The 144,179-nt window shown below is 39.2% G+C and overlaps 1 protein-coding gene across 2 annotated transcripts; it reads right to left on the reverse strand.

Annotated features, from left to right (window-relative positions):
- Window positions 1-19,567: 19,567 nt before the first annotated feature.
- SPTLC1 (serine palmitoyltransferase long chain base subunit 1) lies at window positions 19,568-94,736 on the reverse strand. 2 transcript variants are annotated; one of them, XM_060155559.1, is made up of 15 exons: window positions 94,647-94,736; window positions 91,887-91,994; window positions 88,818-88,912; window positions 68,178-68,271; window positions 67,534-67,606; window positions 51,257-51,389; window positions 43,491-43,620; window positions 39,795-39,884; window positions 34,232-34,339; window positions 31,736-31,831; window positions 31,282-31,378; window positions 30,126-30,180; window positions 25,892-26,009; window positions 22,593-22,666; window positions 19,568-20,967 (listed from the first exon to the last, which is right to left on the reverse strand). In XM_060155559.1, exons 1-15 carry the CDS (start codon window positions 94,701-94,703, stop codon window positions 20,874-20,876), a joined length of 1,422 nt encoding a protein of 473 aa, XP_060011542.1. In that variant the 5' UTR covers window positions 94,704-94,736; the 3' UTR covers window positions 19,568-20,873. The 2 variants fall into 2 exon arrangements, with proteins under 2 accessions (XP_060011542.1, XP_060011543.1); XM_060155560.1 differs by lacking the exon at window positions 31,736-31,831.
- Between the last annotated feature and the right edge of the window lie 49,443 nt (window positions 94,737-144,179).

Genomic DNA, 144,179 nt, shown 5'->3' on the forward strand with positions numbered 1-144,179 from the left:
CCTATATCTGCTGCTTCTCAACTGCCTTCAGCTCAAAATAATCCTTATGCCAAAGCGTCATATTTTGGGGTGCATGGTTCTGATTCTTCCCAGAACATAACACATGTCTAAAAGTAGCATGAGTACACTGATTGCTCCCTTAAGGAGAGGTCTAGAAGGAAGCAATCCCAAGGTTGGATTGGCACCTTCCCATGCTCTTCAAAGGCTCCAGGGTTATTCCAGCTCTGCCCCTCCCTCCTCAGTGTGTCAGCAATGGTGCTCTTCATTGGGATAAGATGGCTGCACCAGCTCCACACATCACAGCCCGAGTAACAGGAGAGTAGCAGTAAGATTAAACAGTCCCAGTAGATGTCTCCCTGCATTTCCTTGGTCAGGGCTGTGCCAAAACACACCCTGTCCAGTAACTGGCCGAGGGGCCCTAGTTGACCATGCCTGGCCTGGATATGATTCTTCCCCCAGGAGGGGCCATACTGCAGGCTTCTGAGCTGGGGACGTCCACAGTGGCTGTCACAATACAAGATCTGTATTTTTTTTCTCTGTGGAAGTTTAGGATTATCAATTTTCCCTGTTTGGGGCAGAAATAGATAACTCTAAACCCCATATTCTTTAATTCAGCTTCGGCTAGAACATTTGGCTGAAGCGGAAGCATTTAATTAAAAAAACCCAAGTGAATGCGAATCTGCTAACATTTAACATTTTTTTTTTCCTGTTCTTTCTTTCTATACCTTTGGTAATTCGATATTGTTCCTCCTAGAATGATTCTCTAATTTTCTTATATTTTCCATCCTTCTTACCCTGATATTTCCTTAACTTTATCTTCCATGCCACCTACTGAACTTGTAAAAAAAAATTAATTTAGGGGGCTTCCCTGGTGGCGCAGTGGTTGAGAGTCCGCCTGCCGATGCAGGGGACACGGGTTCGTGCCCCGGTCCGGGAAGATCCCACATGCTGCGGAGCGGCTGGGCCCGTGAGCCATGGCGGCTGAGCCTGCGCGTCTGGAGCCTGTGCTCCGCAACGGGAGAGGCCACAGCAGTGAGAGGCCCGCGTACCACAAAAAAAAAAAAAAGAAAAAGAAAAAATTAATTTGGGCTGCTTTTTTTTGGTCTCTGATAATTCTTCTCAATTCACAAATGCCGAATTTTCTCTTCTATTTCTGATGATATCCAACCACAGGAATGTGTGTGTAAATAATTCTTTACCTGATTATGTTTGATTCGTTCATTTGTTTTGGTCCCTCCCACGATGGTGATCTTCATCCATCTGCTAGTATTGAAGAGTCAGGTGCTGAGAAGCTGGCTGAGGGAGTTTGGGGCTAGCGGCCTCCTAGGAGTGAGCCAGCTCTTTCACTCCACATGTCAGCGCTTGGAGGTTTTTTTCTCCAAAGAAGGACCCTCAGAGGGGGTGGCCCTGGGCAGCTGAGAGTCTGCCGCCTGCCAGAATTCTAGAACGTACTGGACAGACACGCCATCCAGTTACTCCTTGAAGGAAGGGCTTGTTGCCCCAGCTGTCAGCTCCTTCAGGGTCTGTCTCAGTTGTAGTGAGCGCCTTACCTTGGGAGCGCAACTCGCCCAATGACTGACTGGGGTGAAGGCCTGCTGTCGGTGCCCAGAGTTGAACTTGAGCAGAGAACAGGGAGAGGCGGCACAGCCAGGCAGGGTGCTTCCAGGTCCTCCAAAGTCCTAGGTTTAACTCTCTGCTGAAAGTGACCACTGTCCCCTTGGAGACTCGCTAAATGCTGAGTCCTCTTTTGCAAAACCTGTAATAGCAGTCGTAGCAGACGCTGTGGATGCCACGTTCCCTCAGAGCTCATGTCTGCCCATCTGTGACACCTACAGCCAGCGCCTGTGGCTGCAGGAGCTTGTACAGAGTGGGCAAGAATGTGCTGAGCAGCCCTCAGCCAGAGGGGCAGGAGTAGGGCCACTAACCAGCCTTCTGACTCTCCAAGCAGTCAACTGAGAGGTTCCCAGCAGGACTGAGCCCCTGATGTCCACAGAGTGACCCTCTCACTGATATCCATCCCTGGAGAGATGTCAGTGCCTCCCACTCCCCTGCAGGTGCTTCCCGGGATCACCTCCCAGATACACTGCTGTCACTTTAATCTTCATTTCAGGGTCTGCTCCTGAGGGAGCCCAAACTCAGCCACAGTCAGTCAGTAGACATTCAGTCAGCACCAAGCTGGATGCTCTGCATGACCCGCTTAGTCAGAGCTCAGTTTGAGGCTGGCCGTGGGCGCCATTCTGATTGGCCGTCGGTTGTGTGCATCCATTCTGACTGGTCATCGCTGGAATCAGGGCTCTGCCCTAAGTGGGTCGGGTATCTGATTACCTAAGCCTTGTGGAATTGCGCCACACCTCTGGGAAGCAGCTTGTCCCACCTCATTTCATAGAAGGGGAAACTGAGGCTCAAAACGTTGCCTGAGGTCATAGAGCTAAGAAACTGGGAGACCCTTATTGAAATTCTATCTTCCTGAAAAACTCGAGTCCTCTGTTCTTAACGTGGAAGAGTCTGCTCTGCCTGTCCAGAAACAGATGAAAAGTGATTCGGAAACAATAGCCCAGGAATATCAATAATGTTCCCAAGACTCTAAACACCTATTCTCTAACAAATAAATGCGTTTCTCTCACTTTGTGATTTATAAGTTATTTTTTGATACACCAAAAAAAAAAAAAAAAAGAAAACCCACAAAAAACCCCCAAACACCATCATTTGAAGGGAAAAAAATCCCAAATTTAAAAGTAGAAGGTGGTGAGTGGGACACAAAGAATGTTACAGTTCAGTGGAACAAAGGAAAGTCACGTTGATTAGAAATTAAGGGAGATTCGAGGGCCCTTTTGGAAATTATTGTTTTCCCAGGATTTTATCTTCCAGGGCTATTTTTAGCCCATTTTGGATTGCTGTGTGATAGAAAAGTATAGCAAATGGAGTGAATAGGAGTCAAGAACAGGTCTTGGTGACATCCTGGCTATAGGACGAGAGGCAAGTTAGTTTCCCTGTCTCTTTTCTCATCTGTAAGTGGGTTTTGGGGGGTGGGTTAAATGAGTTGCAGTTTCTTGGAGAGCTTTGAGATATAATGTGACAGATGCTAATACTCTACACCCTTGGGTGCTTTTAAGCTAAGTCTTGCGGAGAAGAATAAGTGGGATCCAATTGTGTCACCCTGACGTGTGGGTACAAATGAAGATCCGCATTCCATTTCTTCTTGGTGCACAATCTCTTCCCAAAATATTTGTTATAAAGCCCTTCCAAATTTGAAAGCTCATCAAAATAACCCATTCATCTCTGAAACATAAACACACTTGGAATTTGGTTTCTATGAAATTATTTAAGAAATGGCTGTGTGACTATTTCTGAAACAACATAAAAGAGGAAATACAGTTGGTAAACTCTTTAGATGTTAAAGTGTGTTTTTTCTTTCTTTTTTAACCAGACTCTGATCCTGAAAAATCAACTTTCAAATATAAACATTCCTGAAATCAGAAAACTGTACCTATTAGCTGCCGAAAACTGGGTTTAAACCCAATTTTACACCCTCTTGTTTGACTGCAGTCAGGGTGGAGTGAAGGAGACAGTTGGGTTTTGAATTCCTGAACACTTGAGATGGAAAGGGAATGAAGCCCGTGGGACGAAATGTGCTGGTAGCCACAGAGCCGCCCACAGACCTCCCGGAACACAACTGCGTGTTCTTAATGGTAGATTACCTTGGGGGTAATTTTCCATTCGTTTAATAAATATTCACTGAAGAACCTATTTAGTGTCACTTATGCTTCTGAAGGAAGAAGTTAAATATTAATAAAATGCTCCAGGTTTAATTTATCTTGGGCATGAAAGCCATCATTACTAATGAAAGATAATAGGTGACATTCTCAAAGCTTATAAAAAAGGGGTACTGAAACAACAAAGTTGAGAATATAAAAGTTTATTTCTAAGTATTCAGAACTCATCTAATCTGCCATATCTTCTCGGGGAACAAGGGCTGTCTGCAGTAGCAGTTTTGCAGAGGGGTGGATGCCAGCACCCCACAACCTAATTTAAAATAATCAAGTCCAGATGCCGTTGCCAAAAAAGAGGTTTGCACCATTCACCACTGTGACCTAGATCATATTTCAAAAGTGTCAAATCAAAGCTGTCCCACCAAAGCCTGATTTCTTAATGAATTCCTTATGTATTTCATCTCTTGAATACAAAAAGTGGGGTATCCACTGGGGAGTAAAATTCAGATTTACAAAAACAAAACCTGCGAGTGTGATCCTTTGTGAAACACACCCCTCACAGGTGATCCCCTCACCGTAGAATTATTTACTGCTTCATTAAGGTGTTTTTATTTAAAAAGCCACATCTGAGAGGCTTCATACTATTCACAGAGAAAAGGAAATACGAGCTGAAGGAAATCTCATTGAAATCTCAACATTAACATCTTTAAAAAGTGCTGACATTCTGTCATGTTAATCTGGTGTTACTAAGAGTAAAATTTCAAAAATGTTATCATTTCTGTATCTTAAATACTGGCCTTTTTCTTGAAGAAAGATTCTAGCTAAGGGGGTGTTTTCGAGTCCTGACTTATTATGCTAAGTATGTCTGAATACTGAAGAGCAAGTTTTCTTCTTTTTGGAAAAGAGAAAAGAATAATGATCCGCGAGGTGATTATATATATATACACAGAGAGATGGATGGATGGATGGACAGACGGATGGATGGATAGACAGATATAAGGACATAGTAGTGTCATCCGCTTTCAAACAATAGCAATCTCCTACCTTTAGGCCACCAGTTCATTGTGGTCTTTTCTCAGAAAGATGAAGCCTAAAAGCCCTGAGAAGTACTTGTCCAAGAATTCAGGAAAACGGGGCTCTGTCTTACACATGCCTCCAGGACACTGAAATTAAAGTATGAAAACTCCATTTTTTTCATTCATTCAACCAATAATGATTACAGAGTGCCCACTCTGTACCAAGACCCAGAAGTGGCTCTTGCAGCCATGCAATGTAAATGGTTCATTCCTCTTTCCATATGCAAAATCTTTAATAGCATTTCCAGTTCCAGAACAAGAAAGTGTAGGCTCATTTATCCCTCCTCCACCCATCCCCCCAAAAAAACAATTAAATAGCCCGGAAATAATCCAACAGACAAGAATAAAGGATTCTGAAAGCTGGAAAGAAGAGGTGGACTACTTAGAGACCTCAGGACTTCAGGACTGATGATGTGGTGAGTTCTTTTATCTCCTATATGCCTCATATGGGTGCCAGAGAGGCCTGAAACCTGGAATCACCAATGTGCATAGACAAGCAAACAAACAAACAAACAGACAAGAAAGGCATTGGCCAAAGAACCCAGAAAGGAGAAACCCAACAGAGCCAAAATGGTGGGGGGTGGGGTGGAATGCTAACTCCCACTTCACAAGGGGGCACATCAGAGGGCTCCATTTGCCTTCAAAGTCACACTGGGCTGACCCAACCCCTTCTCCACCCCTTCTTCTGGGGACTGGTGGGTAGACTGACCCACCGTGGGGCAGCATCAGCACAGCCTGGCATGGCTTCACTCTCCATCCAATGGCATGAGAAGATCCAGGCCCTGTGACTTCAGTCTCTCCACCTCCCTTGGCTGAAGGTGGCCTTGCACTCTAGGTGACCCAGGAAAGCAACTTCCACCCCTTCAGGCAACACCTGCAGGGATTGAGCAAGAGCCCCAGAAATGCCAAAGAATGAAGCAGACCAGAATAAAACGTCAAGGGCTCTGAAAACTAAACTGTCACTGGAACTACAGCTCACAAAAATAGGCCAGAATCTAGACATTAAACTTAAAAAGGGTGAGTGTCTAATAAAATAGATTTAAATAGCATTTAAAAGTCTCCTAATACAATAACCAAAATGTGTAGGATACAATAAAAGTTCACTCATCTCCAAATATAATAACCAAAATGTGAAGGATACAATAAAATTTCACTCATCATACCAAGAGCCAGGAAAACCACACTTTTAATGAGGAAAAAAAAATCCAGTACTAAAATTTAAAAAAATGCCAGTACTGAAATGACTATGATGCTGAATTTATTTAATAAGGATTTTAAAATCCTTGTATTTAATAAGAATGCTTCAACAAGCAATTACAAATTCTCTTGAAACGAAGGAAAAAATAGAAAATCTCAGCAAAAAATAGAAATTATCAATACAAAAGACAGCTATATGGAAATTATAGAACTGAAAAATATAACAAATATTAAAAAAAACACCTCACATGGTAGACTCAATAGTAGAGTAAAGATGACAGTGGATAGAATCCATGAACCTGAAGATAGATCAACTGAGTCTATACAATATGAACAAAACAAAAATATAGACTGAAAAAAAATGAACAGAGCCTCAGGGATCTGTGAAACAGATACATAACTAAATATTTAAAATATATAACATCCTATCATCAGGGTCCCAGAAGGGAATGAGAAAGAGAGTGGGGCTGAAAAAATACTCAAATAGTTCTTTCATTATATCAAAGAAATAATGTTTAATTACTTCATAAATTTGGCAAGAGACATAGAACTTCAGAGTCAAGAAGCTAAGTGAAACCCAAATAGGATAAACCCAAAGAATCCAAACAAAGACACATCATGATTAAACTTCTGATAAACTAAAGACAAAAAAAAAAGTCTTAAAAACAATCAGAGAGGAATGATGCATTAACTATACAGGAAGACCAAATTAATGACACTGGATTTCTCATCTGAAGCCATCAAGCCAGAACTTAGCAGCACAACACCTTTCAAGTTATAAAAGAAAAGAACTGTCAACCTTGAATTCTATATCTGGCAAAATTATCCTTCAGAAATGAATGGAAAATAAGACTTCTCAGATGAAAGAAAATTAGGAGAATCTGTTGCTATCTGATCTACATCTAAAGGTTGGTTAAAGGAAGCTCTCCAAACATAAAAAAAAAACGTTATGGATTGAATTGTGTCTCCCAAAATTCATGTGTTGAAACCCCAATCCTCAATGAGACTGTATTTGGAGGGCTTCCCTAGTGGCACAGTGGTTAAGAATCCGCCTGCCAATGCAGGGGACACGAGTCCAAGCCCTGGGCCAGGAAGATCCCACATGCCACGGAGCAACTGAGCCTGTGCGCCACAACTACCGAGGCCCTCGCACCTAGGGCCCGTGCTCCACAATGAGAGAAGCCACCGCAATGAGAAGCCCGTTCACCGCAATGAAGATCCAATACAGCCAAAAATAAAAAAAAAACAATTAAAAAAAAAGAATATTGCAAATAAAGAAAGAAAAAACATTCAAGTAACTCACAAGAAAACAAGAAAAAAATAGAGGAATGAGAAACAAAGGGACAAATAGAAAACAAATACCAAATGGCAGAACTTAAGCTCTAACACATCAATGATTAATTTAAATAAACCAATTAAAAGAGATCAATTATTCTTCAGTAAAGTTGGAAAAAAATTAAAAATAGAGTGAATAATACACATTTATCAATTATATACAGACTAAGAAAATGACTTCACAGATAGCATAGATAAGTAGGAAGTAAAAAGATGTATCATGTAAATAGGAATTAGAAAATAGTAAGAGTGACCATAATAATATCAAATAAAGTAAACTTCAGGGCAAGGAAAATTATTAGGAACAAAAGTGGGCATTGCATAATGATAAAGGATTAATCAACCCACTAGGATGTAGCAATCCTGAGTATGTGTGCAGCACCTAGCAGCATTTCAAAATACATGAAGCAAAAACTGATAGAGATGAAAAGAGAAATAGACAAATTCACAGTTGTAGTTGGGTATTTCAGTACCCAACTTGCAATATTTGGTAGCACTACCAGAGATAAAATCAGCAAGAATACAGATGAGTGAACAATATCATCAGCCTAATAGATCTAACTGACGTTTATAGAACACTCCACCCAACAATAGCAGAATACTCATTCTACTTAAGTGTTCATGGAACATTCACCATGATGACTATGTCCTAGGTCATATAACAAAGCTTAATGAATTTAAAAGAATTGAAATCATAGAGAGTATGTTTTCTGTCCATAATAAAATCAAATCAAGAAGTCAGAAGCTGAACAGGGGAGATCAGCTCAATGCTTTTTGATGACCTAGAGGGGTGGGATACGGAGGGTGGGAGGGAGGCTCAAGAGGGAGGGGATATGGGGATATATGTATACATATAGCCGATTCACTTTGTTGTACAACAGAAACTAACACAACATTGTAAAGCAATTATACTCCATTAAAGATATTAAAAAAAAATCAGTAGATGAAAGACAACAGAAAACTTTCCAAATTCTTGGAAATTAAACAATACACTTCTAAATAATCCATGGGTCAAAGAGGAAGTCTCAAAAGAACTTAAAAAATTAAAAAAATTGCATAAATGAAATAAAAAATACAACATATCAAAGTTGGGCTGAGAGGGATTTACAGCACTAAATCCTTACATTAGAAAAGAGAAAATATATCTGTAGTCTAAATTCCTAACTCAAAAGACTGGAAATAGAAAAGAAAGGAGAAAACAACAATAAAAAGCAAACAGAAGGAACAAAACAAACGGCAACAACAAAAAAGCAGAAGTCAATGAAAATAAAAACAAGAGAGAAAATTAATGAAACAAAAAACTCATTTGTCAAAAAAAATCAATAAAATTGGCAAACCCCTTGACAAAAAGAGGTGACACAAATCACCAGTGTCACAAAGGATCCTGCAGCCATTAAAATAATAAGTAACAAATACTACAAGAAACTCAATGCTCATAAATTTGATAACGTAGAAGAAATGGACCAATTCCTTAAAAACCACAAACTACCAAAATTCAGCAATATAAAATAGATACATGAATAGTTCTATAATCATTAAAGAAATAGAATTTGTAATAAAAGCTCCTGAAAAAGAAATCCCCAGGTTTCAGATGTTTTCAAATAGACAATTTCGCCAAACATTTAAAGAATACCAATTTTTACAAATTGCTCCTCTTCCAGTAAAGAGGAGAGAACACTTCCCAACTTATTTTATGGTTAATTACAAGATAAACGTGCCCACTACCACTGCCACCATTTAATCTTGTTCTGGAGATCCTGGACAATGCTACAACGAAAGAAAAAGAAATAAGAGGTATAATGAACAACTAACTAGAAAAAAACAAAAGAATCAACAAATGATTCAGTAAGTTTTCAAAATCAACTTATAAAAATCAGTGCTGGGGCTTCCCTGGTGGCGCAGTGGTTGAGAGTCCGCCTGCCGATGCAGGGGACACGGGTTCGTGCCCCGATCCGGGAAGATCCCACATACCGCGGAGCGGCTGGGCCCGTGAGCCATGGCCACTGAGCCTGCGCATCCGGAGCCTGTGCTCCGCAACGGGAGAGGCCACAACAGTGAGAGGCCTGCGTACTGCAAAAAAAAAAAAATCAGTGCTGGAGTCATGCTGGTCATCGTGTGGTTCAGAGTGTGCTTGGAACTTTGAATTATAATGCCAAGACATTTTCTGAATATGTTTCTGCTCTCAACTGCTCATAACTTCTTAATTATCTACTGAACACATAAAGGAATAAGCCAGAGATAAATTAAAGGGAAGCCCAGGCCTCAAGCTTCTCCAACATCCATCAAGGAAGCTCAAGCATGTCAACTGAATAAAAAACTTCATCTTTCTTCCTTTCAAATATCCAGCTGCAGTCTTGACCAGTGGTGTCTAATATAAATATGATGTGTATATCATATATATAATGAATTGTTTTCAGTACCCACAAGAAATGAAAATGGAAAAAAGTGTCCTTTCTAAGGACCCTTTCTGCCTTCTTGAGGAAAAGATAGAGGCAGAAAGGATGATGACTGAGTGTTTGAGAAATTGTTCTTGGGACTCAGTGACCTTCGCTGATGCGGCTGTGGACTTCACCCAGGAAGAGTGGACTTTACTGGACTCTTTTCAGAGATGTGATGCTGGAGAACTGCAAGAACCTGACCACAGCAGTGTATCAATCATTGAAACCCACTCTGATCTCTTGGTTAGAACAAGAAGAAGATTTGAGGACAGTGGAGAGAAGAGGAGTCCTCCAAGACTCAGCAATTCAGCAGGATAATCCTGGGGGAAAAACATCTGTTGGAATTGAAGCAGTAACATCGAATTGAAAAATGCAGTGAGGAACTCGGATAGACGAGCTCATCTCTCCCATTGAGACACAAGCAGTCTTGGTTCCTACTTCAAAGAAACTGAAATAAATCCCACAACCTCAGCATTCCTCTCCTGTGAGACAACCAAGCGTATGTGCAGACTTCACGTGGGCCCTCTGTGTCACCCCTGAGAGACTCAGGAACAAAGGGAACCAAGACAAACAGGCTAACTTTCCTTGGAAGAAGGGAATAATCAAGTCACAAGTCCAACAGTTTTGGTGATGGAGACGTGGCTTCCTGGAAGAGGCAGAACTCTAGTGGCCAGTCTGGGTGGAAAGACAGAAAAGCATCTGGAATCCAGTTATGAAAGCTCTTCCCCTAGACAACTGCCCGTGTTTGGGGCAAGAAGAGGGAACAAGGATCCCTGCTGTCCTACTTCTTAATGATGCTCATCAGTAAGTATATCAGTAGTTATATCAGTTTGCTTTTCCTTAATTGCTCAATCTTATTTACTTTTTTAATGTCACTTTACACACAGTGGACATTATGTGGAGTTTTAATATACCTAAGTTTTTGCTATCCAATCTTAAAATTCTTTTCTTTTATTTGGAGCATTTACTCTATAATACAATAAATTACTAATAAATTTGAAAAAAAAGTCAATGCTTTCCTACACCAGCAAAATTGACCAGTAAATACTATAAAAGTAAATACAAATTACAATAACTAAAAGTATAAAATATCTAGAAATTATCCAATACAAAAATCCCTCTATGGGAAAACTTAACTCTAATAAAGGAGATTGAAGATCTGAATAAATATTTACAAAGATGTCCCATTCTCTTAGATTGGACAATTTAATATTATAAGATGTTGATTCTTCCTAAATTAATCTATGAATGAAATGCAATATCAGACAATTCCACTTGGATCTTTTTTGAGGAACTCAACTAAATTTATTTTAAAACGTATATGAAGGAATAAAAATCTATGAATAGTGAAGTCAGTTTTAGAGAAAACAAAGGGTGAGTGTGCCCTGCCAAATATTAAGACATGTTGAAAGATGATAATTTAATAAAGACAGTGAAATTGGCACGAGAACAGATGAACAGATCAAGGGAACATAATAACTTAAAGACTGATCCTTGTTTGTATGAGACTTAATATAAGATAAACTATAAGAATAAATTAATGGAGAAACAACAGTTTGCTTAGTGAATGATTTGGGAAAACAATCTCACCATGTGAAGAAGAATAAAAATGAAATTTGACCCTTACCTAATCCTGATACAGGGATAGACTTTAGCTGGATTAAAGACCTAAATGTGAAAATAAAGATCTGAAATCAGTGGAGAGCTAAGAGTGTTGAAAAGTCCTTAAACTAAACTTCAAAAGCAAAAACTGTAAGGAAAAAAAGTTGATAGCTTTCATTACATCAAAATGCACGCTTCTGCTCAATGAGACAGCTAAGATATAGAGGTCAGCTAGTAATGCAATTGCATGAAACTATAAGGGGTTATTACCTGGCATAAACCAAGAATTCCTAGAAGAATGAACAAGTGAAAGGTAGTAATTCAGACAGAGAAATGGGGAAAAGATATGTACAAAATATTTTTGAAATAGGAGATCCTAACTAAGGCTGATAAATGAGGAAATAGAGACATAACATTACTTAGATAAATGTTTGGTTCTCCAGAAGAAATAAAGAGAAAAAGGTTTAAGTGGTTGCCTCGTGAGAGTGTGGCTGAAGGTGGGAACATTTGGGGTAGAAATCCTTCAATATAATTTGATTTTTAAATTTTAAAAGAAAAAGAACTAATGTCAAATAGCCTCATCCATATCTTTCAAAAAATTAAAGGAAATATCTCACTTAGAGTCATCTAGTCAGTAGTAATTACACTGAAAATGCTGCATAAGAATAAAAATTTTAAGATATAATTTCAAAAATGACAGCAACATACTATTCACAAAATAGAAGGATTCAAATAGGTACAGATAAGTGACAAATAAAAAACAGTTCTAATAAATCTTATATAGGAATTAAATATATCATATTTTATGACTTTTTAGCAGATTACAAGAACACAAAAATACATTGAACAGAAAAAATTATATTGAAAATGAAATAGATATGAAATACAAACGCGAGAGTACATAAAAATATAAACCAAGAAATCTTCTTTTGGGGGGGGCGGATAGGTAATAAAACAACAGTAATTTATTCTCTCACAGTTCTGGAGGCCAGAGTCCAAAATCAAGATGTTGGCAGGTCTGCACTCCCTCCAGAGGCTCTGGGGTAAGATGACCAGCTTGTGACAGCTGTTGGTAATCCTTGGCATTCCTTGGCTTGTGGCTACATCACTCTGATCTCTATCTCTGTCTTCACATCTTCTCATCTCCCCTGTGTCTCTCTTCTGAAGATACTTATCATTGGACTTAGGTACGCCCCCATCACTTCTCAATACTCCAGAATGATCTCTTCATCTCAAGAACCTAAAATTAGTTACATCTGCAAAGACCCTTTTTCTAAATAAGGTAGCATTCACAGATTCCTGGAATTAGGATGCAGAAGTCTTTTTTTCTTTTTTTAATTAATGCATTTTTAAAATCGAAATTTAGTTGATTTACAATACTGTATTAGTTTCAGGTATACAGCACAGTGATATGTACACCAAATAAATCTTTTATGTTAAAGTACGTTATAGTTTCCAAAGCATTTTCATTTTGAATATGAATTAACATTAACATTAGCTGAACATCACTCCAGACACCTTACTTTGGAGATAAGTATCAATATATATCTCTTAGATGGATATCTAAGATTCTTAGGATCTTCAGATACATGTAACCAACAGAGAGAAAGAGCACATTGAAAATGTGATTTTGGGGCTTCCCTGGTGTCGCAGTGGTTGAGAGTCTGCCTGCCGGTGCAGGGGACACGGGTTCGTGCCCCGGTCCAGGAAGATCCCACATGCCACGGAGAGGCTGGGCCCATGAGCCATAGCCACTGAGCCTGCGTGTCTGGAGCCTGTGCTCCGCAACAGGAGAGGCCACAACAGTGAGAGGTCCGTGTACCACAAAAAAAAAAAAAAAAAAAGAAAATTGTGATTTTGCATAAGAAGCAGTGTGATTTGGTGGATGGGCACATAGTCGCTGGAGCCCAACTATCTGGGTTCTATGTAGATTCTACTTCTTATTGGTTGTGTGATGATGGGCAAGTCACTCCACCTCTCTGTGCCTCTATTTCCTCAACCATAAAATGTGGATGTCAATAATCCCCACTTCACAGGGTTTCCTTGAGGATGAAAAAGTGCTTCGAACAGCATCTGGTACATTGTAAGTTTCAATTAAAGACCATCGTTTTCCTCGGTCTGATTTCCAACAGACAGAATGCCAAGGAGGAGCAGAGACAGGTAAGGATAAGGAGAGAAGGAGTCATTGCTGGGTCTGGGCTCTGTACACTCTTTTGCAATTTTGTCAGATGTTTTAAGCAGAGGTTCATCCATCATTTTTGGAGGTGTTTTACTCCCCCAGGTCCCAGGCAGCTCCCCAAGACTTCCAGGGATCCTGAGAACAGGATGTCTTTTGTCTCTTCTAGAGCCTTCTGTGGGTGGTTGGGGGATGGGTAGCAAACAGTCCAAGGAGAACATTTTCTTTCTTGTCTAGCTTTTACCTGTCTTTCCACCTCCTCCCATTTCCATTTCATTAGGGAGTTTCACCTTAGCTCATTCTCCTAGTGTTCTGACACCGCATGGCACACATTTGGTTCTAGAATCACCGAGAGGTAGGCAGGACTTGTAAGACTGTGACCATGTTACTGATGAGAAAGCCAACTGTCATAAAGTAAAGCTATTTGCTCAGGGTTGTACAAGGCTGTAAGGAAGAGCCAATGCCGTGGGTCTATAACAAGAGCTCATTGCTCTTGTCCTAGAATCTATTCACTCAGTGTTTACTGGGTCAATGAGGGTCAGGTTGCACTGATGCAGGGGGCAGAGGGGACAAAGATTAATAAATATAGATCTTCTTTTTTTAAAAAAAATTTTTCTTTGGCTGCACTGTGGAGCATGTGGGATCTTTGTTCCCCGACCAGGGATTGAATCTGTGCCCCCTGCATTGGGAGCGTGGAGTCTTAACCACTGGACCACCAGGGAAGTCCCTCCCTGTGGATCTTCTAGCATGTTCAGAAGAGGTTTCCATCAACACAGCTGGTTGGAGCATTTGACCTCATTAGGTAGTTTCTGTCTGAGAGAATTAAGGTCTCCATCAACAGGTTTGAAGGCAGTATGGTGCAGATACAACTGTGCCGATTTTAAAATATGATAAGTTGATTCTAACATTCTTCCGGAAGAGAAAAAGTGTGAGAATGTCGAAGAACATTTTGAACAAGAGAAAGATAGGAGACTTGTCCTACCAGATACAAAAACATATTAGAAATCAACAATAGTTGGAAAGTTCTGATGTTAGCCAAGGCAAGACAAACGGCTCTCCAAGCGGCTATGGATCCATACGAAGAAGTATTTGAAGGAGAAAGGATGGCCTTTTTATAATTCTGGAGTGGGGACATCTTTTTAGCAAGGCAGAATTTCCAGTCCATAATGGAAGAGACTGGAGGACTTGATAGCATAAAAATTTGAAATAGTTGTAGAGAGAAAGATAACAAACTCAAGAAAAGAAATAAAAAAAAAACTTCTCATATAGATACCTGATAAAACTATTTGTTGGTCTCTATCCAAAGAAAGACTTTGCAAACTCTTGGACTCAAGATTCCAATTCTAAAATCCACATCGTAGAAGTACCCACAGAGGCACATATAGTTACATGTTCCAGGATGTTCATTTCAGCATTGTTTGCCATAGGAAAAAAATAAGAACCTTACATGTCTACAAAAAGAACATTAGTCAAATAAATTGTAACACATTCAAACTACAGAATACTCTTCATAAAGTAAAAGGAATGAGGGTCTGGTATAGAAAAATTCCTAGGTTAAGTCAGAACAAGGAACAAGAACAAGGCTGTTGCTCTGCATTTTAAAAAATCTATTTGAATATAGGTATATATGTAAATAGAAACCGGTCCTGAAAGATCTCCAATGAACTGTGAATAAGAGTTACCCCTGGGAAGGGGAGTGGAATGGGTGGAAATAGGATTTTCAAGTTTTATTCTTCATGCCTCCTCTTTGTTCGGATGTTTAATTTGAACATGTAATCACTGTGTAATTTTAAAAATGTAAACAACAAGGAAGCAAGACTCCTCATCCCCAGGGACGGAGAATAAGGACTTTGCACATCCATCTAAGCTGGGGAGTCAGACGAGCCAGGAGGCCACCCAGCCACTAAGGGACAGAAAACAGATGTGGAGGAACCGTGGGCCACGTGCACTCACCAATCCCCTGGTGCTCAGCTCCAAGCAGAGACTGTGGGTCGATTGCACAGGGCAAATGCGGGTTTTCTCTTCACTTGAACAAAAGAAATCAAGAATGTGGAAGAGGCAGATGTGACAGCCATAAAATGATGTATCACCCACAGATCTGAGGCCGTGGAAATGGCAACTCGGGCCTGTTCTAACTCAACTCAGCTCAGCGGCAGCAGTGTTAGGATGCTCAGATAGAGAGACATCTCTGCTATCCCGGTAGGGGATTCAGGCCTGCCTGCATGCAGGCAGCCTGTTGCGAGGCCTGGCCTCCAGACCTCTACTAGTTCTGAGCTTGTGAGCTGAGAAAGGGCTAAGCTGAAAATACAAGTCTTGCTTACCTGCAAGGAGCTGGGAAACCTGACAACACACCACACTTTCCCTGCCTCTTTCACTTTCAGTGGCATCAGATCCTAAAGAAACACGCTGGGAATTTGAACAGAGGTCTCCCTCTTCAGCTCCAGCCCCCAGGGTGGGTGGGGCACTCAGTTTCTCAGCTTTCTATCAGCCCCCGTGTGGGAGATGGAGGGGTGGGCTTGGAATTAACTGCCAGGAGATATGGATTGTCAACAGAACATGCAGGAAGCTGATTCTAAGCCGTGCATGTGAATTAAAGGGACAGAAATACTCCTTCAGTCTTCAGTATTTGGGGTAGCTTCCATAAAGCAGTTGCAGGAAAAATCATGGACCTGGATGTCATGTAAGTCCTAAGCCCTCCTGGAGTGATTTCTTACTGAATCATATAAGAGGTAAGAGATCTGCACTCCTGTATCGAGTTCTTTTTGCCAATTTGTCTCATTTACATTATTAATAATAATAATAACACATATTTTGTACTTACTACACATCAGGTGTGATTTAAAGTATTTGCATGTATCGTCTCACCTAATTCTCACAATGGCTCTGTGGGCTGGGGCACGATTACTCTCATTTCACAGATGTAGAAACTGAGGCACAGTCAGTTGAAGCCACTCTCCAGGTTCACACGGATGGCAGGTGGTGATGCTGGTTCTTGTCTAGATGACCTGACTCCAGGGCTTCCTCTGCACTGTGCATGGAACCCTCAGCAGCCTCCTCAGATGTCACAGGGTCTGTGGACTAAATGAGGGTGAGAGGACAAAGGGGCCCATGGTGACGAGCAGCATGGAGGGCGCCTCCAAGGAAGTTCTTGGAAGCCATTAAGCAGGGGAGAGATGGCGTGGGGCTCAGGGGGACAGTCGCTCTGAGGATAAGTACCAACAATCAGGGGAATGGAACCCTATATTTGAAGTTTTCTGGCTTGTGCATTTTCATCAAAATAGGATATTGGTTGGTGTGAGGCCGAACAAAGGGGCCTCCACATCCCCTGTGGGAAAGGTGTGTATGGGTAGTTCTTTCTCAGTGACAGAGGTCTGGAGCCAAGGAGAATTTTCCAACTTGGCCTGGGAAACACTATGACAGCAGGAGGATTTAAGATAATTCAAATATAGTCCTTCAGCCCAACTCTCTATTTCATAGAAAGAACTTGTTCAGTGAGGAGTAGGGTCTGGTCCAAGGACTCATGGCTATTGAGTAAATGAGCTAGGACCAGACCCTGTTCTGTTTTCGAATTTGCCTTGGGCTGCCTCCTGTTCTGTTCTGGCACGTGGGCCACGTGCACTCACAAACCGTGCACATCACAAAGGGGATGAGGAACCCAGCAGGAACCACCTCTGTGCTGAGGCCTGCCAGCCCATGCACGTCACAGACTTCCAAATGTTCATCATGGACAACACAGATAAGAGAGTATTTGCTGTAATGACTGGAAGAAAGTCAGTTCATTAGTAGTTACGTTCATTATCAGAGATTTGTACTTGATTCAACGGTTTCTAGTATATTCAGAGAGTTGTGCGCCCATCACCACAATCCGGTTTTAGAACACCTCCTGGAAAGGTCCCCGGGGCTGACAGTCTTCATCAGTCAATCCCATTCTCACCCCCAGCCGCAGGCAACCACTAACTTATCTTCTTTTTACATTGCTCTGGACATTGACTATACATGGAATCACATAATTTCGTGGTTGTTTTCATCTGGTTTCTTCACTTACCAAAATGTTTTCTTTTTTGAGATATATCCATTTCTTTTTATTGCTTTTATTTATTGTATTCCATTGTATGAATATACTGCTTTCTGTTTACTCATTCATCAGCTGGCAGACATTTGACTATTATGAATAATCCTGCTATGAATAGGGCTTCCCTGGCGACGCAATGGTTAAGAATCTGCCTGCCAATGCAGGGGACACAGGTTCGAGCCCTGGTCGGGGAAGATCCCACATGCCACGGAGCAACTAAGACCATGCGCCACAACTGCTGAGCCTGTGCTCTAGAGCCTGCGAGCCAACTACTGAGCCCACGTGTTAAAACTACTGAAGCCCGCGCGCCTAGAGCCTGTGCTCCGCAACAAGGGAAGCCACTGCAACAAGAAGCCCACGCACCACAACAAAGAGTAGCCCCCGCTTGCTGCAACTGGAGAAAGCTCGCACGCAGCAACGAAGACCCAATGCAGCCAAAAATAAATAAATAAAATAAATTAAAAAAAAATCTTATGAATACTTGTGTACAATTTTTTGCACAAACATGTTTTTCTCTTGGAAGTGGATTTGCTGGCCCACATGACAAATTTATATTAAGAAACTGCCAAACTTTTCCAAAGTAGTTGTACCATTTTACCTTTCCACCAACAATGTAGTTTCCAATTTTCTCCGCATCTTGCCAATATTTGGTGTTATCTTTTTGATTTTAGTCATTCTAGTGAGTGTGTAATAGTATCTCTTTGTAGTTTTAATTTGCATTTCTCTGATGACTAATGAGGTCGAATACGTTTTCATGAGTTTAGATATTTGAATGTCTCTCTTGATGCAATGTCAAGTCTTTCACCATTTTAAAATTATGCTTTTGGATTTCTTATTTTGGGGCTGTGTTCTTTATATTTATGGATACACGTTTTATTACATATGATTGGCAAATATTTTCTCACAGTCTGTGACCTGTCTTCATTTCTTTCAAGCTGTCTTCTGAAGAACAAATTAAACAATGAATTAATGAAGCTTAATTTACTAATTTTTCCTTTTATGGCTTACGCTTTTGGTATTGTATCTATGTTTGCCTAACCAAAGATTTAAAATATTTCCTCCTGTGCTTTCTCTTAGAAGTTTCGTAGTTTTAAGATTTATATTTAGGCCTGTGGTCCACGTGTCCTAACCTGACTCAAAGCCCCACTTTTCCTGAGCTAGAGCCTTCTGTGGACAATAGAAAGGGAGCCGTTGTGGGTGGCTTCCTTCTCCCCTGGGGGCAACTGCTGAGTGGAAACCGGCTCAAAAGGTTTCCATGCTGCTCACCCAGCCACTGCCTTTCTAAACAGAGGTCCGTTGATAGAGCACTTCAGAACCCTCTCTCTCTCACTGTTTCTAAAACAGCAATTTGTAAACTGCTTGAGGTTTGAGATGACTGTTGTTTCTCAACATTTTGCTTGTTTCATACAAATTTATTGCTTCTAGTAGATATTTTCTGTGGTGTGTATTACCAGATTGTGGTCACTCTATAGCTTTAATATAAAGACTCTATTTTTGGTTCGTGTTGATGTGTTTCAAGGATTGAAGTTAAATAATGTGTGAGCATTAAATAATGTTAATAAAGTTAAATAATGTCCACCATCTTTTCCAGGAACGTCCAATCATTTTTTTTTTGAGTCCAATCATTTTTTAAATGTAGCAATAAACTAGATTATTGCAATTTTGACTTATAGAGTATTATAAAAGTAGCTGAAAAGTTACAATCCTAATCTGTTTATAAAAATAATAGGTCTCGTATTTTTGTAGTCATAAGTGGCCAAGGGTTAAATCAATAGGAACCAAGGAAATTTCAGATACTGTACATTGAAGAAAGGCACTAAGAAATTAAATTAATATTTTCCAAAAACCCCCACGACACAAACACACACACACACACACACAGAGAGAATACTACCCTAGGCCTGCAGAATTTAAAATCAAGAGACTATTCTGTTGAATAGATTACATATGCAAAAGACTGATTATCAGGAATGTAGGTTTATTTCATTAAAAAACAAAACAAAACAAAACAGATTCATCCCCCAAAGAGTACTGTATCCTTTAAAGCAGCAGCAATCACAAGGCACATATGTACAAAATACCTCGGGCAAAATAGAAACTAAAAATTAAAAAAATATGTTATTTAAAAAGATGTTGAAGACCATTTGTTAATATGAACATATATTATAAAATGACATTTTTAATATAATTTTATTCCTTTCTCTTTAATAAGAGATGGAGTAATAGCGTAATATTTATGTAGTACCTTATGGCACATATCACAAACATTTATACCACCCAACTTGGTTTGCTAAAGAAAAAACAAATAGCTGAAACACAGCTTAAAAATTTTATTTTTAGTGCTTTCACATCTTTTTTAGATATCTGGAATTCATAAACTGAAAAGAAATAAAGGTCTCATTTTCTTTAGCTTAGAAAAAAAGCTTGTAGTTATACGTCCCTATACAAAAAACAACACATTCTAGATATTCTAAAATATCAAGGACATGATTTCTATTTTGGGATCATCACAATAATCCTCTTCTGAAAACAGATTAGAAGTCAACACATAACGAATGTACAGGTCAATTATACTAAAATAAAATAGCATTTGATTTAAATTATTGCTCACTTAGGAAGTATAATGACTATTCTCTGGTTAGGGATGCTAAGATTCACTGTTAGAAATGGTGCAACATCAGTATTTAGTGTATATAAAAATTCTAGGATTCAAATACATTATAATGAAAAATTTATAATGATCACACATAAAGTATTCTTTATATATTAGCCACCATTGAGCTTCACATGACGAAGACTGAAAAAGATGTGGTTGAATTAGATCTTCAATACATTTTGTATTATATATGCTGAAGTGCCTCTAAGCTTTAATGTTGCAGAAAATTTTCTATGAGATATTAAGGAGTGCTCACAATCTTTATCATTAGAAGGGAAAGAAGATACACTGAAGCTCCATTTTTAAACAATGACAACAAAAAAAAGAATATAAAATACTAGTATTAGTAAAACGTTTAAATAGTACTAAACAGCACAATTTAAATATCAATTATATGCTGTCATTAGTTTTTCTCTTAAGAAAATCAGTTCTTGGGCTTTTGGATTTGTTTTCTTTTAAGTACCCAGCATCCTTTTCATGGTCATACACTGAGTCGATATCCACACCATCTAGTGACACCCTATGTGGTTCCCGCAGGCCCCCTCTGGCTCACTCTGCAGTGACTCAGGTCTGTCTGCATGTTGCGTGGTGAGAGGCCACCAGGCCCCAGACTAAAGCAGCACGGTCTGGGCCACCTTGCTGATTGTGGTCGCAGCTTTCTCTAGTTCCTCTTCTGTTTGTTCCACTGTGACCACAACCCTAATGCTGAGAAATAATAAGGGACACAAAAGACAGTCAAATGAGAGTCTATACCAAGGGTCAGCCTGCCACCTGTTTTTGTGAATAAAGCTCTTCTACTGGAACATGGCCTACTGTCCATAGCCACTTTCTCACTGCCCCGGCAGGGTTGCGTAGTTGTGGCAGGGACCTTGTGTCCTGCAAGCTGAAAGTATTTTACTATCTGCTATTTACAGGAATTTGCCGTTCCCTGCCTGGACTAGTAGCGATCTAGTCAAGGTAACCTTGCAGTAGGGCTCTGCCCAGGGCCGGCAGGAAACTCTGTCCTTTAAATCTACCGCTGCAAGCAGTATCAGGCCCAAAGCAGGAAGTCAACGTTTCTCATATTAATGAGTGTGTGGTTGTTCATAGTGTAATTCAATTAAGTCATATAGAGGTTCTACAATACTTTGATGCGAGGCAGAAATTTTCAAGTTTTCAGGAAACTGAAGACAAGAAATAGCCTGACAGGGCACTTCTACCCCTGTCCCTCTCACTCCCCTCTGCAAACATCTGCATCAGCCACTGGACACATACACACTGAGTTGGGCTGGGCCCAGAGTCCTGAGGGCACAAAATGACGGTGGCCCCTGTCCTCATGAAACACAGGATCACAACTTTGGATGGTGTAACTAGAACGGAGAGAGCAGGATCTTTAGGGTGCTTTCGAGCTGCTGCCAGAACAGTCTTCCAGAACCCAGCCCAGTGCTCCACGCCTGCACAGCGCTGACTTTGTGTGCTCTCGTGGGTCTCTCCCAGACTCTTCCAGGCTCCCTCTCCATGGTGCCTCTCAAACCTGTGCTCTGGGCTCCCCAGGTGCACCTGTAGGTCTCTACGCCACTGCAGACCCTGCTGGAAGGCCTGATGCCCACCCCAGCTTGTTTGATATGCTTGATTTTGCAGGCTTGGCTTAAGTGTCTCCTGTTCTAGGAAGCCTCAGCCCGTCCCAGGCCAGAACTAACCATGCCCTCCTCCTCTGTGACCTCCCTGACCTGTGTCATGACCCTGAAACCCTCAAGCTCTGGGTGTCTACCTTCTTGGACTACACTGTTTAAGTGCTTAGGGGACAGAATCAGGTGTTGAATGAACGCCAATTTTAAATCATGAGTCAAGGTGCCTTCCCACTGAGGGCTGCTTGAACCTCTGTAGAGGTTTTCCCCACTGTCACTTTGCTTTTCCTTGGGTGTTTAATACATATTTGTCAGATGAAGTACCACACAGTGCTTGGGCCAGAGGTGGGATGAGCAGCAACCCCCAGACTGTGCCCCCCCCCACACACCGTAAGGACTATCCTGGTGGCGGAAACAGCTGGCCCAGCACATGCTACCGCAGCACAGTGGTAGGTCGTCGCCAATGCGAACCTGGGCTGTCCCAGTTCGTTCTTGGGATTGCAGATGTGTCATTAAGTTAATTACAGAGTCCTGAGGGCATTTTCAATTAAAATGGGAAAACATCTAGCTTAAGAACAGAAACAGGTGATGTTCTATCTTTTAACAATACACATTCTTCCTTATCTTGTGACAGTCTTTCAAAAAATTTCAAAACATAATACATTTCATACAGAGTTTAAAGTAGAAAACAATGACTCAGGTCATAATTTTAAGTCTACCAACCTTGGAGGAGGGAGATACTTCTCTTCTTTCTCCAGGTAGCGCGCCTGAGTTAACGCGATGCCTCTGTCCATGCACTGTATGAGGAAAAGGAATACATTTGCAACCTGGACTGCAGACACTGATCATTAAAACAGGAAGGTGCAGTGAAATGCTGCTCTCAATAGTAGTTTTAATTCATTTTTCCAATTATAACTGCTAGAAGACAAAACAAAATACCACAGAATCATCTTGAGAGCACTGTTCTACAGAACTTCCTGCAATAATGGAGGTGTTCGCCCTGTGCTGTCCAGGACGGCAGTCAGGGGCCCACGTGGCTCTCGGGCACTTTGAGATATGGCTAGTGCAACTGTAACACTGAACTTTGAATCTGACTTAATTTAAACAGCCATAGGTAACTAGTGTTTACCACTTTAGGCAAAGCAGAGTTAGGACAGGGGGAAACAGGACCAACAAAGCCCCGGAGGCTAACCAAGAGCTGCACTTAGTAACGCCAGCAGAATCATTTCAGAGAGGAACTGCTCACACGTCAAATATCAACACCACCTCTGATTCCCATGTGCTACACTCGGACACAGTGCTACCAAGCACAGAAGAGTCTGGTGTCACATTTTGCACAGCTTTCCAATACATCAGCTACCTGCCAACATTTTTTAAAAAATTAAATAATCGCTATCAAAATAAAGCATAAAGTCAGACGAGGGTAATGGTTTATAAGGGTTTCTCCTTGGGGTGATGAAACGTTTTGAAATCAGTGATGGCTGCACAACCCTGTGAGGATACTAAAAACCACTCAACTGTATACTTTAAAGAGTGAATTTTATGGAACGTGAATTGTATTTTTAAACAAATGAACAAACAAACTAACAGTCAGCTAGAGCAAGGGGTGTTGTAAAGGAAAGAACAATCACTGCCAGCGTGTGGCAGTGCAGGTATTTGCCTAAAGAGGGGCCATTCTGTAAGCTGTGAGGCAAGGTTTTCCTCTGCTAGGAAAAGATGGAAAACAATGGCAGGCAATGTCTTTTGCTGATTCTACATTCTGGAAGTCTACTTGGAAAAGTTAACTCCTTCTGCAAACATCTGGACTGGCTCTGTTTCTAGTCCTGTCTAGTTAAGAAACAGTATAAACCACAGCTCAGTTTGTAAAAACTGTTTTATCAGGAAGTCAACAAAAATTTGGCAGAACTGCTCAGTTCTGCAAAGCTTAAACAAGAACTACGGTGTCATGATCCTTTTTTCTCTTTCAAATATTGAAAAGAAAAAGCAAAGAGCAACAGGACAAAAGACTTATTAAGATGGAAGCTGCAATGATGCAAAGAAACTCTAAGAGTTTTCCTCTTCCTTCCTACAAATGCAGTTTCCAGATAGTATTCTGTTCCCTTCCCCAGAGCCTGTTCTCTCCTCATTCAATTCTCAAGGTGATTTCCTGAAGACAGCCAATATCCAGCGGGAGCCCACAGATGTAATTTTGGGATCTGTGAATTGTCCAGACTCACTTTTTCTTTTTGTTATGAGGATAACCTATGTAAGAGAAGTATCGAGTCACTTGATTCACATGCCCTTTCTGAGTCTCCCTCTGGAACAGAGTCGCAGCAAGACCTTAGCTGTCGCTACCTAGTGAGAAAAGAACCGAGGTGGATCTGACTGGAACTGACACCCTGGCACCTAGAGAAGGCCCACGTCCTGTGACACAAACTCACCCTGAGGGGGGTTGGAGGGGAGGCTCTGGGATAATAACGGCGTCACCACAGACTCCAACATAGGACATGCAGCTTCACAAGGCTGCTCTGGCGGCAGTCAGCGTCAGTCACACCACCCGGCAACTCAGTTAGAAAACAAACTCAGCTGTCACATGAAGGTAATGTCATAATTTGACTCTTACTAGGCTTGTCTGTTCTGCTTATATTTGTTATAAATTTGTTTTGGTATTACATTTGTATAGGAGCTCTAATTAAAAGGATGTTGTACTTCCTTTTATAGCTTATACATTTAAGTAATATGACAATAAAAACACCGAGGCAGTAAAAAAGGTCTGTGGGATGCTTTTCCCCTTTAAAGAGTTTTTTTTCATGTTTGCAGAGCTGCACCTGAGGAGACATCCGTGACATTTCCTCACCCAGCGAGGCGAGAGCCACTCCAGCCTGTTCATTCATAATCTGACACGTTTCCTTAATTAGGAATCTCATATTCTGGGTTTGGTTTTATTTTGTTTTTTTAGGACAACTGACTCTGGAAGGCCACAAGTTGCAAGAAGCTCTCCACGAATCAATGCTCCACAAATTGCAAGAAGCTCTCCACGAATCAATGCCTGCAGGTACTGTGGTTCACACATCGTAGGGTACAGGTCAGCTGAAGCCAGAGGCTGGCTTAGCACCACAGTCTCCATACTGAGCAGCCACGTGACTGCCTGCTGTGCCACAGCCGGGCAGGGGCACATGGCAGACTTGACCGTCACTACTACCCTGATGCCTGGCAGCACGGACTCAGGGAAGGAGCCTCTGAAAGGAACCGTCAGGACAAGCAGGACAAGGAAATTCTCAAATACAGACTCCACGTATTTCAGATTCAAGTACAAGGCAGCACCCCCCTCGGTGCTCAGTGCTGCAGGGCCACTTGACCATTCTTTAGAAGGAGGAAAGTGAGGAGAGAGGACTTGGGTGAAAGCAGCTCTACTGAACAGTAAAAGGCCAAGGGATCTTCCCTAGTGATGCGTTTCTTAGTTAATAACTAAGGTACACTTAGTAGTAAGACTTTCAGAAGTCAGACATTTAAATCAAGCTCCCAAGTTAGGCATGGTAAAGGAGTGGCTCTTCTTCCTTCCTTTTTTGTTACAAGATTATTTCGACCTGTTTCTGAGCTATGCTGGGTGTTCAGCCCCAGTCAGCTGTCCGGTGTTGTGCGCCATCACCATACACAATGCCATCCCCACCTACATGTGCAAAAGCCTGGCTTTGTAAATAGTAAGCAACTGGGTTTTCTGGAAGACTAATTATTCAGAGTGGAAGCAAAGTGTATTTTAATACAATGTGGCAAAGAACACAACTTCAATGTGAACTGAAAATTGACCCAATGGAATAACCTGCAGCCTGTCAGCAGAGACTGCTACAGACTCCACTGGGCAGGGACAGATGTCGAGAAGGCTGGGCATCGGAACAATTCCATGTCACCAGAGGGGTAACCACAATTCCTGTTGTACCCAATCTCTTAGGGCAAAGAGAGCATTCTTAAAAATGACCTTAAAAATTGCTTGGGTTCAGGGTAGAAGAGTACGAAGAGATTCACCCGAATAACTGGATACTCACTTGAGTTACTATTTCCTGAAGTAGTTTAACATCTCTTTCTCGACACCCAGTGCTCTCTTCCAGCTGGAGGTGAAATGCTGGAGAAATGGACTCACCCACCACTTTTAATCCAGAAATGCTGAGGAAGGGTAACACACACAAGCATAAATGCTCTTCCGAGCTCAGATTTCTCACATATAAATAATTTTACAAAGTCTGCATTAATGAAGGTGACAGAAACTTGGGACTTCCATGGGAAACATCATGTGGTGGGATTCCAGATCTGACAAAGGGAGGTAAAAATGCACGCTCTGGGCAGTGCTTCCTAGTCTAGGACACCCTGCAGCATGGCTGGGAAGAGGATTCCCGGTCCCGCGGGACCCTCCGGCTCACATTTCACAGAGAACACGTGCGTCATCCCCAGCCTCCCACCAGACGGTCTATGCGCCTCACCCACCTTGGCTGGGGCCAACCCCTCCTCGAGGGGCCCCTTGCAGGCCCACTCAGCCCTGGGCCTCTGCCCTGTCGCTTCCTCTCACCTGCTCTCTCCTGTTCTTGCACGGTTAGCGCCAGACACGCCCGGTCCCAGGTCCAGGGGGGGCCTCCCGCATCACCCACTTTAGGGAAGTGTCTGCACCATCATTTTCTATTACCTCTGTTTCCTCCATGGATAACATATTATAATTGATAATGTTGCTTCCTTATTTTCTAAATCTTTAGTTTGCATCTTGTCTTTTATAAACAACAGGGATAATTTCTGACACTAAAATTTTATACTTTGATCACCAACAGTATATTTAGGTTGTAAAGCTGTCTTCTTGTGTACATGTTTAATTTTAAATTTTTCTTGAATTACAATTATTTTCTTCTCTCTTAGGATTAACAGCACAGAAATCTGCTGTTTCTCAGGAAGGAAGGGAGATTTCTTTAGGGGTGAAAGCCTGTATTTTCAAATGATTATTGCAGTGTTATGAGAACAGTAGGCCATATAATTTAGCCGTGTATGGTTTGATTTCTGACCTATCTCCTAGGACAAAAAGAGTGATACATGTCTATTTGAAATTGGGCTAAACATTTTAAATGGCTTTCATTTAGTCTGCTTTACCTGGAAAGATTTGCTTTTCCCTTAGAATGAAATGAGCACAAAAAGCACTTGCTGGCATATTCGATTCTTCAAACATGTTTAGGACTCAACAAGCTTTTACTGAATGACTACTTGTGCCGAGTATCACATGAAGTGAGGAAGCTAAGCTCACCTGCCTTTCAAACCACCCTTGAACATCATTAATTTGTGTCTACTTTCTTTAAATGTAATGCATCACACTAGGATCTCTCAGTAAATCAGGCTGCAGATTTGAATCATGGAATCTTAGACTCCAGGGCTTCTGGAATATGGGGAAACCTTATAGATCAGTTGTTTTACTACTGTAGAAACTAAGAAATATGCTTTCAAAACCCATTTCTTAGGTGAATTTTGAATGTGTTAAACTTGTACACAAAGAAGTATTAATTGTTTTAGGTCATGTACTCTCAGGGAGAACTTAAAAAATTACTTTTCAAATTGCATTTCATATGAATTAAATGGCTTGGATTTTCCTTGATACAAACAAGGCACCTATAAGCCCAATCGAGCTTATTATTTGATCAAATGGGCTCATCTCACATGTTAGGTGGAGCAAGTTGGTGTGAGAAGGAATGAAACAAAATGCCCTCTTTCTGGCTGCCTGGATGCTGCATTAAAGTTTAACTAAAACCAAATGGACAGAGAATTATAACTTGAGTTCAGAAAGTTAGAAGTTGTGTTTCAGAGCCTGTTATACTGAAAAAAAGCATTTCTGGAGAGCACATTATTTACCATATTATTTTACCCATTTTACCAAATGGAAATACTAAACACTGGTCTAGGTCCTAGGGATAGAACAATCAACAGTTCAGACGTGGTCTCCATCATGTGCTTAGTGTGGGGAAAGCGCTGGACATGAATAATTATCTGTTAGAATTTAGGAGCTCTTCAAGATTCCAGCAAGGACCCAAAGCAGCATAGGCCGCTGACTTCCTCTCCCAAATGCAACCTCAGAGATGAGAGAAGCAAATCACTGATTAGAGGAGACTAAAAAAAAATTACTTAGAACTGAACACTGAAAATACTTACTGCCTTTGAAATGTTTATCCTTAAGATATTTATTGGAAAATAATAACACCAATAACCTAAATGTAAAAAGCTAAAAAAGAGTAAAAAAACACAATTCAATGAAACAAAAAAGTAGAGAAATAAGGAAAAAAAAATCAATCAGAGAAAACAAAATATGAGTAAAAAACAAAATCAAACTTAAAAAACGTGCTGGGCAAAATCCTGGACAGATTATCATAAGAATGAAAACGACAGAAACAGAAAATAAAAAGGGGAAATAACAGACACAAGAGAGAGAATCACAGACTATGCCCAGCCCAAAGGCCCCAAGTCTAGAGAGTCTTACAGAGGAGTCCTGCTCAACTTTGAAGAAACAAATAATCAAGCCTGGTCTTATACAATGGCTCCATAACGCAGGGAAGTGGAAAAACTGCTCAATACTTTATTGAGGCTACCACACATTGATTCCTAGGTTATGTAAGGTTGTTGTAACAAAAGATTATAGGCCCATTTAAATTATAAATACGGATATAAAAATTCAAAATTCTAACAGGGCAGAAAAATATACTGTAATCAAGGAGGGATTTACTCAGGAATGCAAGGATGTTTTAACATCAGAAAATACAGTCATCCCTCAGTAGTCACAGGAACATTCTGGGTAAAGTGCCGTAGAGGTGGGTTTCAGTAGTTTCAAGTGTACATGAGAGGTGAGGATGTGGAGAGGGCATAAACAACTCTGGAAAAAGACTGGCTATAAAGAGAAGCAGAGCAATGGGCTAGTTGCTAGAGGGGAGTATGGGGCCACAGGAAAGAAGAATTTAAGACAAGATAGGGCAGGGTGTACTTGAATGCTAATCAAATGACTCAGGAAAGGGGAGAGACTGAAGAGAAAGGAGAGGAGACAACCAAAGGCACTTGGTCCTTAAGAAAGAAGAGCTGTGATAGATGGAGGAACGTTTCTTTGGCTATAACACGAGGGAAGACTGGTTCGGATACCCGCAGGTGTGCAGGTCTGTGAGGGAAAATGAGGGAGTTCCCAAGCGACAGCATGAGGCAAGGCTGTCAGCTAAAACTGGGTGGAGTGAGACAGAGGGTTAGGGATTTTGGAGAGAAGAAAAAGTGTGAAAGAACTGGGAAAAGTAGAGGATTGGATTTAAAAAATAAACAAATTAACACTCATAGAATAAAGGGCATCTGAGGTAGGTGTTCATGAATTGACAGTGACTCCAATGTGCTAGGCTGAACTGGTTTATTAATATTTCATAAGCCAATGTAACTGGAAACAATAATATCTCTCTACCATAAATCATACAAGGACTTTTGTTAGGATCAGAAAGTCAGACCCAACTTCAATTATTTCTCCCCCTACTTTATCGGGAACATCTGTGACCCGCTTATTTATTAACTGTCCTTTTTAGAAAAGTTTCTAGTTTCCATATCTGGCAATAGGGATAGGACTTCCATGACTGAGAAGGCAGGTTTCAACTTGGAAAGGCAAAAAGAAACCACAGGCAAGGTGAGATCATTTTCTGTAAGATAAGAAATCTGCCTGAAGATGTCACTAGCCTCAATTTTTTTCTCAATTCTAGAGGAATCTTAAAGAACTACTCTTGTGTTGTTAAAACAAAAGTAAACAGAACACTCATAAGGTTCACTTCTATTTCACTTGTTTCTTTTTCTTGAAGTAACTTAAAATAAATCAGTAATTTTCTAAAAAGCAGCATGGACAGTATGAACCCACTGTCATCCTTTTATCCTTACAAGATGTGTGGAGATTCGCCAGTGTTCATGCTGGTTATTTCTGGTGGCAGCATGTTGTGTTATTTTTTTTCATCTTTGTTACCTTCTGTACTGCTGTAGTATTTTACCAACGAGCTTGTATCATTTTTAGAAAAACAAAGTTATGATATTTTAAAACAATGACAAAATGAATGCTCTGGTTTCACACACAGAGACAAATTTGAATGAACTGTGTTTTTGGTTTCTTAGCTGCAATTTAGACAAACTGACTCAAGCCTATTAAATGCACTGAAAACCAAAGAGGTGACATTCAAAATTTTTCACAAGTTGTTTAAATGTTGTGCAGATAAACTTTTGAGTTGGTTGAAAATATGTAAAACTCACCCTTGTAAAGCTTTATGAATTCGTTTGCACTTTTCCTTCAACACTGCAAAAATATCTGAAGGAAACAAATACATTAGTACATTTGGAAGACTGCATATACTAATCTAAAAATGTTTTTAAAGATCCAGTTCATCAATTTAAAATGCAGCAAATCCTTCTGCCCACTAATAACACACAAATAGACTGCCAGTAACTCCTCTGAAGGTCCCCAACTTTCATCTGTGGCATATACTAGCTGGCACCTGCTCACCCAACTTTCAGCAAAATCTGGGATGAGGTTTTCCACAACAAAACAATGGCTCTTGTTCTTATTAAGATACTATAAATTATCTGGCCAAGAACAAAAGGGTACAAATATATTAAATATTTCTGGACCCTGAACAATTTGGGAAAAAATAGACATTGCAGTAATGTTTATGATCTCTTCTTGATATTTTCACTTTCTTTTAAGGAAAATCCACAAACTGAAATATCTGAGGAGACAGGAGTGGCAGGTATCTGACAAGCAAGCATGTGAATGTGCACACAGAAACACTCACTTTTACTGATTCTCTGAATTAAAACCAATGCTGAATCTTTAGAAATTTATAAAATTTAAAATTACAAATACCAGGCCTGCTTTTCCATTTTCCTTTTAGCCTTTGGTGAGGAGGCGCTATCACAGCCCCAAACCACATTTTAAATTGAGTCGGCTGCCCATTAAGCAAGCTTTAATAGTTGGTAAACCTGTATGGCCTCAGCACCAACTCATGAATCAAAGGCTGATGAGGAAAACTAGACAACAGTTATAAAATTATAAGTACCAAGAATTAGCATACTTCAGCTAATTTCTCAAAAAACCCCGATAAACTGAAGGATGACTGGCCCAGAGCTAGTCCCTCCTTTTCCTGGCATCTCTGCCCACCAAGGGAGCGAGCTTTGCTTTGGCTCTGCCTTCACCTCCAGAAACACGAGAGAAGCTCTAACCCGAAACCCTGAGGCAGGGACAAAACTTCTTCACCATCATTTTTCCCATAAATTGCCAGATAACGTAATTCAGAGCCAGAGCTTTGTCTGGGAAATCATTTCCTCCAGCTAATTTCTCCAAAAAGGCAAACCAGCAGCATGGCTAACATGACTTGAAATATCTTTGACTTCCTGTGTTTAAAGGTTATACCTGGATTTTCTTCCATGATGTTGAGGGCCTCAATTGCAGCAGCAGCTAAGAGGGGAGGTAATGAAGCTGAAAAGCAGTATCCCTGGCCGGAAAGTCGCTGAGAAGAAACACACAAGTTATAAAACATAACACTTTTTTTTGTCTTTGTTTTCCTTTGGCTAAAAAAACTAAAGGCACCAAATCTCTGCACTCCCTATCAAATAGCACGTACAAATGGTGAGGTGGTAAGACCCAGGCATGTACAGAAGTTATGTAACAAAACCAAAACTTTTTTAGAAAGGGAGATAATTTCTAAATGTAAATATTTTGAATGATTCTTTAACAAATCTACTTCTAAATAAAAATTGTGTGACAAACTAAGTTAGAATGAAATTTTGTAATAGCAGTTACATTTTTAGTTGACCAATGGAGCAACAGGTTTCAGTTTTTACTTCTGTTTTTAAAAAGAACCCACCTGATGGTCAATTACAAAAGACCTGCCACAGCAGAAACCCCCAATAGAAGCAAGTGAATTCTCCATGTTGGCACTGATAAGATCAATATCATCAATCTGTCAGAAAAGAGGGACAGCGGGAGTTATTTCTCAATTTAAAGAAAAGTTGGGGGGAAAGGCCAATGTCAATCCTAGAGACAAAATTTCAGCACTAATCATGTCAACATCTGGATTCAAACTACCTCCTTGAAAATAAAGTAAGTCATACAAAATCAATCGTTAAAAGGACCAATGTTTCATAGCCCACCTCTGAAGATGTCTCACTTTATACTTTTTTGCCATTCCATCATTCATTGACAATTTATTCACCGTGGAAGAGCTAGATAAAAGATGAAATCTAAAGTTGTTTGATACTAAACATATTCAGAGGTACAAGATAAGATCATTTCCTTGCTAAAACAGTGGTCTCAGCTGTCCTTCTCCATAGAAGGTACTTGAGAGAAATAAAAAGAAATCTATCAGGGTTTTGAACACTTTGGAGCAAGTACTACATTCCATTTACCTTTTCTACCTTTTCAAAAATGAAATCAATTTATCCAAACATGATGGCAATGGGCCATCATGGGCTCTGACCAAAATGGACCAACTGGGCAGTGGATGAACCTAATGTGCCCACTGGGCTCCTGAGTACCCACTACATTCTCAACAGCTCAGCACTCCTTTGGTCCTCACCTTCTGCTCCAGCCCCCAGCACCAAGTTCCATCCTGCATACAGCAGCCATTCTGTAATTACTCACTGATGGCCATAATAATGACTGGTCAGATCACATCTGGTGTTTTCCCAAGTGTTCCACAGATCCAACAAGGAAACCTGTGCACTATTCTTTTTTTTAACCTTTCATTATGAAAAATTTCAAACATATACAAAAGTATAAAGAATCCCCATCACCAGATTCAATAATTATCAACTTATGGACAATCCTGTTCCACGTATAAGCCCCCTACTGCCCTCTTCATTTCTTTGGAGCAAATCTCAGACTTTTTATGTTTTCATCTATAAATATTTCAGTGTGCATTTCTAAAAGATATGCACTCTTTCAAAAACATTACCACACTTAAAAAATGAAAAATTTCTTAATATCAAATACTGAGTGTTCAAGCGTCTGTCTCACAAAGCTTGTTTTTCACAGTATTTGTTTGAATTAGGGTCCAAATAAGGTTCATACATTCTGCACTCTTACTCAAGCCATTATAAATACTACCTCTGAGACAACTGCTGGAAGCAGTGAGAAAACTAGAACAGTGAAATAAGATAGTGCTTTTTCCTTCTTTAAAATGTTCATGCCTTAAAAATTGCTCTGGTGTAAATTTTACTTGAATTACATTTCCATTTATCTTAAATTCTTCAGTGCATTTCATTGCCAAATGTCAGTTTGTCTTTGAAGAGTATGTTTCAGTCAACTTGGTGTGATATTCATTCTGCTCTACATTTTTCTCTAGGTCTGTATGGGTAGAGGGATGCAAATAATCTAAGGTGAGTTTATGTTTTATAGTTCAACATTTTAACACAAGTTGCAAAACTTTTATGCACAAGATTTGGAGAAAAGCTTCCTTCACATCAACCACACAGAGGTGGGTAAGGACAGGTTCTGCAGATGGGCCCACACTGTTCCTCTCCGAGGCTCTAGGAGCAAAACCCACTAAGAGTGGGGCTAGTTGAGGCTCATTTCCTTTCAGCAAAAGAAACAATGAAAAACTCACTCCAGTTGTCTGGGACCTTGAACGGCTTTGTGAATCCATGCTGGTGGTATTTCTATTTTATATATATATATATAAATAAATAAAAATACAGATTTTTAAAATATAAATAAAATATAAAATACAGAATTTTAAATATTAGAAAGAACAAATAAAAATAAATAAATACAGATATTTATAAATAAAAATACAGAATTTTTATTAATAAATAAATAAATATATAAATAAAAATAAAATAATATTATTTTATTTAAATATAAATACAGAATTTTAAATATTAGAAATAAAAATACAGATAAAATACAGAAATAAAATAAATATATTTAAATATAATAAATAAAAATACAGAATTTTAAATATTAGAAATAAAAATAAAAATACAGAATTTTAAATATTAGAAAGAACATCTTTTCACTGCTTTGATACTTTCTAAAGGACAACTTAGAGAATTCTTACTGATTTTAAAGAAAAAATGGAAGGCAAATTTAACTGTTTCTAGAGAAGAAACACTGAAAGCTGGGATCAAATGTTACCATGTAAACAGAACACAAATTCTATGATTAGCCACTGAGTTCCAAGGGAAGATAGGGACCCTGGTCTGGCTGACCCAATCCTCTGTGGGCTCAGTGAAGTGACAGACACCAAAGCTGCACCCTGCACATTGATGAGGAACACTGTCTTGTGCCCATGAAACCTGCCCAGCAGGATGGAACTGCATGGTTACTGTAAGAGGGAATGTTCCAAAAAAGGAGAGCTTACATCGATTCCAAAATGTTCAGTGACTCCTCGGCCATGCTCCCCCAGGACTCCAAACGAAAGGCTTTCCTCCAGAAAGATCCTTGCTTTATATTTGTATTTTAACTTAACCTAAGTGGTAAATAAACACAACTTTAAAATACTGAAAATTCATAAAATTCATATTTGTGAATCTGCCTACATGCTAAAATTTATTTGTAACCTCCAAATCGATACTTAGGGCATATTTGCAGGGTGGTGAAAAACTTTGAGTCACCTGAAATGCACCTTCCCAGCTGAGTTAACAGGCTACTGCTTCAGCTTATATTGCAAACAAGTGTCCTTTTCACATTCTGTTTACTGCCACATTTTTCGTATTTTGTGCTTTTCTTTGTGATTTTGTTGTTTAAAATGGCCCCCAAGCACAGTGCTGAAGTTTGGCCTAGAGTCCCTAAGTGCAAGAAGGCTGTGATGTGCCTTATGGAAAAAATGTGTGTGTTACATAAGCTTCATTCAGGCCTGAGTTATAATACTGCTGGCTGTGAGTTCAATATGAATAAATCAACGATACATATTAAATAAGGTGTCTTTAAACAGAAACACATATAAAACAACGTTATGCACTGAGTGACTGATGAAAATGTTGTGACTAGAGGTTTGCAGAAAACTAACTCTGTATTTGCCCTAGGAGCAAAAGTTCAGTATTTGCAGCAGTTTTACAGAACATAAATACACACACACACACACACACACACACACACACACTTTATAGAACATAACTACCATGAATAATGAAAAATAACTGTATTTTAGATGCTTTAAAATGGTTCAATTTAACTCAGTAATACAGACAGCACAATGCCAATTTTTAAAGAAGGAACTGTTAAGACATTATGAGTACAGACATGTAATCTATCTGTTAAATACTGGTCTGATTATACATAAAAACTCCTAGAGAAATGTTGTAAATATTCTTCCCTCAGAGGCACTGTTCCAATTTAGATTCATTTTTTTAATCCAGAAAAAGTTTTCATTAATATGTTTTTTAATCTTATTTTTCCCCCTTTGCTTTCCGGCTTATAAGAAAGTCCTTTCCCATCTAAGGTTTAGATGCATATTTATCTATATGTTCTTCTAATTATTTCATAAATTTTTTGGTTTATACATTGGGAGGCTGAACATATGTACAGATTTTTCCCCCTAGTGTTTAACTGATTTACCCCTTTATGATATGTATGTGATAAGTTTCACAGCTGAATTAAAATACAGTGATTATCAACCACTAAATTTTTATATATATAACATGAGAAGTTGGGCTCTTAAATCTTTCCATGACTCATGTAATCTTCTCTCGTGCCAGAATCATAATTTTAGTTATTAAATGTTTAATTACTATGATTTTTTCCACTGAAACTATAGAAATAATGCACAGAAATATATAAGATGGGTTGATGTCTCATATCCTGAGTCTGATAATTTATTTTTTAACCATCAAGATTTTACAGGCTAATCTTGTGAATCAACATCAAACTGGGAGAGGGGTCCTCACTGGGCTTTTAGCTGAGTTTTCATTAACAATGAACAAATTCATTTGGGGAGAATTACATCTTTTCAATACTGATTCTTTCCCATCCATTAATATGAGGTATTATATGAGTGAGATAGTTTCTAAAAACTATGTTTTAGAAAATATTTAATAATATCATCACAGTACTGGAACACAAATAGACAAGTAAAACAAAACAGGAATCCTTTTGTCAAACCCTAATTTGTATCCTGTAATTTTACATACTAAGTACTTTAGGTACTTGATCTGTTCCTACACTTTACATTTTGTTTCATTGGCTATATATTTGCCCATCAGTACTGCTTTATTATTGTACCCCTGTAACATACAGTTCTAGTATCTTGTGGCCGACTATCTCTCCTACATTATTCTATCAGTCTTTGACACTCACAAAAGGAAGGAGAGGAAAACAAATCATCTCTTTTACTGACATCTAGGATGTATCTAGATTTCCTCAAGAAATAGTGAAAAACTAAAAAAATAAGATATGAAACCTTTATTTTGAATCCCTACTCAATTGATGGACTCATAGATTCAGATTTTAATGGTCAAATGCAATGGTGGTTTATTACAGGAAAATCAGTGTCATACATCATATTAATAGAATGAAGGATAACCACATGATTAACTCAGCTGAGGCAGAAAAAGCATCTGACAAACCCCAAATCTCTCATGAGACAAGCATTCAACAAATAGGAAATAGGAGGGAACTTCCTCAACTTGATAAAGGGCATTTATGGAAAACCCACAGCTAAAATCATACTCAATGGTGATGGCCTGAAAGCTTTCCCCTTAAAGAGCAGGAATGACACAAGGACACTCACTCTTGTCACTTCTGGTCAGCACTGTACTGGAAGTTCTAGCCAGAGCAATCAGGCAAGAAAAAAAAAAGAAAAGCATCCATCCTTGGAAAGGAAGAAGCAAAACTAGCTCTATTCACAGATGACATGATCTTATATACAGAATACGATCCACAAAAATACTGTTTCAGCTAATAAACAAGTTCAGCAAAAGTTGAACGATGCAAGATCAATACACAAAAGTCATCTGTATTTCTATAATTAGTAGTGAACAATCCAAAAAGGAAATTAAGAAAACCATTCCATCTATAATAGCATAAAAAAGAATAAAATACTTCGGAATAAATTTAACCAAAGAGGGGCTTCCCTGGTGGTGCAGTGGTTGAGAATCTGCCTGCTAATGCAGGGGACACGGGTTCGAGCCCTGGTCTGGGAGGACCCCACATGCCGCGGAGCAACTAGGCCCGTGAGCCACAACTACTAAGCCTGCGCGTCTGGAGCCTGTGCTCCGCAAAAAGAAAGGCTGCGCTAGTGAGAGGCCCGCGCACCGCGATGAAGAGTGGCCCCCACTTGCCACAACTAGAGAAAGCCCTCACACAGAAACGAATATGCAACACAGCAAAAATAAATAAATTAATAAGCTCCTACCCCCAACATCTTCTTAAAAAAAAAAAAAATGTAACCCAAGAGGTACAAGACTTTACAGTAAAAACCACAAACAATACTGAAAGAAATTGAAGAAAATTGAAATAAATGGAAATACATTCCATGTTCATCAATGACAAGACTTAGTATCATTACGACGGCAATACTTCCCAGAGTAATCTAAATATTCACTACAATCCCTATAAAAAAATCTCAATGTAATTTTTTACAGAAATGGAAAAGCTGATCCTAACATTCAAATGGAATTTCAAGGGACGCCAAATAACCAAAACAATCTTGAAAAAGAACAAAAATGGAGAACTCACGTCTTGATTTCAAAGTTTACCACAAAGCTACATGAATTAAGTAATTAAGCATGGTACTGGCATAAGGCTAGACATATAGACAAATGGAATAGAACTGAGAGTCCAGAAATAAACCCATATACCTACAGTCAATTGACTTCGGCAAGGGTGCCAAGACCATTCAATGGGAAAACATAGTTTCTTCAACAAATGGTACAGGGACAAATGGATAACCACATGCAAAAGAATGAAGCTGAATCCCTCTCTCACAGAATATACAAAAATTAAGTCAAAGTGGATCAAAGACCTAAAATAAGAGTTAAAACTATAAAAATCTCAGAAGAAAACACAGGGGTGTATCTTCATACCCTGCAATATATTTCTTAGATATGACACTAAAAGCACAAGCAACAACAAAAAACTACATAAATTGGACTTTGCCAAAATTAAAAACTTTTGTGCATCAAAGGACACTATCAAAGAAATGAAAAGACAACCTATAGAATGAGAGAAAATATTTGCAAATCACGTACCTGGAAAGGGTCTAGTACCCAGAATACATAAAGAACTTTACAAAAAGACAACCCAGTTTAAAAATGGGCAAAGGGCTTCTACAAACATTTCTCCAAAGATATACAAATGGCCAACACAAGAAAAGTGGCCCAACACTATTAGTCATTCATGAAATGTAAATCAGAAATGCAAATATACTTCACACCCACTAGAATGGCAAAAATTAAAAAAAAAAAAGTATACATTGGTAAGGATGTGGAGAAACTGAAACCCTCCTCCATTGCTGGTGGGAATGTAAAATGGTATAAGCCACTGTGGAAAACAGTATGGCAGTTCCTCAATAAGTTAAAAATAGCATTACCACATGATCCAGCAATTACACTGCTAGGCACATACACAAAAGAGTTGAAAACAAGGATTCAAACAAATACTTGTACATGAATGTTCACAGCAGCACTATTCACAAATGCCAAAAGGTGAAGCAATCCAAATATCCGTTAACAAAAAAACCAAAATGTGATATACCCACACAATGGAATATTACTTAGCTTTAAAAAGGAATGAAGCGAAGAGTAGCCCCTGCTTGCCAAAACTAGAGAAAGCCCACACACAGCAACGAAGACCCAACGCAGCCAAAATTAAATAAATTAAAAGAAAAAAAGAGGAATGAAGTACTGATAAATGATGCCACAAATTGGATGAACGATGAAAACATTATAAGTGAGTGAAGCCATAGTCATATATTATATGATTCCATTTATCAGAAATACCCAGAATAGGTAAATCCATACAGACAGAAAGCAGACTGGTGGGGGCTGGGGGCAAGGAAAAATGCGGAGTGATTGCTTAATGGGTACTGGGTCTTCTCTGGGAGTGACAAAAAAGTTTTACAACTATCTAGTTGATGAGTGCACAACACTGCGCACGTACTAAATGCCACTGAACTCTACACTCTAAAATGGCTAGTTTTATGTTATGTGAATTTCATCTAAAAAAAAATCTCAACAGTCATGGTTTCTAAAGACAGTGTACTGTATCCCCTTTTAAAAAGCTGAGTTTTAAAAAGTACATATTATATGATTTCATTTATACGAAGTTCTACAAAAAGCAAAACTACAGGAACAGAAAGCAAGTCAACAGTGGCTTGCAGCCAGGAATGGGGTACTGATTACAAAGGGGCATGAGGAACTTCTGGAGTGACAGAAATGTTCTATATCTTGACTGTGGTGGTGGTGGTGATAGGGGAGTATACATCTGTCAAAACTTATCAAACTGTACACTTAAAGTGAGTATATTTTATTATGTGTCAATTATACCTCAATAAAGTTGGTTTTATAAAACTCAGTCTTGGGCTTCCCTGGTGGCGCAGTGGTTGGGAGTCCGCCTGCCGATGTAGGGGACGCGGGTTCGTGCCCCGGTCCGGGAGGATCCCGCATGCCACGGAGCGGCTGGGCCCGTGGGCCGTGGCCGCTGGGCCTGCGCATCCGGAGCCTGTGCTCTGTGGCGGCAGAGGCCACAGCGGTGAGAGGCCCGCATACCGCAAAAAAAAACAAAAACAAAAAACCTGTCTTGATTACTCTTTAAAGGTCAGGGTTGGCATTTAACGTTCATCTACTTCCCTAGTATGATCAGAATTTGCTTATGATACCTATTAAGCAAAGCAATGCAGACATTATACATTAAAAATGGTCATAAACAAAAGGCCTAAGTGCCAAATAGTCTGAATACTAAAATAATAAATAAACATGGTTGCTCACCAATTCTGGAAGAGGGCAAATAGTTCCAGTATTCATATACAACCCTTCGACTACGATGAAACGTCGAGTTACACGAGCCTTGCGAGGATTCTTTAAAAGAAAGAAAAAGTAGATGTTTTAAATTTCAGTAACTCCAAATACATAATCTGTTATGTGCTCTCTAGCACTTTCACCCTACAAGATTTATTCACCAAGATAAATCAACAAATAGATAGCCAAACTAAATTAATTTCAAGCTCAAGGTTTGAGATCCTGTTATTTTGAGATGAAAAACAGTGCTTTCTTCTCTCAGACATGTTTTCAGGTCACACAGTCAACTAGGAGGCCTCACACACAAACACAAACTGTTTAGACACTGAGAATACTAAAACACAAACAAAACCCTCCAAACCCAGAATGACTGGGAAGGGACCCAAGGGAACTTTCTGGGGGAGATGGGGACGTTTTATGTCATGATGGGGGCCATGATACCTGGGCTACACGGGTATAACCACTGGTCAAAACTGTATAACTAGGACTAATGTATTTCAATGTCTGTAAATTTTACCTAAAATAAAAAGAACTCTAATGATGATGACAATCATCATCATCACAGAGATTGAGTGGGGAGTTAGGCGAAGGTTCAGATGATACAAGAATGGCAGAATATTGAAAACAAAGCCAGGAGAAGGGTACAGGGGGCTTCACTATACTACTGTCTCCTTTGAATGTGCCAGAAATTTTCCTAATAAAAAGTTAAAAAACAGACAAACCCTGATCTCCCTTATTTACCAAAAAACAGATGAAACCCTTTTCCTTCCTTACTCCTCACTACTGGTTCAAGTAAAACTGGACCATGACCTCACCCAGTGACGTTCGAAGGTGGTGCAGTGGAGGGACTCTTTCAAGTAACACACACCTTCCCACAACCCACTGATGTCATATCACTAATAAACCACTCCCATTGCTGAATTTGTAGATGTTTCAGGTACACTGCACTGAAAAAATTCCACAGAGTTTGCCGCCACCTTTCTACTCAAAGGTTTCTTGCTTCTAATGAACAATTAGAAACTCAAATATCAGAGCTATTCTTTAAGGGGTATTTTAGAACCCACAGCTGTATGTTAATGCTCAGAAAAGTGTTGGCTGAAGCATGCAAAAGTTTACATCATTCTTGGTCATCTTCACTCTGTCACTAACTCAAACCTGAAGGCTGTGGGTCTGCTGGGAGGTCACAGCTGAGGACATGGGGGCATCCCGCCTCTCCCTGCCTTTAAAAAACAAAGTATCTTTCTTATGATCTTAAAATACTCAATAAAGGAATATTTTATTTTTGGAATATTCTTGGGAAATGGAAAAGTACAAAAAAGAATTTAACAAATGAGCTCGTTACACCACACACTGGTAACTTTTTCTTGTAACTACATATCTTTGTGAATTACCTTGTTCAAATCAGGGTTTTAATCATTCTAGGACGTGAGGTTTTAAAATATTATGTTGTGAACATTTTCACATTATTTAATATTATTTAAACCATGATTTTAATGGAGATTTAATATTCCACCTTGTAGATATACCGTAAATTATTTAACTACTCCCACAGTGTTGGATTTAGGTTGTTTCCCTCATTTTGTTTTTTTACATCACGTGAATACCCTTCGATCTTTGACACCACTTCTGATTCTCTTCTAAAGACAGCACTCCAGAGGGTATGCATATTTAAGAATCCCAGAATATACCTGCCCATTTACCCTCTAGAAAGACTGTGCCAACTGAAGCTCTCCTCAGAGTTTTTGGAAGGCCCTTTGTATCCTCACATACATCAGTGTGGCAGTGATTATTACCATAAAAAGTTTTCCCTAATTGGACAGGCAAAACCTCTTACCCTAATTTTTGTAATTGTTAGTGAAGTCAGACTATTTTCTATTTGCTCAGTTATCTGCATTTCTTCTATGAACTGCTGTTTTTATCAACTGTCTTTTTTTTTTAAGAAGGATTAATAGGGGATAAGAGAACTCTATAAGAAAAGGAATGAAAAAACATATGAACCCCATTAGTTGGGAAACTGACAAAAAGAGTTTGATCCAAACTCAGATTATTTAACTTACTTTCAAAGGAAATATAAGCATCTAAGTACAAAATATTTAAAAATTTAACATTTATTATTTTTGTGAAAACAAAATTAAAAAAGAATTATTTCTAAAAACCAAAATGTAAAGTAATTCAGAAAGCCTACTCTTGGCAGGAATACGTAGTATAAATTAATTAGTAAAAAGGTAAAAACTATAAAATGGAAATAAATTTTAAGATAACTTTGTTATTCATTAAAAAAAAAGTCCCACAGATTATAAATCTTACACAACACACACACAGAACTTGAATATGTTGTCTTCCAAATTTGTACAATGCTAACTTGGCAAAGTAACTCTACAGCAGACTGGTTCATTGGTCACACTTTCTAAGGCAGTGTTTTTCAATACGGTAGCATTCCATTACTGAATCAGAAAAGGGACATCTTTTACAATCTGTAGAAAAAATTCATCGGTGGAATGGTCTCAATTTTAAGATTTTCCCTATAGATTTTTCTAAATTATATAATTATAAAACACTGTCTATAGCACACTCAGCATAAAATAGCATAAGTCTATACATATTCATCACAAGAATGTGTATAATCATGAAGTGCTGCTCTTAGGCTATCACCTCAACAAAGATGATAGAATCCAAAAGGAATAATGCAAATATCTGGAAAAATGGAAATTAACACAAAATTAAGGATGTGATGACCATTTTTATCAGTTACTCTAGTAACGGACGAGTTACACTGGGAAAGTCCACTTGAAAGTGGTGTTTGAGACAAAGGATGTGGTGAATGGGTTCCCAGTACAATCCACACACAGTGGTTCCTGATGGAGAACCACAGACCACAGAACTACGTTCTCTGATCATGTTGTCAGGGGCAAATAAATGCTAATTCTAACAGTGATGCTTTGAACACGATTCCTCTGTTCCACTCTCTATCAGAACAACAAGGAGCAAGTTCCACCTGCCTAATTCCCTCCCTGTTCCAAGGGACTACACAGGTGCTTGAGAAGAAGTGTAAATAGGTTGCAAGGTAGAAGGAAACCATGCTTGAGGCAGCTGCTTCCCACAGGGAGCAGCTGCTCAGAGATCTGGGATGAGGTTGGGGTAGGGAGAAAGAGTCTTCACTTTGTTCATAAATTCATAAATTAAGATCTGCCGCCATAGTGTCTTCCGGTGAATTGATACATGATTTATTCTAATATGAATAAGCCTATTTTGAATTCACTAGATACATCTTGTTAATGCCCTAATGAGTTCTGTTATTACTTCTGTAGAGTTGAGTGTACATCCCTCCACCCCCAAAATGCATGCTGTTTTTCTTTCTCTCTTTTAGAAAGCTGTCTAGATAACCTTTCCTCAAATTTGCCATATATAATTATGGCAATGATGAGGCAATTACTATCAGGCTTGACTCTCCAATCTGAGGTACATTTAATAAGTAGAAACACCCTTATTTAATGTCCAAATGTGATCCACAAGCAAGTTTTCATGACAAATTACCATTTCACTTATAATTCAGCTGGTTAGAAAGTACAAAAGAACTGCGTAATTTTCTTCAAAAGAATACCTTTTTAAAATTTTATTTTATTTTATTTTAATTTATTTATTGTTTTATTTTTTTAAGAATCATACCTTTTGATCTTCAATTTCTTGTTCTTTCAATAGTCGATCCAGGTCATCCATATCATTATGGTTAAACAGCTTAATGTCACTACGTGATGCCTGTAATCCCTTCTGAATAGCAAAGCAGGCAGCTTTATCTCTGCAAAGAAGAGAGACCCACCAAACTGGGGTTTAAAGGGTCTTGTCAACATTCTCAGAAAAGGAATGCTTGCTTTTGTAAGTTGACCAACATCCACTTGTTAAACTGAACATGGCAAATAAATAAAACATGTTTGAACTTTAATACATTATTGTTTGCACTTCACTCTGCAAGCCTTTCCACATAACTACCATACTGATTCTGTTCCAGGAAGCAAACTCTTGCCATATTTTGACATCTGAGAAATCAGCATGCATCTTACTATATGGATGGCATATTATTCAAAGTACTCTTCTCTTTCTGAAAAATAAATGAAATACTGGTGTACCTCACCATCAGTGGCATCTCTGATTTGACTGGCCACCACTTGCCATCAAAAGGAATACTGGGTTACTGACTCTACATAACCCAGGGGAGAACTCTGAGTCATGCAGGTTAATCTTCAGTAAGATCTCCTAAATTGAGTTAATGGGGGGCAGGATATATTTCTTAAATTAAGTGTATTATTTAAAAGTACATGCAACACTTCTACTTCTGAGAAAATAGACGTATTTTCCCTATTTTTCTCACTGGGTACAACCAAAAATCCTGGACATCATGTATAAGACAAACATAAGATGATGCTGAAAAATGGAGAGAAAAGGCAGACCAGCGAGGGACCTGAGAAATGACATGAAACAAGTTCCTGGATTTTTCTAACTTGGAGCTGATGCAGCTGGCAAACTGGAAATGCCAACAGGCAGAGACAGAAAAGCTCTGACGAAAGTCTGCTCTCTGTAGCCAAAGGGATAGGAAAGGGGGCAGCCCGGCAAATGTCTCTACTGCAGCCAAACCACAGAAAAACCTGGGCCTGTCCCCTCCACACTAGCAAAGGCTGAGAGGGAGGCCCAGACTCTAACTGCCACAAGGCCATAACAAGGCTCCCCAATACCCCTGTGGGCGCTGTCATAGAAGGGAGCCAGAACTTGTATCTCTGCTGGGTAGTAACAAGTGGCTCCCACTGTGGTGTTAGTGAAGACTGTGTGGAGAGACCTAACTTCCAATCCCCTGCAGGGAGAGACACTCTCCCCTGCCTATGCTTAGGCTGTGTCAGGGGAGGCTCAGAGAAGAGTAGGACTCTCACCAACAACCAGAAGAAATGAAAATAACCCCACCTCAGTGTCAATGGAGGCTCCGTGGGGACCCTGGACTTGTACTTCCACCTGACAGTAATGAGGCAGCAGTGCCCCCCTGCCCTTGTTGGAAGACTGTCAGAGAAAGCCAATTAAAACAGAAAGTTTAAATAAAGCATAAACTATAACAGCATAATATGAAACTGTTCATGTTTCACTTGTCATACCAAGAACCAGAAAATATCACACAATGAAAAAACAAACAAACAAAAAAAAAACAATCAACAAATGCCAGTACTGAGATGACAGAGCTGTCAGGATGATCTGATAATGACTTTAAAACAGTCATGATAAAAATGTTTCATGAGTAATTATGAACATGCTTGAAACAAATGAAAAAACAGGAAGCTGCAGCAGAGAAAAGGAAGATACAAAGAAGAATCCTGTGGGGATATTAGAACTAAAAAGCAAAATAGTCAAAAGAAAAAGCATAGTGGATGAATTCAGCAGCAGAATGGAGAGAGGAAAGAATCAGTGAGCTGAAAGATGTAACAGTAGAAATCAAGTCAATGTAAATCGCAGAGAGAAAGTAGACTAGAAAGAAAAGAACAGTCTCATGGACCTGTGAGACTACAATAAAATATGCAGCATTCAAGTCTGTGGAGTTCTAAAGAGAATGAGGGTGGGACTAAAAAGGTACTTAAAGAAATAATGGCTGAAAACCTATAGATTAAAGAATAGGCTTAAAACTATAGATTAAAGAAGCTGAGCAAAATTCTTGCAGGTAAACCCAAACAAATAAATGCCAATACAATTATAGTCAAACTTCTGAAAACTAATGACAAAGAAAAAAATCTTGAAATCAGCACAAGAAAAATGACACCTTACTTGTAAGAGAAAAGCAATTTGAGTGACAGTAGATTTCTCATAAGAAACCATTAACAACAACAACAAAAAACAAGGAACCATTAACACCAGAAAAAAGTGTCCCAATGTATTTCAAATGCTGAAAAAAAAGACCTAGCAACCAAGAATCCAAAACTAGCAAAAATATCCTTTAGGAATGAGGGGGAGAAGACACTCTCAGTTGAAAAAAAACTAAGAGACTCTGTCCCAAGCTGACTTCCCCTAAAGGAATGGCTAGAGAAAGCTCTCCACATAGAAAAAATAAATAAATAAAAGAATCTTAGATTATCAGGAAGGAAGAAAAAACACCGTAAAGAGTATGAACAAACACACTAGGCTTTTCTTCCCCTCTTGAGTTTTCTAAGTTATTTTGGATGGTTGAAGTAAAAATTATAACACTCTCTGATGTGGTTCTCAAACTGTTTACAGGAAATACTTAAAACAACTGTATTATAAATAAGTAGAGTAAGGGGATGTAAAGGAAGATAAAAGATTCTATAACTGAACTGGTAAAATAACACCCGTAGAATGTGATAACTTATGCATACATATAACATCATACTTAGAGCAATGACTAAAAAACTATACAAAGAGAAACACTCGAAAACAAATAAATAAAATAAATGAGATAAATAAAAATGGAACTCCAAAACTCATTCAATTAACCCTGAGAAAGGCAGGAAAAAGAGAAAAGAAAACAAAAAACAGAGAGAACAAATAAGAAACAAAAAATAAAAATTGGGAGATTTAAGATACCATATATCAATAATTACATTAAATGTAAATGGCTAAAATATACAATTTAAAGACAGGGAGTGGCAGATTGGATTAAACATGCTGTCTATAAGAAATTCACTTCAAATGTAATGAGATGGGTAGTAAGGGAATGTGTGTGTGTGTGTGTATACATGTAGTTATATATATATAGTTATATGCTATATATATGTATGTATGTTATATACAGTAATATAGGTAGTAAGGGTATACATATATACTACATACAATAAACACACCATGCAAACATTCAAAAGGGAAAGCAGAGTGCCTATGTTAAAATCTGATAAAGTAGACTTTGGAACAAAGAAAATTACCAGAGACACAGAAGGATGTTATATAATGATAAAAAGAATCAACTAACCAGGAAAACTTATCCTAAATATGCACCAAATAACAGAGCTACAAAAGACACAAAAACTAATAAAAGTGAAACAAGAAATTGACAAATTACAACAACTGACAGAACTACCAAACAGAAAATCAGCAAGGATATAAAAGAACTCAATAACACCATCAACTAGAAAGATCTAATTGTCATTTATAGAACACTCCATTCAGCAGAATATTTTTTTTCTATTTAATGATAATGACAAAAAAATTTTTTTTCTCAAAAAGTAAATAAAGTTTCATATGTAAATTGCTTTTTGTCTCACTAAAACTTTTATATAAGTATACCTTAGGAAGTCGACATGTAAAACTAGCGCTTCTCTTAGTGGATTAAAGGATAGAAGTGGCAAATGAATGTTCTGTATGTTTTTTCGGTTTTTAATTTGCATATCAGTGGCTTTTAAAAAATAATGGTCAGTGTAACATTTGATCATCGAATACTATAATATGAAAAACAGAAATGTATAAAGAAGGAAATTAATCACATGTGTCCTATCATGGAGTGATACCTTCTCACTGGTGTCCTCACGTGGCCTTTTTCTGTATTTACCAGAATATTCTTTTTTAAGTGACTATGGAACATATTCCAAGATAGACCACATCATGAGCCATAAAACAAACTGTAACAAATTAAAAATTTCCAAACGCCTGGAAACTAAACAACACACTTCTACATAACTCATGGGTCAAAGAGAGAGTCTAAAGAGAAACAAAATACAGAAATGAACTAAACAAAAATGAAAATAAACACATCAAAATTTGTGGAACACAACTATAGCAGTGATGACAGGGAAATTCACAGCACTACTACATTAGAAATGAGGAAAAGTCTCAAATCAGTAATTGAAGTTCTCACCTCAAGAACCTAGACAGAGGAAACTAAACTTCAAATGAGCAGAAGGCAGGAAATAATACCAGAAATCAGTAGAAATGAAAACAAAAATACAATGTAGAAAAATCTATGAAACAAGGAGCTGATTCTTTGAAAAGATCAATAAAATTGACAAATCTCTAGCAAAAATGACAAAAAAAGAGAGTAGACAGAAATTACCAGTTAGGAAGGAAACAGGGATCTGCAGACATTAGAAGGATAATAAGGGACTATCACAAACAATGCTACACATACAAATTTGACGATTTAGAAGAAATGGACCAACTCCTTGAAAAACACGAACTACCTCAACTCACTCAATATTTGAATAGCCTTACAAGTATTAAGGAAATTAAATTCATAGTTAAAATACTTCCAAAAAACCCCCCCAAAAACTCCAGGTCCAGCTGTTTTTATTGGAGAATTCTACCAAACATTTAAAGAACTAACAACAGTTTTATACAGTTTCTCCAGAAAATAAGAGGGAACACTTTCAAATTGACTTTATGAAGTATTACCCTGATGCCAAGACCAAAGTCTAAAAACAGTAAGTATGGTAGCATCAGGGAAATATAGACTAAAACTACAATGAGATATCTGTACACACCTATCAGAATGGCTAAAAAAAAAAAAAAAGTGACAACACCAAATGCTCCTGAGGATGTTGGAGAAACTAGATCACTTATACACTGTTGATGGAAATGTAAAATAATACAGCCACCCTGGTAAAGTTTAGCAATTTCTTAAAAAGCTTAACGCACAATACTTTATGACCAGCAACTGCACTCCTTGGCATATATCCCAAAGAAATGAAAACTTATGTACACAGAAAAACCTATACAGGAATATTTACAGCACCTTTATTTGTAACAGCCCCAAACTAGAAACAACTCTGATATCCTTAATAGGTGAATGGTTCAACAAACTGTGGTGTATCCATACCATGGAATATGACTCAGCAATCAAAAGGCACAAACTCTTGATTCATATAACAACTCTGGAGAATCTCCAAATAATTAATGCTGAATGAGAAAAGCCAATCCTCAAATGTTTTACCTACTGTATGATTACATTTGTACAACAATCTTGAAATGATGAAATTATAGAAATGGAGAATAGATTAGTGGCTGCCAGGGGTTAAAGAGTGGGTAGAGTAGAAGGGATATGGGTGTGGCAACAAGAGGGATTATCTTGACTTCATCAATGTCAACAGCCCACTTTTGAAACTGTATTACACTTTTGCAAGAGGTGATCATTGGGGAAGACTGGGTAAAGGGCACATAAAATTTCTGTATTATTTCTTACAAGTGTATGTGAATCCACGATTATCTCAATATAAAACATTTCATTAGAAAAGGGTACACAAAGTAACATAAAAAAGACAGAGTGACAAGGAAAAACTTACGTATATAAACAACCATTGTTCTGAGACCTACTGGCAAAGCATTATCACTGTTTACTACAAAAGAAAGAAAATAAAACATCGAACATAGAGTCTATGCCTAATGAATTTATCAAAAACAATTTATCAAATAATTTACTAAACACCATTTTTAACTCTAGCGTTCCTACTTTCAAATGAATTTCAGGTGGAATATTTAAAATTATGTATAAGGGAATAATTAAGTTGTCTAATGGCTCACTAGAAACTGAAGTTCTAAGACACCAGGCATAAGGTTTGAAAGTGAGTTTAGACTAGGTTTCCTAGCAGTGAAAACCAAAAGGACAACATAGTATTTATTATCTGACAAAGGAAGCATACAAGTTCAACTGTAACTGTAAACTTTTTCTGGACTTTAAACTCAAAAAGGAATTTATGGTGGGGGCTTGTATAAAGCGACATTGGCTGACACTGTATTGTAGTTGTCTGCAACTATGCTTTATTAAAAAACTAGAATCACTGTTTAAATCACTGGCTCTCAAATTTGTGATGAGTCTTTATTATTATTGATTTTTTAAACTATGTGCAAGAAATTAATAGAAACATTCATTTTCATGGTCACATTGGGAAACAATTCTACTCCAGGCCATGTGCTGGAGTGCTCCCAGGTAACTGTCACAGGGCTGTGGGGAAGAATGGGACACAAGCACGCTGAAAACCACTAGGAAGAGCCAGCCCTGTAGCGTGTGCTTGAGCTTGTTGCACTACAGGTGCTCCGACAGTAAGTGAGAAGCAGCAGGATGGTACAGGGACCGAGGTAAGCCTGGCTCTGAAGTCCAGTCACTTGGACCCCTCTTCTGAGCTCCAGCCTCCATTCATTCTCTTACTGAAGGTATTTATTGAGCACCACTAAATGGCACATGCTATCCTAGGCAATGGGCTGGTATAAACTGTTGAATGTGCTATAAAAGAGTACAGTGAGTGTGAGGCAAGATGAGCCAAGAGCAGAGGGTACGGGTGCACATGAGCACACATGCCCACACCTACATATATAAGTTAAGGGAGGCTTGAGAAACTGATTTTGACAGGCATGTAAGTGCCTACATGGTAATGGGTTCACAAGGATACCAAACTCCTCTGGCTGTAAAATTTTCTCCACATGCAGCAAGGGGTCTTGACCTGGTCTGAGAGTTTGGGAAAGGCTTTCCTGCAGAGGTGGTATATGTGCAGGATGAGCAGGAATTAAGCAGGAGATGAGAGGAGGAACAATGTTCTAGGCATAGGGACTCAGGGTCTTAGCACGTGCAAAGGCCTTGAGAGGAAACTAGCATATAAGGCTGGTAAGGCTACACAGCATGACCACCTAAGGGAAAATGGTAGAAAATGGGTCTAAAACAGCAGTCTAGAATGTACAAGATCATAATAAGAACTTGGATATTTATTTTAGGAACAATGGAAGCTCTTAAATGGAGTGTCTGGATATGGTGTCAAAAAGGAAAAGAGGAAACAAAAGTCACTCTGAGACCTAAATTAAGAGAGTCATTTAATAGTCCACTCAAAAGATAACAGAGGCTCGGGCTAGTGGCAGGTGCTTCTGATGGGTATAACCAGCTGCCTGGGCTATGCCAGCCCTCACTCTACTCCTCTCTGCTCTTCCCCTCCACAGTAAAAAGCAACACCATACATCTAGTGCACATGTATGCAAGTGTGTAGATTTGTTCCTGGAAAGTTAAGGAAGTCTGCAACTCATGACTTCTATATTCTTAACAAGCCATGAAGCAAGATCAGCAGAGACCAAGAGTCGCAGCGAGGGTGCTGAGAAGTGGAGTGACTTTATCAGGTAGTGTGAGTGACTAGGTGGGTTACGACCATGGACTCACAAGGACACCACACTGTCACAGAGCTGCACAGGGAAAGCAGACGGCTGGCCCCCTCCTACATAAGTTTGGCCTTCTCAACATCAATAAATAAAATCATAATGGCAGATAACGAAGTACCGACACTTTAAGGCATCCCTCCAATGGAGGTCTCACTAATTCTGCAGAACTACTTGGCTGGGTGACTATATATTTCTTTAAAAATGAAAAAAAAAAAAAGTCAATATTATTTTAGGCAGATGACCTCTAACAAAGGAATTCTCTAGGAGGGCCAATATTATTTCCAAAGGAATTCTGGTAAGAAATGTCAGTAAAGATTACTTACACAAACACAATGTCCCCTCTCTTAGAGTAAGCAGGAATAGCACTGGCTATGGTGGCAAACCCATATGAGTATATGATGGCTTCTTCTGTCTTCATAAATTTTGCCAGGCGGTCTTCCAAATCCAAGTGCACATCTAGTTCAAGAGTAAAAAGTCAAATGGTTAAACTGTCTTATAATTCTTTTTCTTTGACTAAAGAATAAATAAAATAACATAAGCAGTTTAGTTGTTAATACTGTCTAAGATAATTCTGGGCCAAAACTGTTTCTGTACTCTGTGAACTGAATCAGCTACTCATTTGTCTATAAATATGTGACTGGGACAGCTCTGACTCTAGGTTTTGCTTTTATATCACTCTAGCAATAAGAATTCAAGGTCCAGTGACCTTGTCTGCTTTAACTTCCCTCAACCAAAAATGCCAAGACTTTACCAATGTACGACATTAATTTATTAACACCTTTTTGCATTTTAGTAGAAGTGACCAAACCAGGCACTAAGACAACTGTCAACCAGCTTTTAAAAGGAAAAGAAAGAAAAAAGAAAAGTAGTTAAGTTAAAAAGAACCCCACATACTCTGCATCAAGAGAGAGGAACTTTTTCAGTTGTGGTGGTCACTCCTCTAACAGTTTGTGTCAGCACTTAGTTGTGGCAACTGCCATCACTCTGCAGGACTGAGTTTCTGTCTGAATTTCTTTTTAAGTGTACTGGTGAATTCAAACGTATAGTACAAAGAGAAATATGGTCCTTTTATGGAAGCAGCTTAAGAAGAATGTTGATGTAATTATAGGGATAAATTGTAATTATTAAACTGGTATTTTTTTTCTCTCTTACATCATGGTTCCATATAGCCTTTCACCTTCCCAGGCTAAGCCATGAGGCTTCACACCCTGGGTTGGAGGGACCAGCGATGTCTAAAATAAATAGTGTACCAGCTGGCTGTGAACTGGAAAACTTCGAAGTGTCTGAAAATGAGGCATTACCCAAGAGAGAGAAAAATTTTTTAAACCTTCTTTAGTTCTTTTAACTACAGCAGGACCCAAGTCTGGAGAACAAGATCAGAGTTTTACCACATGCTCTGCGCAAAAAGAACTCAGAAGTTGATACAGGAAGGATGCAGCCAGGCCCCTCCAGCCTTGGAGCTTCATGGGAGAAACGAGAAACTCTGAGGAGTAAAGGCAGACTTTCAGAGCCGTGCCATGTCCACCGAGGGGAACTCAGAAGTGGAGGCAGTGGCAGGGGACCCAGACGTTCCCCAGTGAGGGGTGGTGGAGAGGGCCGATGGCCCGGCAGAGCCCTCCGGCCTAGATGTCGAGGACCTGTGGCTGGGAGCCTCGCTCCAGAAGACCCCTTCAGCATCAGCCTTCCCTCCAAGTATGCCCCTCCCTATCAGAGACATTCCCGGTGAGAAGGGAGAGAGGGAAAAGACCTGAGGGACTGAGATATACAAAAGAAACAACTTAACCCAGCTGGATACAAGGCTGGACAGTGAGTGGACTAAATATTTCCAACAGAGACCTGGTTAGTTGTTAAGTGTGAGATTTCCACCAACTTCCAGGAAGGAACAAGTGAGTAAGGTCAGTTTAGCAACAGGAACAAACAACTTTTTAGAACATGTGAATAAAGTGTCTAAAATCTGTAAACCCACTCACTGATTTATCAGAGGCAAGTTAATCTTATTGTGATGCTTTTAACTAGTAAAAGACAAATTTAAGAATTATAAAAGATACAACTTCACAAAGGACTATATTTTAAAAAGTAGTTAAATGAGGGCTGTCCAACAATCTCATTCAATTGTTAATCAAACATTTAGTAAGTATCACATAAAAATACTCTGATAAGCACTGGGTCAAAGAGAAATATAGGGTTTCTGCCACTTGACAAGGTGAGACAGCTAAGAGAGGCACCTGGCAGCTGTCAATGGAGAACTCGGAGCCCAGAGGGGCAGATACAAGGCTAAGCTGTGCCTTCAGTCCCCTGGTCTGAAGCACTTGGGCCCCTTCTACACTCAGAACTACAACACGTTCACAGTGACTTCTGACTAAAGGCACACAGGTCCCTCGATTGTGAACCAAAGGCTGCTGGGGTGGGCGCCAGCTATTGAGTGAGAGATGAGAAGACACAGAGGGTCCGAACTAAATCTCAATTTGATGGCAAGAGAGGTGTAGTGAGGAATTAGAAAATTTAGCAGCAATATCCAAATAATAAAATAAATTGAAGACACTTCATTTGTAGACTTCTTAAAGGATGATACAGAATTGTGAAAATGAACTATTTATCCCATTCCAATTTATCCCATCAAGTAATGATAAACAACTAGGCATGCTTCTTCCCATTTATAAGTTAAAATGTACACCAACATAGTTTATTACATAAAAAACACATGAAATACCACTTTATTTCCATTACCAATCAGGTAGTCATTTTTATAGAAGTGACACTTTCATTAGATCAACATTAAATAAATATGAGATTTCACAATAACGTTTAGAAGAATGCATCCCGGTTGATCAAAATGGTACCAAAAGAGTGCTTAGCTCTTCAAGCATCAAATCTGTGACACCAACACCACCAAGTCTGAAGACTTGATCTTGCTCCTGACTGCCCGCCCTTCCACGAGATATGCTGCCAGGGAAATGTGGCAGGCAAAGTCTGGCAAGAACGAGGAAAGCAGCAAAGCACCAGAGAACCAGCTACCTCCATGCAGCTGAGCATGGGCGTGTCTCAGGCATGTCTTCCTTTCCTCTTTGTTAGTGCTCTCTGAGCACCCTGCCTACAGATACGTCCCCACCATTCTGTTGCCTCTCACTTCTGATGAGACAGGAGGGCAGGTCCCCCATAGGAGGCCTCCTTCAAATTACAATGCTGCCTCTAAACTGGGAATCATCTACCCCAAATCTCAACAATTTAGCTAGCAGATGGACAACCCAAGCCACAGTGAATTGCTCTCATTCAATATCTACATTTTAAAAAGAAAAAACATGCTATGTTTACAGACACATAGCTATGCTATACAGACAAACTGTTTTTGGCAACTACAAAAAAGGATTTTAAATCATTCTGTAGCTCTAAATGACTCTCTTCATTGATTAGCAATAAAACAGTAAAACAATCTTGGCTTTGTTTTAGGGCTTTAGAGTTAGCTACCCAGTTGATAAAAATTATGTTAGTATTCTCATTATACATACTCATAGCCATTTTTATGTCATTGCCATAAAGTGGTAAGAAGAATCTCTCTACAATAAATCAATGACTTACTGATTCTTGCCTAGTCCCAAAAGTTTAAAAAAGATGGGCCTTTCCTCCTCCTATCTAAAGACACTGGGTTTTAGGGGATGTCAGCCGTGCAAAGCAGGTTTTGTGACAGGTAAACACGGACAGTTGCATAACATCTTTTGATGTCTGATAGCTACTCTGCAATGAAGAAACTCTTAACCCAAAGGCGGGGGAGGCAGCAAACAGAAAAACTGCCAGGGCATGTTCTTTGACTTTGGATGCCTATCTTCTGTGTGTATGATCCATTTAAACAATTAGTGCCACAGTTTTGCACACGTCATTCTCTAATTCACTGCTAGGAACCAATAGGGTAGGCAAGAGGCCACGGAGGAAGGTGACCAGAAAGCCTCTGTGTCTTCTCAGCACTTGTTGCCCTTTCTGGCACCTGCTCCCTCACCAGAATGTAAGAGACGGGAGGCAAGGCCAGGGCAGGATGCCCCACACCAAACACAAGGGCTGGCCATGGCAGTCATCACAAGGGGTTCAGATCTGGGCTCCCTCATTGCCAGGTCTGAACCATGGACAGGCCCAAAACTGCTCTGTGCCTCTCAGTCCTTCCTCTGTCAAATGGTTAACAGTTCTACCTGCCTCAAAGGACTGTTAGGAGAACTGCAAGAGAATGCTTATAAAACACTCAGAACAATGTCTGGCATGGAAAAAGCAACATGCTGGTGTTTGTTCAACTAACTCAATATTTGTAGAATAAAAATAAGCTTTTTTTTAAATTAGATTTAGGGAGATTGTCTTTCAGTGTAGATTATAAATCTATAATAGGATTTTTACTTTCCTTGTCATCCTACTTTATCTGATTTTTTTTTCTTTACATCTTTACTGGAGTATAACTGCTTTACAATGGTGTTAGTTTCTGCTTTACAACAAAGTGAATCAGTTATACATATACATATGTTCCCATACCTCTTCCCTCTTGCATCTCCCTCCCTCCCACTCTCCCTATCCCACCCCTCTAGGTGGTCACAAAACACCAAGCTGATCTCCCTGTGCTATGCGGCTGCTTCCCACTAGCAATCTATTTTACATTTAGTAGTGTATATATGTCCATGCCACTCTCTCGCTTTGTCACAGCTTACCCTTCCCCCTCCCCATATCCTCAAGTCCATTCTCAACTAGGTCTGTGTCTTTATTCCTGTCTTACCCCTAGGTTCTTCATGACATTTTTTTCCTTAAATTCCATACATATGTGTTAGCATACGGTATTTGTCTTTCTCTTTCTGACTTACTTCACTCTGTATGACAGACTCTAGGTCCATCCACCTCATTACAAATAGCTCAATTTCGTTTCTTTTTATGGCGGAGTAATATTCCATTGTATATATGTGCCACATCTTCTTTATCCATTCATCCGATGATGGACACTTAGGTTGTTTCCATCTCCGGGCTATTGTAAATAGAGCTGCAATGAACATTTTGGTACATGACTCTTTTTGAATTATGGTTTTCTCAGGGTATATGCCCAGTAATGGGATTGCTGGGTCATATGGTAGTTCTATTTGTAGTTTTTTAAGGAACCTCCATACTGTTCTCCATAGTGGCTGTACCAATTCACATTCCCACCAGCAGTGCAAGAGGGTTCCCTTTTCTCCACACCCTCTCCAGCATTTATTGCTTGTAGATTTTTTGATGATGGCCATTCTGACTGGTGTGAGATGATATCTCATTGTAGTTCTGATTTGCATTTCTCTAATGATTAATGATGTTGAGCACTCTTTCATGTGTTTGTTGGCAGTCTGTATATCTTCTTTGGAGAAATGTCTATTTAGGGCTTCTGCCCATTTTTGGATTGGGTTGTTTGGTTTTCTGTCATTGAGCTGCATGAGCTGCCTATAAATTTTGGAGATTAATCCTTTGTCAGTCGCTTCATTTGCAAATATTTTCTCCCATTCTGAGTGTTGTCTTTTGGTCTTGTTTATGGTTTCCTTTGCTGTGCAAAAGCTTTGAAGTTTCATTAGTCCCATTTGTTTATTTTTGTTTTTATTTCCACTGCTCTAGGAGGTGGGTCAAAAAGGATCTTGCTGTGATTTATGTCATAGAGTGTCCTGCCCATGTTTTCCTCTAAGAGTTTGATAGTTTCTGGCCTTACATTTAGGTTTTTAATGCATTTTGAGCTTATTTTTGTGTATGGTGTTAGGGAGTGATCTAATCTCATACTTTTACATGTACCTGTCCAGTTTTGCCAGCACCACTTATTGAAGAGGCTGTCCTTTCTCCAAAGTACATTCCTGCCTCCTTTATCAAAGATAAGGTGACCATATATGCGTGGGTTTATCACTGCGCTTTCTATCCTGTTCCATTGATCTATCTTTCTGTTTCTGTGCCAGTACCATACTGTCTTGATTACTGTCACTTTGTAGTATAGTATGAAGTCAGGGAGCCTGATTCCTCCAGCTCCATTTTTGGTTCTCAAGATTGCTTTGGCTATTCGGGGTCTTTTGTGTTTCCATACAAAATTGTGAAATTTTTTGTTCTAGATCTGTGAAAAATGCCAGTGGTAGTTTGACAGGGATTGCATTGAATCTGTAGATTGCTTTGGGTAGTAGAGTCATTTTCACAATGTTGATTCTTCCAATCCAAGAACATGGTATATCTCTCCACGTGTTTGTATCATCTTTAATTTCTTTCAACAGTGTCTTATAATTTTCTGCATACAGTTCTCCTTAGGTAGGTTTATTCCTAGATATTTTATTCTTTTTGTTGCAATTGTAAATGGGAGTGTTTTCTTAATTTCACTTTCAGATTTTTCACCATTAGTGCATAGGAATGCCAGAGATTTCTGTGCATTAATTTTGTATCCTGCTACTTTACCAAATTCATTGATTAGGTCTAGTAGTTTTCTGGTAGCATCTTTAGGATTCTCTACGTATAGTATCATGTCATCTGCAAACAGTGACAACTTTACTTCTTCTTTTGCGATTTGGATTCCTTTTATTTCTTTTTCTTCTCTGATTGCTGTGGCAAAAACTTCCAAAACTATGTTGAATAATAGTGGTGAGAGTGGGCAACCTTGTCTTGTTCCTGGTCTTAGTGAAAATGGTTTCATTTTTTCACCACTGAGGACAATGTTGGCTGTGGGTTTGTCATATATGGCCTTTATTATGTTGAGGAAAGTTCCCTCTATGCCTACTTTCTGCAGGGTTTTTATCATAAATGGGTGTTGAATTTTGTCAAAAGCTTTCTCTGCATCTGTTGAGATGATCGTATGTTTTTTCTCCTTCAATTTGTTAATATGGTGTATCACATTGATTGCTTTGCATATACTGATGAATCCTTGCATTCCTGGAATAAACCCCACTTGATCATGGTGTATGATCCTTTTAATGCTGTTGGATTCTGTTTGCTAGTGTTTTGTTGAGGACTTTTGCATCTATGTTCATCAGTGATATTGGCCTGTAGTTTTCTTTCTTTGTGACCTCTTTGTCCGGTTTTGGTATCAGGGTGATGGTGGCCTCGTAGAATGAGTTTGGGAGTGTTCCTCCCTCTGCTATATTTTGGAAGAGTTTCAGAAGGATAGGTGTTAGCTCTTCTCTAAATGTTTGATAGAATTCGCCTGTGAAGCCATCTGGTCCTGGGCTTTTGTTTGTTGGAAGATTTTTAATCACAGTTTCAATTTCAGTGCTTGTGACTGGTCTCTTCAAATTTTCTATTTCTTCCAGATTCAGTCTTGGCAGGTTGTGCCTTTCTAAGAATTTGTCCATTTCTTCCAGGTTGTCCATTTTATTGGCATAGAGTTACTTGTAGTACTCTCTCATGATCTTTTGTATTTCTGCAGTGTCAGTTGTTACTTCTCCTTTTTCATTTCTAATTCTATTGATTTGAGTCTTCTCCCTCTTTTTCTTGATGAGTCTGGCTAATGGTTTATCAATTTTGTGTATCTTCTCAAAGAACCAGCTTTTAGTTTTATTGATCTTTGCTATCGTTTCCTTCATTTCTTTTTCATTTATTTCTGATATGATCTTTATGATTTCTTTCCTTCTGCTAACTTTGGGGGTTTTTTGTTCTTCTTTCTCTAATTGCTTTAGGTGCAAGGTTAGGTTGTTTATTCAAGATGTTTCCTGTTTCTTAAGGTAGGATTGTATTGCTATAAACGTCCCTCTTAGAACTGCTTTTGCTGCATCCCATAGGTTTTGGGTCGTCGTGTCTCCATTATCATTTGTTTCTAGGTATTTTTTAATTTCCTCTTTGATTTCTTCAGTGATCACTTCGTTATTAAGTAGTGTATTGTTTAGCCTCCATGTGTTTGTATTTTTTACAGAACTTTTCCTGTAATTGATATCTAGTCTCATAGTGTTGTGGTTGGAAAAGATACTTGATAAAATTTCAATTTTCTTAAATTTAGCAAGGCTTGATTTGTGACCCAAGATATGATCTATCCTGGAGAATGTTCCATGAGCACTTGAGAAAAATGTGTATTCTGTTGTTTTTGGATGGAATGTCCTATAAATATCAATTAAGTCCATCTTGTTTAATGTATCATTTAAAGCTTGTGTTTCCTTATTTATTTTCATCTTGCATCTGTCCATTGGTGAAAGTGGGGTGTTAAAGTCCCTTACTATGAATGTGTTACTGTCGATTTCCCCTTTCATGGCTGTTAGTATTTGCCTTATGTATTGAGGTGCTCCTATGTTAGGTGCATAAATATTTACAATTGTTATATCTTCTTCTTGGATCAATCCCTTGATCATTATTTAGTGTCCTTCTTTGTCTCTTCTAATAGTCTTTATTTTAAAGTCTATTTTGTCTGATATGAGAATTGCTACTCCAGCTTTCTTTTGGTTTCCATTTGCATGGAATATCTTTTTCCATCCCCCTACTTTCAGTCTGTATGTGTCTCTAGGTCTGAAGTGGGTCTCTTGTAGACAGCATATACATGGGTCTTGTTTTTGTATCCATTCAGCCAATCTGTGTCTTTTGGTGGGAGCATTTAGTCCATTTACATTTAAGGTAATTATCGGTATGTATGTTCCTATTCCCATTTTCTTAATTGCTTTGGGTTCGTTATTGTTAAGTCTTTTCCTTCTCTTGTGTATCTTGCCTAGAGAAGTTCCTTTAGCATTTGCTGAAAAGCTGGTTTGGTGGTGCTGAACTCTCTCAGCTTTTGCTTGTCTGTAAAGGCTTTAATTTCTCCATCAAATCTGAATGAGATCCTTGCTGGGTAGAGTAATCTTGGTTGCAGGTTTTTCTTCTTCATCACTTTAAATATGTCCTGCCAGTTCCTTCTGCCTTGCAGAGTTTCTGCTGAAAGATCAGCTGTTAACCTTATGGGGATTCCCTTGTGTGTTATTTGTTGTTTTTCCCTTGCTGCTTTTAATATGTTTTCTTTATATTTAATTTCTGACAGTTTGATTAATATGTGTCTTGGCGTATTTTTCCTTGCATTTATCCTGTATGGGACTCTCTGTGCTTCCTGGACTTGATTAACTATTTCCTTTTCCATATTAGGGAAGTTTTCAACTATAATCTCTTCAAATATTTTCTCAGTCCCTTTCTTTTCTCTTCTTCTTCTGGAACCCCTATAATTCAAATGTTGGTGCGTTTAATGTTGGCCCAGAGGTCTCTGAGACTGTCCTCAGTTCTTTTCATTCTTCTTTCTTTATTCTGCTCTGCAGTAGTTATTTCCAGTATTTTATCTTCCAGGTCACTTATCCGTTCTTCTGCCTCAGTTGTCCTGCTATTGATCCCATCTAGAGTATTTTTTTTTTTTTTGTGGTATGCGGGCCTCTTACCGTTGTGGCCTCTCCCGCTGCGGAGCAACAGGCTCTGGACGCACAGCCTCAGCGGCCATGGCTCACAGGTCCAGCCGCTCCGTGGCATGCGGGATCCTCCCGGACCGGGGCACGAACCTGCGTCCCCTGCATTGGCAGGCGGACTCTCAACCACTGTGCCACCAGTGAAGCCCTAGCGTATTTTTTTTAAAAAATAAATTTATTTATTTATTTTTGGCTGAATTGGGTCTTTGTTGCTGCGCGTGGGCTTTCTCTAGTTGCAGCGAGCAGGGGCTACTCTTCATTGTGGTGCGAGGGTTTCTCATTGCTGTGGCTTTGTTGCGGAGCACGGGCTCTAGGTGTGCAGGCTTCAGTAGCTGTGGCTTGCAGGCTCTAGAGCACAGGCTCATGGCACACTGGTTTAGTTACTCCACGGCATGTGGGATCTTCCCAGACCAGGTCTCGAACCTGTGTCCCTGGCATTGGCAGGCGGATTCTTAACCACTGTGCCATCAGGGAAGCCCTAGAGTACTTTTAATTTCATTTATTGTGTTTTTCATCGTTGCTTGTTTCATCTTTAGTTCTTCTAGGTCCTTGTTAAATGTTTCTTGCATTTTTTCTATTCTATTTCCAAGATTTTGGATCATCTTTACTATCATTATTCTGAATTCTTTTTCAGTTAAACTGCCTATTTCCTCTTCATTTGTTAGGTCTGGTGCGTTTTTATCTTGCTCCTTCATCTGTTGTGTGTTCTTCTGTCTTCTCATTTTGCTTATCTTACTGTGTTTGGGGTCTCCTTTTTGTATGCTGCAGGTTTGTAATTCCTGTTGTTTTTGGTGTCTGTCCCCAGTGGCTAAGTTGGTTCAGTGGGTTGTGTAGGCTTCCTGGTGGAGGGGACTAGTGCCTGTGTTCTGGTGGATGAGGCTGGATCTTGTCTTTCTGGTGGGCAGGTCCACGTCTGGTGGTGTGATTTGGGGTGTCTGTGGACTTATTATGATTTTAGGCAGCCTCTCTGCTAATGGGTGGGGTTGTGTTCCTGTCTTGCTAGCTGTTTGGCATAGGGTGTCCCACACTGTAGCTTGCTGGCCGTTGAGTGAAGCGGGGTGCTGGTGTTGAGATGGAGATCTCTGGGCGATTTTTGCTGTTTGATATTATGTGGAGCTGAGAGGTGTCTTGTTGACCAGTGTCCTGAAGTTGGCTCTCCCATGGCGGCAGCACCAAGAGCCTTTCATCCACACGGCTCAGAATAAAAGGGAGAAAAAGTAGAAAGAAAGAAGAAAGAAAGAATTAGTAGAAGTAGGAAGGAAGGAAGGAAGGAGGGAAGGAAGGAAAATAAATAAAATAAAATAAAGTAAGATAAAATATTTAAATAAAAAATAATTAATAAGAACAAAAAAAAATTTTTTTTAAAAGGAAAAAAAAAAAAAACCCGGACGGATAGAACCCTAGGACAAATGGTGGAAGCAAAGCTACACAGACAAAATCTCACAAGGAAGCATACACATACCCAGTCACAAAAAGAGGAAAAGGGGAAAAAATAATAAATCTTGCTCTCAAAGTCCACCTCCTCAGTTTGGGATGATTCGTTGTCTATTCAGGTATTCCACAGATGCAGGGTACACCAAGTTGATTGTGGAGCTTTAATCCGCTGCTTCTGAGGCTGCTGGGAGAGATTTCCCTTTCTCTTCTTTGTTCTCAAGGCTGCTGGGAGAGATTTCCCTTTCTCTTCTTTGTTCTCAAAGCTCCCGGGACTCAGCTTTGGATTTGTCCCCGCCTGTGCGTGTAGGTCGCCGGAGGTCGTCTGTTCTTCGCTCAGACAGGACGAGGTTAAAGGAGCAGCTGCTTCGGGGACTCTGGCTCACTCAGGCCTGGAGGAGGGACGGGTACGGAGTGCGGGGCGAGCCTGCGGCGGCAGAGGCTGGCGTGACATTGCGCCAGACTGAGGCGTGCTGTGTGTTCTCCCGGGGAAGTTGTCCCTGGATCTTGGGACCTTGGCAGTGGCGAGCTGCACAGGCTCCCCAGAAGGGGGGTATGGATAGTGACCTGTGCTCGCACACAGGCTTCTTGGTGGCGGCAGCAGCAGCCTTAGCGTCTCATGCCCGTCTCTGGGGTCTGCGCTTTTAGCCATGGCTCACGCCCGTTTCTGGAGCTCCTTTAAGCAGCGCTCTTAATCCCCTCTCCTCACGCACCAGGAAACAAAGAGGGAAGAAAACGTCTCTTGCCTCTTTGGCAGGTCCAGACTTTTCCCCGGACTCCCTCCCGGCTAGCCATGGTGCACTAACCCCCTGGAGGCTGTGTTCATGCCGCTAACTCCAGTCCTCTCCTTCCGCTCTGACTGAAGCCCGAGCCTCAGCTCCCATCCCCACCTGCCCCGGCAGGTGAGCAGATAAGCCTCTCGGGCTGGTTAGTGCCGTTCGGCACCAATCCTCTGTGCGGGAATCTCTCCACTTTGCCCTCTGCACCCCTGTTGCTGTGCTCTCCTCCGGGGCTCCGAAGCTTTCCCCCTCCAAAAAAGAGTAATCTTTTATAAGGAAAAAAGGTACGCTATCTGCTAATTACGTTATCCAAATCCTGGATATTAAAGAACTATCTTATATTAAAGCCGCTTATTCAAGTTCATATTTATCAGAATAAAAAGAGGTATTATGGCCTTCTTGATTGTTTTTCAGAGGAAAGACTATAAAATACCCAACTTTAGAACAGTTTAAAAACAACCAACTATATTTTCTCTTAAAATCTCCATATTTTTGTGTTACATACCTTTTTTTTTTTTTTTTTTGCGGTACGCGGGCCTCTCACTGTTGTGGCCTCTCTCATTGCAGAGCATAGGCTCCGGACGCGCAGGCTCAGCGGCCATGGCTCACTCCCCCAGCCGCTCCACGGCATGTGCGATCTTCCCAGACCGGGGCACGAACCCATGTCCCCTGCACCAGCAGGCGGACTCTCAACCACTGCGCCACCAGGGAAGCCCTGCAGACTTTTTTTAAATCCCTTGAGACTTGGACAATTTTCTTAAAAGTACAAATGTCACCTATGTACTCATTAAAACGTTAAAAACAGTGCTGAATGTTTTCCAGAATGTTTTCACATACAGTATCTTATTCTTACCAAAATGTTCTAAGTTGTGCAACAAAGATGATTCCCTGCCTACACTGTGAAAACTACAATTCCATGACTGGTAGGAAGAAGTGGCAGATCTAAGAATTTTATGACCAAATGCCCTTCCTACTAAAACATGCATTCATGGTCCTACAACAGAGAGAAAATATTTTTTAAAATAAACAAATGAACAATTGTTCACTATTGGCTCTAGAACACAATTATATGCCACTATCTCTCACCATGAAACTGCCACTAATTGTCTTTTGATTTAGTTTAAGACCAAAGAATCAAGTAGGCATCATGTATGCAAAGCAGATCCCAGGCACAGGGATAAACCACATGTAAATGAGATCTGAATGCATTACAAACAAAACAATCAGAGAGGTTCAACAAGAGAAACTATCAAAGTGCACAGGGACCCCATTAGCCTTAGAGGAAAGGAAGGCTCCACAACCTGATAAAATCACTTGACTGATTCTAAACTACACATTAAAATGATAAGATGAGAAGGTGGAAACACTTCTGATCCACACAGTCCTCACAAGACTATTTTAAGAACCTGCTGGGCCTTTAGGAGGCAGGAGAACATTTAGCCTAAGAAACTAGAAGAATTTTAATTCAACTGTCAATTTTCTTTTTTTGTGTTAATCATCCAGTACCATCTAATATGTTACTATGAAATAATAAACAGAAAATGTTTTAATAAGGAAATTTACTTTTCCAGTAAGTGATTTTCATTCACTATCTGAAAAGTTGAGAAAAGAGCTAGAAGACAGAGCATTTTCATCACTGAAAACAGATGCCTGAGTGATATTAGTACTTCCAGGAAAAGAAAAAGCCAAAATCAAAAGCAACCTATTGGTGGGCCTGGGAAAGAGACCCTAGCCTCACACACAAGCTACTAAAATGAGAGGAAAGGGAAGTTCACTTCTGCTTTAATGCTCAGTACAAAGGGCAAATATCTAAATATTTAGAATAATTTAATTATAGAGTGTATTTTATTTTATTTTTAAAATAAATTTATTTATTTATTTTTGGCTGCGTTGGGTCTTCATTGCTGTGTGCAGGCTTTCTCTAGTTGTGGCTAGTGGGAGCTACTCTTTGTTGCAGAGTACGGGCTCTAGGCACGCGGGCTTCAGTAGTCATGGCACACAAGCTTAGTTGCTCCGTGGCATGTGGGATCCTCCTGGACCAGGGCTTGAACCTGTGTCCCCTGGATTGGCAGGCGGATTCTTAACCACTGCGCCACCAGGGAAGTCCCAAGGGTATTTTAGAGATTTAAAATATAGCCTTAGCTGACCTCAAGTATCTTCTTGAACTTACCTAACACTGAAATTTCAAGGTAATTTAATACAACTACAGTAATATAAGTGATTAGTTCCAGAATAAGGAAAAACATAGAAAATACCCTGTTGGAAAACCAAGTAAAAATACATACTATATACACATAAAGAAAGGAAAAAAGATGATAAGCAAGCATGGGCAACTGTTGAAAAGGAACAAAACAAGTTTACAGGAAGGACAATGTACTCAGAAAACAATACACATTACTCCAAGCTGTAGGTTTGGTGTCTTATTACAAAACCATCACACTGCAAATTAACCTTCAACCTTTGTCCAGATACCACAGTCTGTTTGAACCTTTGACTACATTAGGATAAGGATGACACAGTGACCAATAATGTAGTTCACAGAGTAGCTAATACACAACTATGTGTTCATTATATTGACTCTGGTGGCCCATTCAGACACTTGAAAGATCAAATCCAATTTAAATTTAAAACGCACTTGAACAGCACACCACATGTATGTGGTATGCTACCATTTTTGTAAAACTGGGGGGGAAATGTATGGAAGTGGTTTGCACACACTGAAAAAAGCCTGGAAGAATGAACAAGAAACTACTGAGAGTAGCTGTCTTTTTTGGGGGTGGAATGGCAGTGGGGAGAAGACTTCACTATCTCTTTAAATCTTTGAGGTTTATATCTTGGATTGAATTATTCAATCAAGAAAATTAATTTAGGATGGATCAAGAGGGTTTTATGAAAAGTGAAATAAGTTGGACAGAGAAAGACAAATAGCATATGATCTCACTAATATGTGGACTCTAAAAAACAAAACAAACAAAATGAAAAGAGACTCATAGATACACAGAACAAAGAGGTGGTTGCCAGAGGGAAAGGGGATCAGGGGTGGGGAAAATTAGGTGTAGGGGATTAAGAGGTACAAAGCTCCAGTTATAAAATAAATAAGCAATGGTGATGTAACACAAAGCATAAGGAATATGGCCAAAAATATTGTAATAACTTTGGGGACAGACGGTTACTAGACTCCATGGTGATCATTTCATAATGTATGCATGTCAGATCACTATATACTACACCTGAAACTAATGTAATATTGTACATCAACTATATTTAAATTAAAAAAATTAATTTAAAAATCATTAAAGATCCCCCCCCCCAAGTTTGGAGGCACACAGCATCCTATTACACATATTTCAGGTGATCCAAATGAAAAACTGACTGGGCAATTAAAACAACATATTTCCATAGTTCTGGGAAAACTGGTCTTGAAGATTTGAAACTTTTTTTTCTCTAAATTTAGCAATAAATCTCTTATCAGTCTTCTCAGATTAACTCCTGAGCAAGAGCCAAGGCCACACATGCAAATAAGATCTACTAGAAAGAGAGGCTTTTAAGAAAGCAATTTCTTTACCCCACAAGCAGATCATGGAAAGAAAGCCTTGTTGATCAGATTACAACAAACAACTTTGTAAAAAAAATGCCTTTTTTAGTTTTCTAATTCTTATGAAGGAAATAATACCCTACCAGTAAAAAGCAGGCAAACAAATCATGTTTGCACTAGGCTAGAGGAAAGAGGGAGCCTCTGATCTGAGCTCTTTTAAGTCTTTGATCTTGCCATTAATATTGCAAATCAGAATACTTATTTTCTAGTTTTAGGGCTGAAATTAATTAGCTATGTGACCATGAGGAAGTCACTTAACCTCTCTGAGCTTTCTGTTCTTCTTCTGAATAGCTGGGATGCTGGAATACAAGATTTTAAAGATCCTTTCCAACTGTAGGATTCTTGGACACCAACTCCCATCATCTGTTTCCAATAAAAATAATTTAACCACTAAATTAGCTAAGGGATAAAGAAAGGTGCTCCCTTAAATAAAAACATCTTAACTGTTAAAGTGAAAAAAACAAAGACCCAGAAATGAAAATGAGTAGAGAAGACAAAAGAGACTTGCCTGGCCCCACTGTCCCCACCCTCTGACATTTTGTAAACCAGAATGTTATTTCCAGTAATATACTTATTTGGAAAATTATTTAACAACATTTTTGAAATTTTCAGAAGCAAAGAACAATATACATTTAATAAAAAACCACCATAAAATTCCAGGGTCTTCTTTGATGACTCTGATTTAGGGAGTTCATCGTGTTTGAAATCACACTCTCATCCTAATATGTAGTTAGCCCATCTCCAGGTCATCCACACACAAGGAAATCAATGATCCTTTGTCTTCATTCCAGAAAGAAAAGGGCTACACAGTCTATGACCTCCCCCATCCCCCAAATCTGTTCTCACTTTCCTTCCGGCACGTGGTGGCTGCCCAGCTAGAGCAATTTTCCAGTCCCTCTGCTGGGAGACATGACCTGGGTAATGTTCTCACCAACAGAATGTGGCCGGAATGATAAGCAACACCACCTGCCCACCTAAACAGGTACCAATGCCCTGCACTCCTGCTCCTCCATACTCATCACTTGGCTTCGGTCACACAAAGATGGTGCCCTGAGGCCTAGAGCAACGAGACAGGGAAAATCTGGGTTCCTGCATGACTACAAAGAGCAGAGCCACTCACAACCGGATGCTTCCCCTTACAACTGTCATGCACAGCAGAAACAGTCTCCTCACACCATGTCTCCTGGGGCAAATGCAACAAGAGCTCAGGCTTCGCCCTACTGAGACAGTGTGCCTTAGATACCTATGACTCTTCTCCACAACGGACAGTCAGCCCCAGACCAATGCATCTCCTACCAATGATTTCAAACACAAAATCTAGAAAGTTCGCCAGCTTATTTCCACAACTAATTAAGGATACCTTTTCCAAGGAGTTTTGAAATCAAACTGAATCTTAATTCTTGAAAGCAGTAGTCTGAAAAATATGACAGAAAACATACCAAATGTGCCATAAAATCCTCTAGGTCCACAAGTTCCCACACCATACTTCTTTAGAGATGCCAAAGCTGCTGCCTTTGTGAAAGTAAAAAAAAAAAATTAGACTGTAATAATATATCTTTAACAGTTTAAAAATGACATTTCCTATTCTTTAACCCACATAGCTCCCCAGTACCCTGGCTTTTCCTTTCTTAGTACTAAGACAATTCTAACAGGATATAAAGAAAAGAGGGATGGGAAGACTTAGGTATACGACTTAAAACATGGAAAAGTTATATTAGCTTGATCATTAAAACCTGGTTAACTCAATGCATTCGTACTTTCTGGCATTTGTGGGCACAGGTCTTTCCTCAAAAAATGTTTACTGGCCCACAATCCCAACAGGAGATGAAGCAATTTCCTAGACACATCTCCAACTATTACCTGGGTCTGGTTCATATAGTTCTCTGGTTGTCACCCAGCACTAAGCCACATTAGGACACTCTTGCCTCCCTTTGTTGAAAACTAGGTTACAGCTCTGTCACTAAAGAGTAAAGCGTAAGTACTTACACAGCCCCTTCTGATATTCTGCATTTGTCTCTTATTTTATGTCCAGATGCTTATGTCAGTCATGTTATCTGTCCACTTCAGCATATGTGCTACTTACCTTGAGCCTAGGGTTATCCAACAATCCAAGAAAATTGAATGAGGCAAAGTTTATACATTCTTTTCCATTCACCACAATGTTATGGCTTGGAGGGCTGGGGAAAGAGACAGGAGTGGTATACTTCAGCAGTCATTCTTGTTACAGGACACACATTATCAGCTGTCCAGAAGAGGGAAGGTGACAGGACACACAAGTGTTGTCATTCTACTCTATTTGCCTTCTGGCCTCCTAGCTCTCTTTTTATTCTTAAAAAGTAAAATTAGACAATAGTATATTAAAAATCAGATACTCGGTCATCAATTCTACTCTTAATAGGCCACCTAGTAGTACTTAAATAAAAAAAACTGAGCTAGAATTCCAAGATGAATAGATGAATGGCAAACCGTTGCTTTAGTTTTAAAACTCACTTAAGAAAGAAGTTGCTAAATAAAGTACCTGGAATGAGACAAACAGGGAGAAAATATAAAAAGATCAAGATCAACGGTATGAAGAGGCAGAGCAAGTAACAATCTTACAGTTAAGTGGTTTAAAAATACATGTTACTAGGACTTCCCCCATGGTCCAGTGGGTAAGACTCTGCGTTCGCAATGCAGGAGGCCTGGGTTTGATCCTTGGTGGGGAACTAGATCACACATGCATGCTGTAACTAAGAAGTCCGCATGCAGCAACTAAGACCTGGCGCAGCCAAAATAAATAAATAAATAACTATAAATAAATATTAAAAAAAAATTACATGTTATCTACAGGAAGCCACCAAAAGAATAAGTGAGCTCTGTTCCCAATTTCTAAAGTTAATGCTGGAATACCATTTAAAAGGAATCCCCCTCATCCCAAAAGGGGGGAAAACAGAGTGGCCAGTTGCACAGGAGAAGCATGGATTGAGTTCAGCTGAGACAAGAGATGGGCTCTTGAGGAGACAACCTATTATGTCCTCTGCTGACAAATACTCTAGCTTTAAGTCATGCTTCAAAAACACTGGCCAGAGCTTCCCTGGTAGTGCAGTGGTTGAGAATCTGCCTGCTAATGCAGAGGACAGGGGTTCGAGCCCTGGTCTGGGAAGATCCCACATGCCGCAGAGCAACTAGGCCCGTGAGCCACAACTACTGAGTCTGTGCGTCTGGAGCCTGTGCTCCACAGCAAGAGAGGCCGCGATAGTGAGAGGCCCGCACACCACGATGAAGAGTGGCCCCAGCTTGCCACAACTAGAGAAAGTCCTCGCACAGAAACGAAGACCCAACACAGCCAAAAATAAATAAATAAATAAGTAAACCAAAAAAAAAAAAAAAAAAAAACACTGGCCAAACTATGGGACATGAGCTATTAAAGGGTTGTGAGATCAATTTACTTAGTCACAGCCAGCCTATTTCACCTAAAGTAAACCATAAGAATAGAATGGAATGGAAATGCACCAACAGGGCCAGGGAAAGGACGGTGGCACATTAACTGTTCTACACATGCATTGCTCTGTGCACTGGGCTGCTCTGTAAAATGCACTGTGGTCAGAAAAGATTGGGAAACACCACTTTCACTAGTATGTTTTAACAGAACTGGTTTTCTATGAGAAAAATAACGAAAGATGCTGGGAAACCAGGGAAGGAAAAGAATGACTACTTGAAGTAAATTCACAAAAGCAGATGAACTCGTACAAGACTCGGTGAAAAGGACATGGTTGTGGAGTCAGGCAGATCCCATCAGTATTATGGCTACTGACCACTTCAGAAACTCAGAGATGTTACCTGGCCTGCATAAGCCTCAGTTTCATTTCTCAACTTGTTCATTATAAGAGGTGTTCATCATATTTTCTTCTTTTTTCCCTATTGCTTCAAGAGCTTCTTCTCTTTCAAATAATCCACTGTGTTATTTAGCTTCCCACTTCCCAGGACTTCTTTAGTTTCATAAGTCCTCCCTGATGTGGAGGTGTTGGCACCCACAAAAAGATGAAAAAACAAAATATCCATGTAGACAAGTCTGTACTAACGGTTGCTGCTGTGAAAGTTGAGGCCATTCTACAAAAACTGTGACACACAGAGAAATCAAACTACCAGGAATAAGTACACCCAAAGGCCCTGACCAGTCGATAAGCTGCCAGCATGATGTAGGGATGTAGACATCTTGTTTCTGCCTAGCACATGGGGCAGGAAAGGAAAACAGTTTCCATGAGAACTGGAAGGCTCACACCTGTGCCCCATGCAGGCTTGCAGCAGTAAGCCAGACAGGGCACTTAACACAGGAATTCTGGAGCTGAAGACACTTCAAAGTTCCTCACAGAAGCAAATAAAACCGATACAGAAAGACATCTTCACAACAAGGCTTCAGAAGAGTCAAGGGAGGGAAAATAAAACCCTTCCAGTCAAAACCCACAACCACACTATTACTGAGAGTCAGTAATTACATAAGTGAACTTAGAAATAGGACAATGGTGCTTTACCAGAAAGAAACAAATACTACAGACCCCCATTAACAACAGGTTTGGCACTTGAGGGAGAACAGACAAACGGACGAATGAAAGAATCCAGAACTCAAGAAAATTGTGTATACAGGAACACCTCAGAGATACTCCAGGGTCGGTTCCAGACCACCACAATGAAGCAAGTATAGCAATCGAGAGAACCACATGAAGTTTTTGGTTTCCCAGTGCATATAAAAGTTATGTTTACACCATACTGTAGTCTATTAAGTGTACAGCAGCATTATGTCTAAAAAACAATGTACACACCTTAATTAAAAAATAATTTATTGGGACTTCCCTGGTGGTGCAGCGGTTAAGAATGCGCCTGCCAATGCAGAGGACACAGGTTTGATCCCTGGTCTGGGAAGATCCCACATGCCACGGAGCAACTAAGCCCGTGCTCCACAACTACTGAGCCTGCGCTCTAGAGCCTTCAAGCCACAACTGCTGAGCCCATGCACTGCAATTACTGAAGCTGCATGCTCTAGGGCCCGTGTGCTGCAACTACTGAGCCCACGTGCTGCAACTACTGAAGCCTGTGTGCCTAGAGCCCGTGCTCTGCAACAACAGAAGCCACCACAGCAAGAAGCCTGTGCACCACAACGAAGAGTAGTCCCTGCTTGCCACAACTAGAGAAGGCCCGTGTGCACCAACGAAGGCCCAACACAGCCAAAAATAAATAAATAAATAATAATTTATTGCACTGGGAGTGGCCAAGATGGCAGACTAGGAAGACCCTGAGCTCACCTCCTCCCATGGGCACACCAAAATTACGACTATTTACAGAGCAGCTATTGATGAGAATGACCTGAAGACTAGCAGACAAGATCTTCCACAACTAAAGATAGAAGGAATCACAATGAGATGGGTAGGTGAGGTGGAGACATGGTATAGTCAAGACCCATACCCGCAGGTAGGTGATCCACAAATGGGAGAATAATTACAATTACAGAGGTCATTCCCAAGGAGTGAGGGGTCTGAGCCCCACAAGAGGTTCCCCAGCCTGGGTGTCCTGCACCCGGAAGATGAACCCCCAGAACATTTGCGTTTTTTTTTTAATTTATTATTTATTTACTTATTTTATTTATTTTTGGCTGCACCGGGTCTTAGTTGAGGCATGCGGGATCTTCATTGAGGCACACGGGATTTTTCGTTGTGGAACGTGGGCTTCTCTCTAGTTGTGGTGTGCAGGTTTTCTCTTCTCTAGTTGAGGCATGCAGGATCTGGGGTGTGTGGGCTCTGTAGTTGTGGCACAGGGGTTCCAGAGTGCATGGGCTCTGTAGTTGGCAGCACATGGGCTCTCTAGTTGAGGCACCTGGGCTTGGTGTAGTTGTGGTGTGTGGGCTTAGTTGCAACACTGCATGTGGGATCTTAGTTCCCTGACCAGAGATTGAACCTGGGTCCCCTGCATTGTAAGGTGGATTCTTACTGGACCACCTGGGAAGTCCCAAACATTTGGTTTTGAAGGTCAGTGGAGCTTCCTCTTGGGACAGCCAGAGAGCTGTGGGAAATAGAGACTCTACTCTTAAAGGCTGCACACAAAATCTCAAACACTCCAGTATCCAAGGGCAGAAGTAATATGAAAGGAGCCTGGGTCAGACCTGCTCGCTGATCTTAGAGAGCCTCCCAGAGAGGCAGGAGGCAAATGGGACTCATCCTGGGGACACAGACACTGGCAGCAGCCACTTTTGGGAGATTATCATACCATGGCAACACTGGTATTGGCGAGTGCCATTTTTGAATCCTCACTCTAGCTTATTAGCACTGAAACTGATCCTTGCCTACCAGCTAGTCAGCACCAGTACTGGGAAATACCAGGCCAAGGAGCCAGCTGGGCCGGGACACAGTCCCACTCACCAACAGGCAGGCTATCATAGGACCCCCTGAGCCCCAGGCAATCCAGGACTAGCCCTGCCCACAAACACTAGGCCAACACTAGCTCTGGGACCCCTGGCCCTACAGCCAGCTACTTTGTGACCTGGACCCACCCACCAGCTGCTTGGCACCAGGACTGGGACTCCCCTGGCCATGCAGCCAGCCATGCCAGGATCTGGGCATGCCTACCAGGGGCCAGCAACTTCTGCACAAGGCAGGGTCTGGCAACCAACTGGACCAAGGGCCAACCGTGGCTACCAAGCACCCATAGTAGTTAGTCAGCACACCAAAACAGAAAGACTCGCTCAGCACACACACAGGGCACACTCGGAGCACGTAGCTCTGGCGACCAGAGGGAAGTGTGCTGTTGCAAGTTTAAAGCAATATAAGACTACCTCAGGAAACAAGAAAAAGTTCAAATAAACAACCTAACCTTACACTTAAAGGAGCTACAAAAAGAACAAGTAAATCTCAAAGTTGGTAGAAGGAATGAAATAATAAATATTGGAGCAGAAATAAATGAAATAAGAGACTAAAAAACAATAGAAAAGATCAATGAAGTTAAGAGTTGGTTCTATGAAAAGACAAACAAAATTAATAAACCTTTAGCAAGACTCATCAAGAAAAAACAGGGTCCAAATCAATAAATCAGAAATGAAAAAAGAAGTTACAGACACTGCAGAAATATAATGGATCATAAGAAATTACTATGAACAACTAAACGCCAAAAAATAGACAACCTAGGAGAAATGGACAAATTCCTAGAAATGTACAACCTCCCAAGACTGAATCAGGAAGAAGTAGAAAATATGAACAGACCAATTACCAGTAATAAAACTGAATCAGTAATAAAAACTCCCAACAAACAAAAGCCCAGGACCAGAGGGCTTCACAGGTGAATTTTTCCAAACCTTTAAAGAAGGGTTAAGACCTATCCTTCTTAAACTATTCCAAAAAAACAGAGGAGGAAGGAATGTTTCTGAAATCATTCTACAAGGCCAGCATCACCCTGATACCCAAACCAGTGATATCACAAAAAAAGAACATTACAGGCCAATATCACTGATGAACATAGATGCAAAACTCCTCAACAAAATATCAGCAAACTGAATTTAACAATACATTAAAAGGATCATACACCATGATAAAATGGGATTATCCCAAGGATGCAGGGATGGTTCAATATCTGAAAATCTATGAACGTGATACATCGCAATAACAAACTGAAGAATACAAATCATGAACACCTCAGTAAGGATAAAGACAAAGTCTTTGACAAAATTCAACAATCACTTATGACAAAACCTCTCAACAAAGTGGGTATAGAGGGAACATATCTCAACATAATAAAGGCCACATATGACAAGCCCATAGCTAACATACTAAATGGTGAAAAGCTGAAAGCATTACCTCTAAGATTTAGAACAAGACAAGGATGGGCAGGGTATCTGAATAGATATTTTTCCAAAGAAAACATACAGATGGCCAATAGGCACATGAAAAGATGCTCAAGATCACTAATCATCAGGGAAATGAAAATCAAGACCACAATGAAATACCACCTCACACCTGTCAAAATAGCTATCATCAAAAAGACCACAAATAGCAAATGTTGGCAAGGAAGCGAAGAAAAGGGAACCCTCATGCACTATTCATGGGAATGTAAATTGGTGCAGCCACTATGGAGGACAGTATGGAAACTCTGCAAAAAATTAAAAATAGAACTATCATACAATCCAGCAATTCTACCCCTGGGTATTTACCCAAAGAAAACAAAAACACTCGTTAGAAAATATTCTTGCACCCCTATGTTCATTTCAGTATTATTTACAATAGCCAAGATGGGGTAGCAATATCTGAGTGCCCATCGATATATGTACGGAAAAAGATTTGCTATATATGCATGGTGTGTTGTGTGTTATTAAGTGAGTCATGGATATGAAATGTACAGTGTGGGGAATATAGTTAATAATTACTGTAATATCTTTGTATGGTAACTAGACTCATCAGGGTAATCATTCTGAAAGGTACAAAAATATAAAATCACCATGTTGTGTGCCAGGAACTAACAGTGTTTTAAGTCAACTATACTTCAAAAAGAAACGAATAAACAGCATTTTCAGTCAATTATACTTCAAAAGGAAAAGAACTAACAGTGTTTTAAGTCAATTATACTTCAAAAAGAAACGAATAAACTCATAGGAAAAGAGATCACATCTATGGTTACCAGAGGCAGGGTGAGGGGAGGGGGAACAGGATGAAGGTCAAAAGGCACAAACTCTCAGTTATAAGATAAATAAGTACCGGTGATACAATGTACATCATGACAAATATAATTAATGCTGCTGTTAAATTATGTATGAAGATTGTTGAGAGTAAATCCTAAGAGTTTTTATCACAAGGAAAAAAATTTTTTCTATTTAATTTTGTATCTAAATGAGATGATGGATATTCACTAAACTTAATGTGGTAATCATTTCATGATGTGTTTAAGTCAAATAATTATGCTGCACACCTTAAATTTATACAATGCTATATGTCAATTATATCTCAAACAAAATTTTTTTTTCTAATTTTAAAAATTTTATTTATTTTCTAACATTTTTATTGGAGTATAATTGCTTTACAATGGTGTTAGTTTCTGCTTTATAACACAGTGAATCAGCTATACATATACATATATCCCCATATCTCCTCCTTCTTGTGTCTCCCTCCCAACCCCACCCCTCTAGGTGGTCACAAAGCAGCGAGCTGATCTCCCTGTGCTATGCAGCTGCTTCCCCCTACCTATCTGTTTTACATTTGCTAGCATATATATGTCCATGCCACTCTCTCACTTCGTCCCAGCTTACCCTTCCCCCCCCCATGTCCTCAAGTCCATTCTCTACATCTGCATCTTTATTCCTGTCCTGCCCCTACGTTCTTCAGAACCTTTTTTTTTTTTTTAAGATTCCATATATATGTGTTAGGATATGGTATTTGTTTTTCTCTTTCTGACTTACTTCACTGTGTATGACAGCCTCTAGGTCCATCCACCTCACTACAAATAACTCAATTTCGTTTCTTTTTATGGCTGAGTAATATTCCATTGTATATATTTGCCACATCTTCATCCATTCATCTATTGATGGACATGTCCTGGCTATTGTAAATAGAGCTGCAAAGAACACTGAAACATGACTCTTTGAATTATGATTTTCTCAGGGTATATGCCCAGTAGTGGGACTGTTGGGTCGTGTGGTAGTTCTATTTGTAGTTTTTTAAGGAACCTCCATACTGTTCTCCATAGTGGCTGTATCAATTTACATTCCCACCAACAGTGCAAGAGGGTTCCCTTTTCTCCACAGCCCCTCCAGCATTTATTGTTTGTAGAATTTTTGACGATGGCTATTCTGACTGGTGTGAGGTGATACCTCATTGTAGTTTTCATTTGTATTTCTCTAATGACTAGTGATGTTGAGCATCCTTTCATGTAACTATTGGCAATCTGTATATCTTCTTTGGAGAAATGTCTATTTAGGGCTTCTGCCCATTTTTGAATTGGGTGGTTTGCTTTTTTGATATTAAGCTGCATGAGCTGCTTGTAAATTTTGGAGATTAATCCTCTGTCAGTTGCTTCATTTGCAAATATTTTCTCCCCTTCTGAGGGTTGTCTTTTGGTCTTGTTTATGGTTTCCTTTGCTGTGCAAAAGCTTTGAAGTTTCATTAGGTCCCATTTGTTTATTTTTGTTTTTATTTCCCTCTCTCTAGGAGGTGGGTCAAAAGGATCTTGCTGTGATTTATGTCAGTGTTCTGCCTATGTTTTCCTATAAAAGTCTTACAGTGTCCGGCCTTACATTTAGGTCTTTAATCCATTTTGATATTATTTTTGTGAATTGTGTTAGGGACTGTTCTGATTTCATTCTCTTACATGTAGCTGCCCGGTTTACCCAGCATCACTTATTGAAGAGGCCTTCTTTTCTCCATTGTATATTCTTGCCTCCTTTATCAAAAATAAGGTGACCATATGTGGTGGGTTTATCTCTGGGCTTTCTATCCTGTTCCACTGATCTATATTTCTGTTTTTGTGCCATTACCATACTGTCTTGATTACTGTAGCTTTGTAGTATACTCTATAGTCCAGGAGCCTGATTCCTCCAGCTCCGATTTTCTTATTCAAGATTGCTTTGGCTATTCGGGGTCTTTTGCGTTTCCATACAAATTGTAAAATTTTTTGTCCTAGTTCTGTGAAAAATGCCATTGAGTTTGATACGGATTGCAATGAATCTGTAGATTGCTTTGGGTAGTACAGTCATTTTCACAAAGTTGATTCTTCCAATCCAAGAATATGGTATATTTCTTCATCTGTTTGTATTATCTTTAACTTCTTTCATCAGTGTCTTACAGTTTTCTGCATACAGGTCTTTTGTCTCCTTAGGTAGGTTTATTCCTAGGTATTTTATTCTTTTTTGCAATGGCAAATGGGAGTGTTTTCTTAATTTCTCTTTCAGATTTTCATCATTAGTGTATAGGAATGGAAGAGATTTCTGTGCATTAATTTTGTGTCCTGCTACTTTACCAAATTCATTGATTAGGTCTAGTAGTTTTCTGGTAGCATCTTTAGGACTCTCTATGTATACTATCATGTCATCTGCAAACAGTGACACCTTTACTTCTTCTTTTCCTATTTGGATTCCTTTTGTTTTTCTTCTCTGACTGCTGTGGCTAAAACTTCCAAAACTATGCTGAATAATAGTGGTGAGAGTGGGGCTTCCCTGGTGGCGCAGTGGTTGAGAGTCCACCCGCCGATGCAGGGGACACGGGTTCATGCCCCGGTCCGGGAAGATCCTACATGCTGTGGAGTGGCTAGGCCCGTGAGCCTTGGCCGCTGAGCCTGCGTGTCCGGAGCCTGTGCTCCGCAACGGAAGAGGCCACAACAGTGAGAGGCCCGCGAACTGCAAAAAAAAAAAAAAAAATAGTGGTGAGAGTGGACAACCTTGTCTTGTTCCCGACCTTACAGGAAATGGTTTCAGTTTTTCACCACTGAGAACAATGTTGGCTGTGGGTTTGTCATATATGGCCTTTATTATGTTGAGGAAAGTTCCCTCTATGCCTACTTTCTGCAGGGTTTTTATCATAAATGGGTGTTGAATTTTGTCAAGATTTTTCTACATCTATTGAGATGATCATATGGTTTTCCTCCTTCAATGTGTTAATATGGTTTATCACATTGATTTGGGTATACTGAAGAATCCCTGCAATCCTAGGATAAACCCCACTTGATCATGGTGTATGATCGTTTTAATGTGCTGTTGGATTCTGTTTCCTAGTATTCTGTTGAGGATTTTTGCATCTATGTTCATCAGTGATATTGGCCTGTAGTTTTCTTTCTGAAATCTTTGTCTGGTTTTGGTACCAGGGTGATGGTGGTCTTGTAGAATAGTTTGGGAGTGCTCCTCCCTCTGCTATATTTTGCAAGAGTTTGAGGATAGCTGTTAGCTCTTCTCTAAATGTCTGATGGAGCTTGCCTGTGAAGCCATCTGGTCCTGGGCTTTTGTTTGTTGGAAGATTTTTAATCACAGTTTCAATTTCAGTGCTTGTGATTAGTCTGTTTATATTTTCTATTTCTTCCTGGTTCAGTCTCAGAAGGTTGTGCTTTTCTAAGAATTTGTCCATTTCTTGCAGGTTGTCCATTTTATTGGCATATAGCTGCTTGTAGTAATCTCTCATGATCCTTTGTATTTCTGCAGTGTCAGCTGTTATTTCTCCTTTTCATTTCTAATTCTATTGATTTGTCTTCTCCCTTTTTTTCTTGATGAGTCTGGCTAATGGTTTATCTATTTTGTTTATCTTCTCAAAGAACCAGCTTTTAGTTTTATTGATCTTTGCTATTGTGTCCTTCATTTCTTTTTCATTTATTTCTGATCTGATCTTTATGATTTCTTTCCTTCTGTTAACTTTGGGGTTTTTTGGTTCTTCTTTCTCTAACTGCTTTAGGTGTAAGGTTAGGTTGTTTATTTTAGATGTTTCTTGTTTCTTGAGGTACGAAGAAACAAGAAACATTACTATATTGCTATAAACTTCCCTCTTAGAACTGCTTTTGCTGCATCCCACAGATTTTGCATCATTGTGTCTCCATTATCATTTGTTTCTAGGTATCTTTTTATTTCCTCTTTGATTTATTCAGTGATCTGTTGGTTATTTAGTAGTGTATTGTTTAGCCTCCATGTGTTTGTAGTTTTTATAGATTTTTTCCTGTAATTGATATCTAGTTTCATAGCATTGTGGTCGGAAAAGATACTTGATATGATTTCAGTTTTCTTAAATTTACGAAGGCTAGACACAAGATACGATCTATCCTGTAAAATGTTCCATGAGCACTTGAGAAGAAAGTGTATTCTGTTGTGTTTTGATGGCAAGTCCTATATCAATTAAGTCCATCTTGTTTAATGTATCATTTAAAGCTTGTGTTTATTTTCATTTTGTATGATCTGTCTATTGGTGAAAGTGGGGTGTTAAAGTCCCCTACTATGATCGTGTTACTGTCGATTTCCCGTTTCACGTCTGTTAGCATTTGCCTATGTATTGAGGTGGGTGCATAAATATTTACAATTGTTATATCTTCTTCTTGGATTGACCCCTTGATCTTTATGTAGTGTCCTTCTTTGTCTCTTGTAATAGTCTTTATTTTAAAGTCTACTTTGTGTGACATGAGAATTGCTACTCCAGCTTTCTTTCGATTTCCATTTGCATGGAATATCTTTTTACATCCCCTCATTTTCAGCCTGTATGTGTCCCTAGGTCTGAAGTGGGTCTCTTGTAGACAGTATATATACAGGTATTGTTTGTGTATCCATTCAGCCAGTCTATGACTTTTGGATGGAGCATTTAATCCATTCACATTTAAGGTAGTTATTGATACGTATGTTCCTATTACCATTTTCTTAATTGTTTTGGGTTTGTTATGGTAGGTCTTTTCCTTCTCTTGTATTTCCTGCCTAGAGAAGTTCCTTTAGCATCTGTTGTAAAGCTGGTTTGGTGGTGCTGAATTCTCTTAGCTTTTGCTTGTCTGTAAAGGTTTTAATTTCTCTGTTGAATCTGAATGATATCCTTGTTGGGTAGAGTAATTTTCATTGTGGATTTTTCCCTTTCATCATTTTAAATATGTTCTGTCACTCCCTTCTGGCTTGCAGAGTTTCTGCTGAAAGATCAGCTGTTAATCTTATGGGGATTCCCTTGTGTGTTATTTGTCGTTTTTCCCTTGCTGCTTTTAATATGTTTTCTTTGTATTTAATTTTTGATAGTTTGATTAATATGTGTCTTGGTGTGTTTCTCCTTGGATTTATCCTGTATGGGACTCTCTGTACTTCCTGGACTTGACTGACAATTTCCTTTCCCATATTAGGGAAATTTTCAAGTATAATCCCTTCAAATATTTTCTCGGTCCCCTTCTTTTTAACTTCTTCTTCTGGGACCCCTATAATTTGAATGTTGGTGCCTTTAATGTTGTCCGAGAGGTCTCTGAGCCTGTCCTCAATTCTTTTCATTATTTTTTCTTTATTCTGCTCCGCAGTAGTTATTTCCACTATTTTATCTTCCAGGTCACTTATCCGTTCTTCTGCCTCAGTTTTTCTGCTATTGATTCCTTCTAGAGAATTTTTAATGTCATTTATTGTGTTGTTCATCATTGTTTGCTCTTTACTTCTTCTAGGTCCTTGGTAAACATTTCTTGTATTTTCTCCATTCTATTTCCAAGATATTGGATCATATTTACTATCATTACTCTGAATTTTTTAGGTAGACTGCCTAGTTCCTCTTCATTTGTTTGGTCTGGTGGGTTTTTACTTTGCTCCTTCATCTGCTGTGTGTTTCTCTGTCTTTTCATTTTGCTTAACTTACTGTGTTTGGGGTCTCCTTTTCACAGCCTGCAGGTTCATAGTTCCTGTTGTTTCTGGTGTCTGCCCCCAGTGGGTAAGGCTGGTTCCATGGGTTGTGTAGGCTTCCTGGTGGAGGGGACTGGTGCCTGTGTCCCGTGGATGAGGCTGGATCCTGTGTTTCTGGTGGGCAGGACCACGTCCGGTGGTATGTTTTGGGGTGTCTGTGACCTTATTATGATTTTAGGCAGCCTCTCTAATGGGTGGGGTTGTGTTCCTGTCTTGCTAGTTGTTTGGCATAGGGTGTCCAGCACTGTAGCTTGCTAGTCACTGAGTGGAGCTGGGTCTTAGCACTGAGATGGAGATCTCTGGGAGAGCTTTCGCTGTTTGATATTATGTGGAGCCAGGAGGTCTTTGGTGGACCAATGTCCTGAACTCGGCTCTCCCACCTCAGAGGCACAGGCCCGACACACGGCCGGAGCACCAAGACCCTGTCAGCCATACGGCTCAGAAGAAAAGGGAGAAAAAAAGGGAAAAAAAAAGTTCTTAAAAAAATATTAAAAATTAAAAAATTAAAAATAATAATAAAAAAAATGAAAGAGAGCAACCAAACCAAAAAAGAAAACCACCAATGATAACAAGCACTAAAAACTATAATAAAAGGAAAACAAACAAAAAAATAAAAAATGGACAGCTGGAACCCTAGGACAAATGATAAAAGCAAAGATATACAGAAAAAATTACACAAAGTCCACCACCTGAATTCTGTGATGATCTATTATTTGGTATTCCAGAGATGCAGGGTACATTAAGTTGATTGTGGAGATTTAATCTGCTGCTCCTGAGGCTGCTGGGAGAGATTTCCTTTTCTCTTCTTTGTTCGCACAGCTCCCAGGGTTTAGCTTTGGATTTGGCCCCGCCTCTGCATGTAGGTCACCTGAGGGTGTCTGTTCTTTGCTTAGACAGGACGGGGTAAAGTAGCAGCTGATTAGGGGGCTCTGGCTCACTCATGCCGGGGGGACGGAGGGGTATGGAATGCGGGGCGAGCCTGAGGTGACAGAGGCCAGCATGCTGTTGCAACAGGCTGAGGCGCACTGTGTGTTCTCCTGGGGTAGTTGTCCCTGGATCACAGGGCCCTGGCACTGGCGGGCTGCACAGGCTCCTGGGAGGGAAGGTGTTGATAGTAACGTGTGCTCGCACACAGGCTTCTTGGTGGCTGCAGCAGCAGCCTTAGCATCTCATGCCCGTCTCTGATGTCCACGCTGACAGCCGCGGCTCGTGCCCGTCTCTGCAGCTTGTTTAGGTGGTGCTCTGAATCCCCTCTCCTCACGCTCCCCGAAACAATGGTCTCTTGCCTCTTAGGCAGTTCCAGACTTTTTCCTGGACTCCCTCCCAACTGTGGCGCACTAGCCCCCTTCAGGCTGTGTTCACGCTGCCAACCCTAGTCCTCTCCCTGGGATCTCACCTCCTAAGCCAGATCCTCAGCTCCCAGCCCCCACCCGCCCAGGCGCGTGAGCAGACAAGCCTCTCAGTGCTGCTCTCAACCTCTGAGTGCTGGTTGGCACCGATCCTCTGTGTGGGAATCTCTCCACTTTGCTCTCTGCACCCCTGTTGCTGCACTCTCCTCCGTGGCTCCAAAGCTTCCTCCCCGCCACCCACTGTCTCCATCAGTGAAGGGTCTTCCTAGTGTGTGGAAACTTTCCCGCCTTCACAGCTCCCTCCCAGAGATGCATGTCCTGTCCCTATTCTTTTGTCTCTGTTTTTTCTTTTGCCCTACCCAGGTACGTGGGGAGTTTCTTGCCTTTTGGGAGGTCTGAGGTCTTCTGCCAGCATTCAGTAGGTGTTTTGTAGGGGATGTTCCACATGTACATGTATTTCTGATGTATTTGTGGGGAGGAAGGTGATCTCCACATCTTCCTCCTCCACCATCTTGAAGGTCTTCCTTTTTTCTAATTTTTAAAAGATACTTTATTGCTAACAAATGATAACCATCTTCTGACAACACAGGGTTGCCAGAAACCTTTAATTTGTAAAAAGTGCAGTATCTATGGGAGTGCAATAAAGTGAAGTGCAATAAAATGAGGTGTGCCTATATATAAATATATGGCAAATGACATCAGTTGCCCCCACTAACTACTAAGTTACACATATTTCTTTCTCTATGGAGAAAAATAAAATTGAATTACCATATTCAAAGATGAATTCCACACATATTAAAAAAAAACTAAAAAGTATTTTGGAACAGAGGAAAATTTAGAAGGTCTTCGTGACCTTGGAATAGGAAATGATTTCTAAAACAAGTATGCAAACACACAAACCATGAGGCGAAATGGATGAATATGACCAAGTCCAAATTTAGAATTCTGGTTCAATGAAGATACCAAAGACAAAATTAACAGACGGGTGATAAAGAGATTTACTACATTTCATGAATCTAAGATGGCATCGACTGTATTTTATCTATCACTAAGGAGGAAAGACACAGCCAAGTAAAATGCAATGATGCAGGGACTTCCCTGGTGGTGCAGTGGTTAAGAATCTGCCCACCAATGCAGGCTACATGGGTTCAAGCCCTGGTCCAGGAAGATCCCACATGCCACAGAGCAGCTAAGCCCATATGCCACAATCACTGAGCCTGCGCTCTAGAGACCATAAGCCACAACTACTGAGCCCATGTGGGATAACTACTGAAGCCTGCGTGCCTAGAGCCTATGCTCCACGATGAGAAGCCACTGCAATGAGAAGCCCATGCACTGTTACGAAGAGTAGCCCCCACTCGCCGCAACTACAGAAAAGCATGCATGCAGCAATGAGGACGCAACACAGCCAAAAATGAAAAAAATAAAATAAAATGCAATGATGTTTTCTTATCATTTATATTTTAGTTCATATTTAATGAAAGGGCTATCTTGACACAGATTTTTGTCATTCTACTTTTGTATCTATGAAAAGAAAAATATAAGCAAGATCAATCAGGTAAGACATTCGTAACTTCTAGTCAGCAGTTCTGTCTGCTCTCTGCTACGTAATGGATACCATGGGTATTCATACTCCCTGCTAACATATTCTGCTCCCTACTGACAGAAGGATCCTGGCATTGCTTAGGAGGATGCTCTGCTATCATCTCTGGGATTACTTGACAAGTCAGTATCACCCATTCTCTAAGTTTGATGCTGGAACTTTCCTACTGGACTAAACTCTTAGTTTCATCTTTATGCAGTTGAATCACGTTTCTAGAAAGTAAACTGTTATTACCCAAAGGCAGTAGGAGTTTGACAAAGGAATGTTCAAAGCCTTAGTCCCAGTAGCCTCTGTTCAACTGTCTGGAGGAATCTGGCCATTTCTCCTTCCATCAGCTGATTTACTTACCAGCAGTGCACAAAACTCAACTGAGGTGCTGGCAGTAAGCATAGCCATGACCAAGTTCATCAGTGTGCAAGAAATGATACCCTCACCTGCTCCCAGCTGACAATGACTCTCAGCAGCTGTAAGATTCATACATGTTTCAGAGATCTTAAAATCGGAAAAAAAAAGTTTCTTAGACTCATTGTAATAGACTACTACTCAAAAACTGACCAAGGATTAAAAGCTACACAATACTGGGGACTCTTGATAATCGAAAGATAGACTGGGAATCAAGGAGAAGAAGAACTAAAAGATATGAAGAGGCATTCACAGGGGGAAAAACCCCAGCAGCTAATAATAAGTATATCAAATGATACTTAAAGGCTCAAATAATCAGAGAAATGCAAAATAAAACAATGTTACCAAACACAGCTGTGGGAAACTGAACGCCCATATACTAACTCAGGAGAATCACAATGTAGGAAAGTCCCAAAGGGAAATGAGACAGGCATATAGAGTAGTACCCAATTTCTGGTCCCACACCCCTAGAGAGACTCAGACAGGTCCACAAGAGGACATTAATCAGGTTTAATCACCAGGTTTTTTTGTGGCAGTGGGGAGTGGGGGTAGCTTAGGTATCCATCATGAGGAAAATCACTAAATTTACCCATCACTAAGTAAAACATGGTGGCCATACACAACAGAATAATATGTAGCAGTTGGAAGAAATGAACAGGAAGTCCATCTAGCAATTCCACCTCTCTGCCCTGCTTGATATTTCTTCATACTGCTCAACACCAGCTAACATTGTATTTATTTCATTCTTGGTCAGCCTGCCCCAAGAGAACTAAGATTTTGATTTATCGCACATGCTCATCAGCACATTCCTTAAACATGGTAGGCACTCAAATATTTGTTGAAAAATAAGTGCTGAGTAAACAACTTGTAAGAAAAAAACCAGAATGAAGTCTAGAGCACAAAATTAAAAACTTTCATAAAACATTAAGATTACATGGTTTCAAGCATACATACGTAATAAAAACAATAACATATATGACTTTAATAACATAAAATAATAAAAGAAAGCAAAATACACGTATTACAGTGGGATACCTTACTGGGGAGGAGAACAGATGCAGGCGCTGGGGATGAAGGAAATAATAAAGCAAATGAGAATGCTGCCTTACATGGGTGCTGATGAGAGCGGTGGTGAAGGGAGAGTCAATGCCTTTGCAGGAAAGGCCCAAAATGAAGAAAATAAAACAGAGACTCAACTAAACCAGAGGATAAACCTTTGGCAAATTTGAGTGAGAAAGGAGACACAAATGCCTGCAATGCAGACACAAATCCATAGATGTGTTGTTATATATATCTATATACAAAGTTATACGTATATATTTTACATATAACTTCCCAAGAGAATCCTATGAATTACTTCATGCCAATGCATTTGAAAACAAAAGAAGAAATGAACGATTACTAAATGGCAGTAACCAAAACTTACTCAAAAAGGAAATATGAACAGCTTTAAAAACTCACTGAAGACATTAAATTCATGATTAAAAATATATGCTCAACAGAACAAACAACAAATAGTGTTGCCAGGAAAACTGTAAGACTAATATACCTCTGATACCAAAGCTGGGCCAGCACACAGTAAGGGAAAAGAAAAAGACTAAACTCATTTTTCAATACTGATGCTAAAAATAACAAATATTAGCAAAAAAAAAAAAATCCAACAATTAATAAAAATTAACCAAATAGTCATGCTTAAATAGGGTTTATCAATGAGTTGTAAGAGTTCTTTTTATATATTTAATATTTTGGATACTAGCCCCTTAACAAATATGTGACTTGAAAATATTTTCTTCCATTTTGTGGGGTTTTGTATCATGTCTCTAGTAATGGGCTTTGAAGCACAAATGTTTTCAATTTTAATGAAGTCCAGTTTGTCTATTTTTTCTTTTGCTGCTTGTGCTTTTGTGTCATATCTAAAAATCTCTGGCCAATCCAAGATTATGAAGATTTACTCTTTTGTTTTCTTTCTTCTAAACTAAGAACTTATAGTTTTTGCTCTTAAACTTAAGCCCATGATTAATTTTGAGCTAATTTTTACACATGGTGTGAGGTCAGGGTCCATCATCATTCTTTTACATGTGTATATCCCGTTGTCCCATCACAATCTGTTAAAAAGAGTATTCTTTTCCCACTGAATTGTCTTGGCATTCTGTTGAAAATCAATGGACCATAATTTAAGGTTGTCCACCCATTTTTAAGAATAAGACACTGAAATGCTAATTGCAAGCACTGTGTAAATGGGCTTGGCTTCTTGACTGATGGTGGGCTTCACTCTATGATAATGAGACATAGACTTGTTTATTCATCTGTGGAGACCGCAAACTCAAAATTTTCTGTTTTTACTCTCTTGACTCTGAGTTTCACCAGAGAGGAATCCTCCAGTGAGGTGTATATGAGGATATAAATCTGGTTTCCAACTTTCTGAAAGCTGAGTTGGAGGAAACGGGATTAGCATCCCATTATTCATTATATACTTGCTTTCTGTTTTTAGAATGGCACTCACCTCCTCACACATTCTTAGGACTTTCAATTTATATTTAGCCTTTCCAGAGAGTAAATCTCCCATCTTTCTGCAAGTCTACAGAGCTGGAATCTGGGGTGAGGATGAGTGGCATGGTTGCTTGCAATTTTTCTCATAAAAATTTATGTATATGCTTAATTAATGTAAAAAAATCAATCAGTACAATTTAATATAGTAATGGATTAGAGAAGAAAAGTCACAACCATCTCAATAGATAAAGAAAAAATTTAATAAAATTTAACACTGACTTTAAAACTAACAAAAAGTTCCCTTAGCAAACTAGGAAGAGAAAGGAAGGCTTGTAACACCATACAGGTTATCCCTTAAAAGCCATCAGGAACAGGATACAGAGGCCCTTGTTACCACTCCTATTCAACACTGCATGGTAGGTATCCTAGCAAGTGCAATAACACAGAAACAAGAAGAAAATGACGCTTCATGACAGAAGTGAAAACTCTCTAGAACCCAGAGACGAAGCTATTAAAAGATATGCAATGTTAATTTCCTGGTTGTGATACTGTACTATAGTTAAGCAAGATGTTACCATTGGGGGAAACTGACGAAGGGTGTATGAAATCTCTCTGTATTATTTCTTACAACTGCATGTGAATCTACTATTATTTCCAAATAAAAAGTAGCAAAAAAAAAGTTAAGCAAAATCTCTATGAAGAATGTTATGCAACTTCTCTCAGAGACATAAAAGACCTAAGTATACAAGTGACACACAAGGTACGTGGTGAAGAGATTCAGTATTAGCAATATACCAATTCTCTCCAAATTAATCCATAAATTCAATGCATTACTAGTCACAAACCCAAACCCATTTTCTGGTCAAATCTGATCAGCTAAACCTAAACTCATAGTGAAGAGTCAAGGATAGCCTAGACAATTGTGAAGAACAAGGAGGTGAAGGACTCACTCTAGTCAAGGCCTATTATTAAGCTGTGGTATAAGTGAGGTTCTGGCACAGGGAGAGATAAATATACCAAAAGAATAGAAATAAAGCCAGAAACAGATCCTTTATAAGGGAACTTGACATATGAAAGAAGGGAAATTTCCAATCAGTAGGTAAAAAATGGACTATTCAACTAATAATGTTGGGACAACTGACTGTCATATGGAAAACAGGCAAATTAGACCTTTGTGGTAGGAAGGATTTTATAACCATAACATTAATGATTGGTCAGTCTGATTTCAGGAGAAGTAAAACTTTCATGAGACCAAAGAAATTCGCGAAAGTGAAGAATACAAGCCTCTCTCAGATCAGACCAGAAGTAGAAGGACATACTCAGGAGAATATCCTACATCATATTTTAAAATAGAATACTAAACACTTTCATGGCAACAGGCATGCTGTGGCAAAAGTATAAATATAAGCAAAGGAAAAACATCTACCAACTTCAAGATGGTGGTTATCTTGCCTGGGAGGCAAGAGTAAGTGATAGATGGGAAGGGATTTCTTTAGTGATACAATTGACCACTGAACAACATGGGTTTGAACTGTGCAGGTCCACTTATACACAGATTTTTTTCAACAGTAGATACTACTGTACTACATGATCCATGGTTGGTTGAATCCATGGATGCAGAACCACATATTTAGAGGAACTGGGTATCTGGAGGGCTGACTCTAATTTATATGCAGGTTTTTGACTGCCCAGAGGGTCAGGGCCCCTAACCCCCATACTGTTCAAGGGTCAACTGCATTTCTAATGCTTTATTTCTTTTAAAAAATAGATTTAAAGTAAAGATAGCAAAATGTTAATACCTATTACTTCTGGGTGGTAGATACGTATGTGACTGATATTTTCTGTATACTTAAAATTTAAGAAATAAAAATAAAAATAAAACATTGGAAGCCAGGAGGTAGGTAGCATAAGTGAGCTGGTTTCATAATTCATATTGTGAAAGTCAACAGGCACTGCCTATCATTAATCAATCAAGAAACAGTAATGTAAGCATACTGCTAATATCTAGTTATGAAGGTAAACTTCAACAGATCTAAAATCAGAAACAATCCAGGTGGGAAAAAGTAGGAATGCTGTTTTTCATTTTAACTGTCTTCCCATTTGAAATATTATGTGTGTGTATTACTTTTTTTTTTTTTTTTTTTTTGCAGTACGCATGCCTCTCACTGCTGTGGCCTCTCCCGTTGTGGAGCACAGGCTCCGGACACGCAGGCTCAGCGGCCATGGCTCATGGGCCCAGCCGCTCCACGGCATGTGGGATCTTCCTGGACCGGGGCATGAACCCGTGTCCCCTGCATCGGCAGGCGCACTCTCAACCACTGTGCCACCAGGGAAGCCCCTGCTTTTAAAAATATATATATATATTTTTAAAAAGGGACAAACTTGGAAACCCAAATTGGAGACTATTAAAAAAGTTTCTGATCTCCAGAAATTTCTACAAGTCTTATATCAGTTAAAAAAAAAAGGAATACTATATAAACCACTGTATACTTTGTTGAGTTTACCTACAGGAAACCAAGTATAAGCCCTTGACTAGCAAAACCAATTTACCCTGAAACGATGTTGTAGTTGAGAGCAGGATGGTCTTTTGAGACAGGAGGAACAAGAGGTTCTGGTTGCCACTCTTCAATCAATTCTTCCTTTTCCTACAGGAGAAAAGCAGTTAAAATACAGTGCAGTGCTACTTACTGGACAGCAACTCTAGCGGTATCTAAACTGTTTGTTGTAATGGAACCATCATAATGAACACACTGCTAGACACAGACGTCCGGCTGCTGTGCCTGGAAATGACACAGAATCACTATTGAGTTTTGTGCACTTAACCCCTCACCTCTTTCCTTATCTCAGGCTAAAGGTTCTTTTTCCATGAAGCTTTGTGGCTGACTGGAAATTTCTTAAAAATTTTATTTCTATGTTCAGGATTTTTCACTGTGGGAAGTAGGAAGTATAACTGCTACTGATGATAAAACTAAAAGTCTGTAACACAAAGGTGAGAGGCATGACTGCAGGTAAGGGAGCTCAGCCTCTACTGCAAGATATGACAGACAGCCATGCCTTAAGTTCTTACAGGCATGGCTGTCACAGGAAGGGATCAACTAGACTACAAAGCACTGTTTCTACAAGCCATTGGCAAGGATTCAGAAGTAACTGAAATATACCAAAAGACTCTCATAATAATTATTGTAACAGGATTTAGTTGTTTGGAAATTTCTCATAAAAAACTACTTTATTCCTTTTACCTGTTATTTCATGCATTCCAAGTTTTTTGACTATTTTGAGTTTCTTACCCTTTCTTGAACTAGAAAACAATGTAATTTTGAAAATGTAGTCTGGATGTACAGGATGAGATGAGGCACCTGATGAACATGACAGCCACAGCAAATCTTGCCTTACATAGGCCCACTCTCAATACTCCTATTTTCACACTCCTGTTAAATGCTTCTGTGCATTTTTCTCCTAACAGGCAATTCTAGGGCATGGCTAGGAGCATATTCACCTGATGCTCAGGCACTCAAAAATGCTGGCTGAATAAATCAGTCAATAAATTCCTCATCTATTTCTGCCAACGACTGCACAGAATAGCAGCCTGAACAAGCCTGAAGTATGTATCATGCACACTGTCCACTTGCTACCACAGAGACAGATTTGAGAATCAACTCAGGATTGCCTGGTATTCAAGAGTCTCTGCAGGGGACTTCCTTGGTGGTGCAGTGGTTTAGAATCCGCTTGCCAATGCAGGGGATATGGGTTCAAGCGCTGGTCCGGGAAGATTCCGCATGCTGCAGAGCAACTAAGCCTGTGCACCATAACTATTGAGGCTGTACTCTACAGCGCGTGAGCCACAGCAACTGAGCCTGCCTGCCACAACTACTGAAGCCCGCACACCTAGAGCCCGTGCTCCGCAACAACAGAAGCCACCATAATGAGAAGCCTAAGCACCTCAACGAAGAGTAGCCCCCACTCGCTGCAACTAGAGCAAGCCCACGCTCAGCAATGAAGACCCAACATAGCCAAAATAAAATAAATAAATAAATAAATAATAAAAAAAGAGACTCTGCAGACCTATAAAACCGAGAAGGTATTTCTTCTTTGCTGCCATAAGTTAAGGTTTAGAAACACTCATAAAGTTTTTTTTTTCTTCCACAGCTTTTAGGGTAAGATGTCAGTGATTACTGAATCTTGCTCTAGGTAAGTTCTGCTTTTAGAGGGTTATCCTAAAATTATATTTCAGTATCCTTCTTTTAAAATGCATATTTGTGTGGATTGACTTGTCTAAACTTAAACTAAGAATATTAGGAATGATCAACCCCTTAAAAAGTTGGGCTATAAATCTATTCCATGGCCTCATAATCATTCACGTGGAGCTCCTAAATACCAAGGGAAAAAAGTAGAGACAGGATTTCTGGCCCAGATAGCCCAATCTTACTGCAATACTATCAAAAGAGTGTTCTAAGGCACACTAATCCCACAGGTATTCATAAAAAAAAGGGCGGGGGTGGGGATCTATGGTCAAGTTTATGGCAGTTCTCCAAACAGCGGTTCAAATATCCACTGGCATATTAAAGGTTACAAGAAATCATGCAATGAGACACCTCTTTAGTCTTCTTTACCCAGGTTTCCAAAACTTATGTGCCCTAAGAACCATTTGTTGCATATCCCCTATCCTCTAGGGGGGATACTGCCTGACCATCTCATGACAAATATTAATGATCAGGACAGCAGGGGCAGCCAGTGAAACCAGGGGAACAATCGCCACATTGCTGTAATTCCATTCCACTTGCACTTCCTTCTGTGAATGCTCCAGAAAAGAGCAGTACTCCATCATTGTGCCACACTCAATGCTGCCTTGTGAACCAAAGTTTCAGGCATTTTTGTGGGAAAACATCTCTCACCATCTCTGTATCCCTAAGGAGTATTCTGGCACATTGCTACAGAGGCTGGATAAGGAAACAATCCAAGTTACAGAAACCACACTGCAGTCAAAACTGCTCTTCCTCTCACACCCAGGGCACAGTTACTAAGTCTTCCTACCTGCGTGAGAAGGTAGGGGATTCCACAAACCCCTTGGTCCCTCGTACTAACAGACTCGAAGTGGTCAGGACTGCAAGTCCTCTCGACACTTCTGCTTCCTAAGGTTTGCCTAGCTTGGGCTTGAGCTGGGTCCCTTACCATATAGAACACATCAAAATTTGATTTGGGGTGGGAAGGTGGAGAGCAGTGGGATGGGGAGGATTCTTTCTAACTCTGAATTTCCTTTATAAAGACCACAGGGGAAACTTTCATTCAGGCTTCAGAAATAGTGGTGCTTTTCCTGAGCAACTCATGTAATCCTTCTTGTATACGGACATTTGAAATCCAGCATGCATCCATGCTTCCCGTCCAGCATCTAGTACGTTCCCAGACTGCTGTTTACTCCTAGCAAAGTAAAAAGGCCTGTAACATGGTACTCCTTTGTGTATTCACTTTATCCCTGGCTTCCCCGTATTTTGCTTACCCTGATTTCCTTACATTCCAGAAAATATTTTAACATTTACAGTTGAGCCACCACAAGTCCTGTTTCGAAAGATGTAGCAACTATAATCATACACCGAATAATAAAATAGAGATTTAACTTCTTACCTTGACTGTAAGATCAGATCGTTCTTGTAACTTGTAAGTTTTAGAGAAAAGAAGTCTGATTATCCAGAGTATTAAAATTCCTTCCAAAATAAGATGATAAGCAGGAGCCTAGGAGTGAGTCAAAAGCAAAAGCATAACAAGAAGTGAAATAAACATTTCCAAAACCTGCACATAAAATTTAATTCATCTGCATATACTGCTCCCATGACCTTTATACCTATTTATTACTTCTTAAAATTTACTTTCAAAGCTCACTTCACGTCTACTCATTCGTTTTCCCATTTCTAACAGAAGGCAATTTCTCCTACATGAAAAATCTCTAAAACTGCAGTGTTAGGAATAAAAATTAATTTAAAAAATTAAATCTGACACAGAATTCCAATAGTCTAACAATATCAACTATCAGATCCTTCAGGTAATTTATATTTTTACTGGTGAGAAATAACTGTAACAAACATATCGCAGCTTCACAAGCCTTCTACAACCCCCACATACCATGGATAAATTGAGAATTATTTGGACACCATAATTCTCAAAGACTTTTGCACAATTTACTATATTTCCTGTATCCCCAATAGGCCTCTTTAAGTTCTCCTTGGAATGTGGCAGAGAAAAGAAGACTTTATAAGTGTTTAAAGAAATAGCAGGTCTCTTTTCTACCAGTTCCCCCAAAGTATGTAGTGTTTTCCATGTCAACATCCATAAAGGTACCTTAATGAAATTATCCGCATCAGGTCTTCTTTTCAACTGTACACTTCCAGGATAAAAGCCAGGCTGACTTTTATGTCTTACACAACTAGATACAGTAAGTGCATATAAAAGATTCCAGATACCAACTAAACCTCCATAAGTCAGTTATGGGGTGCTACATTCCAATAGGTTGTCATCGGAAAGTCATTTAAAAGAGGTATTTATGCAAGAGGGAAGAGATACGGGGATATATGTACATGTACAGCTGATTCACTTTGTTATAAAGCAGAAACTAACACCACTGTAAAGCAATTACACTCCAATAAAGATGTTAAAAAAAAAGAGGTATTTAGAAACGTAAATACAAATTATTTTCAAACATTAGACAAAAAGAAAGCAATGATGATTCACAATAGTTAAAAAAGTTCAGAAGGGGGGACCAGGGAAACTGCTGGAAATTTCATAAATAAACTTTCAGGTCATTGGACAAATAACTTTAAAACTACATACATGCTACATATGTATGGGTACACAGCAAGACTCCTCAAATTCTGCATACACTGTGCACAGAAATTAGAAGCAAAACAAGAAATCTAAGACTATTTTTAAAATTTGCTGATCCCTCCTGACTATAATTCATTTAAGAATGAGGACTCTACTAAAAAAATCCTTTTAGTTTTATCAATAATTGGATTATAGTTGACAAACATAAGTCCAAGTCACTAAACATTCCACTCCACAAAGAAATCCTAAGAAAAGTTGAAATGTCTACTGAATTAATAAAAATCACAAATGTGGCTTCTTTTCTTCCCTAGGAAATGTTACATCAAGGAGACCTTCTCTCAAGTCTCACTCATGGTTAATACCAGGGTATGAGAAGTTACATAGTCAAAGGGCAGTCTTCAAAAAGGCAGCAACAATATATAGTAGAAATTATTCATTTCTAAAAAAGAAAAAAGGAAATCTTAAATTTTAGTGGTTCTTCTTAGTCACTATAATCTACCTAAGGTTGGACATCACCTAGGCTCTATTTGCTCTCTTAACTGTTTTTTTTTTTTCCAAAAAGTCCTGATGGGTTTTGCAATAATACATCTTGCATCATCACCCTTACCAGTAAGCGCTGTATTAAGTTTTAAGAAAATTATCAAAAGAAAACAGATTCACTTTAAGTGAATGTAAGCTCTGTAAGCACAGGGACTTTTACCTGCTCCCTCATTGCACTATTCCTAGCATCTAGATCTCTGCTGTCCAATACTGTAGTCACTAGCACCATTCAACTATTTAAATACACATCTAAATTAAATTAAATGAAAAATTCAGCCCCTCAGTTGCACTAGCCACGTTTCAAGTGCTTAACTGCCACATGTGGTTAGTGGGCTACTGTACTGAACAGCTCAGAGAACACGCAGAAAGTTCCATTGCACAATGCATGGAAACTCACTAAATGTCAAATGAATGAACATTCTCCAAGACTGACATTTAAATTTTATATTACCTTTCAAAAACGCTCCTAACTGGTCTTTCTTTAAAAGTTTACTAAAATAGTTGTATCTTTACAAGACAGAAAATGGGACGTAGGCGAAAGAATGACAAACTATTTCACATACCTAAATCATTCGGCTTCCTTTCTAACCCCACGTCCCAACAAAAACAAAGTCCAACTTATTACAATTCTTTTCCCTATTCCCTGCTCCACAGTTCCGAGAACCTGTCTTCCCTAGGACCTCACCAGACTGAGATTTTCCACTCTACTTTCATCACTCCGTTTTACCATCAGTCCCAACTCTTGTTTTTGACTAGCCTCTCTCCTGTATCCGGGCAGGACCTGGAGAGGGCTCCGTGCTCGCAGCAGCGCAATACAAGACCCCCCGGCTCCGGCTCCCGCCCGTGCCTCCCTACATTCCGCCACTGGGAAATGTGTGCGCCTATGAGCCTTTCCAGCGAGGGACGCCGGGGGTCCGGGCATAACCGGGCCAGCCCCGCCCAGGCCTCAGACCAAAACTCCACACAAAACGTCCCACTTCCCCAGGGCTGGGTGTGGTCGTGGACCCCCGGGGCCGCCAAGCTCACCTCGTAGAGCGCCTGTACCATCTCCACCAGCACCCACTGCTCCGCGACCGTCGCCATAGTTAGCCGCCAGGGTTTCCTTCCGGAAGGCGGGCCACAAGCACGTCAGATATTGCGCGGCGCGGTCCAGTGACGTTTATACGCCCGGAAGGCGGGGCTGCCGTCAGTTGGGCACCGCCTTCTCGCGCCTGTGTACTGGGCGGCGGTTGGCTGCGCTGGCTGAGGAAGGTTTAGGGGTGAAAGGTCAACTTGGGGTCTCGCTTGGGTGCGGGGAGGGGTGGGAAGCGGCAGGCAGGTCCCCGCAACAGGTGTTCACAACGCGGCCATTATGTGCCAGACCACGTGTTGGGCTCTCCGGATGGAGAGATTTTAATAGATGGCCCTCGCGCTTGGCAGGCAGTTGGGTGCAGGGAGTTATTAATGCAATCACAAACATATTCTTTACTTTTAAATTACATAAGTAATGCAGGAATGCATTATCGTAAAAAAAAATAGACAGCTCTTATATAGCACTTACCGTGTATAAAGCCTAGCCTAAGGCTTTGCAGGTATTAAGCCATAATAAGAGTTTGGTGTGGAACCTTCAAGAGCCTATGTATCCCAACGTGGTGTGCACACACACTTCGGTTGGATTTCTTAAATTTAACCGGGAGCATAGGGACAATATTGTTCTACAATTTGCTTTTCTTCCATTCTTTTTTTGACTATAAATCTTGTGTTTTTAATCAACGAAGAAGCCTATTTATTGGAATAATTTGTTATGTATATTTCTCTTTCCATTTTATTTAAACATTTTCCTATTGATGAACACTTAGGTTTTTTCTTTTTCACCTATTACAAACAATGCTACAGTAAACATCGATGTGCCCTATTGTCTTTCTGTGTGTGTTGGGGTATGTCTGGCAAGTTTCCTCAAAGTTGAATTTTACTCAATATGCATGTTAATGCTGATAAATACTGCCATACTGCTCTCCAGAATGGCTCAACCAATTTTAAATGTTCGAAAGTGTATCCATACTCTATCTCATGATGGATATTATCAATCTATTTTTGGCCAATTTAATTTAATGGAGATAAAATGTCTCTTCACTGAATTTTACTTTCCATGCTGCTGGTTATTCATGGTTATTCTTATATGTTTATTGGCATTTGTAGTCCGTTCGTGAATCATCAATTCATATTCTTTGCCCAGTTTTCTATTAGTTATTTTTCACTTTCTAATGGATATATGGAAGCTCTTTATGCATTCTGAATATCTTATATTTTCCTATTTCATATGTGACAATTATTTTTGCCCAATTTCTGTCTAGTTTTTTACATTGTCTTTTGTCATACCTATATTTTAATTCTTATGTAACGTGTCAGTCTGTTCTTTTATTGCCTGTGGGTTTGTATCTTGCTTAGAAAGACCATCTTTACCACACTTAGGTTTTCCTCCCATGCTTCAGTTTGTTGTTTATAGTTAGCTCTTTAATTATTCTGGAAATTATATTTTTGTATGATGAGAGTTATGGGCCTTTATTTTTTCCTAAAGGAATAACAATTTTTCTCAGTGCCATTTATTTTAGTATTCCTGATTTCCCCAAATTATGTGAAATGGCACCAGCACTAATGCACTGCACATGAAGTTGCCACTATGTACCCAATGATGTTGGTGCCCTAGGATCCAGTACCATGTTTGTGCACACTGCCTCGCCCAGGTGCATTCACTCCCAGCAGCCAGCTCCTGCAATTTTCAGAGGCGTACCTTCAGGCTGCCAGAACCCATGTTTCCTACTCTCATGGAGAACTGGAAGGATCTGAGAACATGTTTTCTCAGGCAGCCCTTTACTGGGTGGGTGACTGATGGTTGCTGAGGAATAAAATAATTCCTGAGGAATAAAATAACTCCAATTGAGTAAGCTAGAATTCTTCTAGCTTACTCAATTGGAGCTTCCTGGCTGCACAGAGCAAGACAATTCTGAGGGGTAAACCTCACCATCTCCTCTAGATTGAGTCAGGGGTACTGTGTGAAAATTCTTTGACACACCCATCAAGAGGTAGAGTCTATGTTCTCTTTGCTTGAATCTGGATGTACCTTGTGACAACTGCTACAGTAGATGGCTGCTGCCACGTGGAGAGATCACGTGGGGACCGCATACACACGAAAAGAGAAGTGACCCCACCTGCTCCAGCTCCCTGTTGTTTGAGTCTTACCAGTCCAGGTGCCAGACATGTAAGGGAAGTTGCCTTCAAGATGACCCTGGCTCTAATCACCCTCTGGTTCAACCATCTGAGAGACTTTGAGTGAAAAATGTCTAGCTAAGCTCAGACAACCCCAAAATTTGTAAGCAAAACAAATGATTGTTATTGTCCTAAGCCACTGCTTTGGGATTGGTTGCTATGTAGAAGTTATCTGCTACAATAGATCACTGGAATGGGTACCCTGTGGAACCTTGCAGGCTTTTTCACTCTTGCATGGTCCCTTTATTATTTTCCTCAGGTTGCCATAACAAATTATCAGAAACTGGGTGGCTTGAAACAACAAAAATTTATTCTCTCACAGTTCTGGAGGACAGAAATCCAAAATCAAGTTGTCGACAGGGCTGCACTCCCTCCAAAGACTCTGGGGAATAATTCTTCCTTGTCTCTTCCAGCTTCTGGTGGCTCCTGGCATTCTTTTTTTTTTTTTTTTTTGCTATACGCGGGCCTCTCACTGTTGTGGTCTCTCCTGTTGCGGAGCACAGGCTCCGGACGCGCAGGCTCAGCGGCCATGGCTCACAGGCCCAGCCGTTCCGTGGCATGTGGGATCCTCCCGGACCGGGGCACAAACCCGTGTCCCCAGCACCGGCAGGCGGACTCTCAACCACTGCGCCACCAGGGAAGCCCTGCCTTTGAAATATTTTATTGTCACTTTGGTTAAGTGAATAAGTATTCTTTCACAGTGACCTATGATCCTATTTGACCAAGTGTTTTAAACCTTTTGATATCTTTGACAAATTTCCCCAAATCAAATTCTAGATGAAGTCTTTTTGACCTCTAGCTAACTTTGAGGTTTTCAGAGAGCCCCTGAAAAATCTCAAAGAGAGATATTAAACTTACTAGACTTATTTGGAATGTTAAATTACATGGAAAGCATTGTCAAATGATTGATAATTTGAGATAAACCTTAGGTTATATTATATGAATGAATGTTACTAATATAAATGTTATAGAAATTATATGAAATTCTTAAAACTCAGATATGTCCTGGTATAATATCAATCACAATTCGAGTTATTATTTTATAATGTTGTATGTCACAGAAATAACCAAATTTCCTTGTCAATTGCATTATAAGATCTTTAACCATACCATTTTAAGTATTTTGTCATTTATAGACAGTTACTGTTTTACTCTGATGCTTTTACAAAAATGCTTCACGTTCAAGAAGATTTATAGAAAGAATTTTTTGACATATATACCTTTCTGATAACTTTCAAATCATATACTTAACTGAGTCAGAAATTACAGAACTCTAATGAAAACCCTGATGGCTTCATAAAACTGCTAACAAAGATCAAGATCAATAAGAATTAATTATACCAAACTGAATGAACTGATGAACATGATCATAATTTTTATGATTTTTCATCTGAACTATTACAGGCTTTTTAATTTCTGCTTTCCAGATATAAGGAAATCTTTCCTCTTAAGCTAACAATATTATAGCTACTTGGTAAATTATACATTTGTAAGTAGAATTGAAACATTTATCTTTTTTTATCCCTACCTGATTGCTCCAGAATTTGGAGACTCTTAGTGAGTATTCTTATTTTCATGGCAATATAGTTATTTGTATAAGTTCACTAAGAATATGTTCCCTTTATAACAGGACCCAATTGGAAACTTTGGCTATGGCTTTGGCTGGAAAGTCATTTTTGAGAATGTGCATAGAATCAGATACATCCAGACAGCTTTAAGGAACTGAGGTTGACTTTAGGGAGCCATAAAATCCCTTGGAAAGTTAGCCTGGTGCCCTGCTAACAGGTTGTCAGTGGCCTTACCAGGTGAGTAAGGAAGATCACTTCCTGGCAGGCACAAGAATCTCAGAATATTTTGGGGACCTCAAGAAGAGAGGAATTCACCCAAATATATAGGTATTACAGGCAAGTCAGATGGCAAGTCCTTGGTGTGGCTTCATGGCTTCCTGCCCTCCATAGGCTAAAAAAAATTTAATCTGGAATTCCTTGTGAAAAGTTCCAGCAAAGCAAATTTAAAATAGTCTTTATGGTCAATCACTATTCTTTCTGGATTTAAGTAATCAGGCTAGGTTTAATGAAACTAAATTTATTTAGCAAACAAATTAAACATTAATTCAGCTATCTTTGTTAGAAATAAGGGTGACTTTAGAGAAAAAAGTTGTTTTTCAGTAGAACTTTAATACACAGTCATGGATATTAGATGCTAGTTCTGTTAATTGTCTTCAAGGTTTTGCTTTTCCACTCGTTAGCTGGTCTGGATCCTGAATTCTTCTAGCTTACTCAAATTTTTTACTACAACTTTTCAAACTAATGTTTCTAATTTTTCTCCCACTTTGGACGTGGAATCATTGAGAACTAAAACTGCCTTTTTCCTGAAGCCCTGTGAACTGAACAACTTGATATACACTTAAGAGAGGTTACCTCAATAGCCCATGTTTAGACAATCTTTGTGCTTATTGCTGTGTAAGGCACTCAGAAAGTTTACCTGAACGCGTGATGACATCCTCAGAGACATTTCAAATTGCAAAAGATGCTTCAACCCTGACATCAAGAAATCTTCTGCACTGGCAGCAATCAGAACTCACTCAGACAGTGAGTTTATAACTTGCTCCAATCATTAACCATTGCTTTTCTTTTGTCTCCATAGAAATGCCTCTTATTAAATACCCAACTTCTTACACCCTAGAGGCCTAGCTTTGGGAGCCCACCTGCATTTATGCTTCCTGAAATGAGTAACTGAACTGACCTATTAACAGGACTAAGATACTGGTTCAATGAGTTATAAAGCAATCTATCAACTTAACTTCTGGACTGTGAAACTTAAGAGAAGTTTCAAAAGTGGGACTACAGAGGAGCAAAATTTCTCACCCCAAAATGTTTCTTTGGCATGCAGATTATTTTGAGTTGAAAAAATTCAAAGCCCAAAAGACTCAGGAAGAACCTTTGACCTTCCTCCTAACTGCCTAAAGAATGTAGATAGAGGACCTGTTTCAGGAAGGGAGCTATCACCATAGATAACTATGGTATGAACTGGGTGTGTACACAGGGGGGAACCTAGCAGTGTGTTTTTTAAAATTCCTCTCTGTCTCACTGTCTCTGCATGGCCAGCAAACATTTGTTTACCAAACAGTTGCTTTTCCATCTCCATGTAAATTGCCTTCCCCTTCTTTGAAGTCCCAAACTGCTATCCCCAACATCCTATTTTGTCTTTAGCTGAAGATAATATGTAAGGTGAGGTTTCTGCCATTTTGGTGAGTTATCCTGGGTCTCTCCAATGTATACATGTTATTAAAATTTTGTGTGATTTTCTCCTGTTAATCTGTTTCATGTCAATTTAATTCTTAGACCAGCCAGAAGAACCTAGAAGGGTAGAGAAAAATTTCTTCCTCCTGACAGAGTGAACCTGCAAAACCCTACACACATGAACCTTGGACCCTAACAAAGGCAGAGACCCTGATTCTTGCTAGATTCTCTCTCTCTCTCTCTCTCTCTCTCTCCCCCCAGATCCCTCCCTCCCTTTCTCCCTCCCTCTCCATGACCTCACAGTGTGGTCCTGGAGCTTGCGGTGTACCCTCCAAGACCTGTGAGTAATAAACCTTTTTCCTTAAAGTTCCCTGATGGTTTTTGCTGAAGTGCATCCTGCAATCATAATAAGAACTACAATGACCAGACCAGCCACAACTTTGGATCAGGTCAGGGAAATGTCTGTGGGGACTGACTGCTTGTAATATAGGCCCTGGGCAAGTGTCTTAGGCATTCCTAACCATGAGCATCACTATCAAGAATCTGAGACTAACACAACACACACACACACAAGTATTATATGTAGTAATGTTGAACATTTTTCATTTATTTTGCTGGTTACTAGGTGGTTTCTTTCAAGCTGAAGCATTATGTCTTTCTTCAGTTCTAGAACAATTTTTTTGACTATTTCTACCTCATTATTTATGTTACCTTTAAGACAGTTTTTTATTTATGGGAGAAAATATTTGCAAACTACACAACTGATAAGAGATTAATATCCAGAATGTATAAAGAACTCCTGCAACTGAACAAAAACAACAACAAAAAAACCAAGTTAAAAAATGGGCAAAGGATTTGAACAGATATTTCACCAAAGAAGGTATACAAATAGTCACTAAGCACATAAACGGATGCTTAATGGTGCTGAATTATACACTTAAAATGGTAAATTTTGTTATGTATGTATGTTTTACCACAATAAAGGATTTCTTTATATGTATGTATTTAAATTTTATATAGATTAACTTTTTTCCAAAATTTCCAATTTTTGTCCTTTTAAGCTTCATTTTGGTAAAATTCCTGGTGTCAATATTCTAGTTCACCATTTTGTCTTTAGTTGTGCCTATTCAGCCCATCAGTGTATTGATTTAAAATCTAATTTCAGTGATCATTTTTAATTTCTAGAGATGTTATTTAAAATTCTAGATGTGGAATTCATCAACATTTATTTATTGAGCACTTACTTCCTAAGGCACTGGAGCATAGAAATGCACAAAAAATGTCACATCCCTGCCCTCCTGGTGCTTACACTCTAGTGGGTAGACAGGTAATAAACAGATAAACAATAAAATTATGGCCTAATGTCATGAAATGCTATGAAGAAAGGGAAAGTATGTATAGAGATAAAGAATTACAGAAAGTGGACAGGGAAGCCTCTCTAAAGAGTTGTTGTGTGGACAGAACTTTTAATAAAGGAATGAAATTTATGAATGTTTGGTGAAAGAGTGTTATAGGTAGGGGAAAGACTAAGTGATGATAAAATGTTTTGGGAGTTCAAGAAATACCAAAGATGAGAGTGTGGCTGGTGTAGGGTGAGGGGAGCTACTGCAAAGGTCCTGACTTAGTTAGACGCTGGTGGTAGAGTTGGATGAGGTGAGAAGTCATCATACCAGAGACAGTTTGAAGATAGAACTGATAGGATTTGCCACTGTGGGATGGGAGAGAAAGGTAGATCAAGGATTCTCCAAGGTCTTTAGCCTGAATCACTGAGTGAATGGCATTACCATTTTCTGAGATGGGGAAGACTGAAGGTGAGCAAGTTTGAAAGCAGGTGTTAGACATCTACATGGCGATGTCCCATAGGCAGGTGGATGTTTGGATCTGAAGTTCAGAAAAGAGGTAAGGAATAGAAATGGAAATGAGTGTAGATACAGGAGAAAAGAGGTATAAAGGCTCTGCCTTAAAGCACCACTTTCTGGGTATATTAACTACATTTACTTTAAAATGGCCTCCTGTTTTCCCTATTAACCATATTTCCTCAGATATTATTTCTATTTGGTCATATTAGGTATTAGTTTCCAGTACATTTGAAAAACATTTCTAAAAATTAAAAAATTTTTCTAAAATTTTAATTTTTTCCTACCTTGGATTGCTGCCCACTCAGAGACTGAATAAAGTGAATGTTAATATAGAGACAGACTTTACTATCGTCACTGAAAAGACTTTTTAATTAAAGCCCAGTAAAATCCCATTTACTTTATATATCAGGATTTTCCCAACTCTTAGATATTAATGGTCATCCAAGAGTCACCGCAGAGTTGAAAAAATAATTTAACATGAAGAAAAACACCAAAACAAAGAATAAAAAGAGCTTGGCACAATTGGCTTTGCAATTGTGACAAATGCATCATACTTGTATAAGCTGTTTAATAATAAGGAAACTACTTGTGAGTTATATAGGAACTCTACTATCTTCACAATTTTTTCTGTAAATCTAAAACTATTGTAAAATAAAAAGCTTATTAAAAAAAAAGGAACTTGGGGAAACAGGGTTAATGTGAAATGAAGAAGAATATAATGGAAAGAAGAAGAATATAATGCAACCATGAGGCAAGAGCCATATGTCATAAAAAGGAACATCTAGGTAATAAGGAAGAGTTCTTGGGAATTAAAAACATGGAAGCAGAAATGAAAGAATGTGTTAAAAGTCTTGAAAGATAAAGTTAAAGAAATGTCCCAGAAAATATAACAAAAAATACAAAGAGATAGAAATTAGGGAGAAAAGACACACAGATGAGAGAAACAGTTCAGGAATTGCAAGATTCATATACTTGAGTTCCAGAAAGACAGCACATAGGAAAAGATGGAGAGGAAACAATCTAAGACATAATAGAAGAAAATTCCCCAAAGGACATGAGTTTCCAGATTGAAAGGCTCCCTCAAGTGCCCAACATACTGATTATAAGAAGTCCCACAGGGCTTCCCTGGTGGTGCAGTGGCTGAGAGTCCGCCTGCCGATGCAGGGGACACAGGTTCGTGCCCTGGTCTGGGAGGATCCCACATGCCGCGGAGTGGCTGGGCCTGTGAGCCATGGCCGCTGAGCCTGCGCGTCCGGAGCCTGTGCTCCGCAATGGGAGAGGCCACAACAGTGAGAGGCCCACGTACCACAAAAAAAAAAAAAAAAAGTCCCACAACTACTTATACCATTGTAAAGTTAAACATAAATGAAAATAAAGAAAGCTCCTAAATATTCTAAAAGGGGGATCGGAGGACAGGTCATATAAAAAGGATCATGTGTAAATGTAGGGTCAGACTTCTCATTAGCAATATTAGAAGCCAGACAGCATAGACCAATGCCTTCAAACTTTTTGTTTTTAATTAATTTATTTTATTTATTTTTGGCTGTGTTGAGTCTTCACTGCTGTGAGCGGGGGCTACTCTTCCTTGCAGTGTGCAGGCTTCTCATTTCAGTGGCTTCCCTTGTTGTGGAGCACCAGCTCCAGGTGTGCGGGCTTCAGTAGTGTTGGCACATGGTCTCAGTAGCTGTGGCTCGTGGGCTCTAGAGCGCAGGCTCAATAGTTGGGCACATGAGCTTAGTTGCTCCGCAGCATGCAGGATCCTCCTGGACCAGGGATTGAACGCCTGTCCCCTGCATTGGCAGGAGGATTCTTAACCACTGCACCACCAGGGAAGTCCCCAATGCCTTCAAACTTCTGAAGGAAATGATTTCCAACAAAGGAGTCTATCATTAACTATTATGCAATAATAAAAGTAGAATGAAGACATACAATGTGTATCAATTAGGATCAGTTAGGTGATGTTACAGTAACAACCATCCCCCAAATCTTTGTGGCTTATTATAACAAGTTTATTTCTTGCTTATGCTACACCCCTTTGTAAATCTGAGAGTAGGGGAGATCCTGCAACACTGCCCTTTTTCATGATCCAGGTCAACACAACAGCCACCATCCTGGACATCACCTATCATTGTGTTAGTGCCAGTTTCACACTAGCAATTAGTGCTATGGCATGAAGGTAACATGCCACTTCTACTCATGTGGCAAGGAGGTGTGATGTTACTCCATGTCTGGAAAACAGAAAAGCACAGATGTCCGCACACAAGTTCTTAATAACCAATCCACCTTGGTACTCTTTCTCAAGAAACTCCTGGGTGATATGCCGCTCCCAAATGAGTAGCAAAACAAGAAAGAAGATGGCATGGGACACCTCACACAGAAAAGAAGGGAAGGAGATTCCAGGATGACAGCTGTGGGCAGGCCTAAGTGTGACTAGGCAAAATTGGATTAACGGGATGGAGGACAGAAGGAATGGATCTAAGTGGGTCCAACATCAAGAAAATTAACAAAAAGAGACAATTAAACCCAGAAGAAAAATGTTATAGAGAGGAATCACTATTTGGCTTGACAGTGAACAATGTTTAAAGTCATTTAATAATAGAAACACTGTGAATGAACTTAACTGAAAAATGGGTTCAACTATATTGAGAAGATGGGAGTTGGGGAAATGTTGAAATGTGTGTGAGGGATAATGTTAAGACACCTGAATCTTCATCTTCTATAGCATGTTGTTAATGAACAGCAGCAAAATGAAAACATCATAAATACCAGAAGAGCAAGCTACCTAAAAATATAAAGAAATTTTTAGAAGTAACTAAAAGAAGTAGTTCCCTTTTGGAAATGGGAATCTGGGGTGGGGAAGGGTGGGCCAGGACAGATTTTTATTTTTATAAACCTCATGCTTTTATCTGAATTCTTACGCTATAATATATGTAAGTATATATGCATATGCATATATAGTATATGTACTAAATGGGAAAAAAATCAAAATTAAGCAAAGTTGTATCTTTAATTGTTCTTTATAATATTTTACCTAACGTATTTAGCATTATGTGTCAGTCACTGTTACCAGTGATTTATGTGTATTGAACAGTGGAATAATATCTTATTGTGGGATGTAGAAAAATTTCTGTTTGGATCTAAAATCAAATAGATTTGTTGGCATAATATTAAAATTAACTGAAAATCCCTTAAATCTCCCATTACCCTGCAGTATATCAAACAGGTAGTTTTGTATACACACCCTTGAATCCATTCCTGCAACCTTTCCTTAGATAATATTCCTTAAGGGCTCTCAATTCATTATTATTATTTTTATTATTGTAGGGGTATAAAGTTGAGTTATTCAGACTGCTAAGTTTATAAATCACTTGTAGTCTCTTTATTCATCCATCCATTCGTTTCCCCCCACTTTGTCTCCAGTCCCCACTCCCATTCTCATCCCTTGTCCTTCTGGACACCTGCTCTAATGTCTTTAATTATACCTGTAGCCTTGCAAAATATGCAGTGATAATCAATCAATCAAATAATTTGTGAAAAATTTAAAAAGTGAGGTTCAGGTCATCCCTGGATAGCTCCTGTCCTGTGGCTCAACAAAGCTATTGAAGCCTCTGGTTCTTCTGAGATCTTTGTTCCACTACCCACAGTATTAACTTCTTTGTAAGACCAATATCAAGATAATTTTAAGACCAGTATTCCTCACTGGCTATAAGACAGCAGCTGATGGTAATCAGTCCTGCATGATTCCATGTTCATGTCCAGCCAAAGAGAAAGACTGGTTTCAAGAGGTTTTTTCTTAAGAACAAGGAACAAATTTTCTAAGAGATCCTGAGAGTTCTGCTCAAGTCTCCTTGGTCGACATTGAGTTGGATCTGTCCACACCTGAATCAGCAAGTGTAAAGGAGAGAAGGGATGATTTGCTGATACACAATGGGAGGCACAGAATGGATATTAGAGTCAATCACAATCCTAGCCACTTCACTGGTCTCCCTATTTTATCTTCCTTTCCACCGATCCATTCGATACAGCAACCATCTGACTACACCACTCATCACTTAAAATCCTTGAACAGTATGGAAGCTAGTCTTCAAAGATGACCCTCCCACTGAATTACACCTCCTGGTATTCACATCTTGAATCTGGGTTGGCTCTGCAATTTGCTTTTGACCAATGATGCCATGTGACTTCTGAAAGTGGGTCATAAAAAACTTTACTGTTTCTGCTAGAACACTGTTTTTTAGAATACTCCCTCTAGGAAACCAGCCACCATACTGTGAGCTGCTAAAGCTGCATGACAAAGCCATGAATAGGCGCAATGTTGACAGCCCCAGCTGAGCACCCAGCCAACAGCCACATCAGTGAGCCACCTTGGGCATCCAACCTGGTCGAGTTTTCACATGACTGCAGCTTTTGTATGATGGCAACCACCTGTAAGACTTCAAGTGAGAACTGCCCAGCTGGGCACAGTCAACCGACAGAACTGTGAGAGATAATAATAAATGGGTGCTTTATGCCATTAAGCTCTGAGGTGGTTCATGACTTAACAATAGACCACTGAAACAAATGTCTTCCTGCACATATCAGTTTTGGTTGCATCTGGCTGTGAATAAGAGGACCTGAGCAATAATGACTTAAACAAAGACCTTCAATGATCCTACATATCAAGGGGCCTGGGGGAGGCAGTTCCAGGGTTTGCTCAGAGGCTTGGAAATGTCAAGGACCCAGGTGCTACTTTTCCATTCTGTCATTCTCCACCCGGTGGCTTTGTGTTTTTAAGATTGTCATGCATTCCAGATGACCACAGTGCCACACTGTCACATACAGTCAGGACAAGAGGGGCAAGGCAAAAACGATGTCTTCTCTTGATCTCTGAGGTTTTATTTGAAAATCTAATTTTTCCCAAGAACCCTCCAGCATTCTTTCATTTTTCCTTTATTGGTCAGAACTGGCCACTTGCCAACCCCTCTCTGGTCACTGGGAAAGGAGGCAAAGAATTAGCCAACCAGTTATGACTTATCTTTTGAGTCTGGGAGCTGGGCTTACCTTCACTGAGATCAAGGGGTCTCTGCCCACTGCCTGAATAAAGTGGGGTTCTGTTTTCAAGAAAGAGGGAGTAGAATTGGATGTGCCACTGTGCCAGCCACACCATTACCTAAAGCCCCATCCTTAACTATCCTTCCTTCTGTGTCCCATCCCCACTAGCCCTTCCTTTCCTCTTCTGTGAATCTTGGCACATGTACCTGGAATGCACACTCTGTACCTAGAATGCTCTCATCTCCCAGCCAAGATCTGAGATATATATCCTTCAGATCTCAGCTCAAACACTACTTTCTCAGGGAGCTCTCCCCTCCCTGAGTCATAAGCTCTCTTAGGACTCGGCACTTTTTTTTTTTTCCAGGACTCTGCACCTCTTGGTTTCACGTAATAAAACCTAAGTATGTAGTTGTGTATGTATGAATTAATGTCTGCCTTCTCCATTGACCAAAGGTAGGAGCTGTGACAATATTTTCATCACTGTATTCACAAGTATCTAGTGCATACTCAATAAATAATTGTAAAATATATGAACACTGTGTTTTGCTCTCTCACCTTCACCCACACCTCCCTATGCTGGTGTTGTATAAACACTGAGTCATTTTAAAATGTTATTCTGAATCCTAAATCCTGAAAAACTTCAAAAGGGTGATCTTAGATTGTCCAAGCAATGATTGTCCAGCATTTTACTTAAACAAGAGCTTTTTTTTTTTTTTTTTTTTTTTGGCGGTACGCGGGCCTCTCACCGTTGCGGAGCACAGGCTCTGGACGCGCAGGCTCAGCAGCCATGGCTCACAGGCCCAGCCTCTCCGCGGCATGTGGGATCTTCCTGGACCAGGGTACGAACCCGCGTCCCCTGCATCGGCAGGCGGACCCTCAACCACTGCGCCACCAGGGAAGCCCCAAGAGCTTATTTTATGCTTGGTGAAATTATTAAGTTTCAGTTCAGGTTACTACAAATAAACAATTTATAATGTCATAGAATCCTATTCATCTTTCAAGTTTTGGATAACTACGTTACACGTTTTTTTTTAAAAGTGCAGATTAACATAATTAGGAGAGTCTTCTTAAAGAAGGATAAATTAATTGCTCTAGAAACGAATGTATTTTATAGTATACCCAACCTGAGGGTCCTGGGGTGATGCTGTGACTAGGTTTCTTGGGGAACAGAATCTTAGTATTGGAGGATGTTTTGAAAGGTAGATGATTTGGTATTGGAAAAATTTCTGTGCCAATATTCTACAGATAGTTGTAAAAAAATAGTATTTCCATACTTTATTTTAAAGGAGAAACCCAGTTCTAACTTATCGTTTGTGCTTATGAATATCCCTCCTATACATACCAGCTCTGTGACCTTGGGCAAGTTGTTTAATCTCTCTGTGCCCCAGTTTCCTCAATTGTGAAATGGCATGAGACCATTGTGAGGATTAGGCGAGTTAGTATATGCAAAGTGCTTAGAACTGTGTCTGGCTCCTGGTAAGTGCTGTGTACCTGGGGTTGTTACTCCAATGTCTAGCATAGTGGCAGGATCTCAACGCAGAGCCGCCAAAAGCATGGGTTTTCAAACTTTGAATCCAGGCTCTACCACTTAACCAGCTCTAGGAACTTTGGTAAATCATTTATTCTCTCTAAACCTCTGTATTCTCATCTGTAATGGGGATATTAATATCTACCTCATGAAATACAGTTTAAATTAAATCAAGTTGTGGCTGCAAGTACCTAGTACACCATGCTGCTCTCACTTGATGCCTCAGACACCAAGAAGCCATCATCCCCGCATGGCAGCCCAGAGTGCCCTGGACTGCGGGGCCTGAAGGGCATGCAGGAGCCATCAAGTTCAAATTCAGTCATTGTTCAGAGGGAACGACTCAGAGGCGGAAGGAGAGGGGATAAAGTGACTTGTTCAAAGTCACCTAGCTAGTTAGAGACAGAGGCACGTTGTAAAAGAAAAACAGTTGTGCACCTCTCTGTTTTAGGATAACATTTTATTTTATTATATTTACATTGTGTTAATTTGTAATCCCCTTCTTTTCTAGGAGTTGCAAATACTTCCTGTGGTCCGGCCATTACCCATCAAGGTACAGAGAAGCAGGAATAAGTTAGTTGCGTGAGCTGGGACCCCTTAACCCCTCACTGTGTTTTAGGAGACCTGTTATAGACAGGTTTTCTCCGCTCCTCTGAATAGGAGTCGATGGATTGGAGCAGCTCTGGGGAACACTGTGGCAGAGGCCGTCTTGGTTCTTAAGTCACTGAGAGGACCGAGGGCCAGGAGTCCTTGGTCCTTAGCAAACTCTATCTCTGTTCCCTATAATGAGCAAAATATAAACATTCTTTCTAATGACTATATTAGTTTTTAATTAAAATGTCTTCTCTTAATTGGTGATCTTTAATACTACTACTATGCACCTATAGAGAATATCTTTATAAAGGGCTCAAAAGTCATATCAGATAAATATCTGGAATGTAGAAAATGATCCTAGTAGCCTACCTTCTCTTGAAGGTTCATCGAGCCAAATGGGGGAGCCCAGAATGGCCCCTGCGTGATCCCTGAGTGAGCTGGCCGTGTCTGAACTGGAGGCAGCTCCAGGGCCCACTGCAGGTCAGTGCTTCTGCCAGGAGTGAGCGCTGGGCCCTGAAATGCATCTGGGCCACCAAGGAGACTCACCCCAGCAGCAGTTGAGGGATTTTCATCTCTCAGATGGACGGCTGCCCAGTGTGGTTGCCCCTGAATCAGGCACTGCAGCTAACCCAACGCCAGCCTGGAATCAGCCCAGATCTTCCCTGGGTTCTGCAGGTGAACTTTTCTCCACTTCCTGAGAAGAATAGAATTTTACCTGCTTAAAAGTGTTAAAACTGCTTATAGGAAACTTGAAAAATGAATTTGAACTGCTAAAATGAATACACTCAAGAGAAAAAATGCTGTTGATAATGTTTGTTGTTCTCCGGTGTTGTGCTTTTGTGCTAGGCAGTGGGAAGCATGCTGTTTAAAGGGAAATCCCAGGCACACTGCAATTCTCAACTGTGCTGGTCATACAAACAGAACCGTGAACTTAAAATCACCAGGGGCTTTGGGCTTTGGGCTTGGACAAAAGGAAATGCTATTTTAGATGCAAACTATTATATATAGGATAAACAATAAGGTCCTGCTGTATAGCACAGGGAACTATAATTAATATCCTGAAATAAACCATAATGGAAAAGAATATGAAAAAGGATATATATATATATATATATATATGTATAACTGAGTCACTTTTCTGTGCAGCAGAAACTAACACAACATTGTAAATCAACTATGCTTCAATAAAATTTAAAAAAGTTTTTTAAAAAAGGAAATCCCATTTTGAAGGTGAACCTTCTGACCTTAAAAGGTCTGTGCTTAGTGTTGGGGAGAGCAAGGGGGTGCAGAGTGGTCTGGAGGATTGGTTAAGCCCCATACACCCTCTTCCTAGTTGTGCGCCTCGTTCCCTCATCTGTCAAGCAGGGATGATGGTGGAACTCATTTCCAAGGATGACTGTGGGGGAATAAACAAGACAGAACAAGGCAGCACATGCTAAGTGCTCAGAACTGTGCCTAGCACATAACCTACATTCACCTAGACCCTTACTACTATTGTGTGGGAAAAAAAATCCAGATGTTTTAAAATGAAACATTTCTACAAGAAACTTACATTGTTGCTTTTATTTTGCTTCCTGTTCTATGTTATTTCCAGCATAGTCATAGCAGTCTTCATTGTTGAGTACCTGTCATGTTTTAGGCTTAGTGCTGGGCGCTTTTATGTAACTTATCTCCCTAACTCCTCATGACAATCTCAACAATAAATAACAGTAAAGAAGAACTCATTGTATAGGGTTTCAGACAAGAAAAGAATTGTGAGCTTGTGTTGATCAGGAAAAAATTTCCTGGAATAGGAAGACTTAAGCTGGGCCATTTAAGGAGGAGGAGGATGAACTGAGGGGTTGAGTAGGGAGTTGGGGATGAGGTTTTGAAGAGACAGGAACAGCATGCACAAAGGCACAGAGGCAGGGGCGGGGCACTTTCTACCCAGCACAGTTAACGACCTTCCCCAGTGACAGGGAAAAAGAGAAGTCGGAGCTACTCAGATCCCACCAGGTGATCGTGGGATGCCCAAGTGACCCCTCTTCTTGTTCCACTGGTTGAGACAGATGACTTACATTTGTCATTCAGGAAGCATCTTTTCACATGCATTTAGCATTTCCACTTCAATGACTCACAATCAAGTACAACCAATCCTTACTAGTTTTGTACATTAGAGTCAAATATATACATTGCATATATATTCATGTCTACATACTCCTGCATATATACATGCATTCATGTGTTTGTATGTGTATACATGTGTGTCTGTATGTGTATGCATGTGTGTATGTATGTGTGTGCATGTATGTATTGATGCACTGTTTTGCACTACTATGAATACTCCCAGGGTAGTGAGATAAGCCGGTATAGGGAGGTTTGCTTTAGTATCTTTCTCTCTCCCTTCCTCACTTCTCCTTTCTTCTCTCTATTTTTCCATCTATTACATGTCTTTATTAGATGAAGACCCTGAAACAAAGTAATCACACCAATCTTCTTTATTAGATAGTCAAGGAGCCCCAGGCTCTGGGTCTAGCTTGGGTTCCAGGTGTGATATGTTCATGGAATAAAAGAAAGATTTAAGTTTGATTCTTTTGGGAAGGCCGCAGGCCCATGTCTGGGAGCTGGAGTGGGGACAGCAGGCCACAGTACCCAGAGCGGGGCAATGAGTGTAGTCCAGGCCCAGCTGAAGGGATCTGGCCTCCTGTCCTAGATTTAACACTCTCAGCACATTTGAAAGAATCCCTCTGCTTTCTTAGTTTTCTCATCTGTACCATGGAAATGGTAATTCCCCCTTGGATTATCATGAAGATAAAATGGTTTAATAAATATGAAGCACCTAGCACAGTAATAGACGGTAATAACAGGCAGTTATTATAATCATTGGAGAAGTTCCAGTTTCAGGGGTGACAGAAGGGCAGGGACCCATTACCTGGAAGTTGGAGGATGCGTTCAGAGCCAATTTAGGGAGTTACTAGGTGACTTGCCAGGATCCCCAGCAGAGATGGACCAGACAGGCACACCTGTGGCTTCATCTGGGTCATCTAGGTTGAAGAAAGCATTCATATGTACCCTGAACAAAAATACGAGCAGAGAATAAGGCCAAAGGACTCACCGTGTCATGTTTATATTTCACCTCCTTTCTTCCTCCCGCCTCAATCAGCAAGGTTTAAAGGAAGGAGTCAGAGAGTTGGCACAATTCATCTTGGCGCAGTGAACAAGGGTAACCTATTGGTGACTGACCTCCCTTCTGTGCTTGCTGCTTATTTGCTTGGTGTCCTCAGGTGAGTCATTCCACCTTTCTTAACTCAGTTTCCTGATCTGTACATGAAGGGGTTTGACAGGGTGCTCACTAAGATTGCTGATGTCACTGGAAACAATGAATAAACCAATCTATAATAAGAATAGAGGAGAGATTTATTCAAGCCAGACTGGGGACTGTAGCCCAGAAGACAGCTTCTCAGACAGCTCTGAGGAAATGCTCCAGAGAAGCATGGTTTTCAGGACAGTTTTATATTTTGTCGGAACAAAACATCAAACCTGATGGGGGTACATTTCTTCAAAAAAGACAGATTGGCACATACACAGCGAGTCAGTATGGCCTTAGCTCGTAGGAAGGAAGGCTTATCATCAAAGGAGTCCCAGGAAGGGAGGCATTTATCTCTGTTTTCCAGATGGACACTCTTTACTCCTGGACAATGCACCCTTTTCTTTAATGGTTAAAGCAGATGTACAATGTATGTTTGATAGACCACAAGACGGGTTGTTCTAGTTAACATAAAGTTCAAGCCAAAGTATGCATAGGGCAACATAAAAGCCCCTCATGAGCTGCCATGTTGGTCCAAGTGGTAGGGACTCAGAGAGGCGCTCAAAATGAGGTGATGGAATCAGGGCAGCGCCAAGCGGAGGCCAAGGGGGGCTCTAAAGTCCTTACAGTCCCTATTCTCCTCATTTCTCATAATTACCTGATTTGAAAGTCAGCTTGTTCTCCATCTTGAACAAAGTGTCCTCCAAATGCAGGGTCCAGACCCTCCTAGGTGGAGCCCCGAAATCCTTCCTTCTCCCAAATCCTGGACCGAGTTGTGTTCAATCAGATTTTTAAAGTGAAATCCTGTTGTGCTTTTTGTCTGCATCCTCGAGCTTTCAAACTGAGTTTGTTGGTTTGTTTTTTATGTCACAGACTGGAGGAAATAAATAACCACTCCTTCTTCATTCCAAACATATGAGGGTTTGTGTGTGTGGCAATGCTAGTCCTGAGCCCAGAGCACATCTTATTTCTGTTGGAAATGGTGAAGGAGCCAAGGAAAGTAGGAGTGTCCTGTGTCTTTTAGAAAATCTTGATTAAAATTAAGTGCCAGGTTTCTGGAGTCAAACATTCAGGATCCACAGGGAGTAGGACGAGTTTGACAACATGCCGAATCCCCTTTGCTGGATTTCTTTGAGCTGGATTTCTCAATGGCAGGTTTGCACAATAGTGTTTAAGATGTTTGCAAGGCTACCCACTTAACACTGTGTTCCTTTTTATTTCTGTGATTAAATGTGGATTTAAATCCTAAAACTGCATTTCTATGGAGAGTAGGTGGTTTTCCCAATGAGTTCTAAAACCTTTTAGAATTCCCAAGGGAATGAGCAGGTGGTTAGAAAGTTACTAATATATCTAAAACACTTCCTCACTCCCTGTAAAGAAAATAAGCAATGTAATCACCATAAAAATAACAGAACAATATTGTTCATGTCTTTGCTACCTGCGGTTATGTTTTCTTTTTTAATGAATAAGTTCTTTTTTAGAGCAGTTTTAGGTTCACAGCAAAACTGAGCAGAAAGTATAGAAATTTCCCATTTACTCCCTGTCCCTACAAGGCACAGTCCATTCCACTATCAATATCCACTATTAACGTCCCCGACCAGAGAGGTATGTTTGTTGCAATTGATGAACCTACACTGATACATAATTATCACCCTAAGTCCATAGGCTATATTAGGGTTCACTTTTTTTTGTTTTGTTTTGTTTGTTTGTTTTGTTTTTTGCGGCACGCGGGCCTCTCACTGTTGTGGCCTCTCCCGTTGAGGAGCACAGGCTCCGGACGCGCAGGCTCCAGATGCGCAGGCTCAGCGACCATGGCTCACGGATCCAGCCACTCCGCGGCATGTGGGATCTTCCCGGACGGGGGCACGAAGCCGTGTCCCCTGCATCGGCAGGCAGACTCTTAACCACTGCGCCACTAGGGAAGCCCTAGGGTTCACTTTTGATGTTATACATTCTACTGGCTTTGATAAATTTATAATGACAGGTATCCACAATTATAGTATGATACAAAAGTTTTACTGCCTAAAAATCTTTTGTGCTCCAGCTATTCATCCCTTGCTCTCTTCTAACCTTTGCCAACAGCTGGTCTTTTCACTGTCTCCATAGTTTTTAGCATTTCCAGAATGTCATATACAGTAGTTGGAATCATATGGTTTGTAGCCTTTTTAGATTGGCTCCTTTCACTTAGAGATATGCATTTAGGGTTCCTCCATGTCTTTTCATGGCTTCATAGCTCATTTGTTTTTAGTGCTGAGTAGTATTCTATTGTGGATGTATCACAGTTTATTTGTCCATTCTCCTGCTTAAGGATGTCTTGGTTGCTTCCAAGTTTTGGTAATTATGAATGAATAAAGCTGCTATAGACATTTATGTGCAGGTTTCTGCGCAGTCATACATTTTCAGTTCATTTGAGTAAATACCAAAAAGTGCTATTGTTGGATTTTTTGGTAAGAGTATGTTTGCTATATACACATACATACACACATAGCATACATAACTGAATGCCTTGCTGGTAATATTATTTTGAACAAAAGAATAAGAAAAATATGTTTTTATTTCACCTTCAACTTATTCATTCTCTGATGCTCTTTATTTATGTAGATTTGAGTTTCTGACCTGTATTATTTTCCTTCTCCCTGAAGAACTTCTTTTAATGTTTCTCACAAGGCAAGTCTACTAGCAACAAATTCCCTTAATTTTTATTTGTCTGAGAATATACTTCTCCTTCAGTTTTGTTTTTTTTTAATAAAACACTTTTGACTTTGTTTTTAAAATTTTTTTTTGTCTTTGTTGGGTCTTCATTGCTGCGTGCAGGCTTTCTCTAGTTACAGCGAGGGGGGCTACTCTTCATTGTGGTGTGTGGGCTTCTCATTGCGGTGGCTTCTCTTGTTGCAGAGCAAAAGCTCTAGGCGTGCAGGGTTAGTAGTTGTGGCTCATGGGCTTAGTTGCTCCATGGCATGTGGGATCTTCCCAGACCATGGATTAAACCCATCTCTCCTGCACTGGCAGGCGGATTCTTAACCACTGCGCCACCAGGGAAGCCCTCTCCTTCAGTTTTGAAGGATAATTTTGCAGTGTTCAAAAATCTAGATTAGTGGGGTTTTTTTCCCTCTCAACACTTAAATATTTCACTACATTCTCTTTTCCCTTGCATGGTTTCTGAGAAGTCAGATGTAACCCTTGTCTTTTCTCCTCTACAGGTAGGGTGTTTTTCCCTCTGGCTTCCTTCAAGATTTTATTTTTTAATCTCTGATTTTCGGAAGTTTGAATATGATATGCTTAAGTGCAAATTTTTTGTTTTTTTTACATTTATCCTGCCGAAATGTGCTTTAGTGTCTGACGTTAATTCAGAGATATTCTTAGTCATTACTGCTTCAAATATTGCTTCTGTTTCTTTCCCTTTCTTCTCCTTCTGTTATTCCCATTAGTTGTATGTTACACCCTTTGCAGTTGTCCCACAGTTCCGAGTTATCCACAGTTCTCGGATATTCTTTTTTATTTTTTCAGACTTTTATCTCTTTACTTTTCAGTTCTGGAAGTTTCTGTTGACATATCGTCAAGCTCAGAGATTATTCGTCTGCCATGTCCAGTCTACTATTGAACCCAACAAAGGCATTCTTCATTTCTGTTGGAATGTTTTTGATCTCTGGTGCTTCTTTTTGATTCCCTGTTAGAATTTCTTCTCTCTGTTGCCCATATGTAATTGTGTGCTTTCATATTGTGTACTTTTTCCATTAAAACCCTTAGCATATTAATCATAGTTATTTTAAATTCCATGGTCTGATAATTCCAACATATCTGCCATGTGTAGGTCTGGTTCTGATGCTTGCTCTGTATTTTCAAAGTGTATATTTTGCTGTTTGGTATGCCTTGTAATTTTCTTTTGGTGGCTAGACATCATGTACTGGGTAAAAGGACTTACTGGAAATAGGCCTTTAGTAATGTGGTGGTGAGGTGTGGGAGGAGGAGAAGTGCGAGTGGAGCAGAGGGCATGGGGCAAGGTGTGGAAGGATATGTTCTGCGACTTTCTTTTTAAAATTTAAACGTATCTTAGGGACATTTCCTCATCAGTATCTATACAACAGAGCATTCATTGCATTGCTTCTTTTTCACAGACAAAAGCTGCATAAAGACATTTTGCTAGAAATGGGTCAGAGTGGATCATTGAATAGATATTACATACATTAGAGATGTGTGTGTATGTGTGTGTGTGTGTGTGTGTGTGTTTGTGTGTGTGAGATGAGCATGCTCTGTGGGATAATGCTGGAAGGAAGGAGAGGGGTGGGTCATTCAGTCATATATTTGATACACATTTATTCAGCATCTATTATATGCTGGGTACTGTTTAAGACCTTGGGATACAACTGTGAAGAAAGCAGTCAAGGTCCCTGCCCTCATGGAATTTACAGTTTGGAGACATCAATAAAGGAGGCGAGATGAATGAAAACATAAAACAATCAAGAAAAATAAGTAGGGTTTCCCTGGTGGCACAGTGGTTGAGAGTCTGCCTGCTGATGCAGGGGACACGGGTTCGTGCCCCGGTCCGGGAAGATCCCACATGCCGCGGAGTGGCTGGGCCTGTGAGCCATGGCCACTGAGCCTGCGCGTCCAGAGCCTGTGCTCCACAACAGTGAGAGGCCCGCGTACCACACACAAAAAATAAATAAATAAAAATAAGTAGTGTTGGAGGTGACTCTATTCCCACTAGGTTTCTGAAACTTTTTCTTTTGATAACTCAAATATGGCCTGAGGAAAAGAGGTAAGTGGATATGCTGGCCAAGGGGAGCAAAAGAAGTCCAAGACCTGACTAAGAAATTCTGGATGAGGTCATTGTTATGGGCTGAATTGTGTTCCCCCAAAATTCATATGTTGAAGTCCTAAACCCCAACACGTCAGAATCTGATTGTATTTGGAGAAAGAGCCTTTAAAGAGGTAATTAAGTTAAAATGAGGTCACTAGGTGAGTCCTAGTGTGATCTGACTGGTATATACAAATCTGACTTCTTATAAGGATATGAAAAGAGGAGATTAGGACACAGACATTCACAGAGGGATGACCATGTGAGGACGCAGAGAAGAGACAGACATCTACAAGTCAGGAGAGAGGCTTCAGGAGAAATCAATCCTGCCAACACCGTGATCTTGGACTTCTGGCCTCTGGAACTGTGAGACAACACAGTTCTGTTTTTTTGTTTGTTTTTTTTTAAATTTATTTATTTTTGGCTGCATTGGGTCTTCGTTTTGGTGCACAGCCTTCTCACTGCTGTGGCTTCCCTTGTTGTGGAGCATGCTAGATGCGCAGGCTCAGTAGTTGTGGCGCACAAGCTTAGCTGCTCTGCGGCATGTGGAATCTTCCCGGACCAGGGCTCGAACCTATGTCCCCTGCATTGGCAGACGGATTCTTCACCACTGAGCCACCAGGGAAGCCCAGTTCTGTTGTTTAAACTACCCAGTCTGTGGTACTTTGTCATGGCAGCCCAAGCAGACTAATATGGTCATTATAACCATGTTTTGCTCATACTTTAATATAGTGTCCACACCCCCTGATTTCTGAGCCCATCTCACACTGAATCAGAAACTCCAGGAATGCACCCAGCAATCTGTGCTGTAAGAGCTGCCAGGGGTCTGACATTCAAGTTAGTGACCACCTCCTCATTGCTCCTCTGCCCATCCTCCAATTCAGGGTGGGGGGAGCTCTTAGAAGCCTCCAGAAGGCTAGAGCATGGCACCAGTAAAGGGACTTTGAGCTTAAACTCTGCTAAGCTCTCAGGAGAGAAATGAGTACATCTGGGACTTCCTGTGTGGCTCTCTCCTCTGCATGCAGCTCCTGTGTGTGACCCAAGAGCCAGGTGCCTTGGCCAAGACTGGCTGGATCTATACTGCCACCCACAGAACTGGCAAGAGCCTGTAACCCTGCTTCATGCCCACACGGAGTACTTGTGAGTCTGACAATGGAGAAATGAATGAGTCTTAGTGGATTTGACTGCTGGTTCCTCATTTCCAATGAGGTGTTTTGTGCTGCTCACTGCCCATTTGTAAAACTTCTTCAGGGCATCGTTTGTTCATAATTTTACCCATTTTCCCATAAGGTTCTTTTTCTTTTTCTATATGATTTCATGTATTTTTTTATATTTATCTCCTTTTATGTATGTTGTACCTATTTCCCTACATTGCATCTCTCAGTGTTTTTTAAAAAAACTTTGTTTAGGTATCTTTTTTTGTACAGAATTAAACATTTTTTTTGTGGTCAAATTTGCCATTCTTTTCTGTTTTCATCCCAGTCTTATTGAGATATACATATAACATTGTATTAGTTTAAGGTGATTTGGTATATGTGTATATTGCAAAATGATCACCACAAAAAGTTAACATCTGTCACATACACATTTTTTTCCCTGTGATGAGAAATTTTAAGATCTACTCTCTTAGCAATTTTCAAATATACACTTCAACTTTCAACTCACATTTAAAAAATTGTTCTCTTCAAATATTTTTACAATTTTAATAATTTGTTTTTAATGATATAACTGCATTTTATTTTGGTGTGCAGTGTGGAGGAAGTACCCAGCTTTATCCCTCATCTTGCAAAAACCTGAACAGTTAATAAACATAAGAAATTAACTCGTTATCAGAGTGGGAGACCACTTTCCAGCTCTCTGATGTACAGGACTAGAAAGAGATTCTGTCACGTGCTGGTGGTAGTGTGGGTGAGATTCCATGGGTGGACAGGACTAGAAATGGTTTTTAATCCTGTGATGGTGTGGCTGGAACTCGATGCACTGCTGGTGAGGCTGTCAGTCAGGGCTGCGCCTGGGAAGAGCAGTCTGGTTGAGCTGGGGAAACTCAGCACACACGTCCCTTAGACCCAGTAATTCTACTCTTGGGCCGTATATTCAGAAACCCTCCCACACAGGATCATAAGGGGCCAGGAGCCAAGGATATTCAATACAGCACTATATGTGGTAGCAGAAAGCTAAGGTCTGTCTAAAGAGGAATGATCATGAATGATGCTGTAGCAGAGGCTGTTTGTACCTCCTCCCCACCCCACAATGCCCCCAGCACTTACAGTTTCTCTGCCAGTACCTGCACCTCTTTGCCAGGGGATTCATCTGGCAGCTGGAGTCACCTTTGCCTGTGTTCAAGGCAGGCCAGAAGTGCCAGAGAAGAAACTGATTTCCTTCTCTCCCTGCTCCACTTTCCCACTGCGCTCAGGAGTTTCTAGGGGTCATGACCTGTATGTATCACATTCTGAGATGCACTCACATCTCAGGGTCTCCCTCGCAGGGGTCCTGAATAAGACAGATGCATACAATGGAATCTGACATAGCTGCTGACATATAAGTGCACGCACACACACGCTTATCAACATAGATACAGCTTTAAAACTGAGTACCAGGTGAGAAAAGTAGGAAACAAAATGAGATTTTAAAGCCCATGCCATTTGTATAAATAAAAAATTCTTACAGATAAAATAAAATAGCAGGATGTACTTTTCGAGGCTACATATATAACCAAAGACTTATACTAAACACATTGTAGAAAGAAACAGGAGTCAGCTGTCACAGATGAAGTGTGAAACCAGGCTGTGAACTGAAGTTTATAGTTTTATATATATGTGTGTGTGTATATATATATATATATATATATATATATATATATATAATCACAGCTCACATTCACATTTTTGGGTTCCAGAGAGCTGGTCCTCTGGCTCATCCTGCCATGTTATGTATGCCAAAATCAGGGTCCTGGGCTCCCCCGTGTGGCCAGCTCAGGGCATTTGGGGGAGGAGACTATGAATGCAGGTTCCCGAGTGACCTGTGTAGGCTCAGATCCTGATTCCACCTCTTTCTAGTTGAGTGAATGTGGTGAGCTAATTAACTCTCTGCCTCTTAGAAGAACTGGGGAGTCTGTATGTCCTACTACCCAGGGTTGCTGTGGGGATAGAACAAAACTAACCTTGTAAAGCATTTCCTGGAACATCATACATGCTCAATAACCCTTGGCTCTTAGCCCAGGGCTTCAGTGATATTCCACTGCTCCAGCCAATGCTTGGCCTGGGTCCTGAGCTGTTCTTGTCCTAACAAAGGTTTGCCTCAGTTTCTGTTATGTGCATTCTCTAAGGAAAGGCTGAAAATGCTGCTAAATGTGCCATAAACTCTTTATGCCAATGGGCACAGAACATTCTTTGGTCCATTTTGGCTTCAGTTTGAAAGATCACTGTGGAGGTCATTTTTTTTTTCAGGCTTATGATCTTTAAAATGGGGAAGTAAGGGTCTGCCTTCTGCACAGATGACTGTGAGGTCCAAGCAAAATCATCAACATGAAAGCACATGGAAGACTACACTCCAGAGCTCATACTTCCAAGCTCTGAAGGCTTGAGCAGTCCCCTCACCCACACACCTGTTTTCAGGAACTCAGCCACTCCGTTGCTCTTTTTTATTATGGTAAAATACACGTAACATGATTTTTGCCATCTTAACCATTTTCAGGTGTACTGTTCAGTGACATTAAATAGATTAGTATTGTTGTGCAACCATCCCCACCATCCATCTCCAGAATTCTTTTCATCTTGCAAAACTGAAACTCTCTACCCATTAAACAATAACTCCTCACTCCTCCTTTCCCCCAGGCCCCCATCATTCTACCGTCTGTTTCTATGAATTTGACTACCCCAGGCACCTCATATGAGTGGAATCACACAGAATTTGTCTTTTTATGACTGGCTAATTTCACTTAGCATAATGTCCTCAATGTTCCTCTATGTTGTAGCCTGTGTTAGCATTTCCTTCCTTTTTAAGGCTGAAAGATGTTCCATTGTATTCATACACCATATTTTGTTTATCCATTCATCTGTCGATGGACACTTGGGTTGCTTTCATGTTTTAACTATTTTATTTGTGGTTACCTTGGGGATTACATTTAACACCCTCATGTTAAATCACTTAATTTGAATTTATAACAGCTTAAATTCAATAACATAAAGCAACTCTGCTCCTTTTCAGCTCTGTCCCCACCCCTTTCAGTTAGTGATGTCATGAAATTACATCTATACATTGTGTGTCCAAAAACATGAAATAATAATTTTTAAAAATGCATTTATCTCTTAAATTATGTAGAAAACAGAATGTGGAGTTACAAACCAAAGTTAGAATGATATTAGCATTTAGACTAATAACTTTTTATGTATTAGTTTCTTAAATCGTGGAGGAAACAGAAAGTGGAGTCACAAACTGTTGTTAGAATAATGCTAGCTTTTATAATAGCCCATATATTTACATTTCTTGAGGATTTATTTCTTCATGAAGTTTTAAACTACTGTCTTATGTCCTTCCATTTCAACCTGTAGGACTCCCTTTAGAATTTCTTGCAAGGCAAGTCTAGTGTCACAAACTACATTATTTTTTGTTTACCTGAAATGTCTTAATTACTTTCTCACTTTTGAAAGACAGTTTTGTTGGTTATAGGATTGTTAGTTGTTAATTTTTTTTTTCTTTTAGCACTTAGGAATGTATCAGCCCACTGTTTTCTGGTCTCCAAAGTTTCTGATGAAAAAAATCTACTGATAATCTTAGGATCCTTTGTATGTGATAAGTTGCTTCATTCTTGCTGCTTTCAAGATTCTCTCTTTGTCTTTGTCTTTTGAAAGTTTAATTATAATGTGTTTTGGTGTGGATTTCTTTGAGCTCATCCTAGTTTGAATTTGTTGAGCTTTTGGGATGTTTTTATTCATATCTTTCATCAAACTTGGTAAGTTTTCAGCCATTATTTAAGATAATTTCTCTGTCTCTTTACTTTCCTCCTAGGACTCCCAACTATGGGTATGTTGATCTGTTTGATAGTACCCCATAAGTCCCATAGGCATTTTTCACTTTTCTTCAGTCTTTTTCTGTTCATCAGCTTCAATAATTTCTTTTCTTCAAGTTCACAAATTCTTTATTCTGCCTGCTTAAATCTGCCTTTGAATTCCTTTAGTGATTTTTTTTTTTTTTTGCCAGTTGTAATTTTCAGCTCTATGATTTCTTTTTGGTCTTTTTTAATGTTTTCTATCTCTTTATTGACATTTTCCATTTTGTTTGTACATTGTTTTCTTGACTTTAGCCACATCTTCCTTGAGTTCTTTGAACATCCTTAAGACAGTTATTTCAAAGAGAGTTGTCTTTGTCTAGTAGATCCACCATCTGGTGGATCATATGGTATTTCTAAGTTTAACCTTTTGAGAAACTGCCAGACTTTTTCCTCCTTCTTAAAAATTGTGTTAAAATACACATAACATAAAGTTTACCTTCTTAATTATGTTTAAGTGTAATGGTATGAAATACTTTCACATTGATATATAACCATCACCATCATCCCCTCCAACAAATCTTGCAAATCTGAAACTCTATTACCTATTAAATAATAACTCCCCTTTCTCCCTTCCCTCTAGCCCCTGGCAACCACTATCCTACTTTCTCTCTTTATGATTTTGACTACTCTAAGTACCTCATATAGGTGGAATCATATAATATTTGTTTTTCTGTGACTGGCTTATTTCACTTAGGATAATGTCTTTAGGGCTCAGCCATGTTGTAGGATATTGTAGAATTTCCTTCTTTTGTAAGGCTGAAAAATCTTCCACTGTATGTATGTACCACATTTTGCTTATCTATTCATTGGTGATGGACATTTGGGTTGCTTCCATATTTTAGCTATAATGAATAATGCTTCTATGTACATGGGTATGAAGATATTCCTTGAGACCCTGCTTTCATTTCATTTGGATATATACCCAAACATGGAGTTGCTGGATCATATGCTAATTCTATTATTAATTTTTCAAGGAACCTTATAGTGTTTTCCACAGTGACTATACCATATTGCATTCCCACCAACACTGCACTGGGTTCCAATCTCTCCACTTCACCACCAATACATTGTTTTGTTGTTGTTGTTTTAGATTGTAGCTATCTAAATGGGTGTAGGGTCGTATCTCATTGCAGTTTTCATTTGCATTTCCTGAAGGATTAGTGAAGTTGATCGTCTTTTCATGTGCTTATTGGCCTTTTGTATAGCTTCTTTAGAGAAATATCTATTAAAGTCCTTTACCCATTTTTGAATCAGGTTGTTTGTTTTTGTTGTTGAGTTTTAGGAGTTCTCTGTGCATTCTGGATAATTATCCCTTATCAGACATATGATTTGCAAATATTTTATTCCAATCTGTGGGTTGCCTTTTTACTCTGTGAATAATGTCTTGACAAAAAATTTTTAATTTTCATGAATTTCAATTTGTCTACTTTAACTTTTGTTGCCTGTGCCTTTGGTATCATATCCAAGAAATCACTGGCAAATCTAATGTTGTGAAGATTTTGTTCCATGCTTTTTTTCTTTTTTTTTTCCTCAGAGTTTTACTGTTTTAGGTCTTACATTAAATCTTTGATCCATTTGGAGCTAATTTTTATATATGGTGTTAAGTAAGGGTCCAACTTTCCAACTTTATTCTTTTGCATGTGGATATTCAGTTTTCCCAGCACCTTTTGTTGAAAAGACTGTCCTTTATTGAATGATCTTGGTACCTTGTCAAAAATCATTTCATCATATATTAAAGAGCTTATTTCTGGCTCGTTATTCTATTCCTTTGATCTATATGTCTGTCTTCATGCCAATGTTGCACTTGTTGCACCCTTTTGATTATGATAGCTTTGTAGTAGGTTTTGAAATTAAGAAGTGTGAGTCCTCCAGTTTAGTTCTTTTTCTTTCAATATTGTTTCAGTTATTTGGGGTCCCTTGAAATTCTATATGAATTTTAGGATGGATTTTTCTATTTCTGCAAAAAAATCTTTGGAATTTTGATAGGGATTGCATTGAATCTGCAGATCGCTTTGCAAAATACTGACATTTTAACAATATTAACTCTTCCAATCCTTGAACGTGGAATGTGTTTCCACTTATTTTGTCATCTTTCATTTTTATCACCAATATTTTGTCATTTTCATTGTAGAAGTCTTTCATTTCCTTGTTTAAGGTTAAGATAATTCCTAAGTATCAATATTTAATTCTTTTTGATGTTATTGTAAATTGAATTGTCTTTGTAATTTCCTTTTCAGGTTGTTCATTATTTGTGTACTGAAATGCAACTAATTTTGTGTGTTGATTTTGTATCACTTGGTTGAATTCATTTATTAGTTCTAACAGCTGTTTTTGGAGTTGTCAGGATTTTCTACATGTAAGATTGTATCATCTGCAAACAGAGATAATGTTACTTTTTCCCTTCTAATTTGGATGTCTTTTTTTTCTTTTTCTTGCCTAATTGTTCTGGCTAGAACTTCCAGTACTATGTTGAATAGAAGTAGTGAAAGTGGGCATGCTTGTCTTGTTTCTGATCTTAGAGAAAAAGCTTTCCATCTTTCATCACATGTTTACTATGGGTTTTTCATACATGGCTTTTATTATGTGGAAGTAGTTTCCTTCTATTCTTACTTTGTTGAAGGTTTTTATCGTAAAAGGATGTTCACTTTTTTTCAAATAATTTTTCTGCATCAATTTAGATGATCATGTGTTTGTTTTCCTTCATTTTCTTGATGTGGCATATTACATTGATTGATTTTCATATTTTTAACCATCCTTGCATTCAGGGAATAAATCTTGTTTGGTCAAGGTGCGTAATCCTTTTAATATGCTGCTGAATTTTGTTTGGTAGTATTTTGTTGAGGATTTTTGCATCAAGGTTCATAAGAGATATTGGTCTGTAGTTTTCTTGTAGTATCTTTGTCTGGCTTTGGTGTCAGGGTTATGCTGGCTTCATAGAATGAGTTAGGAACTGTTCCTTCCTCTTTAATATTTTGAGAAATTTGAGAAGGATTGGTATTAGTGCTTTTTAAAGTGTTTGGTAGAATTCACAGGAAAGCCAACAGATCCAGGGCTTTTATTTTTGGGGAGAGTTTTGATTACTGATTCAATTTCCTTACCAGTTACAGGTCTATTCTCTTTCTATTTCTTCGTGATTTAGTCTTGGTAGGTTTTGTGTTTCTAGGAATTTGTCCACTTAATTTAGGTTATTCAATTTTTTTTGAGTACAAAAATTCACAGTACTTTCTTTCTTTCTTTCTTTTTTTTCACAGTATTTTCTTTTTTATTTCTGTGGAATTTATAGTAATGCCCCCACTTTCACTTCTGGTGTTAGTAATTTGAGTTTTCTCTCTTTTTTTTCCCTTGGTCCATCTAGCTAAAGTATTGCCAATTTTGTTCCTCTTTTGAAAGAAACACTTTTTGGTTTTATTGATTTTCTTTATTGTTTATGTATACTGTATTTCATTTATCTCTGGCTTAATCTTTATTTCCTTCCTTCTGCTAGATTTGGTTTCAGTTTGTTCTTCTTTTTAAGTTCCTAAAGTTGTAAAGTTAGGTTGTTGATTTGAGATCTTTCTAGTTTTTTAAATGTAAGCTGTTATAGCTATAAATTTCCTCCTTAACACCACTTTCGCTGAGAGCCATAAGTTTTGGTATGTTTTTGTTTTCATTCATCTCTAATTTTGAATTTCCCTTGTGATTTCTTCTTTCACCCATTGGTTGTTTAAAAGTATGTTGTTTAATTTCCACTGTTTTGTGAATTTTTCAGTTTTCTTTATGTTATTGATTTCTAAATCTATCCCACTGTATTGGTCTCTTAAAACATACAGAAAACAAAAAGTAAAGTTACAAACCATTGTCACAATAATGCTAGCTTTTATATTTGTCCATGTAACTATCTTTATTAAGATTTTATTTCTCCACACATCTTTGAGTTACCATCTTTGTCCTTTCATTTCACTTCATAGGACTTTAATGATCATTTCTTGCAGGGAAGTTCTGGTGGTCAGAAACTCCCTTAACATTTGTTTCTCTGGGAATGTCTTGATTTTCCTCTCACTTATGAATAACAGTTTGCCAGATATAGTATTCTTGCTTGAGAGTTTTTTTCCTTTTAGCACTTTGAATAAATCAACCCACTGTCTTCTGGCCTCCAAAGTTTCTGATAAGAAATCTGCTTATAATCTTACTGAGGATCACTTGTAAATGATGATTAATTTCTCTTTTGCTGCTTCCAAGATTGCTCTTTATCTTTAATTCTCAAAAGTTTGATTCTAATGTGTCTTGGTGTGGGTTTTTTGTGATCATCTAAGTTGGAGTTTATCGAGTTTCTTGTATGTTTATTTTCATGTCTTTCTTCTAATTTGAGAAGTTTCCAGTCATCATTTCTTCAAGTATCCTCTCTGCCCATTTATCTTCTACTTCTTCTAGGACTCCCATGATGTATATGTTAGTTCTTTTGATGGTGTCCCTATTTCTCTTAGGCTGTGTTCACTTTTCTTCATTCTTCTTTTCTTTTTGTTCCTCAGTCTTGATAATTTCCATTGTCTTGTATTTAAGTTTACGGATTCTTTCTTCTGCCTGCTCAAAATTGTCTTTGAATCCTTCTAGTAAACTTTTAAATTTAAGTTTTTGTAATTTTCAGCTCCAGAATTTCATTTTGATTTCTTTTAAGGTTTTCTATCTCTTTATCGATATTTCCATTTTGTTCATACATCATTTTCTTGATTTTTCCACATCTTCCTTTAATTCTTCAAGCATCTTTAAGACTGTTATTCTGAGGACTTTGTCTAATGTGTCTTATGTTAAGTATTTTTCAGGGACAAATTTTGTTGAATTATTATTTTCCTTTGGATGAGGCATACTTTCTTTTTTGTGTGTAATATTTTATTTATTTATTTTTATTTATTTCGGCTGCGGAGGGTCTTAGTTGCGGTGGGTGTTAGTTGCGGCATGTGGGATCTTTAGTTTTGGCATGTGGGATCTTTTTTTTTAATATCCATTTATTTTAAAAATTAAATTAACTAATTAATTTATTTTTGGCTGCATTGGGTCTTCATTGCTGTGCGCGGGTTTTCCCTAGGTGCGGTGAGCGGGGGCTACTCTTTGTTGTGGTGTGCGGGCTTCTCACTGTGGTGGCTTCTCTTGTTGCAGAGCACGGGCTCTAGGTGCGCGGGCTTCAGTAGTTGTGGCACACAGGCTTAGTTGCTCCACGGCATGTGGGATCTTACTGGACGAGGGCTCAAACCCGTGTCCCCTGCATTGTCAGGTGGATTCTTAACCACTGTGCCACCAGGGAAGTCCGGCATGCACGATCTTCTGGTTGCATCATGCGGACTTCTGGTTGCGGCATGCGGACTTCTCCTACTTGTGGCATGCATGTGGGATCTAGTCTCCTGACCAGGAGTTGAACCCAGCCCTTTTGCATTGGGAGTATGGAATCTTACCCAATGGACCACCAGGGAAGTCCCTGGGCCATACTTTCTTGTTTCTTTGTATGCCTTGTGGTTTTATGGAACACTGGACACTTGAATTTAATAATTTGGTAACTCTGGAAATCAGGGTTTCCAGCCTTCCCCAGGGCTTGTTATTTTTTGTCATTGTTTTTGTCTATTGGTTTTGTTTTTGTTGACTATTGCAGCCTCTCTGTACTGAGCATCAGCATGTGATATAAACCTAATGTCTTCTTCTGTCTTTCCTGATACTTTAGGCATGCACAGAAACTTTCTAAATTTTTCCTGTATGTGCACTTGTTTTTGGATGTCCTAGTCTTTAATGTCTGGCATCTGAATGAGGAAAAGCAAAACATGTAGTGGAATAAAATGGCACCAGCCCTTGAAATTTCCTGGAAATCACATTAGCCAAAAGAGGAGGGGCTTGAAACAATGGGCAGAGGTGCAGTAACAATGATTTCCTGACTCTTCATCTGTGCCTCTGTGACCAGAAGCAGCAATCCACAATTAGAGCACACTATTTACAATAGCCAGGACATGGAAGCAACCTAAGTGTCCAATCAACTGATGAGTGGATAAAGAGGATGTGGCACATATATACAGTGGAATATTACTCAGCCATAAAAAGAAACTAAATTGAGTTATTTATAGTGAGGTGGATGGACCTAGAGACTGTCATACAGAGTGAAGTAAGTCAGAAAGAGAAAAACAAATACCATATGCTAACACACATATATGGAATCTAAAAAAAAAAAAAAACTGGTTCTGAAGAACTTAGGGGCAGGACAGGAATAAAGATGCAGACATAGAGAATGGGCTTGAGGACAAGGGGAGGGGAAAGGGTAAGCTGGGACAAAGTGAGAGAGTGACATGGACATATATACACTACCAACCATAAAATAGATAGCTAGTGGGAAGCAGCTTCATAGAACAGGGAGATCAGCTCGGTGTTTTGTGTCCACCTAGAAGGGTGGGGTAGGGAGGGTGGGAGGGAGATGCAAGAGGGAGGAGATATGGAGATATATGTATATGTATGGCTGATTCACTTTGTTATACAGCAGAAGCTAACACACCATTGTAAAGCAATTATACTTCAATAAAGATGTTAAAAAAATACATTACAAAAAAACCCCCAAAACAATTAGAGCACAGATCCCCCCATATTTGGAGGATAGAGTCCTTTTTCCTCATCCCATCTCCTACAAGCTCTGTTCAAGTTGCTCATAGAACACGTGCACAGCTGCCTGCCACATGGCTGTAGTTGGGGGATGGGTAGCTGCTACTGTGGTAAGAGCTGAAATTGCCCCAAATTGACTACAATTTACCATCCAAGACTTCCCTGGAAGTTGCAAGCCTTCAATAGGCTCCAGATTTCCAATATAGTTACATCAGACAGATTCTGTCAGTGCAATTTTTGTCTAGATGGAGAGACAGACTCCTGGCACATCCTACTTCACATGTTCTGTGAATTCCCTCCTGACAGACTTTATTCTCTAACAATTGCACCATTGCATATTCCCACCAGCATTGTATAAGGGTTGCAATTTCTTCACATCCTTGCCAAAACTTTTTATTATCTCTCTCAAAAACTGTCTTTTGATCAATGACCAAGTGACCGGGAGGGACTAGAGAAACAGAAAAGAACTGTTGAGAAGAAAAGGTATTGAGTGAAAATCCTGAAATAAGTGAGCAGAGGGGATGGGGAGAAGTGGTAGGGACTGGGTAGGAAAAGGCTGGAGGAAACAAGGGTATGAACAGGGGCAAATATGAAGTCAGGGGAAAGACAGAAGCAAACGTGTGGGCTGGGAAAAGGCCACAAAAGTGGTAACAATTAGACAGATGTGAGTGTCTGGGGTACCTGCTGGATAATGGGGCACTATGAGGACAGAGGCCAAGGCTGTAGCTGGGTTTGGCTGTAGCTGCACTGACAATGGTTTGGGACGTTATTAAGGAAACTCAAGCCTGCCTGGTGTTCAGTGGACCCTTGGAAAATACCACTTTGCAGGACAAGATTTTTGGCTATTTGTGCTGTAACAATTCTTTTTCATTTCAGGAAAGATAGATATGCCAAGCTGTCACTTGAGAATACCATGAGGTGGGACCATTGTCTTCCCAGAAGACCATTTACATAAGTTACAAGAGAGGGAATAAAAGCATGAGAGACCCTGTGAAGTCTGTGTGTCTGTTCTTTGTCAAGGGAACTTTTATATGCTTCCTACTTGGTGATATTTCCCTTAAAGGTGGCCCACTTCCCTGAGTCCCAAATGAGAAAGAAGGAGTTAGAATCAGATATCATTACTGTCAGTCATCTCAGACATGAGTGAGTGAGGCAGGGGTCTGTCATGTTTATGGAGTTGTGTGTACACAAGTCTGTCTCTTTTTCTGCCTGTGTCAGGATAGGTGGGTGATGGCTTTTTCCATAAACCATTCAAGGAAGGAAATATCACCCACAGAATATCTGATTATTACTAATGTCGAGTAGAAAATTAAAGAAAGTTTGCTGAAAAATTCTTATGGCCGTACCTGTCCCTTGCTGTACTTCATCTTTCACTCGCTACTTTATCACGAGAATTAAATCTCTATTACATATAGTCAGTTCACCTCAAACCTTCTGGTGCAGTTGGGCCATAGCAGAAGGCTCTGGGAGACCTTAGTACCTTAGCTGTGGAACTGGCCCACCTGTAGATTGATGATAGTTGTATAAAATATGCTAAGTGCACAGGTTAGTATATTTCTCCTTTTTCCTTTTCCTTTCTTGTATTTAGTAATCTTTTAGTGCAGTCAAAATGTAGGATACTTGGACAAGACTAAAGGGAAAGGCCAAATGAGAATTTTCCATTCTCAAGTGGCCAATTATGAGATTGGTTCGTTGAGCCACAAATGAGCCAAATGGGGAATGATTCCTAGCTCACCCACAACTGTAGGGAAATTTTATTTTGCATTTTATTTTATTTTTTTACACAGCAGCTTCTTATTAGTTATCTATTTTATACATATTAGTGTATACATGTCAATCCCAATCTCTCAATTCATCCCACCACCACCACCACCCCTCCCCTGCTTTCCCACCTTGGTGTCCATACATTTGTTCTCTACATCTGTGTCTCTGTTTCTGCCTTGGAAACTGGTTCATCTGTAGCATTTTTCTAGATTCCACATATATGTGTTAATATACAATATTTGTTTTTCTCTTTCTGACTTACTTCACTCTGTATGACAGACTCTAGGTGCATCCACCTCTCTACAAATGACCCAATTTCTTTCCTTTTTATGGCTGAGTAATATTCCATTGTATATATGTACCATATCTTCTTTATCCATTCATCTGTTGATGGACATTTAGGTTGTTTCCACGTCCTGGCTATTGTAAATAATGCTGCAGTGAACATTGGAGTACATGATTTTTTTTTTTTTTTTGCGGTACGCAGGCCTCTCACTGTTGTGGCCTCTCCCGTTGCGGAGCACAGGCTCCGGACGTGCAGGCTCAGCAGCCATGGCTCACGGGCCCAGCAGCTCCACGGCATGTGGGATCTTCCCGGACTGGGGCATGAACCCGTGTCCCCTGCATCGGCAGGCGGACCCTCAACCACTGTGCCACCAGGGAAGCCCTGCATTGTTTATTTTAATTTATATTATTTAAAAATTTTACATATTGTAAGTCAACTTTCTCTTGTGTACAGTTGTATGAGTTTGAACACACGTATAGAGTACTGTATAAATGGAATCATACAGTATATAATTTTTTGAGGTTGGATTTTTTCAGTCAGTGTAATGTCCTTAAGTTTTGTCAAAGTTGTGTATTGTAATAGTTCAGGTTTTTTTATTGTTCACTAATATTCCATTGTATGGATGTATCAGAATTTACTGAATAACGTATTAAAAGACATTTCTCTAGTTGGCAGCTTTTGATGATTTATAAAGAGTGCTGTTATAGACATTTGTGTATAGATTTTCTGTCAATATGTTTTTATTTATTAAGAATGAATACATAGGATTAGGATTGTCGGGTCATATAGTGTTTGTATATTTAACTTCTTGAACTTACCAAGCTCTTTTCCACAATGGTTGTATCATTTTGCATTCTTACTAACAATGTATGAGAATTCAAGTTACCCTGTGTTCTTGCCAGACATGGCATTGACATTTTAAAAAATTTAAGCTGTTCTAATATGTGTGAAACTATAACTCATTATCATTTTAATTCGCATTTCCTAAATAGATAATGGCTAATTATACTGAGCATCTTCTGATGAGCCAACAATACATCTTCCTTGGTGAAATGTCTGTTCAAATGTTTTGCCACTTAAAAAAGTTGGTTTGTTTTATTACTGTTGAGATTTGGGAATTTTTTTAAAAATATAAGTTCTTTGGATATAAGTTCTTTGTCAGATAAGTGTTTTGTAAATGTTTTCTCCCAGTCTATACCTTGTTTCTTCATTCTTTTAATAATATATTTTACAGAGCAAGAGTTTTAAATTTTGATGAAGTCCAATTATTATTATTTTTCTTTTAAAACATGCCAAGAACACTTTGCTCAACCAAGGTAATTAAGATTGTCTCCTATGTTTTCTTCTAAAAGTTTTATAGTTTTACATTTTACACATAGATCTGTGATACATTTTTGAGTTACTATTTGTATAAGGTGTGAAGTTTAGTTTGAGGTATTTTTTCTTTTGCATACAAGTAACTAATTATTCTGGCACCATTTATTTATGAAGATTTATTTCTTTATTAAAGATTTGATAGTATTTTCCAGTGAAACTATTGGGGCCTGTAGTCTTTTGCAAAGGGGTATTTTTAAATTATAAGTTTAATTTCCTTGTTAGATATAGTACTCTTTGGCTTGTCTAGTCTTTCTTGGGTGAACTTTAGTATAGTTTATGGCTTTCAAGGAACTCATCTATTTTATCTAAGTCTAATTTATGTGCCTAGAATTGTTATATTGCTCTCTTATTATCCTTTTAATATCTGTGAGGTCTGGGGTGATATCCTTTTTTTTCCACTCCTGATATTGATAATTTGTGTCTTCTCTTTCTTTTTCATTGTTATTTTGGCTAGAGGTTTATCAAAGTTATTAATTTTTAAAAAAGAATCAGTTTTGGGTTTTATTCATTTTCATTACTGTTTTGCTGTCTTCAATTTCACTGACCTTTGTTCTTATCTGTACTAATTCTTTTTTTTCCACTAGTTTTGCATTTTTTCCTTCTTCTTTTTCTAGTTTTTAAGTTGCAAATTTAAGATTACTGAGTTGAATTTTTTTCTTCTTTTCTAAATAAACAGTTAAATCTATAAATTTCTCTCTAGTGCTTTAGCTACATTCCACAAATTTTGATGAGCTATATTTTCATTTTCATTCAGTTCAAAAAAATATTTTCTAATTTCCCTTGAAACTTCCTCTTTGCACATAGGTTATTTAAAAGTGTGTTTTTTGTTTCTAAATATTTGGAGAATTTTCAGTTATTTTATAATTGATTTCTAGATAGTTTAATTATGGTCAGAGAACACATTCTGTCTGATTGTTGAGGTTTGTTTTATGACCCAGGATATGATCTCTCTTGATGAAAATTCTGCTCCTGTTGGATGAAGTGTTCTATAAATATTAGATCAAGTTGTTAGATGACGTTGTTCAGTTCTTCTATATTCATGCTGATTTTCTCTCTGATTGTTGTGTTGATAATTGAGAATGGAATATTGAAGTCTTCAACGGTAACTGTAGATCTGCCCATTCTTTCAGTTTTTGCTTCATGTGGTTTGAATCTCTGTTGTTTGATGCATACACATTAGGACTATTATGTATTCTTTGTTATTTGACACTTTTGTCATTGTTTAATGTTTTTCTTTATTCATGTTGTTTTTCCTTGCTCAGAAATCTACTTTGTCTGATATTAGTGTAACCTCTCCTGCTTTCACCAGTGTTTGCATGGTTTATCCTTTTTTCATCCTTTCCCATTTAACCTGTGTGTATCATTTATTTAAACTGCATTTCTTCCAAATAGCATACAGTCAGCTCTAAATTCATTCCGACCATCTCTGTCTTTTAATTTGTGTGTTTATACCATTAACATATAACATAATATTGATATGTGTGCATTTAGGTCTACTCTCCTATTACTTGTTTTCTGTTTATTCTGTTTATTCTGTTTTCTATTCCTGGTTACTCTTTCTTGACTTCTTTTGAAGTATTTGACTTGTTTTTAGGTTTCCATTTAAAATTATCTATTGAATTTTAAAAATAATATTTCTGTAATTTTCTATTGATTGCTCTAAGTATTAAAATATACATATTTAACATTTCTCATTATACTAAGAATTTTACATTTTACCACTTCAAGTTGAATATAGAAACTTTACCACCACATAAGTCCATTAACTTTCCCCCATTTATGTTGTAGAAATATATTCAAAATCCTATAAGACAATGTTATAATTTCTGATTTTAGTTGTCACACATATTTAAAAGAACTTAAGCAGAGAAAATTTTAAAATATTTAAATAGATACTTACTATTTCTTTTTCTCTTTTCTTATTCCTGAAATTCTATATTTTCTTTGGGTGTTATTTCACAAGAACTCTTTTAGCATTTCTTTTACAGCGGGTTTGCTGGTGACGAATTCTCTTAGTTTTCCTTCATCTGAGAATATCTTTTTATTGCCTTCATTCCTGAATAATATTTTACATGCACATGGATTTTTTTTCTCCTAGCATAACATGTGTTCCACTGTCTTCTGACCATTATGGTTTTTTTTTTTTGTTTTTTCAACGTCTTTATTGGAGTAAAATTGCTTTACAATGGTGTGTTAGTTTCTGCTTTATAACAAAGTAAATCAGCTATACATACACATATATCTTCATATCTCCTCCCACTTGCGTCTCCCTCTCACCCTCCCTATCCTACCCCTCTAGTTGGTCACAAAGCACTGAGCTGATCTCCGTGTGCTATGCAGCTGCTTCCCGCTAGCTATGTATTTTACATTTGGTAGTATTTATAAGTCCATGCCACTTTCTCACTTCATCCTAGCTTACCCTTCCCCCTCCCCGTGTCCTCAAGTCCATTATCTATGTCTGCGTCTTTATTCCTGTCCTGCCCCTAGGTTCCTCAGAACCCTTTTTTTTTAATTTTTAGATTCCATATATATGTATTAGCATATGGTATTTGTTTTTCTCTTTCTGACTTACTTCACTCTGCATGACAGACTCTAGGTCCATCCACCTCACTACAAATAACTCAATTTCATTTCTTTTTATGGCTGAGTAATATTCCATTGTATATATGTGCCACATCTTCTTTATCTATTCATCTGTCAATGGACACTTAGGTTGCTTCCATGTCCTGGCTATTGTAAAGAGCTGCAATGAACATTGTGGTACATGACTCTTTTTGAATTATGCCACTATGGTTTTGGATGAGAAACAGGTCATTCAAATCACTGTTTGTCTCTGTGTTATGCATTATTTTTCTCTGTTTTTTTTTTTTTTTTTGAGCAGTTTGCTCATGATGTATCTGTGTACGGATTTATTTGGATTCACTGACTTTCTTCAATGTGGAAGTTTATGTCTTTTGCCAATCTTGGGAAGTTTTTAGTCATGATTTCTTAAAATATTTTTTTCTGCACACTTTCTCTTCTCTTCTAGGACTGCAGTGACACAAATATTAAACCCTTTGATGTTGTCTAATAGGTCTGAGGCTCTGTTCCTTTTTTGTTTTCCAATCTATTTTTCTCTCTGTCGTTCAGTGCATTTCATTCCACTATATTCATTTTTCTATTGCTGCATAACAAATGGCCTTAAACTTAGTGGCTAAAATAGAACATACATTTATTATCTCAGAGGTTATGTGGGTCAGGAGAGTCCAGATAAAATTTAGATGGGTCTTCTGCTTAGTGTCTCATATGGCCGCAGTCAAAGTATTGGTCAGGCTGTATTCTCATCTGGAGGCTTAACTGGAGAAGCATTTACTTCTGGTTCATTCATGTTGTTGGCAGAATGTATTTTCTTGCAGCTATATGACTTTCACTGGCTATCAGCTGGAGGCTCCCTCAGATCTTATAGGCCATCTGCTTTCGTCATGTGAGCTTCTCCAGCATGGATACTTACTTCATCATGCTCTGAAGGAGAATCTATGCTAGCAAGATAGAATTTTATATAAGGCAATATAGTCACAGGTGTAACATGCTATCACTTTTGACATATTCTATAAGCTACAAGCAGGTCACAGGACCCACCCACCTTCAGCAGAATGGAATTATACAAGGGTATGATAGCAGGCATAGGATAGAAGCTTTAGACATTGTGATTCAAAATGAGGCAAAATGGAAGGTAAAAAAGTAGTCACTTTATCATACACGTTCTGAAATCTAGCCAGGTAAATATTGGGGGTTCCTCAATTAGGTTTCAAGGTCTAGAAATAACTCTCCTTGGCCCTTGACTTCACCTCTTGATCTGATTCTCCCCCACGAGTCACCCTTCTTTATTGTTAAAGGTAGATCAGAAAGAAAAGGCTTCTCTTAGAATTCATTCTCTCTACACCTTTTGTGCCATTTCAGGTTTCAAGTTGACTTTGAATTCAGGTCAGGAGATACCAAAGGTCGGGGGGGAATATCTAAGAACCTTACTGCTGGATTGTTCTTACTTGGATTCTGGTTTGTTTCTTCAATCTACCTTTTACGATTTACATTTCAGAGTCCTCAGATAGCTGTTCCATTTATTCTGCCCTAGGATTTTATTTGCATTCAATAAGATGGAGTGTGCTTGTTCCATCTTTACCAGAACTGGAAACTTCCAGTGTTTACTTAAAATAATTTAATAGACAGAATAGATAATAAATTAACAAGATACAAAAGAGCATACAGTGAAAAATCTCCCTTATTCTACTGTTTCCCACTTAATCAATTTCTCTCCCTGCTGGCAAGCAATATTATTAATTTCTAACCTATTTGTTCAAAGAAAATTTATGTGTACATTCAGGGAAGATACAAATACTCATATATACTTTTATACTCTCCTTGTCACAAAAGATAGCATACTGTGTATTCTGTTATATATTTTGCTTTTTTCATTTAAGAATATAGTGGTGATCAATCTATCAATACATGATCATTTCCTTGATATGGCCACTTAGTATTCCATTGAGTTAAAGTATGAAAATTGATTTAACCATTTGCCATCCTTAAACAAAGCCACAGATAATGTTATCCGTACATTCTTGCAAACATTTGAGGGTTTATTTGTAGTATAAATTCTTATATGTGGAATAGCCAAGTAAAAGAATATGTGAATTTGTAATTGTTACAGATAGGATCCATCATCTCATGTAGTTAAAAAATGTTTTTTTCCCCATGTGATGAGAGCTCTTAAGATTTACTGTCTTAAAAACTTTCAAATATGCCATACAGCCATGTAAATGATACTCATCTTGTTCCATATTATATCTCCAGTATAACCACATGCTTTTTTTTTTTTTTTTTTTTTTTTGCGGTATGCGGGCCTCTCCCTGTTGTGGCCTCTCCCGTTGCGGAACACAGGCTCCAGACGCGCAGGTTCAGTGGCCATGGCGCACGGACCCCATGTGGGATTCTTCCCAGACCAGGGCACGAACCCATGTCCCCTGCATTGGCAGGCGGACTCTCAACCACTGCGCCACCAGGGAAGCCCCCACATGCTTTTTTGAAGTATATTCTTTACTGGGTATAGAATTGTAAGCTGGCAGTTATTTTCATTAAGCAGTTAAAAATTGTTTTTCCTTTATTGACCAAATAATGAGAGAGATACTCCCATAATTTTTATGAAAAATGTTATTGTTTTCCATTTGAAAGCAAAATGATTCTTTTCCCCCTCTTTGTCACTGATTATCGGCAATTTTAGTAAGATAAACTTAGATTTGGCTTAATTTTTGTTTGTCAGATTTGAGGTTTGTAGAGCTTTCTGAATTTGTCACTTGATATTAATTTTGGAAAATTCTTGGTCAGTACCTTTTCTAATACTACTTTTGTCCAATTCTCCCTCTTCATTATTCTTGCACTATAAATACTTTTGTTATACATTTTCACTGCTTTTCATGTACAGTCTTCAAACTTTCTATATTTTCCTTCTCCCTTCCCATAATTTTTCTATCGAAAAAAATTTTATTGACCTATCTTCCTGTTCACTAATATCCCATCTGTTGAATCTCTGTTTCAAGTTACATGTTTTATGTTCTAGAATTACCATCTTTGGTGGCCATGAGAATGCACCTCTCACCTCCCAAAGTAGGGACCATATTTAATTGGCCATTGGTCTCAGCTGCTGCATTCTAAATTCATCACAGTGTTTGTACTGGGGCTGTGATTCCCACAGGCTGATCCCAGCCAGTGAGCTTTGTAGGAATACCAAGGGCAGGATGGTCCTGAGAGGTGGAGGACTAAGTTGCCAGGAGAGTTTGCCTTAAGGTGTCCCCGACATCCTTGCCAGGCATACCTTAGAACTGCACTTCAGTATAAGGTCCTTCCACACATGTTCTTTTCTTCTCTCTTTCCTTCTCCTGGGGTCATATCTGGGTTCTCCCAGGGTCCCTCTCCATTTCCTCTCTGTTTTGGTGGGTAGCTTGGATTTGATTTAATTAGGTATGGTAAGATGACAGATATGGACTGATGACTGCCTTGAAGGAGGAGTTTATTGCTTAAAATTCCCAAGGGGAAGGAGCATACTGTGCCCTGCAGGGACACATGGGGAAGCACCAGGGTCAGTCAGGAGGGAGAAGGAGAGGGGAGAGCATGGGCCAGAGAATTTATTGTGGTTTCATGGGGAGGAAAGGTAAGACAGGCTAAGCATCTGAGCAGGTCTAAGATTGGATAGTTTGAATGATTTTGGTGGAATCTGGGCTATAGAAGTCATCCTTAGTTGTCTGGTACCTGTTACAGAGGTGATGTAGGGCAGGAGGAGTACTGGCTTGGTGTGTGTGAGAATTAGATAAAGGAAGTAGTTGGGGGTATAGGCTCTGGGTTAGTTGGTTTGCATATCAAAGGCATGCTTTCAGGCAAGTTGTTTGCTATCTCTAGGAGTTAGCTAACCCTGCAAGGGTCAACCTCTCTCTGGGTCCATAAGGCTTCAAGATATCAAAGCATCATAAAATATAGAAAATAATAAACATGATTAATACACTCTTACAAGTGTTTCTCCTAATAAATATCTTGCACATCGAATCTTGTCTTGGCTTCTGTTTTTTCATATGTCCCAATAACATGACATCTTTTTAAAATCCCAGTTTAGTTTTATCTATCTTTCATCTTTTATATATCCTCTTGAACATGTGATGTGTACCCACATTCCCTCTTCACTGAAACGTTTGTTGGCTCCACTTCTCGGAGTTCTGTCAGCAGACTACTTTCAGCTCTCAGTAACTCCAGGATTGCCTCAGCTGTAGATGCAGAACCACTTTGCCAAGGTTTTACCACCCTAGGGAAGCCCACATCCATTGACTGATGAGTAACATAAATGTCTGCTTATCTTTGCACAAGTTGACACAACTCAGAAAGCCCATTCTTGATCTAGAGTTCTCCATGGAGTCAGTTTAGACTATAATTGGGTCTTCATGATGACTCAACTTCTCTCTCTTCCCAGTTCTGCCCCTGTACCCTCCCTTCCATAATTATTGCTCACTAGTGCATTTCTGAATAAATTCTGACTCACAGTTGGCCTCTGCGGGATTGGAGACATGACACGATATAGTTTACCTGTGGGTTTTCTCTATTGTCTGTTTTTACTTTTGTATTTTTGATTACCTGATCATGTTTCCTGAATTCTTAGTGCACTGCCTTTTCATTAAATAACAGAAATTTCATAAGCAACTATAGAGGCTCAGGATGAAGCTGTTTTTCCTTAGATTGGATTTTCTGTTGGTAGGCAGATAGAGAGTGGATAGTTCACCTGAATCCAGTTCAGATGGTATTTCAGACATTGTTAAAGCTGGCATTTTCTAGTTTGTTCTGACTCCCATGGTGGAGACTTTCTGAGGTCTCAAATGAAAACCTCGAATGTTGACAAGGACTTCTGCTCTTTGATAGGCTCTGAACTCCAACTTCCATTTCTCCAGCACTATTAAACAGCTGAAACTCTGCTTTCATTTTGTAGTCTCTTAAAACTGCTTTTTTGCTTGTCTTCTTTGTTCCATAGGTACAGCCTAGAATATATCAAATGCCCTGTGAAGAAGGAAGTTGCATGCAGAATGTCAAGTCCTCTTTGATTCCCTTTCTTCTCAAATTTTGGCCATCAGCTCCTGCAGCCCAGTAAGATTGCTGTAAGCTCTGGGCTGCTATTTTTTGTTTTGTGTCTGTGCACAGAATGGCAAACTAACAAATGCTCTGAAGGAAAGGGTTGTGGTGAATATAAGGCCCACTCTATGTATTTCCCTTTACTCTGGTATCTTGGTGGCTTTGGCTGTCCTCAAATGGCTTCAAAGACCTGGATTTTTGTTTTATGCTATTTTAGTCTTATTTTATAGTCATTCTGGGGTAAACTTAGCTGAGAGTTGAAGTTTTAACATTTTTCTTTTTGGCTTAAGATAGGGAGAAACTAGAGCTTGTTGGAAGAGGTTAGAGGAGTTTGTATACAATTTCTACACAGTTCCTCTTATCCAGATGTATTAGTGAACACAGTACTCTGGAAAGAACCATCATTAAAATTTTTTCAATAATATTGTGTGTGATTGTGTATGTGTGTAATCCCTCACTAACAAGCAAAACTTCATATGGTGGCAGATAATCATCTATCTTCCTTGAATTAATTAATTTTCTTAAACAATTTGATGTATGTAGAACAGTTTCCAATTACACTTTTCAGACCAACTGGTCCTTATTTACTCTTGTCTTGGAAACCATCATCTGGAGTGTCCCTGAGCTGACCCACACTGGATGGTCTCATTGATAACATCCATCATTCAGCAAGCATTGATACAGCATTCTTTCACACTGCCTTCCAGCCTTCTCTTAGCAGATTTTAGAAAGTCCACTAAAATTCTATGAGTGTATCAATCCTGCCCTCAAAGATTACATTATAAAAGAGATTTATAATATAGAATACTACCTATTAATTTAATATAGCTAAGAGCATTGAATGAACTGCATTTAATTCTCATTTAAATGAGAATTTCCTCATGGTCTAGAGTTGAGATTAAGGGACTAGATTATGTCCCATGGAGTCTTGCCTTCCACTGCTTGCCTCTTTGTGCATAATTCAGTATGAGCCCAACCAAATGAAGGCTCTGCACTAGCAAAGTCCCCAAGGAAAACAGATATTCATCTCTACGTTTTATAGGCTAAGAGTTGTTGTTATATAGCCATATTTATTCCAACATTAAAGTAAGTGTGAATGACCTTTGTGACTATAGGAGTAGAGATTTTGAACACAGAACATTTAAGACTCAAGGTATTGCTAAGAGATACAGCTGCCACTCTGCTTAGCATGCTTCACAGCTGTTTCTCAGGTGAACAGGTGTGGTAAGAGTCAATGACTCCTGATTCTATGAGGTTTGTCCACCATGTTGCCTGGCTCCTACTCCATTTCCTAAGAGATATGCTTCTGTAATAGTGTCAGGTTCAGGAATCAGATTTAAAATGTCTATTTTGTGTTTCATTTTATTATTTTTATAAAGCTTATATACATGTATATATGTCTGTGCCTCTGTGTCTGTGTGTGTATATATAAGTTTGTGCATGTGTGGTATGTGTACAGGCATGTATGTGTACATGGGTATGTGTATTTGAGTGGTACGTGTACGTGTATATGTATGTTTGTATACGTATATGTGTGCGCATATATGTATATGCGTGTGCACATATCTGCATGTTCACCTAGTTCTTTCTGCTGAGAGGAATGAGAGCAGGGATAAGCCAGTAGCAATGAGCAATAAGCCAGTAGCAAGCAGCACATATAGTGTGCTGTTTTCTAAATATCAATCCCCACAAAAAGAAAAAGGGGTCCTCGGAAAATTCTTGATTCCATATCTAGGACAGTGAAAGAACAAGATGACCTTGGTACATCTTATGCCAGAAAACAATTAAGCCTTCAAATAATATTGGAGCTTATGAAAAGGACTTAAGAGTCTGCTTGAAGTGTTTCCCTCTGACCAATAGGAGATAATTGTCCAGACGGGATCAATATTTTTTCCCCTCCTAAATTCATATGTTGAAGTCCTAACCTCCATGTGATGGGATTTGGAGGTGGGGGCTTTGGGAAGTGACTAGGTTTGATGAGGTCATGAGAGTGAGGCACTTATAAGAGACATCAAAACCGCTCTTTCTCTCTCCAAGCACACACGAAGAAGAGGCCATCTGAGCACACAGTGAGACGGCGGCCACCTACAAGCCAAAAGAAGAAGCCTCAGGGTGACACCTACTTTTATGATGCCTTGTTCTTGGGCTTGTAGCCTCCAGAACTGTGAGAAAGACATTTCTGTTGTCTAAGCTACCCAGCCTATGGTATTTTGTTATAGTACCCTGAGCTGACTAATGCAGGAGACAATTGAGCATCAAAATAAATAAGGAATAAGATGAAATCAGAGCCCATTAGTATATTCAGGTATAAATAAATTAAAGAATACATAATAAGTGAGAGAAAAGGAAAAGCTGTTTCTTATAGTGAATGCCAATTAACAAATGTAGAAGGAATGACGACATTGGAAACCTGTCTTCAGAGCATATTAATAACATTCAGGTAAGAATGGTCAGTGGATGAAAGTTTGATGAGGAACAGGATAACTGCTGAATTTTGAAATATTTTCCTACAGAACAGCTTATTAGTTAGAAATGGAGAACAGAAAATTTACAGTAAAGAAGCAATCTGGTTACCCAAAGTTAATATCACCAACAAATGGGCATCAAGTGACCCTGGGGCACATGGCGTTGGAGTTTGTGCCATCTTATAGGGTGCAATTGGGCAGAACATCAGTTTTACGGAATTCCTTTCCAAGCTGCTAACATGGATCTAATCATGTGGAAACAAAACTGAAAATAATTGATCTGTATTTGTCAAAGTCTCCAAGTCATAAAAGACAAAGACAAACTGAGGAATGTCTCCAGATTAAAGATGTCCCCTAAATGCAGCTAGCAGTCCTGGATTCCATCCTGAACCTGGAGAAAAATAATTACAAAGGACATTATTAGATCAATTAACAAAATTTGAATAGAGGCTATATTTTAGTTAATAGTGTTGTGTTGATGTTGAATTTCCAGGTTTTAAATTTTGTACTGTGGTTATGTAAGGAGTGTCCTTATTCTTAAGTATCTCAGGGGTAATAAAGCTTAATGTCTGTGACTTACTTTCAAATGATTCAGAAACAAAACAAAACAAAACAAAGAAACAAATGGAGCGGGAGAGTAAGCAAGAGGTAAAGTAAATGGGGCAAAATATTTAAAATGGTAAATTTGATAAAGAATTTACAGGAGGTCTTTGTCTATTCTTAAGCTTTTCTGCAAGTTTGAAATTTTATCAAAATTAATGGTTACCAAAAGGAAATATCTCAACAAAACAAAACAGAATAAAAAAATTATGAAATGACTTATAGCAATTTCTTCTTGTCCTACATATATATATATACATAAAATCATATATATTTTGTATATATATGTATATATATGAAAGTTCAGAGTTCAAAGGCTATGTTGAATGATTCAGTATCACAATGTCATCACCAGAATGTCCTTTTGGATTTCTCCCACCCTATGATCCAGGGAAGGATTTCCTCCTTTCCCACAGGATGGGCCATTATACTTGGATGCCCATCAAGCCTGTACAGTTATGTCTTCTCATTTAACTGCCACTGAGGCCAGTGCCTTCCTTGGAATCCTGAGGCAGGATCCTTCCAACCTCAGGGAGCAGCAGTTGGCCTCACACCGGCAACTCCTTTGGACAGTTGCAGGACTTGGAGCTAGACTTTCAGGCCTCCCTGCTCCACCAAGATCTCCAGGAGGGGAAACCCTGGGACTGTTTGTGTCACTATGAGCAAGGACAGAACGCCCTTATTCTGTAGGGTGAATGATTTTATGCCCCTACAGAATGCCTCAGGAAGGTACTTAAGGCCAACGTCTGCAGTTCTTTTCCTATTAATTTACCAGTAATAACTCAATTACACTTTTAAAAAATATATGTTAAATAGTGTTTATACTTAGAGCTGGGTTTCAGGGCTTCTGCTTTCAAAAGAATACTTATTTTTTTAGCTAAATTTCTATTTTCTTTTCTTACAAATTATAACAGGAAATGGTGCTTTGAACTACAGGTAGCACTATATTTAAATATATCATGAAATTAATGAATTAGGAAATTACATGTGTTTATTACTCTTAAACATTCTTCAGCTCACTTTCCTGAATTATCAAGTTTTGACTGAGATTAAAAATTAAGACAATTTCTGTAAGCTAACTCTTTTTTGGTGTGTATTTAACAATAACAACAAAAAAGCTGTGTGTCCACAATGTGCAAATATATATATATACACACACACATATATATAAAGAAAATTAATAAAA

This window comes from Lagenorhynchus albirostris, chromosome 7 (genome assembly GCF_949774975.1).
Source record: "Lagenorhynchus albirostris chromosome 7, mLagAlb1.1, whole genome shotgun sequence".
Taxonomy (NCBI): Eukaryota; Metazoa; Chordata; class Mammalia; order Artiodactyla; family Delphinidae; genus Lagenorhynchus; species Lagenorhynchus albirostris.

Bases quoted from the DNA above. Each gene is read 5' to 3' on its own strand.
- SPTLC1 (XM_060155559.1), bottom strand. From the start codon at position 94,703: ATGGCGACGGTCGCGGAGCAGTGGGTGCTGGTGGAGATGGTACAGGCG. The intron at 34,340-39,794 runs GTGAGCAACCAT...TTTACCACTTAG, and splicing joins TTTGCCCTCTTCCAGAATTG to GTTAAGTTAAAATACAAATA. The intron at 31,832-34,231 runs GTAAGCTCTCCT...CTTTTCTGACAG, and splicing joins CTGAACATTTTGGAATCGAT to ATTGATGATATTGATCTTAT.